At 45.2% G+C, this 130,551-nt stretch overlaps 1 protein-coding gene and 1 long non-coding RNA gene across 2 annotated transcripts; both read right to left on the reverse strand.

Moving 5' to 3' along the window:
- Positions 1-15,292: 15,292 nt before the first annotated feature.
- Positions 15,293-16,987, reverse strand: ZNF648 (zinc finger protein 648). The gene has a single exon (XM_019976316.2). The coding sequence runs from the start codon at positions 16,985-16,987 to the stop codon at positions 15,293-15,295; it is 1,695 nt and encodes a 564-aa protein (XP_019831875.2).
- A 52,272-nt stretch (positions 16,988-69,259) lies between these two features.
- Positions 69,260-119,354, reverse strand: LOC139176429 (uncharacterized). Its single transcript, XR_011560904.1, has 6 exons — positions 119,305-119,354; positions 118,975-119,059; positions 80,209-80,290; positions 79,365-79,567; positions 77,140-77,336; positions 69,260-76,459 (listed from the first exon to the last, which is right to left on the reverse strand). It is a non-coding gene; the product is annotated as an uncharacterized lncRNA (long non-coding RNA).
- Between the last annotated feature and the right edge of the window lie 11,197 nt (positions 119,355-130,551).

A 130,551-nucleotide genomic window follows, 5' to 3' on the forward strand; every position in this document is an offset into this window, starting at 1 on the left:
TTCTTGTTATAGCCCACCACACCTTTGCTGTCTAATGCTTTTGGAGGGTGGCGCTTGACTTATCACCTTTAGAGAAAAATAAGTTTTCTGAAAAAAGGGTCTTAAAATGTTAACAGGCCTCCGGGCCAGAAGATGATGCAAATCACCTAAGCTTTTGCATATGATAAGTTTGCAGGAAGAAAGCCTGGCTTGCTGCATGACTCTACCCCTTCCCCCATTATCCTCTATGCATAACTTAAGGTATAAAAACTACTTTGAAAAATAAAGTGCGGGCCTTGTTCACTGAAACTTGGTCTCCCCATGTCGTTCTTTCTCTCACCTTCTGGCTGAATTATTCAGCCTCTTTTCTCCACTGAATTTCCTCACTAAGCTATCCTTATTCTATTACTCTTTATATCCTTAATTAAAGTTTAATTAAGCAGTTGTTTCCTGATCCTTGCCTACGCCGTCCCCGCTTAGAATTCCCTGGATCCACCGGGGCTGGACCCCGGCAGTTAATGTTATACAGTTTTGTTACATTTTAAAAATTATTGCTGGTGTATGGAAATCTATTAATTTTTATAGGCTAATCTTGTACTGAGTTTCAATGACTTGTCTGTCCATTTTTCAGATTTTTTTGTAGACAGATTTATCACCTACAAATAAAGGTAGTTTTGTCTGTTTCTTTCAGATTTTTTACTTTTCTCTATTTATAGCATCACATCCTCAAATAGTGTTGAATAGTAACAATGAGAGGCATCTTGTTGCTGACTTTAAAGAGCTTCACCTCCACCATTATAATGTTGGCTGTATATTCTGTTTGGGTAACTATAGCAGACATTTTTGGTACCCAATAAAGCTCACTATAGTTCAGCCACATCTATAGTGAACATTGTTGACTCATGCTAACAGTATCTCACCTCAAGCATATGCCACATATCTCTGGATCTTTGTTTTTGTTTTCTTTAGTTTCCCTCAATGCCTTTTCTGAAATAGTAGGCCTTTTCAAAAACCAGAGGAGCCTATCAGGTCCTTGTGTGGGAATATTACAAAGTGCTGGGTTAGAGGTCACCCATGAATTGATGGTGAATGGGAGCTCACAGATGGATACCCTGGCCTCTAGTCTTTCTTTCCTCTGGTGGACAATTCCTCCTGTGCTCCTAGGGGTCTCAGTGGTACTGGTAACTTGTTGCCTAAAACAGCTATATTGATAACACACATTTATATTGATTTACCTTGCTTTCTGGTTTCATTCTCTCTGCGACCTCACTGCTATTGCCTGGAATCGCCTCCCAAATAAAGTACACAATACTTTAGTCCTTGTCTGAAGCTCTGTTTTCAAGGGAACCTAAAAGAGTATTTCTCTATTTTGTAGATTTTATCATGAATTTCTAGTGAATTTTATTGAATATACTTTCTATCACATCTGCTGAGATGATCCTATACATTTTTTGTTTAAGTAATGTGGTCAATTACTTCAATAAAATTTTTTATGTGGAAACACCATTTGGGGGAATAAAAACCTTCCCAGTCAAAATATGTTCATTTCATTGTTGGTTTCTTGCTGTTTGGATTTTCTGTTTTCATGCTGGATTTGATTTTCTGATATTTATTTAGAATTTTTGAATTTGTTTTTGTGAGATTTAGCCATACTTCCCTTTCTTTGTATTATCCTAATCCAGTCTTGGTATAAAAGTCACCTTCTTTCTTTTATTCTCTCGGATGACTTATATTAGAAAATAATTATATATTCTTTGAATATTTAGTCAATTTAATGTAAACCCACATAAGCCTAAGGCCTTTTCTTTAGTTTGAGGGAAAGAAAGACTTGAAATAATATATTAAATGTAACTGGTTATTATTTTAAGTTTTCATTTTCTTGAGGCCATTTTGATGACTTACATTCTTCTAGAAAATTTTCCATTTCACTTCAGTTTTTAAATATATGGGCATCAAGTAAATTTTTTTGAAATACTTATTCTAGTCTAGTTTTTTATGTTCATATATAACAGTTGGTTTTAATTTTGCTACACAGCTGAAAACCTAAGTCATAATGACAATAGGGCCAAATGGAAAAGAAAAAGCTACATCATTGGCAGAATTTTCAACATTATGAATTTTTAATCCCAACCACCAATTATGCACAGACTTTTGTTGAAATTAGGTTCATAATTCCTATGTTCTCTGATATCAAATGGCTCTTACAAAACTCATCAAACCCACTGACTTTCTCTTCTGGAATTTTTTCAGCTGCAGTATAGTTGGTTTATAATGTTATACTAGTTTCAGATCTGCAGCGTTATTCTAGTCTAGCTTTTACATTTCCTACCGAGACGTCATCTTGCCTTCTCTTTCGTTTCTAAAATCTGTCTGCTCTCCTTCCTTTCCCCTTTGTCTGTCTTGCTAGTGCTGTCTCTCTGCTTAGTGTTTTCAAAGAACCAATGCTTAGTGTTTCTCATCATGATTTTTCCTCTGTTCTCTAGATTTTAATTTTCCCCTATCTGGATCATATCCTGGCTTAGTGACTGTATCTGCTGCTACTATTCTAGGTATACAGTTTTACATGAGCCATCTCATAGGCTGTGATCTCATGTTCTCCCAACTCAACTCCATTTTTATTTCACTTACACTTTGAAAATCATACACCCGGCCACTTCTGCTGATTCTCTGACCCAGAACCCAACAAGGGTATACCTTTAGCCCCAACTGCTGCATTTGATTTTTATTCGGTTATGGTTCATGAGGATTTTTATCTTGCTTTTGAGTATATTTTGATTTTTTTTCTCTTGCGATATTAATAGTTCCTCTGTCTCTGTATTGCCGTGTATTTTGGAAGTGGTAGTTAAAGGAAACTCACAGTACCCTCTTGACTAAAATCAGGCAATTGTTGCACTAATCCTTTTCAGAATTAAAGACTATTTAACTGTTTAGAAAAACAAATATCTTTGTAATTCCTTGAGTAAATTTAACTAATTCTATGGATAAAACATCTCTTTTTTCCCCCTTAGAATGTTTAAAAACTAAAATGAAGCTATATCTGTTTAGAAAATCTGCTTAGGAAATATGTTAGATCAAAGGACCAGAACCTCAAGCTGGATTTAGAGGTAGCATGGCAGTCAGAAGATGTTCCCAGTGTCCACATGCCACAGAGCCTGTGCGCCACAACCGCTGAGCCTGCGTGCTCTATGGTCTGTGCTTTGCAGCAAGAGAAGCCACCACAGAGAGAAGCCTGAACACCGCAACTAGAGAAAGCCTGTGCACAGCAGCAAAGACCCAGAGCAGCTAAAAATAGAAAATAAACCATAATTTTTTAAAAAGAGCTAAAGTAGCAAGTTTTCTAATATAGTCATTAACTTAGTCCAGGCTTTTTTTCTCAGACCCTGCGTCCTCACGATGGCTTAAAATAAATCTAAGAATGTGGGTGTTTATTTTCCCCCACTTAGAAATCCTACAGCCATTTCTAGCCAGAATAAAGAAGTAGATATTTACAGGTGCAGATAACACTGCTCTTAATGACAGAAGTAAATGAAATTTTCGGTTGGCAGACTCCTTATCAAGAAGCCTTGGCTCTTTTCATAATGTGGTGCTCTGTGTGGTCCTTGTAGGACTAGTCCTTGGTGGGGTTTTCCATAGTCGTAAGCCCTGGACAGGTTTGCACGCAGTTTGGGATGCAAAGATACTCTCTCGCCTAGAGTACAATAATTTGGTTTAGCTTTGTCAATAATTGCATTTTTTTTTTTCAAAAAAAATTGTTTTTCTTAAAAGCTATGACAATACTTTAGCTAGGTGAACTAGTACCTTTTTCAAACTACATGTACCATTTTATACATTACAAGAATAATTGTTACCTTTATGAGAGAATATGACTAATTTATCATATTAGTAATAAATTCATTTCAGTATTTGAAGAAATCTGTTTATCCCTTTGGAGTATGACTTACCTCAGCCATCTTCTGTTTGATTCTCCTTTTTTAAAATCTGCTAAAAGGTTGTCTTTGATAAGGCTTACTTTGTAAGTCTTTTGTAGGCCTTTGCTATTATAACTGTCTCAAGGCCCTGGATTTTGGTGCTGGGCACACATTTGGAAGAGGAATTTAACAGAAATTCTTAATTCTGGGCAAACTGATGGGCTTTACAAAGTCTGTGACTCTCTGAACTCCTAACACAAAACATCAATAATGTGGGTTTTTTATTTAGATAGGATCCATAGCTTTCTTTGGATTCTCCAAGAGTCTGATTCAAGAAAAGGTTCAGAAGTGCTTTAAAAGATTGTGAAATAGATGACCAGTCCAACTTCGATACATGAAACAGGGCACTCAAAGCTGGTGCATTGGTACCACCCAGAGGGATGGGATGGGGAGGAAGGTGGGAAGTGGGGTTTAGGATGGGGGGAATACATGTACACCCATGGCTGATTCACGTCAATGTATGACAAAAACCACCACAATATTGTAAAGTAATTAACCTCCAATTAACAACAACAAAAAAACAAGATTTAGGGACTGACTTCCAGACTTATTACTCTGGTTTCCTCTTTAGTTCTTTCCCACTTTTCTTAAGGGCTGGTGTATCATTACAAAAGCATCATTCTTAATATGCCTCTAATAAATGCGTTCTTTTCTATGTGATTATATTGGCAGTAATCTCTTCATATGGTGTGTGTTTTAAGATATTTTAAGTTTTGATGGAAGGAAAATTCATACAATTTCATGCTAAAATTGAAAATATTTTTTGCCTAGATATTAAGTGATGATGGTAGAAAACATGTTAAAATAAGGAATAACAGTGATGGAATAACTTGAAAGCTTAGGTAGATCGTTTCATTGCAATGGAAATGGGAATTGTGAATGGCCCTTAGAAGGTAGAAAAAGGTATAGATTGAGAATTAGAAGCAATTCTAAAATTAAAACAATGTTAGTATAAAAAGAAAATGTTAAAATGTTCTGATATCTATTTCAAGTATTTTATTTAAATCTATCATAACTGCTGAAATTAATAGAGCTAAAGTTATGACTATTAATGAATTTAAAGATTAGAAATCAAACTTCACACAAAAACAAAAAAAAGAGGATCTGGTAAAATGAAAAGAGCTGTGGACTGCCAGTGAAAGCTGAGCAATTTGCAGCTTTTGAACTTGCAAAATAAGCGATCTCTAAACTTCTCTGTGGTGGTGGCTCAGGGAAAAGAATCTGCCTGCAAAGCAGGAGACCTGGGTTCCATCCCTGGGTGGGGAAGATCCCCTAGACGAGGGCATGGCAACCCACTCCAGTATTTTTGCCTGGAGAATCCCCAGGGACAGAGGAACCTGGCTGGCTATAGTCCATGGGGTCACAGAATCTGACATGACTGAGAAACCAAGCGCAGCCCAAGGCTCTCTGCAGTTCCAAAATTTCTTTGTTTAAGTGATAGGAAAAGTATACGTCTGCTGACCTTTTAGCTATCTTAAATGCAAAAGTGTTTATGACTTAATATTCATAGTTGTGGAAACTTCCCTGGTGGCAGAGTGGTTAAGAATCTGCCTTCCAATAGCAGGAGATGTAGGGTTGATTCCTGGTCAGGAAACTACGCCTGCACCCCACAACTAGTGAGTCCGTTCACTGCAACGAAGAGCCCATGTGCCGCAAAGAAAACCCAGCACGGCCAAAAGAAAAAACTATGTTAAGTTCATAGTTGTAAGACCTCTGACATCTGATACATTAGAGGTTTGTTGTGCATTAGTGTAGGAAGCTGAATAACGGCCATCTAAAGATATCACTGGGCTTCCCAGGTAGCTCAGTGGTAAAGAATCCACCTGATAATGCAGGAGATGTGGGTTCGATCCCTGGATCAGGAAGATACCCTGGAGAAGGAAATGGCAACCTGCTCCAGTATTCCTGCCTGGGAAATACCATGGACAGAGGAGCCTGGTGGGCTACAGTCTATGGGGGCGAAAAGAGTCAGACATGACTTAGCAACTAAACAACAAAAAATGGTATCACATGGAGCTCGTAGATGTTAGCGTCTGAGGGAAAAGGATCTTCGCATGTGTGATTAAGGATTTGGAGATGTGGAGATTTCCTGGATTATCCATGTGGGCCCTAAATGCCATCATAATGTCCTTATAAAGAGAGGAAGAACGAAAGTGTGCCCATATGTGCCCACATCATCATCTTATTAAACTCCCCTTCCTCGTTGACCTCTTATTCATTGGAGATAGGGGTTTGAAAGTGAGGAGTGAGAAAGAGAAATGGGAAAAGGCCCACTGCGGGACTTACAGAAAGCCTAGGGCAGGGAAGTGGGAGAATTTCCATTTAGGAAAGTGAAAAAATTGAGAGATGGATGATGGTGAGAGCTGTGCAAAATGTGAATGCACGCAGTGCCACTGAAATGGACACTTAAAACGGTTAAAATAGTATGTTTTATATTATGTGACTTTTACTGCAATAAAAAACATTTTAAAACTAAAGAAAGGAATAAAGAAATAAAGACAGTAGGAGTAAGATCCAGCGGTTATAGTGGAAGGAACACTGAGTATCCAGTAAGCCCAGGGAGAAACCTGGGGCTAAGCCTTGGTTCCCACACCCTCGCCCACTGAAAGGTGGAGGCAAGACAGCTCCACAGATCTGACTTGGTCTTCTGGTTCTGTGCTTACTACCTCTGTGACCTTGAATGTGTTGCTTAATCTTCCCACTCCTTTGTTTCCTTATTTGCAAAATGGAACTAATAATATTTCCTTTATAGAGTTGTGTTCTACACTCTAGAGAATTCAAGATTTTCCCCCCGTTCTGAGGAAGACCATGCGCTGATCCATTTATCTCCATGGATTAGGAATTGCAGGATTCCAGAAAGGAGGGCAAGCAAACGGGTATTATTCTCAGCGTTCTCCATCAGACGCAGTACTGGTGTACACATACCATGCACCATGCTCTGTCCCCTTCCCAGAGGGTCTCTCTTGCTCGGCCCTAGAATTAGGACAGCTCACTTGGCTGTGGAGTTTGTGACAGAGATGGACACCAGCTGAATTTCTGCCAACTTTAACGGTGACCACTGTGGGGAGGTATGACGGGAAATAGAGATGCTTTCCAACCCCTCTGTCCATTTTCTTAGGGCAGAAATCAGGGCTCATGGTGACATCTAGTGACAGCCCTCTTACTCACTAGGGGCAAGTTGTTTTCTATTGTTTGTGACTTATTGCTGTGATCTATTGTTTGTGACAAATTGCCCAAGAAAACTTAGCATCTTAAAACAGCACAAGCACTGATTATTTCACAAAGTTTCCAAGAGTCAGGAATTTGGGAGCTGCTTAGCTAGGTGGTTTTGACTTCAGATCTCTCATGAGGTTTCAGTCAAGCAGTAAAGAGGTCTGCAGTCATCTGAACTATCTCAACTGGGCTAGAGGATCCCCTACTAACTCATCGATGCAGCTATTAGCAGAAGAGTTCTGTCCCTGGACACATGGGCTCTTCTAGAGAGAGAGAGATGGAGAGACAGAGAGAGAAGAGAGAGGGCTATAGAAGCCAGAGTGCTTTTTGTGATGCAGCCTCAGAAACTGTGCACTAACATTTCGGCTTTATTCTATTCACTAGAACTGAGTCACTGAGTCTCCCCCACACAAAGGAGGAAATACTAGCCTCTGCTTTGAAGCTGAAGCTGAAACTCCAATACTTTGGCCACCTGATGCGAAGAGCTGACTCATTGGAAAAGACCTTGATGCTGGGAAAGATTGAGGGCAGGAAGAGAAGAAGATGACAGAGGATGAGATGGTTGGATGGCATCACCAACTCAATGGATATGAGTTTGGGTAAACTCCAGGAGTTGGTGATGGACAGGGAGGCCTGGCGTGCTGCAGTCCACGGGGTTGCAAAGAGTCAGACACGACTGAGCAACTGAACTGAACTGAACTTCTTGAAGGGAGGAATGGCCAAGACTTGGGGGCAAATTCTTTAGTAAAATATTCTACATTCATTTCTTAAACTTTAGCTTTATCAAGGTATAATTGACATATAAAATTATAAGATACTTACACTGTACATTGTGGTGATTTAATATATACATACATTGTAAAAGGATTCCCTTCATCCAATTAACATAGACATCACCTCACATGGGCTTCCCTGGTGGCTCAGATGGTAAAGAATCCGCCTGCAATGTGGGAGACCTGGGTTCAATCCCTGGGTTGTGAAGATCCCCTGGAGAAGGGAACGGCTATGTCACCCTGTTTATTTAACTTATATGCAGAGTACATCATGAGAAACGCTGGACTGGAAGAAACACAAGCTGGAATCAAGATTGTCGGGAGAAATATCAATAACCTCAGATATGCAGATGATACCACCCTTATGGCAGAAAGTGAAGAGGAACTCAAAAGCCTCTTGATGAAAGTGAAAGTGGAGAGTGAAAAAGGTGGCTTAAAGCTCAACATTCAGAAAATGAAGATCATGGCATCTGGTCCCATCACTTCATGGGAAATAGATGGGGAAACAGTGGAAACAGTGTCAGACTTTATTTTTCTGGGCTCCAAAATCACTGCAGATGGTGATTGCAGCCATGAAATTAAAAGACACTTACTCCTTGGAAGGAAAGTTATGACCAACCTAGAGAGCATATTCAAAAGCAGAGACATTACTTTGCCAACAAAGGTTTGTCTAGTCAAGGCTATGGTTTTTCCTGTGGTCATGTATGGATGTGAGAGTTGGACTGTGAAGAAGGCTGAGTGCTGAAGAATTGATGCTTTTGAACTGTGGTGTTGGAGAAGACTCTTGAGAGTCCCTTGGACTGCAAGGAGATCCAACCAGTCCATTCTGAAGGAGATCAGCCCTGGGATTTCTTTGGAAGGAATGATGCTAAAGCTGAAACTCCAGTACTTTGGCCACCTCATGCGAAAAGTTGACTCATTGGAAAAGACTCTGATGCTGGGAGGGATTGGGGGCAAGAGGAGAAGGGGACGACAGAGGATGAGATGGCTGGATGGCATCACTGACTCGATGGACGTGAGTCTGAGTGAACTCCGGGAGTTGGTGATGGACAGGGAGGCCTGGCGTGCTGTGATTCATGGGGTCGCAAAGAGTCAGACATGACTGAGTGACTGATCTGATCTGATCTGATCCACTCCAGTATTCTGACCTGGCAAATTCCACGTGTAGCCCATGGACTCGCAAAGAGTTGGACACGACTAAGTGACTTTCACTACACTTCACCTCACATATTTATTTTTCTTTTGGGTGAAAACATTCAATTTCTACTCTCAGCATATTCCAATTATACTACATAACATTATCAACTATAGTCATCATGTTTTACATTAGATTCTCAGACCTCATTCATTTTATAGCTGAAAGTCTGTACATTTGACCAACATCTCTCTAATTCTTCCTTCAGTTCAGTTCAGTTACTCAGTTGTGTCTGACTGGTTGGATTTCCTTGCAGTCCAAGGGACTCTCAAGAGTCTTCTCCAACACCACAGTTCAAAAGCATCAATTCTTCGGCACTCAGCCTTCTTCACAGTCCAACTCTCACATTCATACATGATCACTGGAAAAACCATAGCCTTGACTAGACAAACCTTTGTTGGCAAAGTAATGTCTCTGCTTTTGAACATGTTATCTAGGTTGGTCATAACTTTCCTTCCAAGGAGCAAGCGTCTTTTAATTTCATGGCTGTAATCACCATCTGCAGTGATTTTGGAGCCCCAAAAAATAAAGACACTGTTTCCACTGTTTCCCCAACTATTTCCCATGAAGTGATGGGACCAGATGCCATGATCTTCGTTTTCTGAATGTTGAGCTTTAAGCCAACTTTTTCACTCTCCTCTTTCACACTCATCAAGAGGCTTAATTCTCCCTTAGTCCCCTGCTCTACTCTCTGTTTCTTTGAGCTCAAGTTTTTTAGATTCCACATATAAGGATATCATACAGTGTTTATCTCTCTCTGTCTGACTTACCTCACTTAGCATAAGGTTCTCCACGTGTCCATCTATGCTGTTGAAAAAAGCAGGATTTCCTTCACTGTCGTAGCTGAAATAATATTCCATTGTATGGATAAACCACACGTTCTTTACCAATTCACCCGTTGAGGGACACTTATGTGAGTGTATTTCTTAAACCGCCACAGTTATGGAAAATAAAAATGAAGCAAGCATGATTTCTAAACTCAAAGGCACATATTCTGTACATTCTCCTTGTCATGAGTATATGACCTATTGGAAGGGGTAACACAGACACTAGTGATTTAGTGACTCTGCTTAACAGTAACAGACAATAACTAAGCTCTGTTAATCTCACCTGCTTTCCTGGGCAGGAAAACTGTTGCAGATCTCACATGGGGATATTTCTCCAGGGTCCCCCATAACAGATTGTGGTAAGGACTAATTGGGATAATGAATGTAGTGTCTGACCCCTAAAAACTGTGGTAGCTATTACTATCCTGTCAACAAGCCTAATTGACTCTGAAAGCTCAGGCATCTCCTCATTTAACCTATTATCCCCACTTGTCCTTGATATCATCTGAACTATCAGATAATATCCTTGCTTTCCTCCTGTTTCTCTTTAAATTCTAATCACAGCTTATGTTTTATAGATACTCCTTCATTCACTGAACCGATCTACCGAGTGCCTGACACTCCTGAGACAGTGAAACTCAGAGCCAATTTGACTGATAAGGAGAAAACAAGGGGGAGAAAGATTTAAAATTACTGTCCAGCCATACTGGAAAAATATTCATCGTACTGGCATGGTATATACAGAATGGAAAGAGGGCAATTCATATCAAAAATGAGCTTCCCTCTCAACTTTAAAAAGATGCTCTTTCCTGGTTTGATGAAACATTGAGTCATTCTCTCTTTGGCAATATTTTCATGGGTCATTGAGTTTGCAGTTCAGAGTCTAGTTTTGAGGCTAGTGATGACATCTGCTTGAGTATTCCAGCAATTAATTGATGCTTTACACAACACTTCCTTCCAAGTGAGATTTTTTAAGGCCTAGTTGGAAATCCTGGGTGGTCTATTGTGTTTGGATTAGGGGTAATATAGCTGTTCAATGTGCATGCATTTGGTTTATTAAATGTCGTGGAAATGTTGAGTGCCAAGATTCATTGCTGGTGTATTTTTCTGTGTCCAATAAGGGCACAGAATGTTTCTTTCCTCAGTGAGATGAAGTAATGGTAGGTCTTCAAGGAACCATCATTCCCTTAAACCCAATTCCTTCCCTCTGGCCAGCTTACTGACAGCTTTTCCAAGAACTTAATGATTAACAGCTGCCAATCCAGGCTCTCCCAGACCCATTCTTAAGTAATTCACAGGTCTTCCTCACTGAGTCACACCATGGTCTCTGCTATGCTGTGTTTGAACCTTTATCTTCTTTTGATTTTATAATCATCCATTTTGAAAATGCATGTCATCAAGAATTTCAGGACATTCCTCTATATGAAGCAAGCAGTTAGCTCTGTGGTTAAGAACACAGTCTCTGGAGCCAGGATGCCAAATCATTATTATACTACTTTCTAGCTATAATATCTTGGGCAATATAATTTTCTTGTCTCTTGATTTCTTCATCTTGAGAATAGAATGGGGAAATTGGTTTAGTTTAAAAATGAAATAGTTAACACATGAGAAACACTCAGAAGAGTTCTTGGCACACTAAGTAAAAAGTCAGCGCCAACTCTTATCATTATTATCCAAAGGAGGTGGATCACGTTGGCTGTAGACTCTGGTAAATACAGCAGAACTTCTTATTAATTGAAAACTTATAAATGAACATTTTTACCAGGCATATCCAAGCTAACTTTCCCAGACTAAATGGTGGCCACAGGGGCTATTCTAGGGAGAAGCTTTAAATTTCTTCCATCACAAAGAGGGCCCTGCTCCAACTTTAAATTAAATATTAGGGAAATAAGATATGAGGTGCAGGGGATATATAGAAAGCTAGAAAATAGCTCACATCACTTGAGGGCAGCCATCTGAGCAAGAATAACCAATATTTTAGCACTGATTCTTCTGCAAATAGAGGATTCAACTGCCTCTAATTTGGAAAGACAGGCTATTGGGCAGGATGTGTGCCAAGCCAACTTGCAGCTGGTTGATTTTTCTGTCATCCTCTCCACATATTGCTGCCTTCTACTGTGCACCATGGAATGGTCCTGTAACTATGGCCACAGGATTGCTTCTCCCTACAATACCTACTCAACGTGACCCCTGCAGCTGATGTGAGAAAAGACTGGGACAACTTTCCTTTAAAAAAAAAAAAGTGACTTCTTTGTTCCTCCTGACCCAGGGATTGAACCCGGATCTCCTGCATAGTAGGCAAATTCTTTACTGTCTGTCCCGCAAGGGTAGCCCAGGTAATAGGCACTGAAGATTAATGAAGTTCTCTTCAGTATATTACATAATATTCAGTACACTATATACTCCTATAGAAACTCAGTATAGAGCTCCAAAAGTACAAAGAACAAGCCTGTCTAGTTGGCCTGTTAACTCACTCTCTCCCCCAAAGTGTAACCATCTGGAAGCCATACCCAGCTGTTGCATCATCTCATCTCAGAAATGAAATTATGGAACACTTCGAAACCTGCTTGCTAGTTTGAGTCCACCATGGCCAAGTAAGGAGATGTTCTAGTAGTTCGTGCCTATGTTTAGTCTAGTTCTACTATGCTCTCATCCATATCACCCATTTCTTATTCCTCCATTATCTGTTTACTAAATAAAATTTGAGCATCACCAATGTATTAATTATGCCAGTAGTGGTCCCAACTGAGCTGTGCACCAGAACACCAGGGAAGCTTTATAAATTAGACTATAAGATGCATTACAGACCTGTGTCAATATTCAAGGCCAGGATTCAGCAAGTGTGTGCATTTAACAAACATCCCAGGTGATGTCTATACAGCCATTCTAAGAACTGGTTTGGGAAACAACCACCTTAAGAAATTATAGGCCAAAGCAAAATTTTTAATTAGGAGAAAATAACTCTACTACCAACCATCTTAAAAAGAATACAAAGAAAAGAAATAGTAACTTCAGTTTTCAAATATTTCACTGATTACCCAGGAAACAAACAAACAAACAAACAAACACTAGACTCTATTCTGTTCATAGTCACCAGGTTATGGCTGGTTTTTATGACTTCTCTACCAGTCTAACCCTTTTGCATCCTTCTCCTGGGAGTATGAAGTTCACTTTTGTTACCCCATTATTATCATTTCTATTTTGCCATTTCAGACACAGAGGCTGAATTCAAGATCATATCACTGGTAAATATGGAGACGGACTAGGAACCCAATCACCAGCTTTCGTCCAGACCCAGAACCAGCTAACTCTGTCGTTTGGACATGCAGATGTACCTAAGGGAATCCACGCACAAAACCTCCAGGCATACAGTCAGAGCTCTAAGATACCTTTTTCAAACAAGGTCTGACGACATATGTCACTTCTACTTGGCCCCCATCTGTCAAGCATGAGAAGACCATTTAGCAGTCACTCCTGGGTCCAAATCAAGTGAAGGACAAGAGAAATTCAGATTTGGCAGGCTTTGGGGGTGATTTTAGAAATATACTAAAAATGTCCTCAAAAGGAGAGTACACTACCTTTTCTGCGGAGTGTCTTTAACTTTGGCAAGATCAGAAGTGTTATCGGCCCCCATGCATCAACGAACTCTGTGACGTCATGGATTCCTCCCAGTTGAGGTCCAGAACTAACTACTATGCCAAAATCAATGGGTCAGTAATCTTCAAGATTGGCTGTTAGTCATGTAAATTTCAATTTACATGACTCTAACCTTGTTAGAGAACAGCTGTGAGTCAGGTAGGTTTTCAAACCTGGTTTTAATTATGGTGAAACACAAGCTGATTGGCATTTGGGCAAGGGGTGCTTTATTTTATTTACTTCAAATTGGAACTCATGACCCAATAAGTTTAAATGAACCTTAAAGTTTCCCTGAACCGTGGGCAGGCTCATATGGAGAAATTTTGTATATATCGCTATAAATGGGCAGATTCCTCTGTAAATGTAACTGAAGCTCCCAGGGTGGAAACAAGAAGAGAGGTGTCCAGAGAGGAGGCACGTGTGAATTTTGTGGGTGAGACTTGGGGGTTAGCTCCAGGTACTAAGCTCCACTGTGAGAGCATAGACTTCTTTTCCAGATGCTAAGGCTGTTGTGGATTTCTAGGATAACTGGTCCCTAAACATAGGACATTGAAGGCAAAAGGAGAAGAGGGCAGCAGAGGATAAGAAGATTGGAAAGCATCACCGATTCAATGGACATAAACTTGGGCAAACTCTGGGGAGATAGTGAGGGACGGGGAGGCCTTGCCTGCTGCAGTCCATGGGATGCAAAGAGCATGACACAACTTAGCCACTGAATAACAACAAAACAGAACATAAACACCCCTCTCTCTAAGATAAAGAGTATGTTTTAGTTGCTCAGTCATGTCCAACTGTTTGAGACCCCATGGATTGCAACCCGCCAGGCTCCTCTGTTCATGGGATTCTCCAGGCAAGAACACTGGAGTGGGTTGCCATTCCTTTCTCCAGGGGATCTTGGGGACCCCGGGATGGAACCAGGTCTCCTGCATTGTGGGCAGATTCTTTACAGTCTGAGCCACCAGGGAAGCCCCTCTAAGATAAAGGCCTTCTCTAATTCAAAGCCACAACTCATAAAGACATTGCCCAGGGTAAAGTCATCTGTCAGGAAACTGAAAGGCTGAGCCATCTGGTGGGGTTTTGAGAGAGTCATTTCCTAGGCAGGTTGATAAGAAGTCTAGGGGTCCCTAACAAGAGAGGGGTCTGGAATTCTCAAGGAGGAAGAAAGGACAAACTTTTTTTCCCTCTACATTCCTTAGGATTATATAACAATAATGTATCCTGACTGAGGACAGTCTCTGGATTAAACCTCCTGGCTAATCCTGTTACCTTAAAATGTAAATTATGGGAGTAGGTCTAGTGAGGTCTTTACAACCTCCAGACGTTCTTTTGATTCATTGGAGAGTGTATAACTCCACTGCTAACACTAGCAAGGGGGTACTCTTTCTGCCCCCCTTCTGATGCCTATGTCAGAAGCTTTCTCTGTCTCCTTTATACTTTAATAAAACTTTATTATACAAAGCTCTTCGATTAACTTCGATTAACTTTCGCTTTGGAGGATTCCCTCAAGGAGACCAAGCTTCTGGGGATTTCTTTATTCACGTTAAAACAGAAGAGGACCTTTCTCTAGAGAGGATCAGCCCTGATGCTTTCTCGGTATTTGCAGATGGTTTTGAGGGCAGGAGGCGGCTAATCTTTTTTGTCACCGCATCCGAGGTCGGCTGTGTCTTCTTCACCTTCCCTGAGGGCCAGCCGAGGGTGCCCTCACTCGTCGTCGGAGGACGGGGTGGTGGGCTCCTTCTTGCAGCTGTGGTGCTTGGCTTGGTGTCGTCGGAGGTGATTGGACCGGGTGAAGGCCTGGCCGCAGTCCGCGCACTGGTAGGGCCTCTCGCCGTTGTGCACCCGAATGTGCTGGGCCAGCTCCGAGGCCACGCGGAAGGCCCGGCCACACTCGGCGCAGAGGAAGCCCTTCTCCCCGGAGTGGATCTGTTGGTGCCGCTTCAGGGTGGAGGAGCGCGCGAAGGCCTGGCCGCACTGCGCGCAAGGAAAGGGCCGCTCGCCGGTGTGGATGCGCTGGTGGCGCGCCAGGCGCGAGGGCTGCGCGAAGGCCACGCCGCAGTCGGCGCACTTGAAGGGCCTCTGGCCGGTGTGCAGCGTCTGGTGCTCCAGCAGGTTGGAGGATTTGGTGAAGCACTTGCCGCAGGTTGGGCAGGGGAAGGGCCGCTCGCCCGAGTGCACGCGCTGGTGCTCCATCATCCGGCTGGCCACTGCGAACTCCCTGTCGCAGGTGGGGCAGCGGAAGGGCTTCTCGCCCAGGTGCGTGCGCTGGTGGCGCAGCAGCGACAGCGGCTTGTTGAAGGTCAGGCCGCACTCGGCGCACGGGAAGGGCTTGTCGTTGCTGTGCATGTTGCGCTGGTGTTTGCGCAGGTCCGAGGAGCGCACGAAGGCCTTCCCGCAGTCCGGGCACGGGTAGGGTTTCTCGCCCGTGTGCGTGCGGATGTGCTTGCGGTGATCGGAGGACCAGGTGTAGGTCTTGTCGCAGAAGGGGCACTGGTAGGGCCGCTCGCCTGTGTGCAGGCGCTGGTGCTGCTGGAGCGTGGCCCGGTGGGAGTACGCCTTCCCGCACAGCTCGCACGCGTAAGGCTTAGCGCCCAGCGACTTCTGGACGGCCCTCCCGCCCCGCAGGCACTTGTAGGGACGTGCCTCGCCCTGCCTGCCCTCCCCGGAGCCCGCCGGGTTCGGGTCCTTAGAGCCCTTCCGCGCTTTGGCCAGAGCCTCCTCCACTGCCAGGCAGGCCTGGGTAGCCGACTCCTGGGCTGGTGTGTGTGTCTCTTGCGTGGAGAGGTCCCAACTGCCCCCTGCTTTGGGGACACACGCCCCCGCAGAGGAGTTGTCTGGGGACTTGTCTCCATCCTTCTGTGCACGGAAGTACCTTGCAGAACCAAGGAAGTTGGATGGGACCCCGAGGGTGGCGTCCAGATTTGCCCTTGAGTCTGCCTCATCACCAGCAGGTAATGAGGCCCTAGGAGGTTGCGTCTCCCCGAACCACTTGCGCGCGAGGCCCCTGGGGAGGGCACTGGGAGTCACGCTTGCTCTGGGGGAGGCCTCGGTTGGGGTGATCTTTGACGCATCTCTTTCCCAACTGGCCTTCTTCCGCAGTGGTGCCATGGGTTTCTTCCCCACGCCTGCGGCACTAAAGGAGTCAGAGAATTTCTCTTCCTTCCTGCAGGCTGGATGCTTCCAGAGCAAGTCAGGATTGTCCTCGGTCACTTGGGAGCTGCCCCTTGGTCGGGCCTGCTGATCAGGGTCACCAGTGGCCCCTTGGTCTCCTGCCTTTCCAGGAGCCTCATCCTCACTCTCCAAGTTGACGCTCAGCATCCCGGGGTCATAAGCCTCCCCAGTCAAGCTGCAGAGGGGAGATGCATCTCCCCACCCATCCTGGGGGTCCCCCTGTGCCATTACGTGCAGGCCCTTCTACTCTTGCTTCTCCAAGACAGACCTTCACTTGGCTCAGGAAACCTGCAAAAAGGAAGATCCCAAAGAACAGACTTCGTCACCTTCACAGCCACAGGAACTGAGTTCTCACTACAGGTCTGTATGCAGCTGGCAGCCACACCAGCCACTGTTGGTCCCTCACAGGTGAAGGAGGACCTGGAACCTGTGAAAACTCCCCAGTCGCCCTTAGTCCTGTGGAGGTCCCCCTTGCTGGAAGCCCCAGGAGACAGTGCTGTCAGGATGGCCAGTGTGAGCATTTGCTGAGTAGCATCTGTGCTCTGTCCCACCCTGGGGCTCAAACACCAACTGCTAGCCGGGTGGGTTCTCTGTGAGCTGAGGAAGAATAGACGAAGGGCAGAAAGCAAGGTCTGGTTGTCCTTGGACCTCTTACACCTTCGGCGCAGCCGGGAAGCTGGAAACCAGGCTGGCTCTTGCTGTTCCTGCCAGGAGAGCAAGCCTGCCGTGTTTTGATGGTGGCAGCGAGGCTGCCTCCCACACACTGGGCTGTGTGGGCCACCTCTTCCAAGGACACGGACCAGCTCCTGGGAGCATGGGGGTGAGTCAGGAAGACACTACGGTGTTCCCAAGAAGAAACCCAGCTGCCCCTCCCTGCTTAAGTGGGGCTTCTCAGGCCTTTGTAGCAAAGCACCCCTTGCTGGTGGGCAGGGTAAAACACATCCAACCAGGGAGAAAGGGGTGCCCACTGAAAGCTTGAACTACCCCCGAAATACTGCTTCATCTTAAACATTCATGGGAATGTACATTCTATGTCCTGTTTATTTTAACTTGAAAAGAGTGTTTTAAGTTAGTTTTGGTTTAAATGTTTTAACTTTCCCCCAGTGTGTTATATTTAGCCTGTGGCCTCATGGATTCCTGGCATACCCCCATATATCCCAGGGGTGCCTATACCCCAACTTGAAAAGTGTAGACTTAGGGTTTTGACAGCAAGGCACGACAAGGGAGCCTTTGAGATGCATTTTCCGATTGATTTTATTTTAGCTTGAAGACACAGAGACCTGCTGAGGTTGGCTAATAAGGATTGTTTGTATGAGTTTTACAGGGGTTGCCTGAGTGAGAGGCAGGCTACTGAGGGTCTCTGTGGGGCTGGGGTAGGGAGTGAGGGGGAGGAGCAATTTCTAACCCAAGCAATTTCTAACTCTAACTGAGTTTGGTCTGGAGGGAAGCTTCTGAGAATCCCAGAGATCAGTAGTACTACCAGTTCCATTTTCTGGGCAAATGTTACGAGCCAGACAGTGTGCTGCATACTTCACAAGCCTGACTTTCTTTATTCCTCCCAGCAACCTTTAATATAGACACTGTTACTGTTAGAGTAACCTTTCCATTTCATAGACCAGAAAACTGAGGCTTCAAGAGATTACTCACCTGCCTAAGGTCACACAACTCATAGGCAGCAGCCCTGGGGTTTCTGCCTTCAAGGAGTTGTCCTGGCTCCCAGATGTGGCCTCCCCACGAAGGCCCTGCCTAGAGGCCGGGCCCTGCCCAAGAATGGCCACAGCATCCTAGGGGGAGAGCCACTGCTTTCTGAGGCATCAAAGCCCCTTGTGTTTACTGGGCCAAGGCACCTTGGCTATGGGGCCTCGTGGCTGGGCTCCTCCCTGCCCCTGTTGACCCAGATTGCCCTCGGCAGGAGAGAGAGGCCAGATTGCCCGCTACAGAGACTGTTGCCCGGGGCGGTCAGGAGTATGAGTCATTGAGTGTTTACTTTCCGAAAGCTGCTGCGCTTCTCCTCCGCCCACCTTCCACCACCTCTCAGAGGGATCGGCTCTGCACTCCTCTTCAGGGTGGAGGCGTTCCATCTTTGCTCAGCAACACAGATTCATTCGTTGGACAGATGTGGAGCAAATGGTTAAAATCATATGCCTGTATCAACAAACATCTCTGAGCCTGGTCCTCTTCATCTGCAGGATGGAGATACTGCCCCTACTGTATACTCCGTGGGATGCTCCTGCACACACGCGGCTGGCACTCAGTGACTGGGGCATTGTTACTCGAGCTGCTCACTCCTCTGGGAGGTGTCTAGGTGGACGATCCTCGCAGTTTGGTGCTCGAGGTTCACACAGTAAGGTCATGTCCTGATTTATTAGCCCCTGTGCCATCAAGCTGCCCTTCTCCCAGCTTTTGCCTGATCATAAGCCCAGGTACTGTGAAAATGTGTGGAGGTGCAGCAAAGAGGAGGAATCCTCACTCTCTCCTTGGACACAGAAGCCATAGATGAAGGGAGGACACAGGGCAGTGATGACTGGGGTCCAGCCTCTCCTGTCCCTTTGTGCCCGAAGCCCAGGGGCCACTGCCTCCCTCTGACCATCCTGCTCTGTCCCTGTAATGTGTTAGAGTTGAGCTGACATACCTCTTGGCAGGAAACCAGGTTGGATGTATTTTCAGTGGTTCTTAGAGAGTAGCTGTGCCTGTGTGTGTGTGTGTATGTAGAGGAACACAGCACTGGCCAGCATGCCTGATCCAGACTGTGGTCTACCAGTCAGACGGCAAGAAAGTGCTGGATTTGAGTGAAGCAGATTCTTTCTTTCTGTGGGACAACGTGCCATGCAGGTTCATGGGGAGTGTTTCACAGACCACATCCCACCTACTCCCCACCCTTCCTCTGGCACGTGTCCCCATTTCTACACAACACACGTCTCATCCCCGTCCTTCAGGCCAGAAGTGAGCCTCCTCAGGGTGGCACCCAGCCCTCTGCTAGCTCATCGCTGACAGGGGGCTGCCTTCCAAATGGGAAACTCCTCCCCTATCTGCAGCCACGTCCCCTGCTCACTTCTTCCTGAAGTGGCCAAAGGTGCTCTCTTGACCACCAAGAAGACCGAGAGGAAGGCAGGGGCTCAGGAGGGGGTTTTTTGGCCAAGTTGACACGAATATTCCCGGTCTGGAAGAGGAACCCTGATGCCACGGTGCGGCTAGCCCCTCTGCTTTCCAGATGCGCTGACCCCAGAGGCAGGCAGCATGCAGTCCTTTCCTGGACCTTCCTCCACACTTACTGTCCAGGTGCAGCTCCAGCACACCCAATTCACCCGTGGATGTGATGCATTGCAGAAACCTGGCCTCACGGCTTGCTCCAGCTCCTGGCCCCAGCCCCCTCTTTCCTTGCATAGATGGTACCCAGTGCACTCCAGGGCAACCACCTCCCTTCTTCTCCCCTTCCCACCACCTTCAGACCTGGCTCAATTCTGGCTCACACATGAATACTCACTTACCTGGGCAATGCAGACAGCCAAGGAGGCCCCCAGCCCAGCTTCTCTGCTCTGTGTGGCTTCTTGGCAACAGGGAGCAGAGCTGGGTACGAATCAGCGGAGACGGTGTCTCGGTCCCTCACACTTTTGTGTCCAGTCCAGCAGCTGCAGAGAGAGCTTCGGGAGGTGGGGCTGGTGTAAGACACTCAGCCTTCCTGCCTGCAGCCCAGAGGGCAGCCTGGGAAGTCCAGGGGGGCTGCCCTGTCTCACAGCCTGAACCAATTCCGGCTGCTTCCTCTGAGCCCGCCTCCCCTCCAGTCTTCCTCGCTCTCTCCTTTCCTCCCGCCCTCAGGAAGGTTACTCAGTCCTGCAGGTGGCCCTGTCCCTTCTGTGCACTCTCACCCCTTCTTCCACTACAGCAAGCACTCCATTTTTCCATCCTGCCCCGATATGTCCTTGAGCCTCTGGTCGCACTGTGAGCTTCATGAGGAAGCGTGTTTTTTCTTCCTGGGAGGCAGGACCGGGTATTTGGTCTGTACCCCTACCTCCCCCATTCTCGTACCCACCTTTTGCAGCACTATGGTTTGAACAGGGGTATTTCCGGAATGTTTTGTAGTTATCATTGGCTCAAAGATGCCCGTGACCATTTAGCTAGGGGTGAGGTACAGGAAGATAATTTTCTTTCCTAATTCATGCACAAACCAGGCCTGTCTCACCATCTTTCAGCATTGCTGTCCAGGCAGGTTCATTTTGCAGAGCAAATTGGCCCAGGGTTGAGACTCAGTATGTCTAGAATTGGTACCCACTCAAGTCTAGGGTGCCTTTATTAGGGTGAGTGCTCAGGACACTAAAATAGGGGATAGAATGTGATGTCCCCAGGTGGCCAAAAATACACTCAGGGTTCTGGTGCATTTGAACCTTAACTCACGCCCTGTGTGACCTTGGACAAGTTACTTGACCTCTCTGTGCCTTAGCTTCATATCTGTAAAATGGGGATCGTGGCAGCATCCTCATCACAGGGGTCTTGGGAAGGTTAAATGAGATCATGCACATAAAGAGCTTAGCACCGTGTCCGGAACATAGTTAAGTGCCCAGCGAAGTCAGCTGCCCTCCTTGTTATTATTGATATCCTTGTTTCTGGGGAACATGTGGCTCATGGGGTTCCTTTTGTATGTCCAGGGCCTTAAGAGGGATAGTGACACCTGACACATTTTTCTGAACAGTAAACTTCAGAATGGGATAGAGAGAAGCAGGTCCCTCTGCCCCTTGGAGTATTGTGGGTGTGGCCTCAGAGGGGGAAGCCAGGCAGCAGGGAAGCTTCTAAGTCTTTGAGCCTGCAAGTCCGGAACAAGGCTTCTAATCCACACATCCCTGAAGTAAAGTGCAGAATGCTACAGATATGTGGATGTACACTGTTTGGGCAAAAGGACCCATTTCCTGAAGGGGCTGTGGTCCAAAAAAAGGATAAGAATCATTGGTGTTGAGGGGCAAGGGGGCAGGATAGGAAGAGTTGATGCTTAAAATATCTCCCATGGCAACTTATCTGATGGCGTTGCCACCAATCCACACCCCAACACTGTTGTTCAAAATTTCCCAAGCGACCCTATCATACAGGTTGCCCTTCAGGTCCCTTTGGCAGAAAAGTGACTAGAGTCCTCAGAGGGGCCGGCGGAGGTCAGAGCCGGAGCTGGGGAGGGGGTGCGTGTGTCCCTCCCCACTCCCAGTGCCACAGCGCTGGTGCCCACGCACAGAGCTCTTCCTCAGGACCACGCTACGTGGCCACCGTGTGCAGTGCCTCCACCATCCTTGCCGCGTTCCAGGGAGTGCCTGCTATGGTCAGTGTTACTCTCTGGCCCACAGGCTGAGTGTGCAAGACACAGACAGCCTAGTGCCTTTTCCAGGTGCAGAGCCCCATGACCACTACTGAGTGCAGCTCCGGTTCCAAGGTCCCAGGGTCTCGGACTTTAACCACAGACTGCCCAGACACGGTCACCGCAGAGCCTGCATGTTTGGCCTTGGTCTAGCTCCACCCTCCCTTCCTCCTGGAAACCCTCAGTCCGTCCACCCAAGGCTGCATGACTCTGTGTGTGTGTGGTCCCTGCAGTGCACCCCCACCCCCAGAGGAAGAAGACCTTCTTTGCCCTCAGAACAGCTCCCCAAGGAGACAAGGGGTCCCCTAAAGGCCCAACTCATTATTGTCCAGCTGGCATAGCTTGTCTCTCATCATGCTTTATTTCTAGAAACCCAGCGACTGACTGTAGAACAAAAGCCCACAGGCCATGGGACTTTCATGTTAACTCGCCCACATTGCCTCCTCCTTGGTTTTCAAAACACCCTGATGTGGCCACCGCACTGTGGGCCAGGCCACTCCATGATTGAGAAATGGGATAAGCGGCCCGGATACTCACAACAGCAAGACGTAACAGGAGGCCCTTTTCCCAAGTCATCTCCCTGAGAGGTCCCCTGGGCCCCCTCTGACATCCCATTTTGCACCTTTACTGTGTGTGGAACTTCTCCATCCTCAGGAGCTGCAAGCAGGGAGCTGAGCCGGCCTCAGAACGGAATCCCAGGTCTCGCTCAGCCCTGGTCAGCCTGCTCGGACCCGAGGGCACAAGGACCTTTTCGACAGCACAAACACAGTCACTCCTATTGAATCTCCCCAACAGTCACTCTGAGTACCACTAGGCATGAGGGCTGACGGGAAGGCCCCATCTTTTTCCTTCTTTTTAGAGCTTTTGGAATCTCTATCATTCTGCCCAGTCCCTTAGGTATGGAGACAAGGGAGGTGTTGTTTTTGTTTGTTATTACTTGCAAGGCTGCCTTCAAAATCAGGCATTCCCTTTGAGATCTCCTGACTGGCAGTGGTGAAAACAGGGATCCCCTTGACTGTTTGGGAAGGGGAGAAAAGAGAGATTGAGAGAAGCCTGTATGGAAGGGCACTGGCTCCTGCCAGGCAAGATGCCGGAGCTCAGTGGTGCCTGTGAACCGCACAGACTGGACCGGCTGGGCTGAGTGACTTAAGTGGACAATGGAACAGACTGGCGTTCCATCCTGGAGAACACGTGGGCACCCCGCTGAGTTCATGAACCATGGCTGAGCCTGGACATTGGGTCTGACTGTGATTCTGAGAGACCCTGAGAAACTGCCCAGTTCCACTGAGGAGGCTCCGGGACCCCCACCCATGCAGCTCCCCCAATCCTGGCCCACCGACCCCGCCTTGCTCTGCTTTTAGCTGTCAGCATGGTGATCTAGCTGAGCTGCTCTCCAACAGTGGGAACTCTGGATGAGAAATCAACCATCCAGCCTGCTTTCTTGCCCGAGGCCTGTGTCATCCTTGAGGAAGATTAATGGAGCCACTTAAGTGGCCCTAGCATGGGAGAGACTTCAAATATTTGTTGTTTTCCTCGCAGGCATCAAACTTTACTAGGTAACAGAACACATGTGGCAAGCAGAATTGTGAGTGGAACAGGAACTTGGTACACAGCCTCGGGTTGGACAGACCTGGCTTTGAATCCCAGGTCTATTTGTTTGATGACCTTGACTTGTTTGATCCTTAACTTCCCTGAGCCTCAGGCCCTCTGTCTATAGAATGGGAATAAGAATTAATTACAACCTTTGTTATAAGGTTGTTATGAAAATTTCATGAAACAATATTTTTGAAGTATTTAGCCCAATGTAGTGGTTTTTAAATAAATTGTTATTTTTAGCCTAGAGCTGATGGGACCTTGCTGATGTCTTTCCCCCGTGCCCGTCCTTCCAGAATGCTTGTCCTTTGTTACTCTGGCACCAGAAGAGCACCGTCTTCTCTTTCCTACTCTGGTCTCCTTGCCCCAAAGCGTTCCCACTCAGAGGCCAGCCAAGGAGATCTTCTCAAGGCCAGTGATACTCCCAGAGCAGTGATATCAGGGCTTTTCATTGTGTATTACACTTCACACACGTGGCAATCGATGCCAGGACTGGGAGGTTTGTGTTCTAGACAGGATGTCAGAACGTGGTGATAACTCCAACCATCCTGTTTCCCCCACTTGCTGTGTGACTGTGGGCAAGTTACTTAACCTTTCTGGGCCTCAGTTTCTTTCTGTAAATTATGGTTAATGATAGTGTGTACCTTCCAGGGTTGTTACGGGGTTTAAGTGAGGTGATGTACTTTGCACAGTGCAAGCGATAGGCAAGCACTCAATCCATAATAGCCAATGTGTGTGTGTGTTAGTTGCTCAGTCATGTCGGAGTCTTTGCGATCCCATGGACTGCAGCTCACCAGGTTCCTCTGTCCATGGGATTTTCCAGGCAAGAATACTGGAGTGGGTAGCCTTTCCCTTCTCCAGGGGATCTTCCCAACCCAGGGATTGAACCCAGGACTCCCATATTGCAGGTAGATTCTTTACCGTCTGAGCCACCAGGGAAGCCCTAATGATCGATAGTAATATATGAATGATTTCAGGAGAGAGGTACTTGCAGTCCAAACAACAGAGAACTCCACCTCTAGTCTCCATCAGAACCCTCTCCTGAGCAGGCCCAAGGCCTCCCCTATGTATGAACTAGAGCTAGAGTGATCACCAGAGTCCCTTGGGTGAGCTTCAAGCAGACCACCCCCCTCTTAGCTCCTCGAGGCCCACATTGAGCTGTAGTTACCCTCCCAGATGACTACTGAAGCCCCTGGTCCCCACCTCCGGAGGATAAGCTACAGGCAACAGGATGGGAATCTCTGAAGTTCATGGTGAAGGTCAAACACTCACTCACTCACTCTACTGACACAACAGAAGATTTCCTTGGCCCTGAGAATGGCACCCCCTTCCAGGCTACAGATTCTTCCTCATTTACTCGGCCTTGGGACCTCGTAGAAGACAAAGAAAGAACACCACAAACACAATTCCTGGGAGTCTCCTGTTCTATACACTTACCTGCTGCCTCTGCTGGTCCTTCTGGCTGGTCTGGGGAGATTGGAAGACACTGCGTATCTGTAGTTAATGAAGAAACTGAAACAGAACCCTCTAAACTCTTCCATCATTGGAGATCCTTTTAACTAAAGATTACTAGAGCCCTAGGTGTGATGAAGCTGTTGAAAACTGGGTGGGGGGAGGCATCAGGACTCAGAATTTTAAATGAAGAGATGTTAGAAATGATCTCATGCAGCCTGCTGCTTTCCAGCTGTTGAGATACAAGGATGCATTTAAGTATTCCATCTTTCACTTATTCATTCATCAAACATGTGTTGGGCACAACTCTGGCTGGAGTTTTCAAACTGTAGGACTCAATTTGTGAATAGGACAAGAAATCACTTTCATGAACCATAACCGACACTTCTGTTTGAACAGAGTAGAATGGATCAGAGTGTCTTACACATAATAAAAGTTTAATTGCAAGTACTATTTTTTTTTACTTTTATATGCAGACATATGTGTGGAGTTGTAATGAAAACTGTATTTGTTAGTTGGGTTTGCTTTGATTCCTGGTCAGAACATTTGAAAAACATGCTTGGCATAAGTCTTGCTCTGCGTAAGATAAACAGGGATCTGGTTAAATATGGTGATTCGAGGGCCACACCCCAGAGGTTCTTCAGGTGTCGGAGGACCCTAGAATCAACATTTCAACAAGCCCCCACGTAACTCTGAGGCATGCTGTGGGTAGTCAGAAAAGGAGAAATTGGCCTTGCCCGGACTTCAGAGAGGTCTTTCCAAAAGAGATGCCTTTTTTTCAAGATGCCTTGAAAGATAAACTTGACTTTGCTAAGTAAAGAAGGGGAAGGACCCGGCTACAGGACCATCAAGCATTTCACGTCACGTTCCTTGGCTTTGCTCTGCCCTTTCTCTGCCTAAGGACCGGCTTCCCAGCTCTCTGGCTCCCCCTCTGGCTCACTTGAGCACTGCCACCAGGATTCTGACTTCTACCTGCAGCTGAGGAGCTCTTGCCTGGGCCCTTTGTGGGCCCCACCACCTACAGTGCTGGCCAGGGTGAAAGGGGCCTTTTCTTTCCAAAGCCCCCACCGATCACACACGCCTTTCCTCACAGCTGTCTAGCTCGGCTGCCTGAACACAGAGGTCATTCACAGGAGATGAAGAGAGGCGTCTGAGGTTTCCATAAAAACACACCTTCCCTTCCCATTTTCAGCGGCTGCCCTGAACATAACTAGAGAGGACCTGTCTTCAGAACGCTCTGGCCCAGAATGTGAAGCCGAGATTCTTGAAAGGAGTTCCCTTTAGGGCTCCTGGGATGTGAAACTACTCTGCGTGTGGATTCTCTGAGCCAGGGTGAGCTGAGGACTGGTCCTCCCTCCTAGCCCGGCAGTGTGCATGCCTGTTCTCTGCAAAGACTGTGAAAACCTGGGACAAATCTAGGTAGAGGATGTGGGCAGAGGATGGAGATCAAAACACAGCAAAATTGAAAGTGGTTATAAACATACACAGGCATACTTTGCAGTTTCATGTCATTGCATTTGAAAATAACAATGAGACAAGTTATATCCTTGCACAGATGAAAATAAAATTAAACTTGCATTCAGAATAGAAGGTCTTACCTGCTAAGTCTGACTAGAGGATTATCCGTTTTATTGAGCCTCTTGTAGAATCAGCTTTAGGTTTCATTGGATTTTTTTCCCTACTGTATTTCTTTCCTATTTTATTTATTTCTGCTCTGATCTTTATCATTTCCTGTATTCTACAAACATCAAGTTTACTTTGATCTTCTTTTTTTGGTTTCTGAGGGTGGAAACTGACATCATTACTTGAGATCTTTCATTTATAACAAAGACTTTCAGTGTTACAAGTTTGTTGTGGCTGGCATTTGTGTCTGTTCTGTTCACTGATAAAACCCTAAAGTCTAAAACAGTAATTGGCACATAGGGGGTACTAAATATTTGTCAAATTAATAAACTGATAACTCCTTATTTTCCCACAGCCCTCAGAGAGTTCCCATTTTATTCCAAATGAAGCCAGTTCCTCACATGATCTTTAAGGCCTGTACGCAGCTGGCCCCCAGCTACTTCTCTGGCCTCCTTTCCTTCTATCCTTCCCTTAGCTACTTTGGCTCCTTTTGCTGTTGCTGTTTAGTTGCTAGGTAGTGTCCAACTCTTTGAGACCCATAGACCGTAACCTTCCAGGCTTCTCTGTTATGTGGCTGTATAAAGGTCTAAGCTACCAGGTCTTTGTTATAAAAGAAGCCCAATGAAACCTAAAGCTGATTCTTTGAGAGGCTCAATAAAATGGATAATCCTCTAGTCAGACTTACCAGGCCAAAAAAAGAGAGAGAGAGAAAATACCAGTTGGTAATATCAAGAATGAAAGATATAACACATTTACAGATTCTACAGATATTAAAAGAATCAGAAGGGGATGTTATGGACAACATCATCCCAATAGATTTGACAACTTAGAACAGAAAAATTCCTTGAAAGAAACGTACTGCCAAAGCTTACCCAAGAATAAATAGGTAATGTCGATAGCGATGTACCTTTTAAAGAGACTGAACTTATAGTTAAAAATCAGCACACAAACAAAGCTCCAGGTCCAGAGGCTGAGTCTTTCCACCTTCTCCTCACTTGGTCTCCAGATGCAGGAAGCTGATGGGACCAATGGTAGACTTAGGAAGATAAGTTAAGAGGCTTGGCAGTCGTCTGGGTGGGACATGATGGTCATTTGGACTGGAATGGCCACAAATGGTGAGAAATGGTCAACTTTTTGGTGTATTTTGAAGCTTGAGCTAAAATGATTTGATTACAGACTGGATATGAAAGTGAAGGACAGACAAGAGTCAGGGGCAACTCTTAAGATTTTTGGTCCAAGCAACTGCAAGAATAGAGTTGCCCTTAACTGAGTTAAGAAAGAATGTGGGAAACAGGTTTTAGAGAAGATTGAGTTTCTGTTTGTTTCCAAGCGGAAACATTGAAGAGATAATTGAATATTGGCATTAGATTGGGTATAAGCTGCTGGATGTCAAGATGGAGGTCTTGGTAGAATGTACAGTTTAAGAGTTACCAATGTATGAACTGCATTTAAAGCCACATCATTTTCTGAATCACCAAGAGAGTGTACATAGTAAACAGAAGAGGAACCTTAAACAGATATAGTGTTAATCAGTGTGGGAGATGAGAGAGAAGAGAAGATACCTTCAGCCAAAGAGTTGAAAAGAAGAGAACAAAAATTTGAAAGGAAATCAGAAGGATGTGATATTCTGGAGATCAAGGGAAGAAATGACTCCAAGAGTAGGAAGTGATCTGTTATACCAAATGGTGCTGAGAGCTCAAGTTAAAATGATCACTAAGAAATGACTATTGGAAGGACCTATGCTGAAGCTCCAATACTTTGGTCACCTGATGTAAAAAGCCAACTCTTTGGAAAAGACCCTGATACTGGGAAAGATTGAGGGCAGGAGGAGAAGGATGCGACAGAGGATGAGATGGTTGGATGGCATTGCCGACTCAATGCACATGAATTTGAGCAAACTGAGGGAGATGGTAAAGGACAGGGAAGCCTGGCATGCTGCAGTCCGTGGGGTCGCAAAGACTTGGACATGACTAAGAGACTAAACAATGAGAAATGGCCATTGATTTAGCCACATGCACATTAGAAGCTGATTGGAGTAGATTTAAGAAAGGAAAGGAATTGTAGTCAGTGAGCATAGACAGCTCCTTCAAGGAATTTTCCTGTAAGAGGGAGCTGGAACATGGGAAGAGTATGTTTGCATGCTGAAGGAAGTGACCCATTAGAGAAGGAGAAATTGATGAGGTAGGAGTGGAGGAAATTCCTCGGGAGATGTCCTTGAGAAAGAAAGAGGGGACTGGATCCAGGACACTTGCAGATGTTGGCCTCTGCACAGTTCATCCCCAAGAACAGGAGAAAAGCTTAAGGACAGGGACTCAGATGCAGGGGTGTGGGGAGAGGCGGAGCTTGAGAAAGTGCTCTTTCTAAGGCTGTTTTTCTCACTGTAATAGGAAGCAGATCATTGACTGAGACGGAAGGTGGGGAAGGAGGTGTGGGAGGCCTGAAGAGAGAGAGGTCGGAAATGTCCAACTAGGAGAGTAGGTAAGTGAATGGGGCCATGATTGCCAGGCAGCATTTAAAGCCCACTTGAGGTTGGTGGTCAAGAACTAAAGTTACACTGGTTGGGAAGGTGGTGTGCTTTCTTCCAGCCATGGTCAGCTGTGTGGGCACAAGAATGGAGTAGGCTCAGAAGTGGAGTTTCCACCCTTGTGGAAGAAAGCAAAGAAGAACTAAAGAGGCTCCTGATGAAAGTGAAAGAGGAGAGTGAAAAAGTAGGCTTAAAACTCAACATTCAGAAAACTAAGATCATGGCACCCAGTCCCATCACTTCATGGCAAATAGATGGGGAAACAATGGAAACAGAGACTTTATTTTTTGGCAATCACTGCAGGTGGTAACTGCAGCCATGAAATTAAAAGACGCTTGCTCCTTGGAATAAAAGCTATGACCAACTTAGCATATTGAAAAGCAGAGATATTACATTGCTGACAGAGGTCCATCTCATCAAAGCTATGGTTTTTCCAGTAGTCATGTATGAATGTGAGGGTTGGACCATAAAGAAAGCTGAGCGCCAAAGAATTGACACTTTTGAACTATGGTGTTGGAGAAGACTCTTGAGAGTCCCTTGGACAGCAAAGAGATTCAACCCATCAATCCCAGAGGAAATCAGTCCTGAATATTCTTTGGAAGGACTGATGCTAAAGCTGAAGCTCCAATACTTTGGCCACCTGATGCAAAGAACTCATTCATTGGGAAAGACCCTGATGCTGAGAAAGATTGAAGGCAGAAGGACAAGGGGACGACAGAGGATGAGATGGTTGGATGGCATCACTGACTCGATGGACATGAGTCTGAGCAAGCTCTGGGAGTTGGTGATGGACAGGGAAGCCAGGCGTGCTGCAGTCCACAGGGTCACAAAGAGTCGGACACGACTGAGCAACTGAACTGAACTGAACTGAACTGAATAGGATGGAGGACTAGATGATTGGAGGAAAGGAGCTCAGGGAACCCAAAGGCCAGATAGGTGGAGCTGTAGTCCCAGGAATTAGGACATGATGGTGTTGGTAAGAGTGACAGTGAGCCAAGTGCTAAGATCTACACACAGAATGAAAGAGGAACTTCCCTGGTAGTCCAGTGGTTAGGAATCCAATCCAAGCCAAGCCAACGCAGGGGACGTGGATTTGATCCCTGGTTAGGTAACTAAGATCCCACATTTCACAAGGCAACTACACTTGCGTGCTGCAACTACTGAGCCCACGCTCTCTAGAGTCTATGCTCCACAGCAAGAGAAGCCCACACGCAGCAAGATCTAGTGCAGCCCCCTCCCACCCCCTGCCCAAAAAATGAGTGCAAGAAAGTGGCCTGGGTTTGTGGGAGACTATGCCAAGGAGGGGTGGTGGGTGCTGCAGCATGATGATTTGATCTTCAAAGCCAAGAAGTTCTTACAAGAATGGCCTGAAATGGCAGGAAGAGATGAAGAAGACACCTGCCCTACCCATTGGTAGGAGGGATGTAGAAAGAAAAATAACTCACCCCTTGAGTAGGCTGCATGGAACTGCTCCAGAAGAGAGCAAAGATGGAAAGAGAGGTGAAGATAGAAAATAATGTTTCTATCGGTGATGGTTAGACCACCTGCTCACTCCCTCTCTGCACTCCAGCCAGAGTCTTTGGAATGTTTCTCAAACATGCCAAGCTCTTTGCAACCTCAGGGCCTTGGCATATGCTTGAATCACACCTCTGCCCTTACCCCAATCCTTTAGATCTCATGTTGAGTATTATTTCCTCTAAGAAACCTTGCTGAACACCCTTCTTAAATCAGGGTGTGAGTGCTGGTGCCAGTATTCCACAAACACACTTTCTGTGGCCAAGGAGTCCAGCCTCCTGACACATATCAGGAAGTGAGCAGGTGGTGTGAGTTTGCTAAGAGCCACAATGGGGCAAATCCAAAGTACATGAGGGCATACAACTCAACCATGGTGGTGGTGGTGGTGGTTGGTGGCGGGGTGGTTCAGAAAATGACTAAACAAGTCTAAAGGCTGAGCGGGAGTCAGCTGAGAGAGGGTGGGAGGCTATTGAGAGAAAGTAGGGAGCTGGGAGCTCTTCCGATGGCTGAGTGAGAGAAGGTGAGAGGGGCTGATGCTGCAGAGACGAAGATGCAGGGCCTGTGGGACATGCTAAGGATGATTATTTTGCCTTTAGAAGGTATATGATTCTTTTGCTCAAGGATTATGAGCAGAAACAGAACATGATCAAATGTAGCCCACACTGTGTTTCACCCCAGGACAAGTTCAGAGCTGGCACGCAGGAGCCAGATGACCCCAACCTTCTGGGGCACAAAACAAGGCCAAGTGCTGTCCTGGGGAAAAACATTTGGCTGGGATCCTGCAACCACAGAGCCACAGAACGTCCTGGACAGCTGGCCTCCCACCCACCACCCAGATGGCTTTATTAACCAGCTCTTCAAAAGGTCCACCTTCTCCATTTGATTCTGGTGCCGTATCTTGACCTTCTTTGTACTATTATCAGTAGCATCTGCTACAGAGCCTGGTGTGCAGGAACACTGAGTTCCTTTGTTTTCTCACTGTGGTTTGAATGCATATCTCTCTATTTCTGATCTATGACAAGGTCCAAGAGTCCTTCATGGGACCAATGGATCTGGTCCTTGGACACTTGTCTCTACAGGTTACCATGGAGACAGCCGGGGCTGACAGGTCTGCAGGTTCAGGGATGCTTCACTGCCATTCTCGGGACCTGAAACTTCTTTGCAAGGCTGGGTGGGCAGCACATCCTAGAGCCTCCGCCGCTTCCCTCTGGGGCAAGTGAGTCCCTGGGGTGTTGCAGGGCCAGGTTAGGAGTGGGTGCTTGGAGCCCTTATCACATCGGACCAGGAGGACTCTGCAGAGAGGAGAGGCTTTCTCTGCTTGCTCTGGTTACACAGCTTCTTCCCTCAAACCCAGGCCTCTCTCTTGTCCTTTCACACCAAACCTAGAGGCCCCTAAAACTCCAAATCTAATCTTAGTAACTGAAAAACTTGTTTCCCTGTCTCATAATCTTTAAATTTGCCAAGAAATTGAGGAGAAATGCTAGCATTCCATCCTTTGGGGGGCAGCCAGGAAGTGGATTAAAAATAAGACAATTCAGTTTCTATGGAGAAGGCAATGGCACCCCACTCCAGTACTCTTGCCTGGAAAATCCCATGGATGGAGGAGCCTGGTGGGCTGCAGTCCATGGGGTCGCTAGGAGTCGGACACGACTGAGCGACTTCACTTTCACTTTTCACTTTCATGCTTTGGAGAAGGAAATGGCAACCCACTCCAGTGTTCTTGCCTGGAGAATCCCAGGGATGGGGTCGCACAGAGTCAGACACGACTGATGAGACTTAACAGAAGCAGCAGCAGCAGTTTCTATATTCAAATAGCCTAGCTTGCTAGTCCAGTTGCCTTGAATCTCCTCTCCTGTTTTCCACCTGCCTGTCTCCCACTTACTCTTAGCTCAGATGTCACCTCAGATAGAAATGGTGCATATTCATGAATCGTCCTTACTTCTCAAACCCTCTGCATTACTTGCCCCTGTCTGGCCAGCCCGCAACTGGCTCATATCAAGTAGGTACTAAACTGAACTGAATTCTGGGCAAAAAGGTGGGTCCGCAGGATCTGCCTGTTGACTGGTGGTTGCCCAGAGAAGATGGGCTTAGATGAGAGGCACCAGAAGAGGTGCAAGATTGAGGGACACTAGTTCTCAGAACAGGACATTCAAAGGCAGAACAGGAAACGGAGGGCATGCCCACGTCCCCTGGCCTCCCCACCTTTATTTACACCAGGCATCTGAGACTAGGAGACATTTCTAGAATGGATCAGCAGGTGGCAGCCTTGCCCCTCAGATGAGGGACTCCTTTCCCCAGATTAAGCTACAGAACATCTTGCTGTGGGAGGCAGCCTCCAGAGGGCCTTCTCTAGGCCAGTCTCAGGGTGATTTGAGGCACAGACAAGGCCAGGATGCCAGCAGCTTTACATGCAGTAGGATCTGTAACCATCTGTGGATCCAATCTTATTCCACACTTTCTTGGATCTACAGGTCTTGCATGCTTATTTAAAAAAAAAGACACACAGGTGTCACCCAAAACCACTAAATCAGAATACATGGATGTTCCCTGGGAAACCCCAGGTGATTTTGCTGTCAGCAGACCACATTCTCATTTGCCTGATTTGATTCCATAGGCCAGCCCTTCAGTCACAAAATTGACTATCGGTTAGGAAAACCCACCTCAGCTCACTGCCCACCTCTCTGCCCGAGGCACGAACTTCATCAGGGAAGACTGAGCAGATGTGTCCAGGAGCTGGCTGTTGGTGAAGGATGAGCAGCGCCTTCGGCACAGCCTTGCGCTCCCACTGTACCCCTCTCCCTGCCACCCACCTTCTTCTTCCACCCACCTTGGCTCAGGCTGCAGCCAGAACCCAGCCCTCTCACCACCAGCTAAACGTTACCCCCACTGCAGGGCTTGTTGACAAGTCTGCAGAAACAAACGGTTTAGCGGCCAGCTCCATCGCCTCTCAGGTAGGCGGTCATTTCCAGCACACTCCGGGAAGCTGAGGCCCATGGAGGGCGTCCTGGTATTGATCGGGGGCCCACGTTGCATGGAAATTCTGGGCTGTGGGGGCGGTGCTGACTTTGGGTGTTCACAGCAGGAGACCACACTGTTGCCCCCACTCCTTCCTGCAGCTGTTCCCAGCACCCCTCATCCCCTGCAAGTCACTGCTCCCAGATGGCCCTGGGCACAAAGCTGCTAGTGTGGGGAAACCCTCGAGGAGGGGAGCTCAGGTGTCAATCAGCCAACCTGAAAGAGCTGGCCTGGGGGAGACCCACCCTGATGGTGCCCCACATTGCCATCCAACACTTCTTGCCTCCATGCATTCCTGCCTCTCCCTCTGTCTCCCCCTAGACTGGCCCCTGCCACCCAAATCCAATGTGTTTCAAGGACGTCCCTGGTGGTCCAATGGTTAAGATTCCACACTATCAATTCAGGAGACCTGGGTTCGATCCCTGATTGGAAGCTAATATCTCACATGCCCTGTGGTATGTGCAAAAAATTAAAAAAGAAAACAAGTCACTCTCAGACGTCGCTTATGAGGTCCCCCGTCCAGCCTCCCTGTGGTCTGTCTTCCTCCTCCACCCCCTGGAGCACATTCTCTGACTCTCCCTTATGGCGCCGAGTGAAATGGCCATTTGTGTACATCTTCCTGATTGCGTTGGAAACCAGGAATAGGCATACAATGTGACATCGGCTCCCAACCCCTCGTGCAGGGTCTGAGAAGGATCTGACAAGAAGAGGAGCACAGGAAGTGATGAAGAAAGCCCGAGAAGAGATGTGGTGGCGAACTCTTGCAAACGCAGAAGGGGCAGGAGAAGATGGTGGCAAGTTGCCGTTGACAAGGAAGGCTTCACGATGGAGGTGGGAATGGATCTGAGCCCTGAGGAGGGATTAGGTAAAAAGTCACCAGCATGGTATCAGAACTTTCTTCAAGTCAATCCTGGGATATTCTGGGTGGGAGGAAAGGGTCCATGCTGGCCATGGGCCAATCAACAATCAACAGGAGGTCTTGTTGATGCTCCTGGTTCATCCCCAGGACAACTTGCTGGAGTGTATGGAACTGCCCAGGAGTGAGGATGCATGGAATTGGGGGCCCTGGCTTCCTCCCTGGACCCAATTCAGACCTAGAAAGGAACATCAAACCCCAGACCAGAGAGAGGGCTGGAGGCTGACCTGCTGTCAAGCAGGCACAGCACTCCCAAATCCGGTCCTTGGGCTTATGGTGTGGCCATGCTTGGCACCACCCTGGCAAAGCCACATCCTGAAATCAAAGGAGGACCAGCCTGAGAGGTGGAAGGCCCGTCTCTGGGGACTTCCGCACCCTCAAGGACCTCCTCACCTTCTCCTCTCCTGCCCCTAGGGTACATGCTGTGAGACTTCGAGGGCTTCTCCTCTTCAGTGACTAGCTTGTCTTTGCTTAGTGGGGGTCGGGTGTTTGGAGGGGACAGCAGGCAGGGTGGAGAAGGGGGGCCCATGGGATGGGTAAAACCTTGTACTCCACCTTTGTGGCCCCACCCTGAATGTATTACCCACGTTCACCATTCTTCCTTCCGAGTTTGCCTAAGACAAAGAAAGGGAGTCCAGCAGGGACTCGCCACCTTGGCCACCCCATGGGCCCCTGAGAGTGGGTGTGGGTGTCATGGACTGGGTGGGGCGCTGGAGGCCCGTGTCGCGACCAGCACCCCACCCTCCGTGGTTCAGTCAGGGACAGCATGTTGTTTGGGAAACAGCACCCAAGGACAGAGCATGCATGCCTTTCGTTCCCCTGGGAGAATGGGCTGTTTCTCTCCTATCTGATGGAGCTCTGGCCAAAAAATGTCTATCTCCCTGACTTCCTTTCTTCCTCCTTGCGGACCTCACTATATCCTTTATCAGGTCATGGCTGAGCTTAGAAAAACAGAAAAGTTATGTCCATGTGGGAGCAGGCTTCTCCCTTGTGACATCCTGTAGATCTGGGAGCACCCCACCTCTGAGCCCCAGGCTCGGCTGCCACCTCGATGATTCACCCAGGTAAGGAGGGGGGCAATGACAGAGGAAAACAATCACCTTCGTTGCCCTAGAGGACAGTCCCCACCCAGGGCAGAGTAAAGCTGGGACATTACTTGCAGTCCACAGGGGTCAGGCAGGTCCCTGGGGCAGCAGAAAGAGGCTGCACAGAGACACTGGGATGGGGAGAGGCAGGAAAAGCATCTTGGAACCCAGCCTGGGGTGTCCTGACTTGCCGCTTCTGACGTCAGCATCTTCCGATGCCCTTTCATGGGGTAGGAACCAGGAAGGGCAGAGGTAATGATCAGAATGGTGCTGGGTGAATCTGATAGAAGCTGAGTGCTCAGCCCATCACTCTGACCTATGCCTGTTGGTAAACAAGCTGCAGCTCTTCCCTCCTGGCTCCTCCCAAGCACATCTCCTTTCTCTGCATCCGTATCTCTGATTTGTTTCTTCATTTTAAGACATGGGATTTGTTTATGGGTCTGTCCTCCCCAGTGGGGAGCCCTGAGTTCCCTGACTCTGAACAGTGAGTGCAGTGCTCACCCCTGGTGACCACTCAGCGGACATCTCTCGAGGTAATGAATGAACGCTTCACTTCCATGGAGCCCCACCCCATTGTGCTGAAGTGTCTCTGATGACAGAGCTCCTGAACTGCTGAGATCGGGGTGCTGATTTGGGTGCTGCTCTGAAAGTAAGGGGAGGGATTCTATGGCTGGAGGTTGCATCCTCTGAGTCACTAACCTTGCAAGAGCAGGCCCACCCTCAGGTGGGTAAATCAGCCTGGTTCTGTCTGCGATCTTTGTGGTGCTACTCCCCCACCTTTGACTATGCCTCCTGGGCAGTGTATGGAAAAGGAAATGGCAACCCACTCCAGTACTCTTGCCTGGAAAATTCCATGAACTAAGGAGCCTGATAGGCTACAGTCCATGGGGTCGCAAAGAGTCGGACACGAATGAGAGACTTCACTTTCCTGGGCAGTGTATCCGGGTCTCACTTTGTTTTGAATTCTAACACAGAGCCTGCTCATGCCAAGAACCTAGCAAATGCCTGCTAAATGAAGTGTGTGCTTCCCCACACCTGCGCCTGGGGCTGTTGCTGCCCATCATGGCATAAGGCAGCTGTTTGTGTAGTGTATTGACCCACCCCTTCCCTGCACATCCTGGGACAGGAGCCCCAGTGATGGGTCCTCTTCTCACTCCCCCCTCCCCCAGTATCTACCCCAGAGGCTACCTGTGGCTCCCTGGGGCCCCTGCAGCCCCGGCAAGCCCCTCACACACAGAAACAATATTTCTAAGTTGCTCTGATGGGTGGAGGAGAAAGAACACATCCTGTGTGATAGAGGCTTGAGAAACTCTCAGGAAAAATGTCGAACTGGCTTCTCATGTTTGACCCAAACTGCCCAGCATACTGTATCCTCTCCAGTCACAGAGGATGGAGTGTCAAATCCATCATGCTAACCAAGGCCTCTTGGTCACTTAAGGACCTGGGACATGTACAAAAGAAATGTATCTCCCCGCTACTGCCAGGAGCCCAGATCCCCTCAGAGAAGCCCACTGACTCTGCAGATGCTGGATTCTGAATCTGCATCTTACACGTGGTATCTTGAGCCCCACTGAAGGCAAGGTCCACCTCTGACTCAGGAATGGACTTGTTCGTGTAAAGGAACAGGAAACCACCCAGGCCAGGCACGGCAGACACATACGGTTTCCTGCTCTATCTAGTTCCAAACATCTGCTTACATGAGCACTGGCTGACGTGTGAAACCTCCTACGTCTGTCACACACACACACCTCCTCTCTAAGCCCTGTGGTCCTGGCTGTACACACAGCACCTGTGGAGCAAATACACCTAATGATCGGGCCTTCTAGGCTCAGAAAGTAGAACATGGGTGTGTTTTGCATGAATCATATCAATAGAGTTGGGACTCTGAGAACTGTGACAGTCCATTAGACAGATGGTGGCCTGATTGGGGATAAAGTCACCCCTAGGATCAGAGCCCAACTGACATGGGAGCATGGATTCATGAAAATCCCATGAAGAGCCCCAGTGCCAACCTAGAGCTCCATCTTATCTGTCTAGCCTAGAAGCCCATTGTCTAATCCCTTATCCCAGCAGCAAGCAGCAAAAGTAACAATACCCAAACCCAAACCCAATCCAACCTTGTCGGTTTCCATGCTGGTTTGAATAGGGACTGCTCAGAGATGCAGGGGGATAGGGGATGAGAGCAGCTTTCTGGGGGGATCAGTCTTGCAGCCACAGTTACTCACTCACCCAGGACCATGCGTTTGCCACAGCCCAGCTTGCTCCAATTCACCTGCTGAGAGATGGGCTTCTAGGCTGGCTCGTACCTTTCAGTGCAAGTAGGCTCTACCCAGGAAGATGTATCTGCCTGGCCATCTGCTCTGTCCTCATGCTGCAGTCTGCTCAGGGATAATGAGATTTTTGTTCTTAGAGACTGAAGCAGTATCCCAAGTGTGATGACTTCTGTGGACACCTGCCCTTGAAGTAACATTAGTGCAGCAGGGCTTCTCCTGCTCACAGCCCCCTGCCTGCCCCATAGTGCCCATCTTCTTGGAACTGAATCCTGGATTCAATCTTAGCTAACTCATCCAGGTGCCACTAAATGCTGGGCATGGTAATAGGCCTTTTCATGTTAGAATTCATAACAGCCCTGCAAGGGGCACATTTTCCTTCTATAAATCAGAAACTGATGGTTTCAATGTCTTGCCTAAGATCACAGAGCTAAGTGGTCTTCTGATTCCTGTTTCAGTGTTTTGCCCCTACACAAAAACTGCCACCTTTGCCTTCTTCGTTTGTTTGTTTTGTTTTTAATACCAAATGTTTGTATTTTTGGATAGTTTAAAGGGATATAGAATTGTGGTTTGATATTTTCCCTCAGTGCTTAGAAAATATCTCCTTATTTTCTAGAGTCTCGTATTGCTGAGAAATCTGTCTGAAAGTCCAATTATCTTTCCTTTGCAGGTAATCTTTCCTTTCTCTCTGGTTGATTTCAATTTTTTCTCTATATTTGCTGTTAATCAGCTTCCCAAACATAGTGTCTATGTATAGATTTTTGAAGATTTGTCTTATTTAGGAGTTAGTGTGATTCTTTGATCTAAGGATTCATTTCTTTCATTAAGGCTGAAAATTTCTCTGTCTCTCCAATGTTGCCTCTCCTGTTTTCTCAGTCTGCTTCTTCTTGAACTTATTGGATGTGCATTGGATCTCATTTTTTTTCTTCCATCTTAATTTGTTTCGTTTGAACCTGGAATGGGGCCACTTATCCTCTCCCTTCAGCATGGACACAAGGCAGGAAGAGAGGGAGCAAGGTAAAACCAGCGCTTTGCCGTGGACCCTTTCCTCCACGTGCCCTCGGCCTCCCATGGACAGGGACCAGCAGTGTTCCCAGGAGGCCTGACCTGTTGGTCAAGAACACGGACTCACGAGCTGAACTGCCTGTGTTTAAATCCCATGCACGGCCACGACTACCCATGTGATGTCAGACTAGATGTGTCTCATCTCTAGACCTCAGTTCCCTCATCTACAAAACCAGGCTATAGTAGCACTGCCTCCTAGCGTTTGTTTTGGGGTGAACTGAATTACTTTGTGTAAAGTGCTTACAATAGTGGTTAATAGTAAATGTTCCCTAAGTATCTATTACTGTTGTTCACAAAGGTGATTTTCAATACTTCATATTTCTTCCAAATGGGGCAAATTAGTGGCCTTATTCCCATTTCACATAGAAAACAAAGCACAAACAATCAAGCCAAACAGCCAAGAGGTTCTGTGAACCTGGGGTCTCGGTTGGCACCTCTTGCTGAGTTGGGTGCTCTGAAGCTTCTCCCGGGGGGCCTCCTTATGCCCAGGAGGGACCAGAGCGCCTGGACCAGGCCTTCTTGGGAACTCGTTTCTCTGCCTAAGGAGTCCAGCCTGGTTGTGTGTTCTCCCTAAGGCCTGCTCCGTGCTCACCCACCCGTCTGTGCTGGGGACACTTGGTTGTCCCTGCAGCGGGAAGGCTCCATGAAGAACACATCAAGCCCCTTGGGGTCACAGCTGCCACACACGGAGGGTGGACAAGTGTCTGCTGTTGACCTTGGCTTGGCTCTGAGGGCTGAGGGTGAATTTTCTTACATGGCCTGAAGCTTATTCCAGGCTTCCTGATGGGAAGAACCAAATGCTGCCTTCCCCCTGAACCCTCAAAGACTTCTTATTCTCCTGCCTTTCTTAATAGGATCCAGGTGGCCCCTTACCCAAACCAACTGTTTAGAGAGCTGCCTCCAGTGTTTTCTCCCAGATGGTGGAAAACATGATGAGGAGAAAACAGGATGAAGTCCATGCGGCATGGACTTCTCCGTGATGGAGAAGAGTAGCTTGTGGAGTGGCAGCAATGGGATCGTGGGGGAGAATGCACCCATTTCCCTGTGAAGCTTGTGATGCCTGAAGAGAGAAACCCACGCTACAGGCTCAGCGCACTTTTCCAGATTGTATAGAGAGAAGACCTCAAAGGCTCATGGAGAAACACAGATACGGTTTTAGTTAAGATGATTCCAGCTATTGTACTGTACTAATACAAATTCTCAAATCTCAGTGGTTTAACACGATTAATTTGTACTCTCACAAAACCTGATGGGGAAAGGGATCCCTCAGCACCCTGGCTGGCAGAGGCACTACTCGTTTAACACGTGGCTTCCGAAGTCAGCTAGACTGGAGACATCCAGCTTCAGGTGGGGAAAAGGCCGTGAAGAGCCAGGGAGGAGCCTTTCTGGGTCAGCCCTGACAGTGGTGTTGATCATGTCTGCCTTCCTGCCACTGGCCAGAGCTCAATTACTGGGTCCCGTGTCCAAAGTGGGGCTGGGAAAGGTAGCCCCTGCTGGAGAGGCCCTCCCAGCACCAACTCCACACTGTGGATAGAGAACACGACTCCAGCGGAATCAGGATGGGAGTTCTGCCATGAGATGCTACCGATGAGATCTCAATTACTTCTGAAGTGGAAAGAGAGCAGGGAGGCTCTAAAAGGGTCATCTTAATAAACATGGGCCAGGAAATAGAAAGGCAGATGTGGCTACCCAGGAAACACCCAGATGAGCCTAGTCTTAAAAAAGAACATGAATTAAAGGTGGAAGGGTGGCTGTTGACCAAAAACAACATTAAGTATAAAAGACTGGTATGGAGCTGTGAGAGTCACGCCGGGAATGTGGGCTATCTGAAAAATGTTAGCAAAGCTTTTTAAGGCATTGTTTGAGCAGACAAACACAGGAGACTTAGGTCTCTCCTAGGGGACAGTGATGGGGTGTTACTGAATGACAGAAAAACACTCCTATCCATCTATTGTGCTTCCAACTTCTTTGTCAAAGTGAATGATTTCAAGATCAAAAAGAGCAGAAGACACTGACATCCTCAAAGAATGAAGCGTGTGCATCCTCAAGTTAATTGACATAACCTGGCCTGAGCCAATTACATCCCCAAATTCTGAGAACATTTCAAGAAGGGATTGCTGTAGCTCCAGAAGAATAATGAACAGCACAGACCTTGGAGCTAGACTGCCTGGGTTTGAATCTTGGCTCTGTCACTGCTAGCTGTATGACCCTGGAGAAATTACCTAATCAATCTCTGTCTTAGTTTTTCCACTTTTACATGAGGTAAACCAACAATATCTGCTTCATAGGGCTGCTGAAGGATTAAAGGATAAGATTCTGTTTATTCTCAGCACTCAGCCTGGCACCCATTCAGTGCTCAAAAACTTAGCTGCTGTTGCTGCTGCTCTATAGCTGATCTCCTGTGAAACATCTCCTAGGAAACAACCCACGGCAATCAGAGAAAAGTCTAGAAGACAGAGATGAGCAAATACGTTCCAGTTTTGAAAATGAAAGAAGTGAATTTTCTCAGTGCTGTCAGCGCCAGACAAAATTTCTGGCTGTATAGTTATTCAACAAATATTACATTCCCACTATGTGTTGGGCCTTGGGATTAGGGCAGCGAACAAAACAAATAGAAATCCATGACTTCTTTGGTGCGGTAAATCTAGCAGGAGAGACTTACAATTTTTAAAAATAAGTAAACAGGGCCTGCCCAGATAGGCCAGTGGGTAAGACTCCATGCTCCCAACACAGGGGGCCTGGGTTCAATCCCCGGTCAGGGGACTAAGATCCCACACACTGCAGCTAAAGGTCTCACATGCCACAACTTAGACCCAAATAAATAAACAGTAAAAAATAATCAAAGGACTTCCCTGGTAGCTCAGCTGGTAAAGAATCTGCCTGCAATGCAGGAGATCCCAGTTCGATTCCTGAGTCAGGAAGATCTGCTGGAGAAGGGATAGGCTACCCAGTCCAAACCTCTGGCCTGGAGAATTCCATAGACTGTACAGTCCATGGGGTCGCAAAGAGTCAGACAAGACTGAGTGCTTTTCACTTTACTTTCATAAAATAAAAATAAGTAAATATATAACATGTTGGTTGCTGATAGGTGGTGTGGAGAGAAAGTGATACAAGAAGATACAGGATGTTAGAGGGAGAAGGTTTCAATATTAAAAAGGAGAGTCAGGCAAGATCTTGGACACAGGAAGAACTTTTAGTAAAACCCAGAGGCGTGTCCCTCTCTAGAGATGGAACAGCAACTGCAAAGAGCCTGGTAGGGCATCCAGTGTGGCTGCAGTGAAGGGACTTTGGGGGAGAATGATAGAGGGTGGGGCTAGAGAAACAGCAGGAGGCCGGCTGGGGCAGGATTTTGCAGGTCCTCTAAGAACCAGGGATGGTAATTACACAGCCACTGACCTGGAGAGTGACATGCTCTGGTTTGCAAAGCTCCCTTTATGGAGTCATGGAACTGAAGGGAGCTTCATTGGAAACAAGGAGACAAGTTACCGGGTTCTTGTAATAAACTGTGCAGTCATGATGGCTGAATCAGGCTGGCAGCCGAAGGAGTTGCTGAGATGCTGTCTAAGAGGTAGTCAAATTCTAGACAGAAACAATTGAATTTTGTTAATACATTGAATGAGGATGAGAGGGAAAAGAGAGGTCAGTGTCAAGGCTTTGAGCCCAATCAGCCCAAAAGATGCTGTAAAGCTAGGCAAGATAAGAATACAGTGATAGAACACATAGGATCCCAAATAATTCTGTTGGGCTAGATGAATGGACAGAGTTTACAAAATAACATCTAACTAGGATGAATGGGAATTCCTGCATTTTGGTAGCAGGAGTTGAATATCTCAGTATCCATGAGGAACCAGTGTTGGGTCATAGTAAATTAGAAAGTGATCCAAAATTTAATGTTGGTAATAAGCTCCACATGCAAATTGCCAACATCTGCTGGATCATTGAAAAAGCAAGAGAGTTTCAGAAAAATGTCTATTTTTGCTTTATTGACTATGCCAAAGCCTTTGACTATGTGGATCACAATAAACTGTGGAAAATTCTTAAAGAGGTGGAAATACCAGACCACCTGACCTGCCTCTTGAGAAACCTGTATACAGGTCAAGAAGCAACAGTTAGAACTGGACATGGAACAACAGACTGGTTCCAAATAGGAAAAGGAGTATGTCAAGGCTATATATTGTCATCCTGCTTATTTAACTTATATGCAGAGTACATCATGAGAAACGCTGGGCTGGAAGAAGCACAAGCTGGAATCAAGATTGCTGGGAGAAATATCAATAACCTCCCTTATAGCAGAAAGTGAAGAAGAACTGAAGAACCTCTTGATGAAAGTGAAAGAAGAGAGTGAAAAAGTTGGCTTAAAGCTCAACATTCAGAAAACGAAGATCATGGCATCTGGTCCCATCACTTCAAGGCAAATAGATGGGGAAACAGTGGAAACAGTGGCTGACTTTATTTTTCTGGGCTCCAAAATCACTGCAGATGGTGATTGCAGCCATGAAATTAAAAGACGCTTACTCCTTGGAAGAAAAGCTATGACCAACCTAGACAGCATATTAAAAAGCAGAGACATTACTTTGTCAACAAAGGTCCATCTAGTCAAAGCTATGGTTTTTCTAGTGGTCATGAATGGATGTGAGACTTGGACTATAAAGAAAGCTGAGCACTGAAGAATTGATGCTTTTGAACTGTGGTGTTGGAGAAGACTCTTGAGAGTCCCTTGGACTGTAAGGAGATCCAACCAGTCCATCCTAAAGGAGATCAGTCATGGGTGTTCATTGGAAAGACTGATGTTGAAGCTGAAACGCCAATATTTTGGCCACCTGATGTAAAGAGCTGATTCATTTGAAAAGACCCTGATGCTGGGAAAGATTGAGGGCAGGAAGAGAAGGGGACGACAGAGGATGAGATGGTTGGATGGCATCACCTACTCAATGGACACGGGTTTGGGTGGACTCCGGGAGTTGGTGATGGACAGGGAGGCCTGGCGTGCTGCTGGTGTGCAACTCTTTGCTGGGGTCACAAAGAGTTGGACATGACTGAGCAACTGAACTGAACTGAAGCAGCAGAATAATGTTACCAAAACTTATTGTCATCCTAGGCAGCAATTAACAGAAGAGTAGTATTTACAATAATAACTTATCTCAAAATGTCTATGCTGGTCAGTCACCTACAAACACCTACAGTATTTTGTTCCATTCTGGCATCACACTTTGAGAGGGAAATTGACACAGTAGGCTGCATAGAGAGGAGAATAGCAGGACCCACGGAAACCTCTGCACCTTCCCTGCTGGCTCTCCACACCTCTCCCAGAGTGGCTTCCCTTGGATGTACCTAGGATCACATCACTCACTTGTTTAACATCCCCAGAGCTCTTCGTCCCATCGCCTATAGAGCAAAACCTAGGACCTTCTGCATTCTCACCCTATCTCCACAGCTACATTTTCCCTCTATTATTTCAGTGGGCTTGCCACTCTGGCCACCTGTTCCCTGAGCTTACCAAGCTGGTTCTCGCTTCCTGCTTTCTCTCATTTCGTGCCCTCCCATGGGCTCTTAAATCACCCCCCACCCCGTGTTCTTGCCTTAACTCACTATGTCATTGTTGTCTTTTTCTTACCTGTAGCCTAAACTAGGCTGTAAACTACCTGAGGGCAATGTTTCTTTTATCACTTGTCTTAGAGCTTACTTGCCACCAAGCAGGTATTCAGTAGATATGAGTTGAATGAATGAAAGGGGAAATAAATGAGTCAGTGCTGGTTTTTCTGCCTCAAATGCCCCCTCCCTTCCTATTTGTCCATCTGGTAAATCCCATTCATTCTCTGAAGCCGCCGGCTCAGGTGTCAGGCATCTCAAGAACCCTTCCTGCAGCACTTGGCACGTGCTGCCTTGTACTCGGGAGCTTGTACTTATGTGCCTACCTGGTTACTCTTTTGTTTTTCTTTTTTAATGGGTGGAAAATTGCTTTACAATGTTGTGTTGGTTTCTGCCACATAACAACATGAATCAGCCATAAGTATACATATCTCCCCTTCCTCTTGAGCCTCCCTCCCCTCCCCCCATCCTACCCCTCTAGGTCATCACAAAGCACCAGGCTGGGCTCCGTGTGTTGTATAGCTACTCTTTCTTAATCACCTTTGTATGCCCAGGACAGTGGTGGATCACATACCAGTATCTGATACCATATCTTATGAGGACTGACTATAGCAACTGAGATCATACAGCACTAGGAAAGGAGAAATAGGATTTTTTTAATTGAGAGATTAAAAAAAAAAAACAATAGATGGCTCTTGGGTCTTGGTGTTGCAGTGGTAACTCACCTCTGTGAGGGGTAAATGTGGATAGCTCTCCAGTCTCTTCCAACTCTGGGACTTTGTGACTCTGAACTCTGTGGCTCAGAGCTGCCGTGTCACTGAAGGGACATTCTTGCATCTGGCTAAGTGGTCCCAGGAAAGTGCTTGGAAGAAGTGTGGCTACCATTGTAGCAGGTAGATTGTGGATGAGAATAAGTGAGACAGTCACCCTCTGGGACTGCAGAGAGGTCAAGGGAGAAATTTCTAATCTACCCCCAGACCTTATGGGGAGAAAAGGGGAGTGGCTCCCTGCAGCCCAGCCCTGCAGGCTCTCTCCAAAGCCAGTCTGGTCCAGGGATCCCTGACCACTGCACAGCAGAGCTCTGTCTCCCTGTATTTGGGGTGAAGAGAATTGACCGTGTGCCAATGCCACGATCCATGCAGGCTTAGGGCAGGTCTGAATTCTCATGGGGTCTAGCAGGAGGTCATCAGTGTGGAGGAGAGAAGGGTCATGGCAAAGACCGGATGTCCCTGTGACTCTCAGCTGCAGGACCACTTTGGTCCTGGGACCTGGGTGGAGTGGGAGTTGGAATAGGTCCACAGACCCTCTCTGCTGGCCTTGTTCAGTCAGGAGATGAGGTTTCCAGGAAGTCTGTGGGTCAGCATAGCAAGAGCTTGGGGTAGCCTCAGCTTTCAGGACATTGATAAAGGTTCGGAGGACACAGTCCCTTGTCCCTGAAGGCCTGCCTTTTTCTCTCTGTATTGAGCCTGCTTGGTTCTGTCAGGGGTCTGCAGGTCTGGGTTCTGAGTGTGAGCTAAGCACACTCAGTGTCAGCTAAGGCTGGCTAACAGGGAACATTTCTAGGTTTGTTTCCTAAGAAGACATGATAAGATAACAGCGCTCAGGTTTTCTGTTCCATTCATCTTATCAAAGGGGAAAAGCTTGTAAGTGCCACTGTCCCCTTTACAACCAGCTAAGATGACATTTGCCGATTCTGGTGTCACTCTGAAATGTTCCCCAATTGCTTGACTCTCTCCGCCTGCTTTCCTAACACCCTGTCCCTCCCACCACACCACTGCCCTCCTCCATCCCATTCCAAGAATCTCAGAAAACAATTCGCCTCACAATAAACTAGTAAAACTCAGGCCGAGTCCCCTTGCTCATCTTTGGAGTGAATCTGGGAGCCTTAGCGACTACTAAAGCTTGCATCCTCGACTTGCCTGTCACTCTCAGGGGAGGTCTCGGCTCACTTGGATAAGGACTGGCCCCAGCCCACTGTGGACCCTGGGGTGGAACTGGCCCTCTCAAAACTGGGAGGCTGCTATTCTAGGGAGAAATGCAAATCTGATGGGTTATTTTTTTGAAAGCAATCTTGTAACTGTAAGCATCTACCCAGAGAGTGGCTTGGTCCTTGACAAAAACAACATCTCTTTGTTGTAGGTCAGTGCCTGTCATAGGATCCATTCAATAAACTTTGGTAGATGTCTGCTGAATTTGTTCTATCAACAAGAATTTAAAAAACACCGAGCATTAGTTCTGGATACTGAGGGAGAGAGAAAGAAAAGTGACGAGTCCCAGTCCTCCACGGTCCTCCAAATGTGGAGGAAAGACTTCCATATTTGAAGAGTAAAATCTCACCACATGGCAGTCTATGACTAGGGCACATCTGTGCATTACGGTCCTGCTGGCTCTGAAGGCTGAGGGATGCTCTGCTTTGCTCAGCTCTCCAAGTTGGTGGGGTCCATGGTGTCCCAGGGCCAACTGCAGTAACTACGCAGGGGCCATGACTTCATCCCGTAGAAGGATATGGCTACATCCCCCTCTCTCTGGATATTAAGGTCCAATCCTCCCTTCTCTAATTTGGCTGGAAACACTTTGTAAACATCAGAGATGGTGTCATAGGGAAGGATTACAGAGGATATGTTGGTATTACACTACTTAATTTTGGCAGTGAGCATGATGAAGGTAATGGATTGGAATGCTGTAATGAGTGTTTTTGATGCTTTGCAAACAAAGAAATTGTTAAGGAAGGAAGCTTGCCAAGGGTCATGTAGAGGAACCCAGAGCAAAATCAAGACTAGGAAGTTCTCCAAAAAAGAGATTATATACGTATACATGGGCTTTCCAGGTGGCTCAGTGGGTAAAGAATCCACCTGCCAATGCAGGAGACTCAAGATTGACTTGAGTGTGATCCCTGGGTCAGGACGATTTCGTGGAGAAGGAAATGGCAACCGACTCCAATATTCTTGCCTGGAGTATTCCATGGACAGAGGAGCTGGTGGGCTGCAGTCCATAGGGTCGCAAAGAGTCAGATAGACTGAAGCAACTGAGCATGCACGTATGTGTATGTATAGCTGATTCACTTTGCTGTACAGTAGAAACTAACACAATATTGTAAAGCAACTATACTCCAATAAAAATTAATTTAAAAAAAAGACTAGAAAGTTCTCCCCTGTCAGATCTTTCTGCTGCCTCCATACCATACATGCTCTGGAAATCAGAGCACGACCAAACCATCTCTGGGTGAATCTCATACTTTCCCCAGAAAGATGGGACATTGTACCTCCAGCTTCCCACCCATGAGCAGATGGGCAGTGTGTGTCCTTCTTAGCCGACCTCTGGGTAGTCAGTCTACCACCTGTCAATCCCATTTTCTCCTCCCTCGAGTTCTGGGCTCCCTGGAAGAAGATGCTCAGAGAAGTATCGGTGGTGTTCCTCTGACAGTTTTTGCTGTTTTGCAAGACAGCACTGTTCTGGCCTCCAGTTAATTTCTCTGGTTCTTGACACTATTTATGTAGATGATCAGTCTCCCCAACTACATCCCTGAGTTCCCCTTTCCCCAGGCCCATCTTGACCATCCATTTTCAGGTGGGGTCTTTGTGTTTGCAAGTCATCTATGACAGCCTCCTATGCCACCCTCATCCTCACACCTTGCCCTCCTGCCAGACTTCTACAGATGCGGAATGAAGGAGTTGGTGGTTATTCTGGCATGAAAATTCTCCAGCTGTTTTTCCTTTCTTTTTTAAGGCCGGTCAGCCTGCAAGGCCCATGTGTTACAGGTGTCTAACCCACTTGGAACCTGGTTTGGAACCACATTGCCCTTGCCTCCTTATACTCCATGGGGGGAGGGACACAGTCTCTCTGGTTGGCCAGAGTGACTCCTGAACCCAGCACAGCACAGGGACACTCTAGGTCCTCAATAAATATTTGCTGAGTTAATTGCTCACTAATCTAGTCTTCAGTGGTGCTCACTTCTGCCAGAAGAATGCCTCTTGCCGAATTCCGCAGAAATGAAGTCCAAATGTCCTCTCCTGACCCCTTTCCCCTGACCCCCACCACCTTCCTGGTCCGCAAAGAATTCCAAACTGATCCTCCTTGCAGAACAAATCTCTGCTAAAGGCAGAATTTTCTTTGAGGTCACTAGAAAGAATTTCACCATCAGCTAAAAATAAGCCTCCCTTTGTGATTTCAGTGTTTGGCCCTTTGAACTTGTTGCTCACCTCCAGGCCTAAAAATCTCTCTCTTTTTTTAAATCTCTTCCTAAGACTGGTACTTTTCAAGTGAATTATTGGGGGTAGGGGTTTGGATACGGGGGTGGGGGTGGTGGGATAAGGCTTGAAGGAAGGTAGGGTGTCATCTATAAGTGGTCCATGGCACCTCTTTGATTTTCAGATGTCTGATTTTTCATCTGATAGAGTTTCGTTGTTGTTCCCAAGTATCATTAGCCTTTTCTTGTGTTGTAAACATGTCAAATGGCTGTTCCTAACAAGCTGAGGCATGAAAGCGGGTGGATGCAAGCACCCGTCCAGCGGGTGCAGGCTGAGACGGGCTGGCCGAGTGGGAGCAGGTGAACAGACAAGCAGCTAGTTGTTCTCTGCTGCCCACGGCCAGCTGCGCCCGCCCCACAACCCCAGCCTCCCCAGGCATCGCAATCCCCCTGCAGAAATGCCTCCATTACAGGCCTCTTGCTTCTCTGGCACACAAAGAATGTCTGGCTTCATAGCTATTCATGCACTGATTATAGGATTAACTGCAACCTGCAGCAAAGGTAAGCCTTTAAACAAAGGTTTTGCTTTGGTGTTTTGCAAGGGAAAAGAAAATATAGAACAAACGACCATATTATCCGTTAATGGGCACTTTCAGCTTAGGACTCCAGCAATTTAGTCATTAGCAAGGATGTCCTCTCATGCGAGGAGGTAATCAAGTTCAGGCTGCCGTGCCCACATCCCTCCTTTTCTTCACAGGCCCAACCTCTGATTGCAGTTGCCATGGGGATGAAGTTGTAAGAGAATGAAAGAGAATGATGGTGCCTGTACTTGGGAAGAGAGATGTTTGGGAACATTCACATTTTCCTCTTTTTCTCTTTTCTCTGCTAGAAAGAAAAAAAGGAATGGGGGACAGGAAGCAATCTCATTTCTCTAGTATGTGCCAGGCATGAGGCTAGGTGCTTAGCATATATATCGTGTGAAATAAGTAGGAATGTGTATAAAGCCCTTTTATTGTGAACTACAACTCACTACCAAAGAGTATACAAAACAAAGATGTTCAGCTAATTGTGTGTACAAAACTGTTAGTAGACATGTGTTCTTTCTTGAAAGAGGATTTACATTTGCTTCTGCCAGGCAACTGGGATAATTCTAATGTGAAGCACTTGGGAGGGCTTGTCTACGAATTCTTCCTTACTTCTTCAGGATCTCAGCTGAAAGTAACAAGATCCGCCATGGAGACTTTTCACCCCTGGACAGCAATCTGTTCTGTTAATTCAGCCACTTAGCTTCTCTCCAACCCCTCAGGAACTACCAAATGCTCTTAAGCTAAAGCAGACCCGGGCCTACTCTGGGCCTCCGAACTGGCCCAGTAATTCTTCACCCTCTTGGTAGCTCTCAATTTTTTTTAGGCTTTTCTGGTTATCCTCAATAGGAAAATTGGTCCGAAATATCTAGTTTGCCATTTTCAGACTTGGACAGGCTAACATATTCACCAATTACATTAAACTATCCTTACCCTAACCGAAAAAGAAAAAAGGAAAACACCAGAGCATTTCAAATTGAACCAGAGTTTTACACGGTCAGCTACAGAAGTCATAATAATCTCTGAACACTTAATTGTGAGTCTCATATGTTCTCTAAATTTTGTTCATCTTTGTAGTCTCAGCCCCTAGCAGAGTAATTATTCGGACAATGTGCATTGAGTAAAAGAAAGAAGGAGTAACTTCCCTGGGGGTCTGGTGGTTAAGACTTCTCCTTTCAGTGTGGGGTGTGTGGGTTTGATCCCTGGTCAGGGAACCAAGATCCCACATGTCGTGTGGCCAAAACACCAAAATATAGAACAGAAGCAATATTGTAACAAATTCAGTAAAGACTTTAAAAATGGTCCACATTAAAAACAACAACAACAACATAAAAAAAAAAAAAAGAAGGAATAGGTAATGTGGTGAAATACACAATTGCTAATGAAGGTTCTCTCTATATGGACCAGTCAATTCAGTTCAGTCGCTCAGTCGTGTCCGACTCTTGGCGACCCCATGAATTGCAGCACACCAGGCCTCCCTGTCCATCACCAACTCCAGGAGTTCACTCAGACTCACGTCCATCGAGTCAGTGATGCCATCCAGCCATCTCATCCTCTGTCGTCCCCTTCTCCTCTTGCCCCCAATCCCTCCCAGCATCAGAGTCTTTTCCAATGAGTCAACTCTTCCCATGAGGTGGCCAAAGTACTGGAGTTTCAGCTTCAGCATCATTCCCTCCAAAGAAATCCCAGGGCTGATCTCCTTCAGAATGGACTGGTTGGATCTCCTTGCAGTCCAAGGGACTCTCAAGAGTCTTCTCCAACACCACAGTTCAAAAGCATCAATTCTTCGGTGCTCAGCCTTCTTCACAGTCCAACTCTCACATCCATACATGACCACAGGAAAAACCATAGCCTTGACTAGACTGACCTTTGTTGGCAAAGTAATGTCTCTGCTTTTGAATATGCTATCTAGGTTGGTCATAACTTTCCTTCCAAGGAGTAAGCGTCTTTTAATTTCATGGCTGCCATCACCATCTGCAGTGATTTTGAAGCCCAAAAACATAAAGTCTGACACTGTTTCCACTGTTTCCCCATCCATTTCCCATGAAGTGATGGGACCGGATGCCATGATCTTCGTTTTCTGAATGTTGAGCTTTAAGCCACCTTTTTGACTCTCCACTTTCACTTTCATCAAGAGGCTTTTGAGTTCCTCTTCACTTTCCGCCATAAGGGTGGTGTCATCTGCATATCTGAGGTTATTGATATTTCTCCCGGCAATCTTGATTCCAGCTTGTGTTTTTTCCAGTCCAGTGTTTCTCCCAGTCCAGTGTTTCTCATGATGTACTCTGCATATAAGTTAAATAAGCAGGGTGATAATATATAGCCTTGATGTACTCCTTTTCCTCTTTGGAACCAGTCTGTTGTTCCATGTCCAGTTCTAACTGTTGCTTCCTGACCTGCATACAGATTTCTCAAGAGGCAGGTCAGGTGGTCTGGTAGTCCCATCTCTTTCAGAATTTTCTACAGTTGATTGTGATCGACACAGTCAAAGGCTTTGGCATAGTCAATAAAGCAGAAATAGATGCTTTTCTGGAACTCTCTTGCTTTTTCCATGATTCAGCAGATGTTGGCAATTTGATCTCTGGTTCCTCTGCCTTTTCTAAAACCAGCTTGAACATCAGGAAGTTCACGGTTCACGTATTGCTGAAGCCTGGCTTGGAGAATTTTGAGCATTACTTTACTAGCGTGTGAGATGAGTGCAATTGTGTGGTAGTTTGAGCATTCTTTGGCATTGCCTTTCTTTGGAATTGGAATGAAAACTGACCTTTTCCAGTCCTGTGGCCACTGCTGAGTTTTCCAAATTTGCTGGCATATTGAGTGCAGCACTTTCACAGCATCACCTTTCAGGATTTGGAATAGCTCAACTGGAATTCCATCACCTCCACTAGCTTTGTTCGTAGTGATCCTTTCTAAGGCCCACTTGACTTCACATTCCACAATGTCTGGCTCTAGATGAGTGATCACACCATCATGATTATCTGGGTCATGAAGATCTTTTTTGTACAGTTCTTCTGTGTATTCTTGCCACCTCTTCTTAATATCTTCTGCTTCTGTTAGGTCCATACCATTTCTGTCCTTTATTGAGCCCATCTTTGCATGAAATGTCCCCTTGGTATCTCTAATTTTCTTGAAGAGATCTCTAGTCTTTCCCATTCTGTTGTTTTCCTCTATTTCTTTGCACTGATCGCTGAGGAAGGCTTTCTTATCTCTTCTTGCTATTCTTTGGAACTCTGCGTTCAGATGCTTGTATCTTTCCTTTTCTCCTTTGCTCTTCACTTCTCTTCTTTTCACAGCTATTTGTAAGGCCTGCCCAGACAGCCATTTTGCTTTTTTGCTTTTCTTTTCTATGGGGATGCTCTTGATCCCTGTCTCCTGTACAAGGTCACGAACCTCATTCCTTAGTTCATTAGGCACTCTATCTATCAGATCTAGGCCCTTAAATCTATTTCTCACTTCCACTGTATAATCATAAGGGATTTGATTTAGGTCATACCTGAATGGTCTAGTGGTTTTCCCTACTTTCTTCAATTTCAGTCTGAATTTGGCAATAAGAAGTTCATGATCTGAGCCACAGTCAGCTCCTGGTCTTGTTTTGGTTGACTGTATAGAGCTTCTCCATCTTTGGCTGCAAAGAATATAATCAATCTGATTTCAGTATTGACCATCTGGTGATGTCCATGTATAGAGTCTTCTCTTGTGTTGTTGGAAGAGGATGTTTGCTATGACCAGTGCATTTTCTTGGCAAAACTCTATTAGTCTTTGCCCTGCTTCATTGCGTATTCCAAGGCCAAATTTGCCTGTTACTCCAGGTGTTTCTTGACTTCCTACTTTTGCATTCCAGTCCCCTATAATGAAAAGGACATATTTTTTGGGAGTTAGTTCTGAAAGTTCTTGTAGGTCTTCATAGAACCATTCAGCTTCAGCTTCTTCAGCGTTACTGGTTGGGGCATAGACTTGGATTACTGTGATATTGAATGGTTTGCCTTGGAAACGAACAGAGATCATTCTGTCATTTTTGAGATTGCATCCAAGTACTGCATTTCGGGCTCTTTTGTTGAGCATGATGGCTACTCCATTTCTTCTGAGGGATTCCTGCCCACAGTAGTAGATATAATGGTCATCTGAGTAAAATCCAGTTCATTTTAGTTTGCTGATTCCTAGAATGTTGACATTCACTCTTGCCATCTCTCATTTGACCACTTCCAATTAGTCTTGATTCGTGGACCTGCCATTACAGGTTCCTATGCAATATTGCTCTTTATAGCATCAGACCTTGCTTCTATCACCAGTCACATCCACAACTGGGTATTGTTTTTGCTTTGGCTCCATCCCTTCATTCTTTCTGGAGTTATTTCTCCACTGATCTCCAGTAGCATATTGGGCACCTACTGACCTGGGGAGTTCCTCTTTCAGTATCCTATCATTTTGCCTTTTCATACTGTTCATGGGGTTCTCAAGGCAAGAATACTGAAGTGGTTTGCCATTCCCTTCTCCAGTGGACCACATTCTGTCAGATCTCTCCACCATGACCCGCCCGTCTTGGGTTGCCCCACAGGCATGGCTTAGTTTCATTGAGTTAGACAAGGCTGTGGTCCTAGTGTGATTAGATTGACTAGCTTTCTGTGAGTATGGTTTCAGTGTGTCTGCCCTCTGATGCTCTCTTGCAACACCTACCATCTTACTTGGGTTTCTCTTACCTTGGGCGTGGGGTATTTCTTCACAGCTGCTCTAGCAAAGCGCAGCCGCTGCTCCGTACCTTGGACGAGGGGTATCTCCTCACTGCCACCCTTCCTGACCTTCAGCGTGGGCTAGCTCCTCTAGGCCCTCCTGCCCCCACGGAGCCACTGCTCCTTGGACGTGGGGTTGGTCCTCCCGGCCGCCGACCCTGACCTCAGGCTTAAGGGCGTGGGGTAGCTCCTCCTGGCCACCGCCCCTGACCTCGTTTGCGGGGTATCTCCTCTCGGCCGCGCCCCTGACCTCGGACTTGGGTAGCTCTTCTCCGCCGTTCCTGCGCCGTCGCAGCCTGGCACTCTCGGCCACTGCCCCTGACCTCGGACGTGGGGTAACTCCCCTTGGCCACCGCCCTTCGGGCATGGGGTCCTCCAGGCTTCTGCCCCTGACCTTGGACATGGGGTAGCTTCTCTCTGCCACGCTTAGTGCACCGGTCACAGCCGCCACCGCGCTTAGTGCACCAGGCGCCCTATGGACCACTAGACTCCTCAATTTACAGAACTCCCATCCAGTGTATTACAGATTATCTTCTCTGTCCAAGTTTCCTTTTCAAGGTAAAGTTTTTAAATGGTATGAGGAGAAAAGGCCTATAAATTCAGGAACTCCAATTTCAGCTCCTTAACATCTCATGAGGGATCTTCAAATTCAAGACTGGTCTAGCTGCTTTCCAGGAGGCTCTAGGGCTGTAAAGAGCTATCAGGTGGGCTACCAGAAGGTGGGCTGCCAGATGGATCCCCCGTCAATCCAGCTTCTTGGTGCCCTAAAGAAAATTCAACGTCTCTTCTCCCCTTTATAATTGCTTCTCCTTCATTTTGTTTACCGCTGCAATTGGTGCCACTGCTTCTTCCAAGTTGCCTGTACTGGTATCCTAGTGGTCTTTCCTCATTTCATCCTACCCCAAATTACCAACCTTAATGAGTTTATAACTTAAATATTCCTCATATTTGTCCTTCTCCTGGACATTTCCACTCTGATTGCTTTAACATGGGCTCTCTTTGATGCCCACCTGGACCTTCTTCCACAGAGTGATCAGACACTGTACTGCATTCTTTTTTTAACTGTTAAACTGGAAATATATTAATTTTAAAACATTGAAATCCATTGTTGGTAAGACTGGTTGTGACTAAACATGTGCCATAGAATACTGATGTTCATAAATAATTTGGTAATACAAATCAAGCACCGTAACATATCCACACTACTATGCATAAGATAGATAGTCAACAAAGACCCACTGTAGGGCACAAGGAACTATACTCAGTATTATGTAGCACCTATAAGGGAAAAGAATTTTTCAGGTTGAAAAGGCATTACATTTATCACTTTCACTAATCTATAATAAACTAGAAGGGGCTCCAGCTTAGTAGTGGCACTTAATAAGCCATTAATAACCTCCAAGAAATTAAAAGACACTCCTTGGAAGGAAAGTTATGACCAACCTAGACCGCATATTTGGAGAAGGCAATGGCACCCCACTCTAGTACTCCTGCCTGGAAAATCCCATGGACGGAGGAGCCTGGTGGGCTGCAGTCCATGGGGTCGCTACGAGTCGGACACGACTGATCAACTTCACTTTCACTTTTCACTTTCATGCATTGGAGGAGGAAATGGCAATCCACTCCAGTGTTCTTGCCTGGAGAATCCCAGGGACAGGAGGGCCTGGTGGGCAGCCGTCTATGGGGTCCCACAGAGTCAGACACGACTGAAGCGACTTAGCAGCAGCAGCAGACCGCATATTAAAAGGCAGACATTACTTTGTCAACAAAGGTCCATCTAGTCAAGGCTATGGTTTTTCCAGTGGTCATGTATGGATGTGAGAGTTGGACCATAAAGAAAGCTGAGCACCAAAGAATTGATGCTTTTGAACTGTGGTGTTGGAGAAGACTCTTGAGAGTCCCTTGGACTGCAAGGAGATCCAACTCCTCCTTTAGGAGGAGTCCATCCTAAAGGAGATCAGTCCTGGGTGTTCATTGGAAGGACTGATGTTGAAGCTGAAACTCTAATACTTTGGCTACCTCATGTGACGAGCTGACTCATTGGAAAAGATCCTGATGCTGGGAAAGATTTCGGGCAGGAGGAGAAGGGGATGACAGAGGATGAGATGGTTGGATGGCATCACCGACTCAATGGACATGGGTTTGGGTGGACTCCGGCAGTTGGTGATGGACAGGGAGGCCTGGCATGCTACGGTTCATGGGGTCACAGAGAGTCGGACACAACTGAGCTACTGAACTGAACTGAACTGAACCTCCAAGTCCTCATTCTCCAGTTTGAAGAATTTAATGGAAAAACAATCTTTAAGATGAATTGAAATTAGAATGCATATCGTCCAAGTATCTGGTCATTTCAAGAGGTGATTTGTTATGTTTTTTTTTTTTCATTTTTTTCTCTTAATTTGTATTACTACTACTAAACATTAATATTATATTTGGTCTTCCCAGGTAGCTCAGCTGGTAAAGAATCCGCCTGCAATGCAGGAGATCCCGGTTTGATTCCTGGGTCAGGAAGCTCCCCTGGAGAAGGGATAGGCTACCCACTCCAGTATTCTTGGGCTGCCCTGGTGGCTCAGATAGTAAAGAATCTGCTGGCAATGCAGGAGACCTGGGTTCAATCCCTAGGTTGGGAAAATCCCTGGAGGAGGAAATGGCTACTCACTCCAGTGTTCTCGCCTGGAGGATTTCATCAGCAGAGGAGCCTGGTGGGCTACAGTCTATGGGGTCACAAAGAGTCAGACATGACTGAGCAACTAAGCATAGCACACAGCACAATATTATATTTGAAGGAGCCCCTTCTAGTTTATTATAGACTAGTGAAAGTGATAAATGTAATGTCTTTTCAATCTGAAAAATTCTTTTCCCTTATAGGTGCTACATAATACTGAGTATAGTTCCTTGTGCCATACAGTGGGTCTTTGTTGACTATCTACCTTATTAATCTTTATTTTATTATCTGAAAAGGTTTTATTTTTACATAGCTGGATGGGCATACTGAGAGAGAAATCTCATTTTCTCCTTTCAGAGCTTTTACATTTTTTTGGTTTTTTTTTTTCATCCTTCTTTGTCATGAAAAGAGACTCATTTTTTAAAATTTTTTATTGGAGTATAGTTGATTTACAATGTTGTGTTAGTTTCAGAGACTCATTTTTTTTTTTTTTTTTTACTCCACAGCATGGAGCTTTATATCATAATGCTGCTGTGGCTGCTGCTGTGCAGTGGCTTAGTCATGTCTGACTCTTTGTGACCCCGTGGACTGTAGCCCGCCAGGATCCCCTATCCATGGGATTTCCCAGGCAAGTTACTGGAGTGGTTGCCATTTCCTTCTCCAGGGGATCTTCCCAACCCAGGGATCAAACTGGAGTCTTTGGCTTGGCAGGCGGATTCTTTATACCACTGTGCCACCTAAGAAGCCCCTTATATCTTAATACATTACCTTTATTAATTTATTACCTTACTTCTAGTCGGATTGGGACTACTTTGTTTTATGTCTTCATTCATTCCACCTGCTAACCAATTCCTTCTATCTATGTCCTGGAAACCTCTGATTCCTCAGAGTAAAACTGTTCCTTCAACAAAAATGAAGAACTCGCTTTTGGTTATTCTAGTTACAGGAACAATATTTAATTTCATTCTCCTCATCCTGCCATCAAGCCTAGGCTCACTCTCAACCTTCTTGCCTGCGATGTAAAAAATCCTAGCTTTTTTTGATTTGCCGACTGACAGTGATGGTGGTGCCTGCTTCAATACCTACCACCAGTGGTTTGAAGAGGTAAAAAGGACATGAAGGGAATGGATGCTTTCTACAACAGACTTGGCCTGTATGACGCTTTATTGCTTTATTCTCTTACAGCTTCTTTGAAAGGCAGTAGAAAAGTATATTGTCACAGTGTCTGACAGTTCAGAAACTAGCAGCCCTTCAGACCAGTGTTCCCTTCATTGACTTACTCTGTGTGGTGGGTTAATCTTTCCAAAAATGGCTGCAGCTATATTTCTCAACTTACATGCTTTTCCAGGACCTTGTCATTCCGCCCCCCACCCCCACCCCCGCATCAGAAGTGAGGCTTATCTCCTCTGCTCCAAACCTGGATGGGTCCTGTGACACCCTAGATAAGTATAATGTAACAGAAGTAACAATGGGTAACTTCTGAGATTAGGTTATAGAAGGCAGTCTGCACTTTGGGAACATTGATTCAACCTGTGAATCCACTCGCCCTGAAACTGCATGCTGGAAAGGCCGTGTGGAGCTATCACACCGAGACAGAAAGAGATGCCCAAGGAACCCCAGCTCTTTCAGCCTCTAGTTTTGCAACTTCTCACCCAAGTAACAGAGATGTGAGTAAGCAAGCATTCCAAGGATTCCAGCTCCCATCATATGAGGGGGGACCAGAAGTTACCTTCATGTCTTTCCCAAATTGCAGATTTATGAGCAAAATAAATATTGTTGTTCTTAGTCGCTAGGTTTTAGAGTGGTTTGTCATGCAGAAATATAAGGGTGGAACATACCTCATCACCAAAGTTAAGAGACTCTGATTTGATGCCTTTTCTGTAAAGGTGGAAATTTGTGATTCTAGATGTGCCCTTAGATGGCAGACTGGAATGATAAGTTAGAGGGTTTTAAACTTTTTTGTGTTGAGACTTCTTTGTGAAAATAACACTGGAGATACTTTTTCAAGACCCTTTGGAGGCTGGAGGAAAGACAGAGGAATTAAAGTGGACCAGAAGGAAGAGAAACAGGTGATAGGCTATTCCTGGTACCTCCAGTCAGGGGCTGTGAGACCACCTTTTCTTTCTCCGTGTCATGTGTTACAATCCCAGTTCCCCAATAGTGTCTGCTGCCCTAGAGAAGAACACAGAGCCTTACTTTTCCTAATGCATGACTCTTCCTACAGAGAAAGCAGACCTGTCTCTTTTTTCTTAATTGCCACTTACGTTTTTAGGGCATTTGACCTCAGGGATCAGGAGAAAGGTGGGTGACTATCCATGGTGCTGGCAGAGGGTGCCCACGCCTTTTGAATGCCTCCTGTTCCTGACACGTTTTGATCCTTCACAGGAGCTTGACTTGCAGTGACAAAGGCATTCTAGATCCCAAGATGATCAAGGATTTGTCACTAGGTTTCAGATATTTAGTTTTAGGATGTGATATAAAGACCAACCTAAAAAGGAAGACCACCATTTGTTCATTTCTTTGCTTTAGCACCATGAAGATGCCTCTGTGTGTTGGGCTGGAGGGAGTGGGGTTGTAGTATACATACTCAACAAAACAAGGACTAAACAAGCTCTCTTAGAAGATGTGAAGCATTTTATTCATTGACAATGTAATAACATTACTCATACTGGAATCTCAAGTAGGTTAATCAGAATTTTCTTTTGCATCTTTCACCTAACATCTTTGTTTGCTTTTACTGGACGTGGACATAGGCATTCCGTGCACCACTGCCCTGGGAAGGGGTGGCTGAGAACTCTTGGGTCCCAGAATCTGGGACATGCAACTGGTGGATCCAAAACTGTTAATGATGAGTTCCTGTGGGGGCTGGGTGAATAGGCTTCTGCCCCCTACCCACATTGTGCTTCATAGTTACCCAGGTGGCAGCTGAGTGGGGTAGGGAGGGGGAGCTCTGCATCTGAAGGCAGACCAGTGTTCAGATCCAGCCTCCAACGTTCGGTTGCCGTGAAACCTCAAATCAGTCACTGAGTCACTTTTTTTTTCTCATCTGTAGAAAGATAACTCAGCCTGAAGAGTGGGGTCATTGAAGACTAAGTGAGATGATGTATTAGAATTTTGTGAACTATGAAACATTCTAATGAATGACTATGTCTGCTAGTGAAGACATGAGAAGTGATGAAGGGGTGAGTCTATGGGGCTGCTGAAGGCAGCAGCAATGAGGGGACAGAGGGGAAGAGAGGAGAGACATCCCCACAGACAGAGAATATCTGGGCCAGAGTTCCTGCCAGCTGGGTCTAAACCAGTAGAGGAAAAGTAGAGGCTCATCTGGAGTCATGAGTGTGCCCAAACTGAGGCAGCAGGTAAGAGGGGAGAGCAATTGAACAGTGGCAGCCATGTGCCTGGCACTGGCTAAATACCAGGACTGTGCTGAGGCCTTATATGTGCATTTACTTCTCAGGACAACTCTATACAATGAGGGCTATTATCCTCACTTATAGAGGAGAACAGGTTCTGATAGATACAAGAAATTTCTAAAAACCTCACATCCAGTAAATGGCAGAAGATGGATTCAAATCTAGATTTTTCAGACTTCAAAGTCCCAGACAGGAAGAGAGAGAAAAGGTTTTATTTTGTTTAATGAATTTTTATAACAAGAAGGAGAGTCAGAAAAACCTACCAAGAGGCAGTTACCAAAGCCAAAGGTTCACAGAACCAGGGTGAATGAAACAGGGTGGCAGGCCAAGTCAGAGTAGACCAGGTGATCTGCAAAGACGGGGGCATACAGCACCCTCCCTCTAGAATGGCTTGTGGGTGAGCCGGATGTATTGAAAGGGCTGTGGACCAAGCAGCCTCCTGCAGCCTCTTATTTGGTGAGGACCAGAAAGTCTTGATCTTGGGTCTACTTGTGCTCTTTTTCTCCTCTTTTCTTTGTAATTAATAGAATCAGTGAATGGCATAGACCAACATTCACCACAGCACATTCCAGGGCGTGTTGGAGTTCTGTAAGATATTCATGGATATGACTTAGAAAAAAGGGTCAGGTAATTTTCTACAACTTAAAAGACATTTATTGAAGACCCACAGAAGGGCTGTGAACTACAAATTCAACCATGAGAAATACAGGAAAGGTCCCTGTCCTCCTGAGCTTATAGACTAGCAGTCAAGTAAATTTGGGAGATGTTATACCAAACATTTCTATGTTTGTAGGTAGGTTTCTTTACTGCAAACATTTCAAGGTTTTATGATGCATGCACTTCATCTGTGCAAGAGGAGGACAGAGCATGCAGGGTAAACTCTATGCAAAAAAAGGGTACAGAGTCTATAAAATATCCTAGCCATGCAATCCTATTTTATTTGCCAGAAAGCCTCTCCCTGTGGCTCCAGGGCTGGTGTTCTGTAGAACAAGCTTGAGAGGAATGCTGGGGGAGGCAGAGAAAGAAGGACCCACCCCATTCCACCTTCCTTCATGTCAGCACCGTGTTGGTAATGTGACCCAAAGAGATGATGGGTAACATTTAGGCCCAGGACTTGGCATCCAGGTGATGGAAATGGGGGAATAGTGGAATAGGGGTCCCCGCTGTGACCATTAAATGATGGTACCTGTCCACACAGAACTCTGACAGAGAGTCAAGACCACCTGGGAGTTGTCAGAGGAAAGTCTGAAGGGGCGTATGATCCCCTAAGCAGGACTGAGAGACTCACTGGGCGATGATGTAGTAAGAGAAGGAGGTGTAGAAAGTGGTAAGAAGGGCGTAGGGCCTTTCCTTCCACCATGAGAGAGGGGGCAGGGTTTCATGTCACAGTCTTACAGGAGGACCTGGGTGGCAGCTGCCCTGGCATGGGTCTGAGGGTGCAGCACATTCCATCTTACATATAAGATAATCAGAAACGCTCACGTGAGTCAGCCACAGGGCTTTGTATGTCAGCAACCAAAGTTTATCACTCAGGCAGAGAAGCCTAGGAAAACAGCTGACAAATAGTTAGTCTTTTCTTCTTTTTTTTTTCCTTCTCAGGAAGACATTTTGGTCTTGGTTACCCTCGGGGTTTTTCCTCTCTCTGATCTTCTTGCTCTCACGCAATGTTCCCTGCACAGACGTTACATAACAGCCAGCCTGCAGGGAACACCTAGACAAGAGGGCATGACAGTCAGACAATGGGCGGGCAGAGCTGCCCTGAGAAAATGGAGTCATTCACGAGGCCTGTGAGAGGCGGCTCTGTTCCCAGCTTGGCTCGCTGGTAAATGAAGTGCGCTCAGGACAAAGAAGGAAACTTTACACTCTCGCAATTTTCCCACAGTGGCAGGCTCACAAAAAAACAAGGCGCTAGTTGGCTTCGCGGAGAAAAGGCAACCATATCCATAGTCTTTGCCTCTCTCCCAGGTCGTTGTCTTGTGCCAAAACCACAGAATAATCTCCCAGCAAGGAAATGGCAAAGCTGACTTGAAAGTGAAAAGTGAAAGTCACTCAGTTTTGTCTGACTCTTTGCGACCCCACGGACTGTATAAGTCCATGGAATTCTCCAGGCCAGAATACTGGAGTGGGTAACCTTTCCCTTCTCCAGGGGATCTTCCCAACCCACGGATCGAACCCAGGTCTCCCGCATTGCAGGCAGATTCTTTACCAGCTGAGCCACAAGGGAAGCCCAAGAATACTGGAGTGGGTAGCTTATCCCTTCTCCGGCAGATCTTCTCAACCCAGGAATCGAACCATGGTCTCCTACAGTGCAGGTGGATTCTTTACCAACTGAGCTATCAGGGAAGCCCCAAAAAGGTAGAAGGCAAAAACCAAAAAGGTGGGCCCAAAAGGCAGAAGCCAGCGGGTATGTATGGGTCGGCCTTCTGCTTCTGTCTGTTTCATCATTACTCTATGGGTTGTCATTTCCAAATCACTCATGTTTTACTTCTGCATCAGCTCCCTTTGCAGAGAAAGAATGTTGTAGGTGAAGATGATTACTCTGACACAGAAATAACAATATCTTCTTTGAGTACAAAATAGGCTGCATCTTCCTCCACACAGCCAGCCAGCTCACCTGTTCTCAGACACTCTAGCCTGAGGACACAGTGGCCATTGCTCCAGGCCTTTGTCTGGTGTCACATCCAGAAAATATTTAGCAGCTGGGCCCAAGGCCCCTTTGAATGAGAATCTGTACTGTAGGAATTTTGCTGCTTTGACTTATAAACCACAAAAATGCCAAAAATTTAACTTAAAAGTTATGTGTGTCCTCTAGTGTTTCATATAGGGCTAAACTTCACGCCAGGAAGGTGTCAAAATTATAACAAATAATCTTATATATTAAAGAAAAGTCCCAAACCCCACCAAAGACCTACTTATCTTGGTACAAAGCTCTTGTCGAAGTTAACTGTTTAAAGGGATTTTGGAAAAAATAAAAAAAATAATAAATAAAGGGATTTTGGAATCTATTGTAGAATGATTGGACCCGTGGCACTCTCCCTACAACTAGGAACTCCACTGTAATCCCATAGTAGAGTGGATCCTGCTATGGGGTAAGGAAATATAATAGTATGAGATGTGAAGGTCCTTTTTTATCTAGGTTGTCTTCCTACCCAGTTGTCTTCCTACCCAGTACCAGAGGACTCACAGGAGGAAGAGGAAAAGAGAGTCAGTAGGTGTACGATACTTCCAGAATGATTCAAGGGCACTAGTGCAGTCTGGTCTGGGATACAAGTATAGTGACATAGACTTGAGTTAGTCAGCTCAGCCCCATATGAGAAGGCTCTATTTTTCTGGGCACTAAGCCTATGACATGAGCAGGTACCAACTAAAGAAAATCACAGTTAAATGCTCTGGAATCAGACAGATGGACCTGGATCCTAATTTTATTTATTTATTTATTTTTTTTTTTTTTGGATCCTAATTTTAAAACTTGGTAACTATGAGACCTTTAAGAAATTACTTTGCTTTTGTTTCTTCAACTGTACAAATCAGAATGGTCACCATTTATAGGAAGGTGGGGAAGGGGTAGACCAGACATCCGTCCAGGGAGAACTGGAGGATATGGACTATAAGTCACCCCCCTTGTCTTAGGCCATACACAGGACTGGGCAGCCTCATGGTGGCAATTTTTTGAAAAGAATCCTCATTGACTTGGGAAAACTTCACAGAGACCAATATTGTGTCATGCACTTGGGCTTGGAAACCATTGCACAAATGATCTGCTATGATTTAATCCTACAGTGACTTTAATGATATTCTTTAAAGAGTAACCTTCCAAGTTTTCTCATTTATGCTTCAGATATGAAACTACAGCTTCCACCAAATCCATGGGCCTCCCCTAACTACTCCCACTATTCTTGAGAGAAGAGTCATAGCCCATAGACTACAGACATGCTACACTGGAGTTACTGATGGTACTTACAACAGAGTGGGAGACGAAGATGAGGAAGTGGGTTAAATGCTACACGACTGGAAGCCTCTGGTAACCACAATAGCAGTGATGGGGGAAGATTTTCCAGAGGAGGCAACACCTCAGCTGAGTTTTGGAGAATATGTCAGCCAGGTGAAGGGGTGGGGAGGTGTAGCAGGCAAAAGGAGCCAAGCATGCAAGAGCAGGGAAGGCAGGAGAGCATGCATGTGTGATACACTGCAGTAGTTTCCATGTGGCTGGAGTACTGGAATGTGGTGAGATGGGATGTGGCCAATAGGAGCCAGAGATGCATTATGGCCAGATCTCCATAATATTCCCAATTAGCCCTGAGACATCATTTCTCCCCAGGGAATACCTTCGATGGGGATGTTGGCTGCCCTAAGCATTTACTAGATAGTTTAATCCTTCAAGTGGAATGGTAAAGCAGAGGAAGACACTGGGTAATGTTTCACATGTTTTCACATCAGCAGTCCCTTTAATGACCTTTTTCTTTCCAATTTGAAAAGAATTCTTCAGGCCATTTAGTTTACGCTTCTATAACTATTTATTTTCTCTCTACTGATCTTTGAAATAGATCTTTGTTGAAAAGCTATTTTTGACCAAATTGATCTAGATTACTCATTGATTAGTCTATTGACCACAGTTGCCTTTCCAAAGGGCCTCACCTTTTAAGTTTAATGATAGCTACGATTACTGGGCTATTATCGTGTGCCTGGCACTGTACTAAGTGCTTTGAAATATTTTTATTCAATTCTCAGAGCAAATCAGTGTGGAAGACACTATTATTATTTCTTTTTTATGTCTCAGTTACACATATTATGGTTTTTCCACTGGTCATGTATGGATGTGAGAGTTGGACTATAAAGAAAGCTGAGCACTGAAGAATTGATGCTTTTGAACTGTGGTGTTGGAGAAGACTCTTGAGAGTCCCTCGGACTGCAAGGAGATCCAACCAGTCCATCCTAAAGGAGATCAGTCCTGGGTGTTCATTGGAAGGACTGATGTTGAAGCTGAAATGCCAATACTTTGGCCACCTGATATGAAGGGCTGACTCATTTGAAAAGACCCTGATGCTGGGAAAGATTGAAGGCAGGAGGAGAAGGGGACGACAGAGGATGAGATGGTTGGATGGCATCACTGACTCAGTGGACATGGGTTTGGGTGGACTCCAACTTTGGACAGTTGGTGATAGACAGGGAGGCCTGGCGTGTTGCAGTTCATGGGGTCCCAAAGAGTTGGACACAACTGAGTGACTGAACTGAAGTGAACATATATGATATATTTTTATTTATTTTATATCTCATTCATTTTTGAAATGTAGTTGATTTGTAAGATTATATAAGTTTCAGGAGTACAAAATAGTGACTCACAATTTTAAAGATTATATTCCACCTGTAGTTATAAAATATTGGCTGTGTTCCCTATGTGATACAGTATATCCTTTTAGCTTATTTACTTTATACATAGTAGTTTGTACCTCTTAATATCCTATCCCTAGCTTTCCCCCCCCACTCCCTTCTCCCCACTAGTAACAAACCACTATTGTATTCCTGTATTTGTGATACTGTTATTATTTCCATTTTTCAGGTGAAAAAAAAAATGAAGCTTGAAAAAGTAATAGCTTAAAACTGCAGAACTGGGATTCCATCTGTTTGATTCCAAAATCTCTACTCTTCACCAATTCACTCCACTGCTATTGTAAAACACTTTTGAGGAGAACAACTTAAAACAAGGTGTATGAGAGTTCCTTACTAGTGGATAGTCAAGTTCTTAAACCAGAAAACATTTTTTTTTTTCCTTTGCAGATAAAAGGTAGCTGTTGGGCTGCCTTCCGCATGCCTACAAACCCTGTGCTTGCCCAGCTTCAACACTGAAGAAAGAGCCCAGAGTCAGCAACAGAGACATCAGTGGTTTAATGGATGAGGGAACTTACACATCTGAAGCAAAGTCCTGGAGCAATGAAGGGCAGGACAAGATGATAGTCTTCGCTCCTGGAAAGGAGGGCAAGAAAGGGAGATTACCAGTTATAGATGAATTGACATCAGGCGTGCTTATTAGTTACCAGGGAAACCGGTAGAGGGGCATGCCCCTCACCACCCCTTAAATAAGAACAATCACTAGCTGGGGTTTGGGACAAGTACATAGGAAGGTCAGTCACATGCATAGGGTATAGTGAAGCAGGCACTGATCAGACAGGAAACACAGAGGACAAGAGAACAGCCATCTTGAGTGGCCGGACCATACATCAGCAAAGCAGCAAACAATCGGTGAATATTCTAAGAAGTGATGGGGGAGATTCTTTACCACTGGGTCACCAGGGAAGCCCACAATGGGGGGAGACAGGAGGTCAGAAAAGAACTCTCTGTGATGTGAAAACCCGAGTTAGGATACCTCTGAAGAATTTCAATGGCAATTTTCTGTAAAACTCTCATTCTTTAAAGTATGGACTTTAGTTAGTTAATAACAATGTATCTATCAACTCATTAGTTGTAATAAATGTACCACGCTCATGTAAGATGTTATTCATAGGGCAAACTAGGCAAGAAGTACATGAGAACACTGTACTATCTTTGCAATTTTTCTGCAAGTCTAAAACTATTATAAAAAATACAGTTTGTTTTTAAAAACCTCATTCTCCAAAGCCACATACATATTCCAGAAGACCTTCTATTCTTAGACACATCCAGAAACAATTGATTTGCTAAGATCTTCGCCCAGATTAGAATTGTGCTTAGTCGCTCAGTCGTGTCTGACTCTTCGTGACCCCACAGACTGTGGCCTGCCAGCTCTGCTGTTCATGGGATTCTCCAGACAAGAAAACTGAAGTGGGTTGCCATTTCCTTCCCCAGGGGAACTTCCCAACTCAGGGATAGAACCCAGTTCTTCTGCACTGCAGGCAGATTCTTTACCATCTGAGCCACCAGGAATGTGCAGTAATTATTAATGATTAAATCCTGAAGGATGATGCTGTGAAAGTGCTGCACTCAATATGCCAGCAAATTTGGAAAACTCAGCGGTGGCCACAGGACTGAAAAGGTCACTTTTCATTCCAATCCCAAAGAAAGGCAATGCCAAAAAATGCTCAAACTATCGCACAATTGCACTCATCTCACACACTAGTAATGCTCAAAATTCTCCAAGCCAGGCTTCAGCAATACGTGAACCGTGAACTTCTAGATGTTCAAGCTGGTTTTAGAAAAGGCAGAGAAACCAGAGATCAAATTGCCAACATCCGCTGGATCATGGAAAAAGCAAGAGAGTTCCAGAAAAAACATCGATTTCTGCTTTATTGACTATGCCAAAGCCTTTGACTGTGTGGATCACAATAAACTGTGGAAAATTCTGAAAGAGATGGGAATACCAGACCACCTGACCTGCCTCTTGAGAAACCTGTATACATGGAACAACAGACTGGTTCCAAATAGGAAAAGGAGTACGTCAAGGCTGTATATTGTCACCCTGCTTATTTAATGTATATGCAGAGTACATCATGAGAAACACTGGGCTGGAAGAAGCACAAGCTGGAATCAAGATTGCCGGGAGAAATATCAATAACCTTAGATATGCAGATGACACCACCCTTATGGCAGAAAGTGAAGAGGAACTAAAAAGCCTCTTGATGAAAGTGAAAGTGGAGAGTGAAAGAGTTGGCTTAAAGCTCAACATTCAGAAAACGAAGATCATGGCATCTGGTCCCATCACTTCATGGCAAATAGATGGGGAAACAGTGGAAATAGTGTCAGACTTTATTTTTTGGGGCTCCAAAATCACTGCAGATGGTGACTGCAGCCATGAAATTAAAAGATGCTTGCTCCTTGGAAGAAAAGTTACGACCAACCTAGACAGCATATTAAAAACCAGAAACATTCCTTTGCCAACAAAGGTCTGTCTAGTCAAGGTTATGGTTTTTCCTGTGGTCATGTATGAATGTGAGAGTTGGACTGCGAAGAAAGCTGAGCGCCGAAGAATTGATGCTTTTGAACTGTGGTGTTGGAGAAGACTCTTGAGAGTCCTTTGGACTGCAAGGAGATACAACCAGTCCATTCTAAAGGAGATCAGCCCTGGGTGTTCTTTGGAAGGAATGATGCTAAAGCTGAAACTCCAGTACTTTGGCCACCTCATGCGAAGAGTTGACTCATTGGAAAAGACTGATGCTGGGACAGATTGGGGACAGGAGGAAAAGGGGACGACAGAGGATGAGATGGCTGGATGGCATCACCGACTCAATGGACATGAGTTTGAGTGAACTCTGAGAGTTGGTGATGGACAGGGAGGCCTGGTGTGCTGCGATTCATGGGGTCACAAAGAGTCAGACGTGACTGAGCGACTGAACTGAACTGAAAGTTTATAGCAGAAGTCCCAAAATTGTACACTGGAGTGTTTATGTATCTCTAAATCTGTGTGTGTGTGTGTGTGTGTGTGTTTAGAGAGAGAGAGAGAGCTTCCCTGGTGGCTCAGATGGTAAAGAACCTGCTGGCAATGCAGGAGACCTGGGTGCAATCCCTGGGTTGCGAAAATCCCCGAGAAGGGAATGGAAACCCACTCCAGTGTTCTTGACTGGAGAATTCCATGGACAAAGGAGCCTGGGAGGCTGCAGTCCATGGACTCACAAAGAGCTGGACACGACTGAGAGACTAACATACATATATATATATATATATATATTTCAGTGATTCCCATTGCTCTTTATTTTGTAAACAAAGCATGATTGACAAAATAAAATATGTCACATGCTGTTTTACTTCATTATCTGTATCTTTGGGAATTGGGGTCATTGGAACTGAATGTTGCTACCCAGGCCTCTCTATCCATCCCTTAAGAGCTATTGCATTAGTCAAACTGCCTGGGGTTGAAGAGAAGTCTTTCAAAGAACTGATCTCGTGAATTCAAACTGGATCTCATGAATTCAAACTGGCAGGCACGTGAAGTGTTCCCTGGTGCTGCTGCTGCTGCTAAGTCACTTAAGTCGTGTCTGATTCTGGGTGACCCCATAGACAGCAGCCACCAGGCTCCCCCATCCCTGGGATTCTCCAGGCAAGAACTCTGGAGTGGGCTGCCATTTCCTTCTCCAATATATGAAAATGAAAAGTGAAAGTGAAGTCGCTCAGTCGTGTCTGACTTGTAGCTACCCCATGGACTGCAGCCTACCAGGCTCCTCTGTCCATAGGATTTTCCAGGCAAGAGTGCTGGAGTTGGGTGCCATTGCCTTCTCCGTCCCATTCTAGTTGTGCCCATCTTGGGGGCATGGTTGATGTGGGCTCAACACTTTCACTGGCTGCTCTTCCCTGTCATCTACCCTGCCCAGCCAGATTAAGGAGAGCATGTTTTATGAAGAAACCAACTCCCTCAATCAAGATTACTCAACTTCTTATAACCCTTACCCTCTTTCTCCAGGTGGAGATCTGACGGGTCTGAGGAGGGAGGCTTCCTAATGATGTTTATGCAGCCAAGCAGAAAGCCAGAGTCTGGACAGAGGGAGAAAGATACTCAAAAAGGTTTGCTTCCCACGGCCCCATCCAAACCACACCACTTCTCTCTTTTTTTAAGATAACAACGTAAGGAGGTTGGTCAACATGAGTTTAATTATTATCCAGAAAACCATCAAAGGCTGGATGAACTCAATTAAAGAGGCTACTGGATTCCGGAAATAAGGATTTTTATTTTCTCTGAACTGGAAGAGTTGAGTCAAACTCAAGCTTTACTAAATTCAGACCCACATTTTGTTTTCCAGCCAAAGGTCATCTTGAAGCAGAGTGGGAAGCAAAGCTTCCCTGTAAGAAGGTTAGGATCTGAATTTGGTTTCCCTATTTACATTCAGACAGTGGGAGGGCAGTTGATTGCTGTCACTCTGTGCAAAATAGTTTCACTTAATAAAATTAGTTCTCAGTACATTAAGTTGGCTCTCTCTCCCTGCCATAACATTTATGTGGTACCCAACCCCACCCCCTGCATAAATCCCTTCTATTATTAGGATTCGGGGGCTTACTGACTAGCCCTCCTATGAATTGAGATCTAGAAAGGGCAATTTCTTCTTTGGTGTGAGCTTTTTTTAAAATGCCTGTGCAAGGAATAAGAATTTGCTGGCCATCTTCCTGGGAAGAGGTATCTGTATCAGCTATAAGAGGTGGCACCTATGTCACCAAGACTTGGAGTTGACCAACCACCCCAGGCCCTTGGCTTGTGAGGCGCTCCCTCCAAGGTTACTAGGAAAAAAGATGAGGGCCAGGAGTGGGGACTGAGCCTGAGGTTTCAGTCCAGCTCCTCACTCCTAGGGCAGTCTCATCAGCTGATGAAGGGTTCACCGTGCTGACCTGCTCACCCGCCATGATGGGACAGGTGAGAGGTGGACATGGTTAGTCATTCTCCAAAGCCAGGAATGACCCTTGGAAGCCTGCATCTTTCTAAAGTGATGTAGGAAAATTAAAGGGAACCAGCAGATCCAGGGACTTAGCAAGGTTGAGGCTATAGCACAAGGTCACAGAGACTCTGAATGACCAAGTGGTGTCTCCAACACAGGTTTTATCTGACTCCAGCATTCAGGACCTTCTACTTGAGATGTAAACCTCTCATGTGGGGTAAGGTCAGTTAAGGCTGAAAAAGGGAGAGGAATGGAATCCCAGTGTTGCATAGATATGGGAAGGGGTATCTGTATCACCTATAAGATCTGGCCATATATATCCTGAATATATATTGTCAACTGTAAATAGATGGGAGCTCACTTCAGACATAATTATAACCTGGCCCGAAAGTTGTAATAAAACCCTTAGTGCACTTGCTGTAGGAGCCATTAAGTATTCCTAACCTTGTGATGCAGAAGAAAAAGAAAGAAAAGCCTGAGAATTTAGCTCATTTACTCAAATCATTGACACATCAAAGGAAAAGCTCTTCTAAGTCCATTTAGGTGGTTTAGGACTGGGAAACATGCCCAGAATCCCTAAATAGAAATAAGTATTGGTCATCAGAGCAGTGTGGTCTGGCCTAGAGGTCACCCCAGGCTCCAGGCTTGTTCAACTCTGCTCTCTAAACATCCAAAATGACTTATTCACTTCAGAGGGTGAAAAACACTCAACTCCCCCGGATTGTCAGATGGAGTTTGCCAGTATAAAATGTGTTAGTCACTGGGAAGCTAGCCAAAGTAAACTCCTAATCCTGACCCACCCATACCTCTGAACTGGCTGGGAAGGGAGAGAGGGAAATCCCAAAACAAATGTAAAAACAAGCAGCCTGTCCGTGTGTGCCCTGGCCCTCTCTTCCCCAGGGCAGGTTCCCACCAGGTGAGACGGGATCTGCGGAAAGCGGTAGGTGATGAGCAGGTCATGGACGGGCTGTCAATGGTAACTCCGCTTGGTTCCAGTCCTGATGGCTTACATAACAGCTTGGCAGGGGGATGTGGCCCGGCGGAAGCACGCGGGTTTCCAGCAGCGTATAATCATCTCTGATTTCTCTGTTTGTTCAGCAGTTTTTAATGTGGGGGAGGCAGCAGCGCAGAAGGAGGAGCAGAATTCTGACACACTGCAATCTTCTGTTTCCTTCTGCAAAACAAACAGCCCCAAACAGATCCCAGTGGCCAGCAAATTAGCAAGGGCTACACAGGTCCTCTCTGGGGGAGGAGCTGCACTGCAGCCCGTGGCTCCTGGGTGAGAAGCCGGAGATTGACCTGAAGTCAGGCGCTCACCACATGCATGTGAGCCTGGGGTCCCTGGGAGCGCCTGACTCTGTTCGCCCTCTTGGCTCCGAGGGCTGTGGTCTCCTACTCTGATCATGCAGGTGTCTGTCCTGTGCTATGTTCCTCCAGAAAGGCAGGTATCCAAGCCTCAGATCTTGGTAACCAGTGTCTGTTTCTCTATGCCATCACCTCCATGTAGGTACAAGGCTGATTATGCTGGAACCCTGAGCATGTGGGAGCAACCAGTTTGCAAGTAATGTTTCACTGGATAAAAAAACACAAATTTCCAGCTTCTTTTGATTCTAATTTACCTGGAGTTGAGTAGCAACTATCCCCTTGTGAATAAGCACACACTCTACTGGCCATCATCCCCATGAGGCCCTGTTGTCCTTCACCTGGAGGTCTCTTCACTTACGTATTTTACTTCTCTGGATTCATGCAGACATTTTCAGGATGAGTTTCCTGCTCTCTTAATTGTAACCCTTTGATATCATACTTGTCTGCTCACTTCTCTGATTCACCCAACAGGATTTATTGGACAACTATCTCGGGAATCCTCACCTGGGGCAGATTAGCAAGTGCTGGTCATTTTGTCAGGAATATACCACTCATCGTGGACTTCTAGTACCTGATACTTCGCACTTGCTCTCTACATGTGTCTCGATTAAATGGATAAATGACTACTTCTTCCCTGTGAGACCTGTTGATCTTGGCATTAGAGTTTTGTTACCAAATATTCCCAGGCTCTCAACCTTACAAGCAGGCTTCCTGATAGGGTGCACCTGGTTATGCAAGTCATTTGCATGAACTTGTGTAATGCTTTGCTCAGATATTTCTAGTTTCCAGGTTGCATCTCTAGCCTCATTTTATGCCACTCCCTACCCTATCCAAACAGGCAGTACTGTTTATATGATGTCCCTGAATCCACTTCACTCCTGGGACCTCCATGCCCTTGCTCACACTGTCCCCTCAATCCAGAAGGCCCTCAATGTTATCCTTTACTTTGCCTCCTTACCAAACCTCCTGGCCAGCTCCCAGGCAGCTCATAAGACTGAGTTCACATGTCACCTCCCCCGGGAACCTCTCCTGATCTCTCCAGCCTGGGGTAGAGGTTTCTACTTCTTGTTCTCAATTTCTGTGCACATCTTTCATCAGTCTGTTCTCTCCTCCATGCTGACAGCTCCTGTGATCAGAACTATGTCTTTTCACTGCTGGATTCTCAGCGCCAAGCACATAATAGGAACTTTATTTATATATCGAGAGAGCAGTTCAGCTGTGTTGGTAGGTGAGACCATAGCCTGGCCCAGAGCCGGTGTTAGCACCACATCAGTGTACTCACGCCCTCAGCCCTGACACTGCCCGCAGAGGCCATCTTACTGGCCAAGGAACCAACTGGATGCTTGCTTTGTGGAGTCTAGCTGTCTATTGACATATTATATTCTTTCCCCATTGTAATTACTACCCAGCCTCTGTGTATTTTTTCAAGCTCCCAGTGTTTGAGTACATGAGATTCTTTTGCTCTTTGTATGAAAACAATGCCATCTGTTCACTGGATGGAAATTCCAGAATGCTTCAGAAAAGCAACCAGGTTTTTGCCACAGAACAGCCCCAAAATACCTCAGTGGGATTCCGTGTGGGAGGCCGATAAGGTTATGACAGGAACACCTGAGGATTCTTAGTTTTTGTGTGATTTTCCTTCCCTTCCTTCCGTGTCAGAATTCAGAACTTTTCTCTCAGGTCCATTTCAATGGGATTTATACCCCAAGGAAAATGAACATCCTCCTTAAACCTCAGTCTAGCAGCCCCCAAGGGTATGGGTAGCCTCTAGGTATTCATGGCTCAAGCCCATTGATCAAACACCCACAAAGCACTTATGCCTACTGTATGTGCGTGCTGAGTTGCTCAGTCATGTCCATCTCTTTGCAACTCCATGGACCACAGGCCATCAGGCTCCTCTGTCCATGGGATTCTCCAGGCAAGAATACTGCAGTGGGTTGCCAATCCCTTCTCCAGGGATCAAACCCATGTATTCTGCATTGCAGGCAGATTCTTTACCATCTGAGCCACCAGGGATGTGCCAGCTGAGAAGTGCTTTGGAGTCATGGAGATCCCAAAGACATTCATAAGGATTACCTTGCAGGCCAGATGGAGAGGAGACACACGGACAAATCACAACAGCAAGAGACAAATCGAAACAAGTAGTGGAATAAAAGTTAAATCAGTTTCTGTGGAAAAGTAGGAGATGCTATGAATCCTATAATGTCATCCCTGCTTAAGACCATTCAGTGGTTCCCCAGAGTTGCAGGTAAAGTCTAGATGCCTTCACAGGGTGTCCAAGGTCTTCTGTGTCCAGGTCTTGGCTGTTCCCCAGCCCCCTTCGTCTCCTTGGTATCTCGCCAACCCACATTCAAGCCCAGTGCTCCAGCTATGGGGACCCATCTACCCCCAAATGAAGCATGCTCCCCTTCATCTCTCTTTATATCTTCAGTTTTCTTTGCTTAGAATGCTCTCTTCTTTTTAATACAAACATGTATGGATGTGAGAGTTGGACTGTGAAGAAGGCTGAGCACCGAAGAATTGATGCTTTTGAACTGTGGTGTTGGAGAAGACTCTTGAGAGTCCCTTGGACTGCAAGGAGATCCAACCAGTCCATTCTAAAGGAGATCAGCCCTGGGATTTCTTTGGAAGGAATGATGCTAAAGCTGAAACTCCAGTACTTTGGCCACCTCATGCGAAGAGTTGACTCATTGGAAAAGACTCTGATGCTGGGAGGGATTGGGGGCAAGAGGAGAAGGGGACGACAGAGGATGAGATGGCTGGATGGCGTCACTGACTCGATGGATGTGAGTCTGAGTGAACTCCGGGAGTTGGTGATGGACAGGGAGGCCTGGCATGCTGCGATTCATGAGGTCACAAAGAGTCGGACATGACTGAGCGACTGATCTGATCTGATTGGATTCAGTTGAGGCTTCCAGTCCCAGAAAGACCTCTCAGACTGAGTTATGTGTTTGGTCTTCTTAGCCCCTTACCACCGTGTGTATGCCTCACTGTCCCCATCACAGCTGTCTGTGTTCTTGACTAGACTGTGAGCTTCCTGGGGCCAAGGAGTGATTTCCATCTCTGCAGCCTCAGAAAACAATAAAATATAAGGAAACTAGTGTATATTATACAATAAATATCTATTAATTTTAATCTTGGGTTAACATTAAACTTGGACTTCCCTGGTGGCTCAGTGGTTAAGAATCCACCCACCAATGCAGGAGACACAGGAGACAAGGGTTCCCTGAATTGGGAAGATCCCCTGGAGTAGGAAATGGCAACCTGCTTTAGTATTCTTGCCTGGGAAATCCCATGGACAGAGGAGCTTGGCAGGCTACAGTCCATGGGGTTGCAGAGTCAGACATGACTTAGCGACTAAACGACAACAAAACATTCACCTTACTGAAGACATATTGCAATAATCAGAGAATAATCCTTATGCAGCAAAAACTTGAAAAAGGAATTTTTATGACAATTGATTGAGAAAGGGAAAGGATATTTCAAATTGGAAAGACAACTTAACTGGATATGTTTCAAAGGACTTAATAAATATTTACTACTATTTTGGCACAATCTTATTAAGTTACCCCTACCTTGTAATTCTGGATTTTCATCCCTGAATACTTACCCAAGAGAAATAACAATATACATCCACAAGAAGACATACAAGAATATTTATGGAAACTTTAGTCACAGCAGCCCCAAACTGAAAACAACCAAATATCCATCAACAAGAGAATGGATAAATACGTTGTGGAATATTTATGCATGGAATACTACACAGCCATAAAAAGAAACAAACTACTAATATATGCAAACATGGATAAATCTCTAAAGATGTTGAATTTAAAACTCTGACTCATGTAAAAGAGCTCATACTAAGTGATTGAATTCATATGAAGGTCAAGAACAGATTTTTCACTGTAAGGAAACTTTAACATAATTTTTAAAAAGTCATTTATTAAGCACCAACTATGTCCCGGGCACTATTTCAGGGAACTGTTCTGGTAGCATTCCAGGTGTATTAGGGGATATATTGGAGACAAAACAAACAGAAATTGCAGCCCTTGGCGTGCTTACATCCTTGTAGGTCAGCTTGACATATTAAATGTGAAAGGACAAGCTAATATTTATTCCCATTGACACTGTTGATCTCTTACAAGGACTTGTCAATGCCAGGACTAGTGAGTCCTCAAAACACTTAATCAAGTGATTGGGATTGCATTGGAATTTGGCTAATAGTGCACTGAAACATTCCAATGATATTTGCCTTGCCTAGTGATAAGCAGAAGCTTGGCAGAGGGGATGGAGCACAGGCTTACTTTATCTCAGAACAAAGGCATCAGGAACTATGGGAAACAGTGCTTTGCAAAGGGCTCCCGTCCTTGGAGCCAGCTCTGTGCTGGGAATGGAATGCAGGCGCCATATCCAAGAAGGTCACTGAGTGGAGGAGGGCCGCTGTCCAGACCTGCAGGTAGAAGATAGAGATGCTGAGTCCATCACTTGGTACTTCTCACCAGCAGCCAAAATCAGGCATCTAAAACAGGGTCATTTAGCAAGGCATCTTAAGAAGGAAAGAGGTTGTAGTAGAAAACCAAAATTGCTCCAAAGTAGCCCAAGCTAGCTAATGTGGAAGTAGCCATTTTTCATAAATGGCTACATTTAAATTGGGATGAGAAATTGATGAGCTAGGTTTGGGGGGGCGGGTGTTTGTTTTCTCAAAGTCAGATGCTTAGAATAAGAAATTTGAGGACATTTTTTATAAACCTTGTGACCATCCATGGTTTACATTACTAGTACTAAATTATCATTGCCTCACACGCTAAAGAAAGCTTTGTGGTACTTGGGCTATGATGTGTGTCACTTGAGGAAGTTATTATGCTCATGATTTTGAAACTGATGAATGGCACAGAAACCAACAGCGTTAATCTGGTCTCAGGTAACAAAGGGAATGTGTCTCTGCTGACGTATGTGCAGGACAGCCCACACCAGTCTTCCAGGGATTGTGCTGAAATCTTTTCTCTCATGTCTTCACCAGCCCTCCTCTCTCTATTTATTAACAATGCGCTGGGACCAGCCATGATGAATGAGGGCAGGATAGAAGATGTGGGTCATAGAACCCAGGACAAACCATGTGCAACTCCTCACCTCTCTCTCATTTTTATTCTCTACTGAAGGTCAATATAGAAGGTGAAAATAAATGCAAGAAGAGCCCCTTGGGGAGTTAAGGGGATATGATGGTGCTGATTGTGGGATTTCCCTGGTAGTCCAGTGGTTAAGACTTTGCCTTCCAATGCAGGTGGTGTAGGTTTGATCCGTGGTCAAAGAGCTAAGATTCCACAAGCCTTGAGAACAAAAAATACAATAAGCAATATTGTAACAAATTCAATAGAGACTTTTGGTCTACATGGAAGAATAAAATATTTAAAATAAAATAACAGTAAAAAATGTAACCAAATATATCTTAAAATGTTAATAAACTTAATATTTTTTTAAAACTCCCCATGAAAAACATTAATGGGAATAGTCTTGGTTTCAAGTATTTTTGTTCTTTTTCATATCTATGTTTAGCTAAGTACATTGATTAAATGCACTTTGGTTTTTACACCTTTATAATATTATCTGTATAAGATAACTCACAATATAAAGCAAGACTTTGCAAGACTTGGAATCTCAGGTTTGAAATCAGAAAATAAGGTCACTGTCAGGGAAAACAAAAGAAGGGAAGTCCTTTAAGCTACAGATGTGAACAAAGACACAAGGATTCACAGTAAGCTTTTCTTTATAGAGAAGTGCTTTATGGAAGCAGTTTATGAAGCCTGGTGTGTTGCAGTCCATGGGGTCGCAAAGAGTCAGACATGACTGAATGACTGAACAACATGTTTCGTAATCTAGGATTCAAATTTAAGATTGCAAAAAAGCTTCCACCTGAGGCATCTCACATGGAAAAACCCTGTTTTCAATTCTTCGCTCCAGGTGAGCTAGTGCCTACGCATTGAGGATAATATAATCACATTTCCAACTTCCTACTCATACCTTTAATGAATGGATGGAAAGTCCAAGAGTCTAAAAGAGGACAGGTTGATCTCTTTCTTTAAGATCCTTCCCTTAGGACCTCCCTAGTAGTCCAGTAGCTAAGACTTCAAGTTCCTAATGCAGGGGGCCTGGGTTCAATCCCTGGTCAGGGAACTAGTTCCCAAGTCCTATAACTAAGATCCATCACTGGCAAAAAATAAAAAATCGTTCCCTCAGTTCTTACCTCTTGGCAAGATCTTTTTATCCCACCCTTAGAACTTACAGAAGAACCATAAGAAAGCATTGTAGGCTCATATGAGTTATTTTCTCTTCTAAAAAGGTGATGGAGATTCCTTTCAATCCTTCAGTCCTACAAATTACGGGGCGGGGGCGGGGGGGAGGGCAGAGAGAATTACACAAGTACACATGAGCCTTTATTTGCCACTGACTAGTTGTGTCATTTGGGGGAAGTCATCTCTCACTTGTATAATGAGACAATCTCTTTCAAACCCATCTGTTCCCTAAGCAGAACTCTGGAAGGCTAACCTCACTCTACAGCATGTGATAGATATGTGCACTCCAGACACACAATCTGTGATGCCTGAGACGTCCTGATGCATGTCTGTAGCTTGTTGTCCTACATGTTTGCAGTTTCATTGAAGGGCTTTCTCTATTTTCTTTCCTCCAATGGACACGAATTTTCTAGTCTCTGACAACAGGCATCCTCAAATAGCACAGTGAAGAAGGCAGGAAACAGGGCAGTAAACCCAAGGCCAGAAAAGAAAAAGATCAGCAGTCATAGAAGGAAGAGCTAGTGCTTGACAAGAGGAATGTGAAACCAGAAGCCAGCCAGAAAGCAGAACGTGAAGTTAAGTACAGGAAGTCAACTTCGTAAACTGAAGGGCACAGTAGATCTTTCTTGATGATGTTAATGTTAGGCTGCTCCTTGAAACAAGAATCAGCTCAGGCCTCTTAAAGAGAGTCTGGCAATTGGTGGATCTTCAGGAAGTCCATGTCATGAGACTTGTCTTCAAACAGAGCGATTCACAGTCCCAAATCTGATGACTCTTCCCAATCCTCATTTCACAGGTTAGCTTGAGGTGATCTTTCTAGTAAGTAGATTCCTGGAAAAAGTACTGAAAATACTGAAGTTGCTGAGAAGGTCTGGGTTTGAGTCTTCATCCTGCAGATCACAAACAGATCATTCGCACACAGAGATTCAATTTCCTCACTGAGTTTGAGCAAGCTCCAGGAGATGGTGAAGGACAGGGAAGCCTGGCGTGCTGCAGTCCACGGGGTCACGAAGAGTCTGACAAGACTGAGTGACTGAACAACAAAAATGAGTAGATAAACACTACCTTGCATGCCTCCCTGAGTGGCTCTGAAGATGGGCTGAGAATCCAGTAACCAAAGTTCTGGGTTGGGCCACTGGAATCCAGACTGGCTTTTCTCCCATCCTCAGCGCTGTGCTCAAGGCAGCGTTCTTAGAGGTTAAGTAAGCAGCAGCTGTGATTACAGCAAAGGCGGTGCTACTCTCTACATCTGTCAGCAAGAGATCAGGCTGCAAAACGTAGATCTTATGTTAGTACCTGTTTCCTTAAGTTTCAAGGAACGGGATCCACTGTTTCCTTTCCCCACATGAACCCTGACCCCCACTAGGCCTGAGCCTCAGATCCAGAACACCCACCGCAGGCCTCAGAGGAACCTTAGACAGCCACTGCCAATGTCATGACCGCTGTCTTTCTGCTCCATATCGTCAGCACAGCAACCAAAGAGCCTTGTGCTTGACGAGGAGTTTTCCCAGCACCCAACGCTGGGGTGTACGTGCACCACGAAGGGCTGTTTGGGGTCTTGAGTGCTTATTAGTTTAATAATTGGAACATTCGTGGTGTTTCCTGCCAAGTGCCCAAAGATGTGACGTTAAAGTCTTTCCGTTTGGCACTGGTGGCTCAGGAGGGAAGTCCCGCTGGCGCACGCGGCGGCCGCGAAGGAGCTGGAGGGTCACGGAGACCCCTGCTCCTGCGCCATCACTGCCCTGTCCGCCATCAGCGGACTTGCATTTCCATGTGAATGAGCCCAGGGGAAAAGAGTGCTTCTGAGTTTTATGGGTCTCTCATTCTCTTCTTTTCTTTAAAAATTGGGCCAGAAATTCTAGTCCTTTCAGCCTTCTTCCTCTCCCTGGATCCCGCTGGTGCATATTACCGCTAATGGGGCTTCAGGCGTTGCCAACTCTGAAATGAAGAGCAGATCCCCCGCGCCGCGTCTGTGGCTTTAATGAGGAGCCCTGAATGCGGACGAGAATCAAACATGCATTGAACATTCCCCGTTCTCAGCCCGTGCTCCCTCCCCCAGCCTCAGCCCCTCCAGATCCCAGAGCCCAGTGCCAGCAGAAGGTGACCTGCCAAACTGATACCCGGGGTAACTTGGGGAAGGGCACGCCTAGGGGACCCAGAAGCACTCTCTGAACTTCTTTTCTCTCTGCTCAGCAGCAGCGAAAGCAGGGGCTGGAGCGTGGGAGCAAGTGGAAAGGGGAACAGGGCCCACGTGACTGGGCAGAAAGCAAAGTCTGGGGGACCGGGAGCAGGAAGTCAGACACCAGATGCAGAGTGGGGCCCTGAAAACCCATCGTTAGGAACTTCACTCTACCCACAAGGGCAGGGATTGGGAACGTTTATGAGGTTTTTTTAATAGAAAAAAGAGCAGAGGAGATGGTGAGCGCAGAAAAAACATGGGCCCCCCAAGTCAGCCACCCTGGTCCCCAACCTGGCGCTGGGGTGGGGGCCCTGCAGGAACTTGCTGGAGTTTTCTGTTAGCCTCCTCTCCCTTATGTGCAAACCCACGCTTTACCTTCTGCCCAAGAAGATAAGGACTCTGGGAGACACTGCCTGTGGAAGGGCTTTGTCAACTCGGGCTCATCAAATGTGAGGTGTTGCGGATAATGAAAGGTCTTTTAGGCAAAATAATTCGTTAGAAATCTGGAGAATAGCTACGGAATGGGCTAGTAGGTGATGAAAGTGAGGAACACCCCCTAAACTTAGAGGGGTCTGCTAACAAAATCAATCTTCTGTATTTAAAAGGCAGGTTGTCTGAGATGAACTGAATGGAGCAACTTAACATCAATATTGTTACAGAGCGTGTTAACAAAGGCTCAGCCACAGCATGAAGACCAGGAAAGAGTGGCACATGGCAGCACTTACCCACACTGTCCTGGAGAAATGGTAATGAGACATCCCTACGAGAGGTGGGCCGTTGTGGCTTCGTTCCTTTTAGACCCCACAGCTAGTGCCTGACCTTGCATTCATGTTCACCAAACCCCCTTCTGATCATGTCCTGACTTGCATGGAGATTTCTCACCAGGAACAAATGCACAGATCATAGAACTTTACAACTTTCTGTAAGGCCAATACATTTTTTCCCTATAATTGCTTATCTGTCAGTCTCCTATGACCGATTCATATAAACCATTTCCCTCTGGGTCCAATTTGGGGCCCTGACACAATTGAGTTTTTAGACCTAGGAGGCTAAGGGAAAACTAGATCTCAGATCCCCAAGGGTCTGTCAATGTGGACACTTTCTGGGCACCTACTGGTATTTCCAGAACTATATCACTCCTCTCTAAACGAAAACAGCTTTGAAAGCCTTCAAAGCCAACTGGACCAAGGTTATGTCTGGAGGAATGAAAAGGGAGAGAGAAATTTCAGGAAGGCCTTGTTGATAACAAACATTGGAGTGGAAGTGAAGAAGCAAAAAAAATCAGGTATCAGTGAAATCACCAAGTTTCAGGAGCAGCAAACTGGGATGTGGGTAAAGAACTGGCACATTATTGAGAATAATGTGATGGTGTGATGATGGTATAATGGTGCATATAATGCCTATGTTCCTTTTCCTTCCTCCTATACTCATTGTCACTAATCAGTGTTGGCTTTCTTTCCTTTCGAAAAAAGATCAAAACATAGAATCCTTTTCAACCCTGAACATTCCAGGAACCACTCCAATAGGGAGTATATGAGATGAAATCACGATATGTCATCTCAGAGCTAATGAATAAAGTAGGTACTCACCATATAGTCACTGGCTAATCACTGATAATAACCTGGGGCAAAATAGTTTAGACAAACTCTGGACTCCAGGGGAAAAACAGCAGCCAACCTTCTCTGATACCTCATTTCCAATAAAAGACACAATAAAATATGGAAAAGTCTCACATTCTCCAATGTGCTATGTCTGACTGTATTTCCTGTCTCATCAGTGAAAAAGAAGAGAAATTTTTGATGTAAACAGAAGTTAGTGATTATTTGAGATATATGCAAACCCTTTCCATTTGAAAGTTGTATTTCTAAGTTTAGAAATTCAGAAAGCTATATGACTCTCTGATAAAGAGAGAATTTCTCCTTTTGCCTCCAAACATACATCTGTATAATTGTCTTCCTCATCTAAACAGATGGGAAGCTTTGAGGCTCTGTTATGGACCCCTGCTGAGGAAAGTGACCCCAGGCTTTTCTTTCTGCCTGAATGGCTATGGTATGTCATTTGTGATAAGAGATAGCCACCCTATTCTATCTGATTACAGCAGGAATGGAGCCCCGGTCAAGGGCCATCCAGTGTGGGACGACTTGGATGCAAAACAGCTCCACATATGGATAATGATGATGGTTGACATGCTGCTCTTGGGGAGCATAAGAGATGCTCACAGAGAAGACAGGTCACAAGACCCACTACAAAATCCTGAATCATGCCAAACTGATTTATTGCTTCCCTAGATTCAATCTAGACCTACTGTGCATCCCACTGTGAAAGTCTTGGACCAGTATGTGGGAGCCACAATGATTATGGAACTACTGAGCACTCAGCCCACTTCCTTACTTCCCTGTAAATGCCAACCTCAAACCTTCATCATTTACAATTTAGGTATGACTCTTTCTTTTAATCTGAAAGAGACTGAATAACATACCATCTGTTGTGAAATTCAGAGCATTGAAAGATTTCAAAGGTTTTTTGACATGTTTTTTGAAAACCGTAAACTATTCTGAATAATTCCACCCTACAAAGTGCATCTAATGTTTTAACCCTTATCTGAAGCAATTAAATATTTGTAAAATTAAGTAAATAATGAGAAATTTATAAATATTGATATATAGACATTTACATGATACAATATTTCATCAGCAAAGCTATTTGATGTTTTAACACTTTGAGGCATGAACAAGGACTACTTAGGCCAATATGAGCAGATGGCATGTGGTCAATATTTTCCTTTCAAATGTCTATCACACTTGTAGCTTCCTTTCCATTTGAACTGGTACACCCTGGTTCTTGACATTTCTTACTCACATCTTACAATATAGTTGTAATGGCTAGTTTTTCTAATTCTAGTCTAAGTGTCCTCCAACTTGTCTTGCAATGCCAGACAAGCCAATCATCTCTTAGAACTTCATTCACGTCACTTCTTTGCTCAAACCCTCTATGGCTCCCCATTTCCCATGGTGGCACACTTACAATCCTCTTGTTGGGTTACTAGGAACTATATTATCCAGCCTCCTTTCCTGCCACCCTATATCCTCTTCCACCCCAGCCCAGTTGACTCTTCATGAAGATGTTCTGCTTCTTCCTTTGTCTCTGCACTGACTCTTGGCATTTCCTTCCCCTGGCATAGAGGCCCCCATTCATAAATCTGTCCCATTCCATCCCAAGACTAACACATGTCCCATCTTCCACACCAAGTCTTCCCTCACTGATTCCTCTTCCAGGGACTTCACAGAGTGTATACTTAAAAAAAAAAAAAAACATGTCATTAAGTTTTCGTTTATTTATGTATTACTTATTTGGCTGCACTGGGTCTCAGTTGCATCATGTGAAATCTCTCATTCCAGTGGACAGACTCTCTAGTTGTGGTACACGGCCTTAGTTGCTCCACGGCACGTGTGGGATCTTAGTTCCCTGTCCAGGGATCAAACCCGTGTCCCCTGCACTGCAAAGCATATTCTTAACCACTGGACCACCAGGGAAGTCCCCAGAGTGTACCCTTTTAGCTCACATATCTACTCTGTTTTACAGCATCACTGCTTCTCCATATGGGCCAGTTTCAGCTCCTGAGCTCTTCAGGAAACTTCTTGATTTTGAGTATGAGAAAACCATTTTCTTGTTGCCATTGTATAAATATCCTAAGTGCTGCCCACCACCCCCCAGTGGCAGCTTCAGGAAATAAGATTGCATTAGGAATCTCCTTTAATCAAAAGAGAAGATGGAAAACTCATTTTAATCTCCTATAGTCAGTGTTCAACCTGCAAAATAAAATCGAGTGAGGCAGTTCTTACCACCAGAAGAGTTTCTAATACTGCTGCTATTAGCTATAAATACAATTTATAACAAAAGCACACATAAAACATGCTGCTGTTGGAAAATAAGAAGTCCCAGAGGTCAGACATCAGGAATCAGACTGGGTACTAGTAAAAGCACTGAACCAGGCCTGGGGTTCAGGCCCGGTTGGCCTGGGCTCTTGTGAATCTGCTGCTCACAGATATATGGCCTTGGTTAACTCTCTCAGCTTCTCTAGCTTACGCTGTCCAAAAGTAGAGAAAGTCACAGCTAGGACCTCTGAGGTTTGCTCTAGTACTGCAATCCTGGTGTGTGTTGCCATACCTAGGTGTAATTTCACACGAAGTTGGAAGGAAACAGGGGGATACTTTAGAAAACAATTCGGATTGTGAAGCCAATTGCACAGTTGCCACCGCCCTTCAGCTCTTGGTCTCCCATCAGGCCAGAGAAGTGGCCTCCCCAGTAACCCACCAGGGTGCCTGACTTTAGCCCCACCCTTGGCCTTGGTATAATGTTTCCCAACCACTACCTAGTTCCTGTAAAACTTGCCAGTTGACTTAAAAGATTATCTTATGTATGTGCTTTCTTTTCACTTGGTTAACCTTGAAGTTTAACCCAATTTTGTTTTGCTGCTTTTGTTCTCAGCTGACCGTTGGACAGTTTAAGACTCTTGGAGACTTTTATTTAGCTGGACATGGATTGTTCTGTCCTAGGAGCTGTTCCCTGCCCCCACCCCACGTGCTCCTCCTCGTCTGGACCACAATCTCTCTCCCTTTCTCTGGTGACACTGCAGAACACCTCTGAGCTACAGTGCAATAGCACAGATCTTGTTCCATGGAGTTTAAACTCTACAAGGAGATCATCAGAGGACAGAGCAGCTGAATGACTAAAGTCTAACTCGGTGGAGATATGAAATTTGGCACTTTTCCCCTTCTGGTTAGCAGCCCCCAAAGCCATTCTAACTGCAGTAACATGAATGACACCCTACTTCTCAAGCTTACGAAGCCTTCCTCGAACGCCACCACCAGGCCAGCATTGTGTGCAGACCCGCAGGCTGCTGGGCAATCAACCTGATGATGCCTTAGAGAGCACCAGACATGAGAATGATCTTAATTTCAGGCATCCCAAGTTCCCTGCAAACATGGATTTGGTGACCCAAAGCCCAGCTGGCGTGAGAGGGGGTGCTCCTGAGAAGTGCTGCTCTGAGCCAGGCATTCCTGCAACAGTCAACCTGGCTTGGGGAAAAGGCTGGAAGGGCATTTAGGCCTCAAGAAGTCAGCATCAGGGACTTCCTTGGCGGTCCAGTGGTTAAGAATCTGCCTCCAGTGTAGGGAATGTGAATTCGATCCCTGGTCAGGGAATTAAAATCCCTCATGCAATGGGGCAACTAAGCCAGCGCACCACAACTACTGAGCATGTGCACTCTGGAGCCCGTGTGCCGCAATGAAGAGCCTTCATGCTGCACGGAAAAATCCCACATGCAGCAGGGAAGGGTCCGCATGCTGCCACTAAGACCCACACAGCCAAAAATAAATGAATTAAAAATTCAAGAAGTCACTGTCAATAAATAAATAACACTTGCTTGATTTCTGTGACATAATACATCTTCTTTGAATAAAGGATTCTCTTTACTAAAATAAAACTAGCCAAAAAAAATAAGTAAAGGGAGACTTTGACGGTCAGTATAAGTTGGCTGTCAGATAATGCTGATTAATAGTAAAACATTACAGCCTCCCTCTGAAGTTGGAGTAGGCGCTGCTGAAAATCACAGCTGTGATCATCTAATACAACAGATTTTGGAAACTAGTGGCTCAGTATAGCTGGAGCTCAGGAGATGTACCGGAGAGAAGCAGGGGCTGGAAAATCAGGCAGGTGTAAGTCTTTTTAAGCCATTCTGATATTTTGTTTTGTCCTACAAGCAATTAGAATCCAATTAGAAGGTCAGATCAGATTTGTATATGCCTACAATGAAGGTCTGTGCTACTAGGTGGTCCCAAAGTGTTAGTTGCTCAGTCGTGTCTGGTGCTTTGTGACCCCATGGACAGTAGCCTGACAGGCTCCTCTGTCCATGGGGTTTCCCAGGCAAGAATACTGGAGTTGGTAGGCATTCCTTTCTCCAGGGGATCTTCCTGACCCAGGGATCGAACCCAGGTCTCCTGCATTGCAGACAGATTCTTTACCATCTGAACCACCAGGGAAGCCCCCACTTAATACTTAGGGAGGAAAAAAATGTACCTATCATATCTATACCAACATCAACTGAAATCCTCTTGCTAGTATCCTAAGAACAAAGAAGTTCCAACAACTTCTGCAAATGCATTTAAAAGGTGTCTTTTTGCTGTTGCTGTGTCGCTTCAGTCGTGTCCGACTCTGTGCGACCCCATGGACTGCAGCCTACCAGGCTTCTCCGTCCCTGGGGATTCTCCAGGCAAGAATACTGGAGTGGGTTGCCATATCCTCCTCCAGGGAATCTTCCCAACCCAGGGACTGAACCCACGTCTCCTGCATCTCCTGCATTGCCAGGTGGATTCTTTACCATGAGCACCTCCTGGGAAGCCCTTAGAAATGTTCAATTCAGTTCAGTCGCTCAGTCATGTCAGATTCTTTGTGACCCTATGGACTGCAGCAACCTGGCTTCCCTGTCCATCACCAACTCCCAGAGTTTGCTCAAACTCATGTCTATTGAGTTGATGATGCCATCCAACCATCTCATCCTCTGTCGTCCCCTTCTTCTCCTGTCTTCAGTCATTCCCAGCATCAAGGTCTTTTCCAGTGAGTCAGTTCTTCACATCAGGTGGCCAAAGTATTGGAGCTTCAGCTTCAGGATCAGTCAGGACTGATTTCCTTTAGGATTGACTGTTTGATCTCCTTGCAGTCCAAGGGATTCTCAAGAGTCTTCTCCAACACCACAGTTCAAAGGCATCAATTCTTTGGTGCTCAGCTTTCATTATGGTCCAACTCTCACATTGATACATGACTACTGGAAAAACCATAGCTTTGACTAAATGCACCTTTGTCAGCAAATTAATGTCTCTGCCTTTTAATATGCTGTCTAGGTTGGTCGTAGCTCTTCTTCCAAGGACCAAGCATCTTTTAATTCATGGCTGCAGTTACCATCTGCAGTGATTTTGGAGCCAAAAAAAATAAAGTCTCTCACTGTTTCCATTGTTTCCCCATATATTTACCATGAAGTGATGGGACCAGATGCCATGATCTTCATTTTTTGACTGTTGAGTTTTAAGCCAGCTTTTTCACTCTCCTCTTTCACTTTCACCAAGAGGCTATTTAGTTCCTTTCTGCCATAAGGGTGGTGTCATCTGCGTATCTGAGGTTATTGATATTTCTCCCAGCAATCTTGATTCCAGCTTGTGCTTCATCCAGCCTGGCATTTGGCATGATGTACTCTGCATATAAGTTAAACAAGCAGGGTGACAATATATACCCTTGACATACTCCTTTCCCAATTTGGAACCAGTCCATTGTTCCATGTCCAGTTCTAACTGTTGCTTCTTGACAGGCATACAGATTTCTCAGAAGGCAGGTAAGGTGGTCTGGTATTCCCATCTCTTTAAGAATTTCCCACAGTTTGTTGTGATCCACAGAGTCAAAGGCTTTGGCATAGTCAATAAAGCAGAAGTAGATGTTTTTCTGGAATTCTCTTGCTTTTTCAATGATACAATGGATGTTAGCAATTTGATCTCTGGTTCCTCTGCCTCTAAACCAACTTTAGAAATGTTAAGACCTGCCAAAGATCACAACTAGTTGATGATCTGCACAAGATTTGAGTTCATGCATTTCTCAAAAGCCCTGGCTCTCTCTCTATCTCATCAAGCTGCTTCTGGGAGGACCTGCCCATGCACTTCTGGGAAAGACAGAGGAGAGAACACTGAAGACCAGGCAAATGGGATCTGAGTCTTTCATCATCTCAGGAATTTTTAACCCTGGCTACACATCAAACCCTTCTGGGAAGGTTTAAAGCACACACACACACACACGTGTGAGCACACACACACGTGTGAGCACACACACACGTGTGAGCACACACATGTCAGGACTATCCCCAGAGATTCTGTAATTGCTCTGTGATAGGATCTAGACATTGGTGTTTTTCTTTAGAAGCTCTCCGAGTGATTCTAAGGTGCAAGCAGGGCTGAGAACCATCAATTTTCCTTGTTCCTGGCCCTTTAAGTTAGTCTAAAGCACTCAGGCCTGCTGGCCCAGGGAGGCAATCTGGCTCAGTTCCTTCCTTGCCTGTTTCTCACTTTTTTGTTGTTGTTGTTCTTATTCCTCTTGGACCTCAGCGCCTGTGCTGCCTGGGACAGAAACACCCAGTTTCCCCTCAGGCTTTGAAACCCAATCCTTGTCCTCTGCTCCACGCAAGGAGGAACCACAGGAGCAGGACACAGGCAGGTGTCCAGCAGGACACCTGGAAGCCAGTGGTGCTGGGGCTCCGGGAATCTCACAGAGGGACACAGGATATGAGGAGAGGGGAGGGGCTCAAAGGGAAAGCAGAATTCAATCCAGGGAGAACCTTTCAGAGAGTCATCATCAAAACAGAGGATCAAGGCAAGGAGAATTCAGGAAGGAGATCCAGGGAAAACAGCACAGAGCGGGTAGGGTTTATAACTGAGTTCAGGAAGCAGAGCCTGGAGAATCCTCTGAGCCGGGGATACCACACTCAGCTGTTGCTTACTTATCAAGAGACTGTGACCCAGAGGGGGTGAGGTCATCTCAGGGCCTGGCCTGGGCCTACCTGTTGACCTGCCTAACTTCAGGGAATCCATGTGCTGTTATCCTTGCACTGCCTCACCGTGGGACAAAAGATCTGGCTGAAAGGACAAGGCAAGCGAATAAAGGGATCCTGAAGCAGAATGTCAGAAATGAGCCAATCTGGGGATGTCTGGGCTCTCGATGAGTCTGGTCATGGTTGATCTTGCTGACTTGCTATCGAGAGTTACCCACATCAGCTCCACCCAGACCTAGTGGAGAACTTAGAAGACAGATATAAACCTACTTTTTGGCTTATTTTATCATGAGAACTGGTCTTTTGCTGGCATTTGTGAGCAGGTCAAGGAGGGCTCCACCATCGGAGGGCTCAGATTGGCCATGCCCTTCCCAGGGCTAGAATTCAAGTCATTTCTCTGAGTTCATGGATTCCTGATGAATTTCATCCTCTGTGGTTCAGTTGCCTTTCATTCCTAGCCATGTTTTAAACTAATTAGACCCTTCCTCTCTGCGAGCAGCCAAGCCGGAGAACAACAGAGACCCCTGAGGAGTAGCTAGTCCAGTCCTTCCCAAGCCTGCTCATCATCAGAGTCTTAAAGACACAGATTTCTTGAAGGGGATTTACTGAATGAGAACCTCTGCGGGTGTGTGTCCCCACTCATCTGCCAAATTTCTCATCCAAACTGACACCCACCTCAGTTAGCCTGGACCAAGGAGAATCCTCCTTCTGTAGGCTGAATTCACAGCTACCTTTCATCCCTGGAAATGAATACTGCATGTGATCTTTGATTCAGGTGCAAGAGTACAGAGAGAGAGTCAAAGCTGTGACTAATACTCAGCCAACAGCCATTTGCCTCTCTTCCTCCTAAATCATAGTTTTTTGCTACCAACTCTACAGTAGAAAAGTGATTGAAAGCATTTAACTGCCCAGCTACTGCATCTATCTTGAAGATAGCATCTTACCAGGTAGTACAGAATAATGGAAGTACACTGAATTTTGAGCCAGAAGATCCAGGTGTTAAGTCTATACCTCCTCCATTATTAGTGGATCATCCTTCTGAACTCCAAATTTACCACAACCGTCACTAAGCTAACATTTATGAGGCAACTGGGGCTTCCCTGGTGGCTCATATAGTAAAGAATCTGCCTGCAATGCAGAAGACCCAAGTTTGAACCCTGGATCAGGAAGATACCCTGGAGAAAATACCCACTGCAGTATTCTTGCCTGGAGAATCCCATGGATAGAAGAGGCTGGTGGGCTACAGTCTATGGGGTCACAAAGAGTTAGACATGACTAAGCAACTAACACTTCCATTTTCATGAGGCAATTGGGCTTCCCAGGTGGTGCTAGTGCTAAAGAACCTCCCTGCCAATGCAGGAGACACAAGAAACATTACTATATGCCAGGTACGATGCTAAGGGCTTGACTGATGTCATTGGCTCTAAGGTTCCCAAAGTACCATTGCACAGAAAACTGAGTCTCCAAAGTCAGCCACTTCTGCTCAGTGATCATAGTGGTGATGCCAGCCCTGGGTACTTCACAGGGTTATTGTGAAACTATCAGGAGATACTGATGCCCTGATTACCCTAGGTATATGTTCCTCTCCTCAGTCTGTAAGTTACTACAGTCAAGACTGTACCAGATTTGTCTTCTGCCCCGTCACCCAGCACTGTACCTAGCACATCAGTAGACAGCTGAATGAAAATGAATAAATGATTCTTTAAAAAAAATTCAACATTTGAATGAAGCTCTATATAAATGAAGGCCCAGTTGATCAACCTACTACATCAGTGTGACATAGGCCCCAGAGATACCTGTGTTCTATATTCATGGTGGGCATTGTATCACCAGGGTGGCTAACAGGGGTTCCCTTTACAAAGGATCTCCTTGAAGGAATGGTAACCAGACATCTAGAGGGTGTGCTCAGCCCTGTGGATCTGGGCCAGTGCTGCAAACGTCCATTTTGCTCCCCTGAAACCCCTCCCCGCTGCCCCCCAGCCACCCCACGCAGCGAGCCTCTGATAAGAGCCTCTGCGGGACTCCTTGACAATCTCCTCCCACATCTCATCTGGCTTCCTCTCCCCTACATTCTTGGCCTGACCCTTCCTCTCTGGTTCCGACCTTGGCTGTCTTCCTGTTTTGCAATGGGCATTAACCCTGCAGACTGCACCTATGGTTGCCACTCTGGACAAACTCCCTTCTAACTCAAGCTCCGGAGAAGGCAATGGCACCCCACTCCAGTACTCTTGCCTGGAAAATCCTATGGACGGAGGAGCCTGGTAGGCTGCAGTCCATGGGGTCGCTAAGAGTCGGACACGACTGAGCAACTTCACTTTCACTTTTCATTTTCATGCATTGGAGAAGGAAATGGCAACCCACTCCAGTGTTCTTGCCTGGAGAATCCCAGGGATGGGGGAGCCTGGTGGACTGCCGTCTATGGGGTCACACAGAGTTAGACATGACTGAAGTGACTTAGCAGCAGCAGCAACTCAAGCTTAGCCTCCACATCAATTGCCCACAAGGCTGATTTTCCCACCGTGCTTGATCAGGCTTCATGGATCAGATTCAGACACCAGACTGAGCCTCCTGGTCAAAACCAGAGCAAAGTCTTTCACCTGCATCCTCAGAGAGGGCTTCCAGGTGGGCAGGGGGCCACCCTGGGACTGGACAGAGCTACTGTCCCCAGTCTCAGCTGATTGAGTATTGGTGGTAGGGACAATTCAGGTGGGATACAGCATTGTACCATCCACACAGAGTGAAACCAAACTCTCAGAGATATTGTCCATGTCCCAAACCCGTGGAAGGAGAGGGAGAGAAGGATTCCCTAGAAAACTGAAAATTATTCAAATGAAACTTTGGTCCATTATCAAAATCCTAAGAATAGAAGCAAGATATCCCTGATTTGGGGTCCCATGAAAATAACACTGGAGGTGCCTTAGTGAGATGAAGTGGCAGAGAACCTAAAGATTATGGAAACGAGGAAAGAGTGATAATAACGTTGATCTAAGTGGCAGAGCGAAAGGACAGGTGGGCCTCAAAGCTGAGCCAGGTGACATTCATTTGTTGTTCAGTCGCTAAGTCGTGTCCCTCTCTTTGCGACCCCAGGGACTGCAGCAGGACATTCATTTAGTTGCTGTAAACCAGGAATTCCAGCCAAGTACGCGGAGGATTGGCCGCCAGGGCCACCAGGTGGCGATAGAGTAGCGAACTTTGGCGAGGGCTCAGCTGTGAGCAAAGGAAGACTTGGGGACTTGAGAGGCTGAGGGTCCCGCAGTCCCGGGGTGGCGCCCCCGGGGGACGATGTGAAACACACCTTGGTCTTCTCACTCTTGACTGCCCTTGCCTAAGCTGGAAGCTAAAAGGGGGGCCATGCTCTACTGATTTCCTAGTGACAAAATCCCCAGCATGGCCTCTAGGTACTATTTCAAATAACTGCACTGGTGTGATTCTGGACAACTCTAGGGTGCTGGTCACCTGGGGGGAAAAAATGCCATTTCCCTCCCATTTTCCAGTTCAGTGAGAATTCCATACTGTGATCCCAAACTTCACAAAATATGTAAAAAGAGCGTAGCCCAGTGCCCCGTTAATATATTCCCTGTTGGCTCAGGTGGCTCTGACCTGAGACCCAGGTTCAGTTCCTGGTAAGTGCCCAAGAAACACTCGCTCTCCTCCTAAGTAAGCCCTGTCCATCTGGCAATCTGCCTCCAGCGTCACGCCCAGGTTGCTCAGTGCCCCCTCAGAACTGAAAAAGGTCTCATAAAGCCTGTGGCCCCTCTGGCCAGAGACCCTTTTGGTCCCAGCGTCTTCCTTGTTCCAGATTTCTCACTGTGAGGCCAGCCTGGGCAGCTGCCAGGAGCCACCCCGGGAGCTGAAATCTCAGCTCACAGAGAGCTCCACACAGGCCTTCTGCCCCTTCCACACCCACCTTGCTGGCCCTGGCCCCACACCCAGCTTCCAGACCCCCTGCCCTGCACACTCCGGGTCGCCTGGCCCCGCTTCTCCAACAATGTGTTTCTAATCTGCCCAGGAACAGTCCACCACGCTCGGTTTTCCTGCCCGGTGTAATCAGCTTCGCCTCTGGGCCTCAGTGTCCCAGGGTGTGTAACCCGGAGGCTCACACGGAGGTGATCAGATTGCAGGGAACAGTATGTTTTCCTCCCTGCCTCCGCTTGTTTCCTTCAGGCGCCAGGGCCAGCCAGCTGAGCGGTCTTTTTCTTACTCCATTCTCCAGCCCCGCCTCACACGTGGTCTGCTTTCTGCTGCGGGTTGGGGGAGAGGTCCGCGGTGAAATGCACGCGCGTGCAGGGGACTCCAGGAGTGCGTGTGAGCAGTCCGCAGGTTTTCTAGGGGAGACAGGATTGCTATGGCTGCGGGGAGAGTGGAAGAGGAGGGAGGGAAAGGAATTTGCGCTGGCCAGATCTCTTAACATGTTTTGTTTTTGCTTTGCTGCTGCTGTCGGGTTTTCTTTTCTTTTCTTTTTTTTTCCTTCCCTATGCTGAGCTGTCATTTCTTAGTCCAGTCAGGCCCCTGTGAACTTCTGGTTCCTCTAGGCAGTAAACACCCTAGTTTCTCAGGCCACGCTATTGCTCCCTTCTCTTGTTTTCTTCCAACATGCAGTTTCTCGAAAAATGAGAGAAGTGGCAACCTCAATGATAAGGGCAAGGTTCAAATCAAAGAACGATTGAATACAATGTTTATTGACTCTGATACCTTCTTCAATTGTATTCTCTCCTTTCTTGTTCTTGGCAGCATTCAGATCAGAAATCAGCAGTGGGGCAATACCTTTAAAAATATTCACCCTTTTAGATCAGTATTAAAATAAATATTTTCAACAAAAATATTAAACAGTTAATAACTAAAGCATGAGCATGCTTATCCCTAGAAGGGGTCAGAGTTCCTTCTGGCCGCATTAAATTTTCCGAGGTGATTAGGAATGTGAGATGTGAGGCTGGCCTCTCAGAGGATCATGAGGTCACCGGAGGGTGAGTTTGCCTCTGGTACTTCAGCCTCTGTCCCGTGTCATTTGCTGTTTGGACTTGTCCAGGCAAACGCTGGCTTGCTGACCAGAGATGGCTGTGGCTTGCGGGGTGCCCAGCAAGCCCCAAGTCCACCAGCCCATTGAGACCATGCCATGCACACGGGTGACACAGAATGCTTCATCACTTTGCTGAAAGAGGATTTTTTCTTTTTACTGAAAACAGTTTGCTTAAGGAAAAAATTTCATAGTTTCACTATACATGCAAAGTCAAGATCACTTCTGTAAATAAAAAGGAAGCATAAAAATAGAGAAATGACAGCATGAAGTCATGGAGACAGAACAGTGATATTTCAGATACCTTGCAAGTAGCAATAAATCTAGTCAGTGTATACAAATAAGTTCCTCTGCAAGAAAAAAAAACCACTTTCTAATCTTCCTGTAAAAAAAAAAAAAAAAAAGGGAATATTTGATTCCATGTGTTACGTTTTCGAGGATGATGAAACGTGCCATCTGTTAAGCACAGTTACGCAGGCACAGCAACCAGACCTCCTGGATCTGAGTTCCGGCTCACCACTTAGGAGAGGAGCTGGACGGCCGCTGAGGGCCAGTTTCTCCACACCCCTGGGCCTTAGTTCCTTGTTTGTCAGGGAGGACTAATAATAGCACTGATCTCAGAGCTGTTTCTGATGACTGCATGAGTTAATGTTATACATGCAAAACAATTATGACACGGCCTGGCCTGGCACTTAGTAAGCTCTCAATGAATGCTAGCTATCATAATAATTAGTAGTCCCAGTATTAGCATTAGCAAGATTCATGGATTTAAAATTCCTGCTTACTGAAGTATTTAGTTTGAAAGATGGAAAAAAATTCTTTTAACTATCTTCCTCAGTGAGACTGGTTACTAAAAGTCAGTTTCTAACCAAAATGATGAAAGTGACTGTGGCCACCCAAATTTCTCCTTTTTATAAAGATTCCAAAGCAATCTCTACAATCTTAGTCTTAGAATGTGTTGAGTCACCTTGTAATGTTTAGAAAATGAAGGAAAATGGGTTCCTCATCTACTACCTACTGCATCCCCCTCTATATTTTATTTCCTTTTCTAAAGATCCCTATATAATATTCAAAACAATTTTCAGCTAGTTATTCTGATAAGTTCATAACTATATGGTTCAGATAATAAAAATATTTTCTGATATTTAAAACGAATCGAATGCTTGAATCAGCTTAGCAGACACATCCCTGAGTCCTTGGTTTACTATCTGATGTCAGCTACCATTTACTGAGGATTAACAGTGTGCTACGCAAGATTAAATTATTTAATTCTCATAATACCCGCAATGACATACATATTGTCTCCATTTTACAGCTGAGAGAACCGAGGCTCAGAGAAGTCAAGTGACTTAGGAGCAAATGACTAACCGTGGTTTCAGGACTGGGATTCAGGTCTGTTCCAGGGCTTGCATCCCATGCTTTCCTGCTTCAGTGGGAGCTATAATGTCATTCGAGGTTACAGCTCTGCCTTAGCCTTACCCATGAACCTGGGTCTCAGAACAGGGCACCAAGGTGGGATGGTCTGCCCCCTGTAGATTCCTGCTGGCCCAGTCCTACCTGGAAACCAAAGAAGCCTTGGGCACTTGGGCATGAGTGTGCATAACAGTGTGAGCAGGGCTAACCAGTGGCCCCAGAGCCCACAGAGAAACCACAGTGCCTTTTCCTTTGCCTGCAGCTGCTCCCTACCCCTGGAGAAGGCAATGGCACCCCACTCCAGTATTTTGCCTGGAAAATCCCATGGATGGAGGAGCCTGGTAGGGTGCAGTCCATGGGGTCACTAAGAGTCAGACACGACTGAGCGACTTCACTTTCACTTTTCACTTTAATGCACTGGAGAAGGAAATGGCAACCCACTGCAGTGTTCTTGCCTGGAGATCCCAGGGACGGTGGGGCCTGGTGGGCTGCCGTCTATGGGGTCGCACAGAGTCAGACACGACTGAAGCGACTTAGCAGCAGCAGGTCTCTAAGACATGCATGTATAAATGATGAATATAATTGGAAATTTCTTTTATTGTCAGTCCCTCTAGGGTAAGAACTTTAATTTATCTTACTAGAACCTGGAATAGTGCCTAGCCCAGAGCAGGTCTCAAAGAGTCTCAGTTATCGAATGTTTGGCACAAAGGAGCAGTCTTTTACATCTTGACTATTCCTGAGGGCTGGTGTTCCTTATTAAAACAACTGAGATATGGAAAGTCAAGGGAAACTTGGAGGAAGCTTCTGAGGGGGACTGGATTCAGTGTGAGAGGAATGTAGGAGGGGAAGGGAGCTGTCTTTGCTGGGAGCACGTGGGGAGGGAAGGAGGTGTTTATGGAGGTGCTCCCCAAGTGACAGAGGTCCTTATGGGGCAACACATCCAGGGAGGGTGGATACTCATCTAAGAAATGAGTTCCCGATGGCCCCCAGAGAGCCCTGAGGGGCTTCAACTTCACATTGCCATGGAGAGTCTCATTGCTACAAGACAACAGATTTCCTCAGATGTCATCTAACTTATGACAACAGAGCTCTGAGAAGGGGAAGGAAGAGTTGGCTCCAGCCCTACTTAGTCACTGCAGTTCACTTTTTTGCTGTTTGTCCGTTACATTTCTTTAGAGAGTCTCAGGACTGTTCCTCACAGTCCCTCTCTGAGAATGTTTTAAGTTATAGAATTCAACATTGAATACAGTGTCTCCTGATAGGATCATGTGGCCTCCAGTTTTGACCATCTCTCCTACTGACTCACTACTCTGTTTTTCTTGACTCCTGAGAGATGTGTACTTTGATGCTATTCCACGCAAGCAATTTCAACACTGTCTTTCTGTCCTGGCCAGCCGTGGCTCCTTGTTATGTCCATCTCAGCTCAATCACACTCACTCAAGCTGTGTTTTTGTAACCTGGCCCTGACACTCTCATAACTAATTTATTCATCTCTCACCTCGAACTCTCAGCCCAGCCCTGGGCACAAGACAGGATGGGTCTTGTATGGATTTTTGAGTTTGACAGTTGAAGACTTGAGATATCTAAAACCAAATTCACATGTGATCCAGGGCTCTCAACACTACAAGGACATGTAGTGACAGCCCCTGGGTGTGTTGCTGAACATGTTACATGCAAAACACACACCTGTTAGGTGCCCTTTGAAGGCGAGCTCTGACACATTTACTTACTCCTTTGAATCCTTAAATTCAGACCATAGGAAAGGTCACCCCTAATTGGACCCATGGTGCATTCAAGTCAGGTCGTAACTATAACAGCCAGTATCTACTCTAAAGTACCGGCATTCTGTTAAGCACTTCTCAAGTGTTTTCTTATTTAGTATGATTGTTCTTGTAACAATCAACTATTATCATTTTATAGGTAAATCTAGAACTTGGGAAGACAAACTTAGTTTGCCCAAAGTCATGTACCTTGCATGCTACAGGAAAGGACTTGAACCCAGGGAAGCCCAGACCCAAGCTTTTAACCAACTGCACTCTGGAACTGAGGCTTTTTAAGGGATAATTATATTCTATGAAAGGAACTAACCACATAAGATTGGGATTGGACTCCCTAAAACACTGTTTAGTTCTCAGAACAACCATGACAATGTTATTTTTCTAAGTTAATTAAGTTCCCCTTGAACTTTAACCTTCTGCTTGCAGTGTCTTGAATAAACTGGTTTTAATCATATTGGTATCCAAGTTCTTCCTCTTACTTGAACTATCACCAGTCTTTAAAGAACAGTGCTTAATTCTGATCTCCAAGATTTGTAAATTCTAATTTCCCCTCACAGAAACTTCTGCTTTTCTTTAGATTTATTATATCATGCTCTAAGGCCTCATGCCTTCCAGGCCAAAAGTCATGTTTTCAGTGTTTTTGTAAGGCAACTCTTATGTGTCCCTTCCTGACCCCTTGCTCCAGGCAAATCAACAGTTCTAGACTGTTCCTTGTCTATGCCTTCAGTTTCCCATGACCTTTCAAACTGAAACAGCCTTCCCCTTTTCCCACCTATTCCTTATTTCCTCAAAGCCAAAATCTACACTTGAGTACTGGCTCAAGGATGACCCCCTCCTTGAAGCCTTTTTTAAGCTCCCAGATGGAAGTGATTTCACTCTCGTGTGAAATAACCACAGGACTCTATACCCTTCAATCCTTTGTAGGGTATAGAGTTTCACTATTGAATTTTAGTTACGCAAAATCTTTCATATTTCTCCTTTTAGATTATTGCTTGAGGGCAGAGTCTGTATCTCCTTTCTAGGGACTTGTATTAAATTAGATACTCATGTATCGGTTCAATGCATGAATGAATATATACATTAACAGTTTTGCTTGATTTTTTTCTGGAACATTTCTCTTTCTTTATCAGAATTAGATGGTTCTAGCTGCTGGGCAGGGCTTCCCAGGTGGTGCAATGGTATAGAATCCGCCTGCCAGTGCAGAAGGTGTGGGTTCAATCCCTGGGTCAAGAAGATCTCTTGGACAAGGAAATGGCAACCCACTCCAATATTCTTGCCTGGGAAATCCCATGAAGAGAGGAGTTTGGCAGCCTACAGTCCATGGGGTCGCAAGGAATTGGACATAACTGAGCGATTAAGCATACATGTACTACTGCTGGGAGCATTCCCTGTGATATATTAGTGAAGATTTACATTAGGCTAAGATAACAGGGACGGGGGAGCCTGGTGGGCTGCTGTCTATGGGGTCGCACAGAGTCGGACATGACTGAAGCGACTTAGCAGCAGCAGCAAGATAACATTCTATAGTTTGTATCTGACAATTTCAAACATTTTATTAGTCATTTAAAACTGCAGGAGCATATTGATGGGCAAAGTAAGTGAAAGACAAATATTGTATGATATCACATATATATATAGAATTGTAAGAAATACAATAAACTGGTGAATATAACAAAAAAACAAGACTCACAGATACAGAGAACAAACTAGTGGTTATTAGCATGGGGGTTGGAGGAGCCATATAGACATGAGGCCAGGGGTGTATGAACTGTTGAGTGTAAGACAGGCTCAAGGATATACTGTATACACAGGGGAATATAACCAATATTTTCTAGTAACTAAATGAAGTGTAACCTTTAAAACTGTATAAAGTTTTTTAAATTAAATAACTAAAAATTCAGGAGTACCTTGAATTGAAGTGTTCTTGAAAAGACTGAGACCTTTCCTGGATTAGAACAAGGAGCTCTGTACTTGTCTTTGCAGAATGGAGTGTGGCTATTTCCCGCATAAATACATTACTTTGCTTAACTTTAATCTGAAAATATCTTACATGCAAGTTGAATATTGCACTGGGCACTCTTTCAAATTCTATGTCTTATGCAGATATCATCATTTGCTCCTTGTGCCTTTACCACCTGTAAAATCTCAAAATGATAGACACTTTTGTGGCCAAAGGAAATGAGCATCTTAATTCATTTCTCCTAAAATGTAAAGTCTGCAGTGAGTTGGCCTGAATTTCTGGCCGACACTGAAAGGCAGAACTCTGCTGAGTAACTGGCTATACTCTCATTCCCTGCACACATACCATGAGTATTTTGACAAACAGCATTCAAAATGTATTGTTTACCCTTGTGCAACTGATGTACAGAAAATTGAAAGGCACAGTTTGCAAGAGTTTTAGAGCCGTAGAGCTGCCTCTGAGATCAAAAGTTGTTCCTTTAGCGAGATCTGAGGGTATGCCAAGAATAAAAAGAAATCATGATTATCTAATAGTAATTGCTGCAACCATATTATGTGAACCTATGTGAATACCTTCTTCTGAGGCGATCATGCATGCTAAGTCACTTCAGTCATCATAGCACTTGCAAAATGAAGGCTTTCAACCCATTTTAATTTCTAATATATTTTGCCACCATATAAACAGTTTTCCCTGTGTCATGTAGATCGGGATTCCAAAGCCACTCCAGGAGCAGCAGAATTTAAAGGTTAATGTGCCTTGGTAACTGCCTAGGGGGCTCCTTGGCCTATTACAGACGTGCAAGCCCCACCTCAGACCCACTAATTCAGCATCCCTGGGGGTGTGGACTATAATGTATTTTTTAAATGCCCTTTTGTGATTCCCATTAACTCTCCTGGGTCCACAGACTTTGAGAAAAAGTCGGAAATGGTAAAGGGAGAAAAATTGTGGGGGAGTTGTCCCAATATCCAGGGCCAACAGAATAGAAAGGCACTTACTTCCTGTGAGTTGTGGGGTCATCTGCACCCCTGCTCAGCATCTGATCTCCTTGCCTGGGTCAAAATGTGTAATGGAAATGCCACAGGCACAAAAAGACCAGGGTCCCTGTCCAGCCAGCTGTGAGATTTTAGGGAAGTTCTTTACCTTACAGATCATCATTCATGAACTGAGAGGTGGGCCTGATTATCTCCATGGCTCTGGACAACTCACCCACAGTCTTTCTCCCTTTACCATTTCCGAATTCATTCCTTTCATATGCACCTCAGCTATCTGGGGCCAAATTCTGTTTCCTGGTTCACTTAAGGAGTGGCAGGTGGCTACTTCTTGCCTTCCCCTAGCTCCTCAGCAAACACCGTGGTGGGGTGGCAGCCTCTCTCGGATCGCAGTTTTGGGAGCCCACATTCACATTTGGAGGCCAGAAATCACCGATGGCTATGACATTTCTTGTTTATTGATATGACAGGAGATATTTCATTTCCCACCAGCCACATCCTGATTACTCAGTAGCCAACCATTGAACATGGAGCTATAAAGCAGGGGCTTACAAGCTATGTCCCTAGACCAAATCTGGTCTTCTGCCTGTTTTTTTTTTAATTTATTAATATTTAATTGAAGTACAGTTGATTCACAATGTTGTGTTAATTTCTACTGTACAGCAAAGTGATTATATATACACACATCCATTTTCATATTCTTTTCCATGATGGTTTATCACAGGATAGTGAATATAGTTCTGTCACTCAAGTGTATGTTCCTCGGTTCTTTGTCTTGTCACAACAAAGATTTGGAGCGAGGGACATTAAAGCCCTCGGCGCATCACAGCTCTCAGGTCTTGGACAAACCGTGCTACAGCTCTTAGGCAAATCAGTGTTACAGCTCCATTTTATTTAGAAGATAGCAGGAGAATCCAAGACTCAAAGAGAAGAGAGTGGAGGAGTGCGTGGGGAGGGAGAGAGAAAGAGAGAGAGAGAGCAAGCGAGAGAGTGTGTGTGTGCACGTCCGTGAGAAAGCGCTTTGGCTCCTCCTTTTATATGTTTTTTCCTCCACCTGGGCCTGCCCTATGCAAATTGGGCTTAGCCAGGAGTGCTGTTTGTTCTGTTTGTTCTGCCTGAAGTCTTCACTCTGGTCCTCGGACCTTCCTTTGACCTTCCTTGTCTTTTAGCCACCGCCATTTTGGACTCCTTTTCCCTGTTCTACCTACCTAACGGTTCCCTGTGCTATACAGTAGGTTCTTGTTGTTTATCCATTCTCTACATAATAGTTTGCATCTGCTAACCCTAAACTCCAATTCCACTCCTCTCTCACGCCCCCTCCCACTTAGCAATCACAGATCTGGTCTCAATGTCTGTGAGTCTGTTTCTGTTTCACAGATAAGATCCTTTGTGTCATATTTTAGAATCCACATATAAGTGATATCATGTGGTGTTTATCTTTTCCTTCTGACTTAATTCTATGTATGATGATCTCTAGGTCCATCTGTGTTGCTGCCAATCTGTGTTTTGTATGGCTCATTAACTAAGAATGATTTTTATATGTTTAATTACTGAAAAAAAATTTTTATGACACATGAAAACTATATGAAATTTAAGTTTCAGATCCACAAATAAAGGTTTATTGGAACATAGTCCTGCCCATTCGTTTACATGTTGCCTAAGGCTATTTTTGAACAACAGCAGAGTTGAGTGGTTGTGACAGAGACCATTTGGCCTGCAAAGCTTGAATATTTACTCTCTGGTTCATTATAGGAAAAGTTTACAGGCCCCAAAGAGGAAGCGTGAGAGCTGGCCCTGGAGGACTGGCTGCCTCTGGCTCTGTGCCATTTGCATATCAGCAGGGCTTAGCTGAAGTTTGGCTGAGTTGATTTAGCAAGCTTCAATCCAAAGTGATTTGGGCAGGGGACCTCCCTGGTGGTCCAGTGGCTAAGACTCTGAGCTAAACTCCCAAAGCAGGGGGCCTGGGTTTGATCCCTGGTCAGGGAACTAGATTACATGCCATAACTAAAAGAACCTGCGTGCCACAATGAAGACAAAGATCCCACAAGCCTCAACTAAGACCTGGTGCAGCCAAATGAATAAATGACAAAACAAAGAGAAGGGCTGGACAGTAGAGGCACAGGGAGGTGGCCAACAGAGCAGAGTATGGATGGAGATGCTGGAACAGAAAGGAAAGTCAGGCAGGCCTAGAACAAGGGCTTGGAACAAAGTGAGACCTTCTAGAGGCAGGATACTAGACAGGACCAGGATTGGAAGGGGTACCCCATGCAAGAAAGGGTTCTCAAATGGGCTTGGCCAACTTCAGACGACTGATCCATTTTCCTATGGAAGAGATGGCTTTCTTCTAGTTTTTGGCTGTGTTGCATGGCATACAGTATCTTAGTTCCCTGACCAAGGATCAAACTCCTGCTCCTTGGAGCAAACTCCTGCTCCTTGGAGCAAACTCCTCCACAATGGAGGCATGGTGTCTTAAACAATGGACCACCAGGGAAGTCCCTACTGTGGAAAGAATTGGATTTGGGCCGTAAGTGAAATAAGGACATAAAACAGTGACTATTTGCTCCTATTTGCTGCTTTCTCACCCTTAAAGGTCTGCTATTACCTGGAGGTGAGCTTATTTAACCTCTAAGTCCATTACTTAACCTGCATCCTCCCTTGCCTGTCATCTCAGGCTCTGGATTTGGATTTTGTTGGTTGGTTAGTTGTTTTTCCTCTTGCCCTGGCTGGGTATGTGGATGATTGAGGGGCAGTCTAGCCCAGGGCCTTGAGTTTAGGGGACCTTTCCATGACTGTAATTACCTGGGATGTAGCTCCATCAAAGGCCTGTTTTGATCCATCAACCCCTCATCCTGGCCCAACCCTTTCAGTTCCTGTAAGTCACCTTTGGGTAAAATAAAGATAACATTTATTAATTTTTTTCTTTTAAACAATTGGAAAAATATGACCAAGCCTTTGAGGGGGGGAAAACCTTTCCCTGACCTCTTTGATCCATTTCCTTGTGAGTTACAAATTCCTGGTAGTATTTCTTTAATGTGGTAGCATTTTTTGCTGTATTATTCCATAATTACTCTCTTAACCCTTTTGATCCAATCATTTCTGCTTTCATTCATTTTTTAAAACATTCTTTTAAGTGCTTTCTTTTCCATCAGCTTATTTTAGTCCAAGAAATAGTACTGTGTTGTAGGGAGGGTGCTATTGTATTTGTTCCATTTTTGCAGATGCAGAAACTGAAGCCCAGAGATGTCAAGCAAATCTTGTTACACAGCTAGTTAGTGTCCAACTTGAGCTAAATATAAAGTCTTTTGACTGGATTCATGGTCTTTCTGCACCATTTTACTGGCTGCCTGTTATTCTTACACTCTTCTTTCCTTGTCTTAATAATCCTTCCTCTCAACTCATTCTGACTTCAGTCTATACCTTCTCCACCTCCAGCCTCTTCCTCCCTCGCAGGCACATTTACAACACATGTTCACTGAAGCAGCCACACTCATCTCTGGCCCCCTCAGCATCACTCTTTGCTGTGTCAATGGGACCACATTATTGAGAGTTCCTCTCTGCCCTTCATGTCCTTGGTCTTACTTTATGTTCTTATCCCACAATCTTTTGAGCCACAACACACTAGATGATATGGGAAAGAAGATAACTCTTGTCTGCCCTGAGAGAGAAGATCAAACCCGAGATGCCCAGAGGTGAGGTTTCTAGCCAGGGTTCTCTTCAGCTCTAAAGCACCCCCAAAATGCTGGAAATTTTTCAACACGTTCAAAGGTCAATGTTAGTTACCTTGATTTTTTAAAATCATAAATTATAGAGTTGGAAGATACTTCAGACATTCTGTCATCCACCCTTTTCTTTATAGGTGAGAAAACTGAGGCCCAAAGAGGTGTGAAATCCACCCCTCAACTCTGTGTTTTAAGATTCAGAAATGAGCATCATAAAATCTTGTAATGATAGGGACATTTCAGTGGTAAGAATTTGGACTCCCATGTTTAAGACCTCACCAGATTGTTGCTTGCCTAGATTCCTGGAATATTATCAGACCAGGAAGGACAAGGAAACATGAGAACCAAACTATACAAAATTTTTCTTCTGCAATTTATCTCTGTATCTTGTTGAAGTAGATAGTAGCTTCACTCTTTAAGTTTTCTGTACATTTCTGAAATGTTACCTAATCATTTGTTCATTGATTTACTCATTTAACTAACATTGGTTAGGCCATCTCTATGTGTCAGATATTTTTCTAGAAATGAAAGTTGTAATGCTCCCCATAAATCCTCCCCTTACAAAGCTTACCATCTGCTTGAAGGAAAGGATACACCAGCAGGCACTGTTATATAGCCTGAGAGGTAAGCCCGGGGTGTGGGGGAACACTCAGAGCAGACACCCCAAGACCTGGGAGGTAAGCCCATGGCGGGGTAGTCAGGAATGATTTACACAAGGAGGCGACTGACTTCTAGGTGGAAGGACAGTTAGAAATGAGCTACTCTTTCATTTATTCAATAAATATTGCACCAGGCAGTGCGATAAGGCAATAAGAAATACACAAATATTACAAACAGAGGAAATAAGAAGAGTGTTAATATAGAGGACAAGGAGGGGGCACATTAGAATGATCGGCCTCTGAGAAGCCTATGTTAGGTAAGACCGGAAAGATAAGAAGGAATTAACCGTGGGAAGACAGGTAAGAGCATGGAAAGTGAGGGGTGGGGTGGGCATGGAGGGCACAAAACTGGGGCAGAAAACTGCCAAGACTGTATGCTGCTGCTGCTGCTAAGTCGCTTCAGTCGTGGCCGACTCTATGCGACCCCATAGATGGCAGCCCACCAGGCTCCTCTGTCCGTGGGATTCTCCAGGCAAGAACACTGGAGTGGGTTGCCATTTCCTTCTCCAATGCATGAAAGTGAAAAGTGAAAGTGAAGTCACTCAGTCATGGCCGACTCTTAGCGACCCCATGGACTGCAGCCTTCCAGGCTCCTCTGTCCGTGGGATTCTCCAGGCAAGAGTACTGGAGTGGGGTGCCACTGCCTTCTCTGGCCAAGACTGTATAGTAACTGCAAAAAGGCCTTTGTGTCTGATGCAAGGTACTATGAAAAGCAAAGATGCATGATACACTCTGGGGAGAAAAGCGGGGGCTAGTACATTCAGGGCTTGGTAGGCCAAAGTAAAAATGGGCAGCAGGGACTCTCCAAGCAGGAGTAGCCCATGTAAAAGCCTACAAATGTAAAAACAGTTGACAGTTGGAGGAACTGGTATGTGAGCATGGTAGCCTAGAGCATAGAGGCATACAATCCATGCACAGCATGAGCTGGGTACCTAGAAGCCTTGGTCATTCCTAATCTGGGTCTTATAAACCTTTTGAACAGACTAAAGCCATTGATCATCTCCCTGGATCATTTGAATGGCTTCGGTCCAGCCTTTCTCATCAGCTGCTGGAGGCACAATTTCAGAGAGCAAACTAGAGACAGCAGCTCACCCAGTGTACCAAGGGGGATGAAAACAAACTCTGCAGTCCCTGGGAGATAAATAGAAATTCAGAAACGGAGAATGGCAAGGACAGCTGGCCAGCAGGGAGACAGGCAAATGGCCAACGGTTCGTGTTTGGATGACGAGGAAAGGAAGAATAAAATGCAAGAGAAAACAAGGACCCTCTCTTCAAAGAGCTGGGAAACACCCTCTGCTTCCCTTCACTTCCCAGCTGGGGAGGGTAGCAGCAGCAGGACAAGAGGTCAGGAGGAAGCTTTCAGTCCCGGACACCCTGCCTGCTCCCGGGAGACCTGTTGGGGTGGATGTCACTGGGCCGGATGCCGGAAACGGGACACACAGGATGCAGTGCCCAGGCCCCTCCTGATGCCAGGGCCTGCCCCCTAAAGAAATGGACGTCAGCAAACAGAAAACCATTCAGACCTTGCAGCAGGCGGGGTTTCCATGGCAACCAACTGGTTTCCCCCAGCAGCTACCCATTCCTTCCCTTCCTGGATTAAACTTTGCATTGGATCACTTTGAGTAAAGTACAGGTTGGATAAGAGGTGCAGTGGGTACGGAAGGTGGTGTTGAGTATGGGAAGAAGAAATCAGGTTTTCCTATTAAGTCTGAGAATTAAAAGCCAGTGGAAGTCTAGGCAGAGATGTAATCAGGCTGTGTTTGGGGGGTTTTTTGAGCCTGACTTTGCTTCCAGCTCTGGCACTTGCCTGAGGCTTTTTTATAGCCAAAGGCCACTGGTCACTGCTTCCTCTTGGCCCTTCCCTAGCCATCACTCTTGCCTGCTGGAAGGGCCACTCTGAAGCCAATATTGTTCCCAAGCCCAAGCTGGCTAAAGTCCCTCTGCCTCTTTTCAGTGGCTGACAGATTAAGGGAAAGGGACCCTGAGAATGTTAAAGAAAGTTGACTCCTGGGCTCCACCTCCAAGTTTAGGAGTCATTACGCCTTGGGTGGAATTTTAGAATCTGCTCTTTTCACAAGAACCCTAATCTATGCAGATTTTGATGTGTGCTGAACATACAGCAAAAAAAAACAAAAACAAAAAAACACTGCTCTCAGGGATCACCTAGATTGGAATATAGCCCAAGCCATGGGATAAACAGACTTCCAAGCGTATAGTTGGATTTAGGCTATAGGGTGTAATCTCCCCAGGCCATTCGGAGCTGCTCAGTATCCTTCAGCATCTTTAAGCTGACACTATACAACTTTTCAAAAGAAGGAGGTTCTAGGTCATCACGTGGTGAAATGTGTGTTCCATTCCCTCTTTCAAAATGATTCCAGAGTCTCTAAGAATAGCCTAGTTCATGCCATGCTTGACTTAGATTTAAGTGGGTTCACTGGCTGTCATTTCTGATTCAAATGACCCAAATAAGACCCAGGGGAAGTCACATGAAGTGAACCAGAAAATGAACAGAAATGAGCATGACCAAAACCCTGGGAGGAATTCCTCTCATGTTGGAAATGGAGGAAATGTTTGTGTTGACCTTGCTTTCCTCTCCAGTGCTGATTAGTTTTAAGTGGGGTTGTTTTTATTTTTGTGAATATATTTTGCTTTGAACCTCTCCTAGCCCTTGGTTTCTCTGCCATTTAAGGCAAAGAAATTAAGGAAATTCTTAAAGAAACTGACAGACAAGAAATACAGAGTAAGGAAGAAGTGGGAGGTGATTGAATCTCTGCTCTAGAGACAAAGATGAGTGGTGACTTGTGGAGGAAATGTGCCAGCTTCATATAGTAAAAGTTAGCATATAAAGATTTCCCACAATGGACCATCCACTGCTCAATGTTCATGTGTCAGAGAACTAAAATTACCCTGGATGTGTTTTTTAAAAGCGTAATATCATGCCACATTTTTTTGTATCCATTATAGTATTCAGCATGATGTTGGCTAACTAGTAGGTATTCAAAAAGTCAATGTTAATTTGTGGACTTTACGAGGTAATTTTGATGGAGCAATATGCATTCCGCAATGCATATAGTGAAGTGTTTAACAAGACTCATAAGTAAATGTTTTTTGGAAGCTAATTTCTAGCTGCATTCTCTACAGTGTTCTTGCTGTGAATGCAGGAGATACTTATGTTGTGATATGTCTATACATTGTTAGTAGGACATGTGATGAAATGTTTCTTTCCATCTTAAAAAAAAAAAGAAGTAATTTTGATGGTTCTAACGCCTGATCAGGTTATCTTCAGGCTACGTCTGCTGGATAATGCCCTGGGGTTGAGTTAACAAAGGAAGAGAACCGCAGTGCTTCTTCTGAGTGTTTCTGTGACCTTGCAGTATTGGTAACTCTCCAGAGAGACTGGCCCACTATGAGCCTTCAGAGGCATCTGTAAGACTGTGTTTGATCACAAGTTAGGCTTCTGAGTTGAATAATTAAATAAGAGAGGTACAGAAGAGTGCTAAAGACCGAAGAAGGTTCTGGACCCCCACTCCCTCAGCTGGAATCCCAGCACTACCATTTATTAACTGCATGACATCATACAAACTACTCAACCAGTCCTCATCTGTAAAATGGGAATTGTAATAGAATATCATAGGGTTACTGTTGAGGATTAAATGAGAGAACACACTTAAAAAGCGTTTAGAAAATAGCTTGATGCATAGTAAGAATTCAATAACATTAGCTATTATTAGTATTATCGAGCAATGATCAGAACTGGATCGGCTCAAAACAAAGGCTCAGGACTAGAGCCACAGCTCAGACCCCTCAGAGACAGGCGAGATTCTGCCTTATCTGTGTCTCCTACCCGGGCTACTTTATACACCTGAATTTGTCACTGAATCATGGAATATAATGATATCAGATGCCCAAATATGAGGATTCTTTGCCCTTGTTTCTGTTTCAGTCTCAGTTTCTAACAATTCCATTCTGTTCAAATGTCCTGTCCACATTCTTACTGAGCCTCTAGATCTTCTAGAACCTGAATAAGGAAGGAAAAGAGGGGAGTGGCACATAGCAAAATGTCTGCTCTGGAAATCACAGTTAAGTAACGTGAATGCAAATGAGGGCTTTTGAATGAGGGAAACAAAGAAATCAGAACAAATCTCTTCTGTTTTCCACTAACAGATGCTAAAATGTAGCCCTCAGAGAGAGGAGTCAGCTAGTTTCTAAGGGAAGCTGAGTCCTGTTCCTAGGAGTAAGGATCGAAGGGAACATCTCAACAGGTTTTGAAGTCTAGCACTCTTAGAACGTTGTTCTAAACTTTGAAAACTTTCAGAGCCAGCAAAAGAGAGCCAGAGAAGTCAGCCACCACACAGTTTTAGCCATAGGATTTTTGAACCGTTGTCTCCAGGTCTTTTACAGTAGCCTCATAGCTTTCTTCCCTCTGCTGCTGGTCCAAAGTGAATGTTACACAGTAAATGCCAGGGGAGAAGCATAAGTGTTTATATACATTTAAAATAACATCAAGACTTCCCTGGGGTCTGGTGGTTAAGCCTTTTCAATGTAGGGGATGCTGGTTCAATTCCTGGTCAAGGAACTAAGATCCCACATGTCTCTCAGCCAAAAAACCAAAACATAAAACAGGAGCAACGTTGTAATAAACTCAATAAAGACTTTAGATATTGTCCATATAAAAATCTCAAAATAAAATAAAATAGCATCTGAATATATGCTCTGTTGCTTCAGTCGTATCCGACTCTCTGCAACCCCAGGGACTATAGCCCACCAGGATCCTCTGCCCATGGAATTCTCCAGGCAAGAATACTGGAGTAGGTTGTCATTTCCTTCTCCAGGGGATCTTCCCCACATGCATTGCAGGCAGATTCTTTATCATCTGAGCCACGAGGAAAGCCCCATCTGAATATATACATACAATGAAATATCATGAAGCCTTAAAAAGGAAGGTAATTCTGACATAGGCTACAAGATGGATGAACCTTGAAAACATGCTAAGTGGAATAAGCCAGTCTCAAAAGAACAAAAGTACACTTGCATGAAATAGTTAAACTCACAGACAAAAAAGTAGAATGGTGGTTGCCAGGAACTGGAGGGAGGGATGAATGAGAAGCTGTTGTTTGAGTACAGAGTTTCTGTTTGAGATGATGAAAAGATTCTGGAGATGGATGGTGGTGATGGTTGCCCAACAATGCAAATCTGCTTAATGCCACTGAACTGTGCAATTCAAAATGGTTAAAATGGTAAATTTGATGTTAAGAAACCACACGAAGCAGGAAGAGAAATGAGGTCCAAGTTGTGGCTGAAGTTTCTGCTCCAACCCTGTTATGTGAAGGTTTCCAGTTTCCAGTCTTGCAGGCAGATGTCACAGCAGATGTTTTTCAGTGGATGTCATCATCGGAGGGATGCAGAATCTGCTCTCACCTTCTGGTTTGCCTCACTAGTTCTGATACCTGCTCCTCTTGAGGGTTCTATTAAGATGGTGGAGGGAACAGAAGGAAGAAAACATGACTGATGCTCAGGCGTTTTCTTGCATAGCATAGTGGACTTCCTAAGAGAAATGTAGGTTCTTAGAGTCATGGGATTTATGCAGTGGGTAACAAGAAGTATTTCTCTTCAGTTCCTTAAATAAACAATACACTTGTCACTGCCCAACAGCAAGTTTTGAACACAGTAAAACCAAACTTCAATTTTACATTTCAGTAGCTTTCAAATTATTTTGATTGCCACCCCACAGTAAGAAATGCATTTTACATCAAGACACAATGTGTGCTTTCAAACTGTAGAATTTATATAACTGAAACAACAGTTTTGCCAAATAATTCTTGCCCTCGTTACATGTGGGAGACTGGAATGTTGAGCCTTCTCTCCTCAGTTCTTTTCTATTGTGTTGCATTTTTTGATGTTGTTGTTGTGACATTGTTAACTATTTATTGAATGATGCAGTAATAAATGGAGAAGGCAATGGCAACCCACTCCAGTACTCTTGCCTGGAAAATCCCATGGACAGAGGAGCCTGGTAGGCTGCAGTCCATGGGGTCGCTAAGAGTCAGATACGACTGAGCAACTTCACTTTCACTTTTCCCTTTCATGCATTGGAGAAGGAAATGGCAACCCACTCCAGTGTTCTTGCCTGGAGAATCCCAGGGACGGGGAAGCCTGGTGGGCTGCCATCTCTGGGGTCGCACAGAGTCGGAAACGACTGACGCGACTTAGCAGCAGCAGCAGCAGTAATAACAATGGAAAACGACACAGAATCCATGCTCTGCTACTGGGGGTTTGCTTTTGGCTTCTTCTTGGCAATTTCTCAAACTATCAGGAGGCTATTTCACCACAAAGGAACACGGTCTTTAAAGCCCCTGGGCAGTTTCACAATGATGATAAAAAATCATAATTAAAAAAAAATAAATTGTAGAACTAGGACGGTTTTATGTAAATTTCCCTTTAAAGTGCTAGTTGTACTGCATTAAATTTGTTCGGAACCCTCTAACGCATCTTGATCTACATCTTGATCTCTAATGCATCTTTATCTACAGCTCAGAAAATACTGTATTATATCTGCCTCTTTGGGCTTCCCAGGGTGGGCAGGAGACAACAATGGGTTCAGTCCCTGGGTCTGGAAGATCCCCTGGAGGAGGGCATGGCAATCCACTCCAGTATTCTTGCCTGGAGAATCCCATGGGCATAGGAGCCTGGTGGGTTAGTCTGTGGGGTCGCAAAGAGTCAGACACAAATGAAACAACTCAGCAGGCATGCACACGTATCTGCCTCTCTAGCCATTGGGTTAATATGAAATGGCTTCTTCCAGGGAGCTGACTATAGGCAAGACTCTCAGCTAGCAAGAGGAGTCTTCAGGTCAGTTTCTTTTCAGTTTCAGAGGGAAAAAGCCTGATGTGACGCAGGAACTGATTGCAAAATAAGTGTGTAGGAGCCACAGGCAAGGCTCAGCAGGAGAGGTTTGGATCATGAGTCTGCCCTTGAGCAGAAACAGTGAATATGGGTGTCAGCAAAGTCTCCCCTTCTCTGACACCACCGAAAACAATTATCAAATCAAATCTAATTCGGGTGATTAGGGAAAAGGCAAGAACAGGAAACCCTGGAGTCTTGCTGAGCCTTGCAGTAAGGAGTCCACAGACTACATGCCATTTTTTCAGAGGGAAATTAAAAGTCAGGTAAAGTTTGAGGGCACATGTGGTGTCACTTGGATTTTTAAAAGCCTCCAAGACTCAATTACTATCTCATTTCTGGGCCCATCTTTCTTGCCATGTTGTATAGGGACCTGGGAAAGAGAATCTTGAAAACTTGTGCCTGTTTTCTGTTTTGGTGGATTTTTCTGTGCATGTGAGAGAGTTCTGAAGGAAGGTAGCCCCACTATGGGAGTGTGTGCTTACTGGCTTACCGGCCACTCACAGCCCAATCTGAGATGAGCGGAATTAACATCCATTGAGATCATATGGGAAAGCACATGTTGTGATAATAAAGTACTGCATGCACCATAAAAACACCTATTATTTTTGCCAGATATGTTGAGATGATTCATTTTCCAGGGCTCAGAAACTAAACTAAGAATTTGTTTCCCCCTCAAAAAAAACGAAACCAAAACAGAGCAAAGCCTATCTAAACAGACCCCAGAATACTCTCTAATGTGATATAGATTATAGATGTTTAAGAAAGTCATTCAGAGCAGAAACCAACACAACATTGTAATATAATTATCCTCCAATTGAAAAAAAAAAAGTCATCCAGCATCTGACACACTTTGTTTAGGGCATTCTCAGGCTTCTAAAGTCAGCTTCTATATCCTTTCCTACTAGGGGCTTCCCTAGTAACTCAGCTGGTAAAGAATCTACCTGCAATGCAGAAGATCCCAGTTCAATTCCTGGGTTGGGAAGATCTGCTGGAGAAGAGATAGGCTACCCACTCCAGTATTCCTGTGCTTCCCTTGTGGTTCGGCTGCTAAAGAATTCACCTGCAACGCAGGAGACCTGGTTTGATACCCGGGTTGGGAAGATTCCCCTGGAGAAAGGAACAGCTACCCACTCCAGTATTCCGCCCTGAAGTCCATGGACTGTATAGTCCGTGGAATCACAAACAGTCAGACATGCCTGAACGACTTTCACTTCACTCACTTCTCAAAGATGTGCCTAATATGAAGGGACGTGGGCCCCTCTCTGCTACCTCATGCATTGCCTCTCTTGGGTAATAACAAGACTGTGGCTTCCGTAGTGTAAAGAAAACTGCCACGATCAGAGTCTGTAGGATACATTATGGATACCAAACAATTCAGGTTATCATCTCCTTTAGTTTCAGTGATGGAATGTCCCACTGGAACAATGTTTAAAGATCATCTTTTTCCAATTCCCTCAATACATCATCCCAAGTCACTTGGAATACATGGGAATGGACTTGACTTCCAAGCTTACCTCCTCCAAATCAATTCAACTCATCCTTTCCATTTTCTAAATCCCAATAAACAGGTGGTCCTCACCACAGAGTTCCACTCATCATTTCTCTCTGTTTTCTCCATGTGGACAGCATGCCATGTTTCCACTTACATTACATCTCTGGCCTTCCCCCTCTTTCTCCCCAGCACACAGCATTGGACTCTGTTTGTCGACTGACCCCACAAAATCTCTACTTAGTACATGTTCATTCAGACAGGAGAATACGCTGTGGAAGGTGTGGCTGAATCTTCTCCTAAGACAAAGTTCAGCCAAAAGTGTGAATTTCAGATTCCTATCTGACTATGTGAAGGAGACTTTGCTGAATATTCCAAGATATTGCCTGTAATTAGCAAAGTGTGTGGATTATGGCACCTTGAGCTGCCTGAAACAGAAACTGCGCACTCAAGAAGGCTTAATGAATGTATTCCTTCACATAACTTAAAATCCAGAGATGGCTTGGTTTCCAGGAGAGAAACGGTTCAGTGCTGCTCAGTAATGTCATTAAGGACAAGGGTTACTCCAGCCCTTCCATTCTGCTGTCTTTAGCATCGGCTTCACTGCAAGATTGGTTATTCTCAATACAACAATATGGCTGCCCCTAGATATCAGGCCCCAGAGAAGGCGACGGCACCCCACTCCAGTACTCTTGGCTGGAAAATTCCACGGATGGAGGAGCCTGGTAGGCTGCAGTCCATGGGGTCGCTAAGAGTCGGACACGACTGAGCAACTTCACTTTCACTTTTCCCTTTCATGCATTGGAGAAGGAAATGGCAACCCACTCCAGTGTTCTTGCCTGGAGAATCCCAGGGATGGGGGAGCCTGGTGGGCTGCCATCTATGGGGTCGCACAGAGTTAGACATGACTGAAGCGACTTAGCAGCAGCAGCAGCAGCAGATATCAGGCCCAGCAGGAGAGAAAGGAATGAAAGTAGCTTCTCCCCAAAGCCCATTCCTTTAGTCTTATTGGGCCAGAGTAAGTCATGTGTCCATCACTGGCTCAATGACAGTTGTCAGAGGAATGCTATATGCTAGTTGGTGTAAATCGAGGCTTCTATGTAGCAGGATTATTGATATTTTGGATGGGTTGTTCTTTGCTGTCAAGCCATTCTATACATTATAGGATATTTAGCATCACTCTTGGGCTTTATAATTCCCTATCACTACAAGTCATGAGCGGAGAAGGCAATGGCACCCCACTCCAGTACTCTTGCCTGGAAAATCCCATGGATGGAGAAGTCTGGTGGGCTGCAGTCCATGGGGTCGCTGAGAGTTGGACACGACTGAGCGACTTCACTTTCACTTTTCACTTTTATGCATTGTAGAAGGAAAAGGCAACCCACTCCAGTGTTCTTGCCTGGAGAATCCCAGGGATGGCAGAGCCTGGTGGGCTGCCATCTCTGGAGTCGCACAGAGTTGGACATGACTGAAGCAACTTAGCAGCAGCAGCACAAGTCATGAGAATTAAAAATATCTCCAGACATTGCCAAAGGGTGGGGGTGATGGGGTAATCACTCCTGGGTAAGAATCACTGATATAGACCAATCAAGCCACTTATTGGCTCTGTGCCTCAGTTTCTCATCTGTAAAATATGAATTATAACAGTAGCTCTCTCATATGGGCTTCCCTCATAGCTCAGTCAGTAAAGAATTTGCCTGCAATGCAGGATACCTGGGTTCGATTCCTGGGTTTGGAAGATCCCTTGGAGAAGGAAATGGCAATCCACTCCAGTATTCTTGCCTGGAAAAGCCCATGGACAGAGAGCCTGGCAGGCTATAGTCCAAGGGATCGCAAGAGTCAGACACAACTTAGCGACTAAACCACTACCACCATGATCATTATGAGAATTAAATTAGTTAATTTATTGATTAATTTATTAAATTAGTTAATTTATTAAGCCTGGTGGTTCAGTGGTAAAGAATCTGCTGGCCAAAGCAGGAGACACAGGTTCAATTTCCTGGTCTGGGAAGATCCCACATGTCTTGGAGCAACTAAGCCTGGGCTCCACAACTATTGAGCCTGTGCAACAGAGCCCATGCTCTGCAACAAGAGAACCTACCACGGTGAGAAGCCCACACACTGTAACGAAGAGCAGCCCCCTCTCACTGCAACTACAGAAAAGTCTGTGCAGCAGCGAAGACCCAGCGCAGCCAAAAATAAATAAGTAAAATTACTTTTAAAAATATCAGTTTATTTAACGATATAGAGTAGAGTCAGCACTATTTAAATGTTTGCTATTACCTTTATCCATTACTTCTAGTGACTGGAAGGCAGGACGTACTCAATAAATATTTTCTGAATGAAATAATAAATGCAGTTAAAGAGTCATTTCAATCTGTGAAACACTGATGTAGTTCAGCGAAATAGTATTCTGTAATGCCATTCCTCCTAAAAATTTCTGAAGTTGGGATTGCACTCTGAGTTTGTGGGGCATTTAATTTCTTCACTTGAGAAGAAACCTTGTGTTCCCAACAGAAGGTAATGTTATTCCTTGTTATATGCATAAAGGTAAAACCTGGTGCCGAGCAGAATTAGCATGGTCATTACAGAATGAGAAGAGTGAGCTAGGAGGAATCAGCGGCCTTAGATGGACCTGATGATTCAGTCATTTAACACACGGAGTGGGTCTTCTCTGCACTGTGTCCTGGAAACCAATGTTGAGAATATTTCCTTAGCTGAATGCTGTGGAGGGAAAGCAGTCTGAAGGCCAATGATTAAAAATGCTGAGGGTTGGGAGTTCCCTGTTGGTCCAGTGGCTAAGACTCCGTGCTCCCCATGCAGGGAGCCCAGGTTTGATCCCTGGTCAGGGAATTAGATCGCACATGCCATAGAGTTCAGAGCTAAGACCCGGTGCAACCAAATAAGTAAGTAAATATTTTATTTAAGTGCTAAGGGTAGTATCTTGGTGGAATAATTTAAAAGTTTATGCATTTTTCACCTTGTTAATGTTAATAATAATAATCCTTATATTTGAACAGTGCCCCCATACAGTTTTAAAAAGCACTTTCACATGCCTCTCTGAAATGATACCTGGGAGTGAACCCATATCATAAAGATATTTTATCTACAGAAGCTGAGCTTAAGGAGTCCTGAAGGAGAACTTAGGCCACACAGATTGGCCAGAGTTCAAGGGCTGGAAATCACCAAGGTTGAGGAAGCCAGCTTATGGTCATAAGGGCTTGCGTGCCAGGACAGTGGTGACACAAGTGTTCCTTCAGGAACATTTCTTGGCAAATCAGCAGAGGCGATGAGCGGAGAGTGGATTAGGGGCACATGTGGTGGTAAAGATAAGTGACTTCAGCTTCTGGTTAAGCATGGTGGGTTGAAGACATGATCACCATCCTGAAATGCCACTAATACGTCAGGGAAAAGATTTAAGAAGCACGTTACACATAAACTCTCGAGGACAAAGAGAATGGGACAGAGGCCAACACTACATAAGAAACAGGAGCTGGGAAGGAGACGAGGGTATGTGTGAACGTGAGAACATGCGCTGGGTGAGGGGTGTGTGTGCATGAGATGCATGTGTGCGTATGTGAGGTATATACGTGATGTGTGTGAAAAGTGAGTGTGCATGAGTGTGAAGCATGTCTGAATGTATGCGTATATAAGGGCTGTGTGTGTGGGGGGGTGTTTGTGAGGTGTGAGTGAATGTGTACAAGTGTGTGCATTATTCATATATATGGGGGGGTGTGTTTGTGCATGAGATGTTTTGTGTATGTATGATGGGTGTGTGTGTGTGTGTGTGTGGAGGGAAATTGTAGGAAGAAGCTAAGGTCTCTTCACAGTAGGAGGTTCTTAGTCTGCTCAGGCAGCCATAACAAAACCCCACAGACTGGCTGGCTTAAATGGCAGACATTTATTTCTGACAGTTCTGGAGACCGAGAAGTCCCAGATCAAGGTGTGGGCCGGTTCGGTTCCTGGTTGGCTTGAGGACAGCCACCTTGTCACTGTGATCTCCTGTGGCATTTCCTCTGTGAATACTCTTAGAAAGCACTCTCGTGTCTCTTCCTCATCTTACACAAGCACTAATCCTATCAGATCAGGCTCCACCCATATGACCTTATTTAACCTTAATTACTGTATAAAGATTCTATTTCCAAACATAGTCACATTAGGAGTTGGTACTTCAACACATACATTTTAGAGGGAAACAAATCATTCTGCAGCAGAAGTCAACAGGAGATATGAAACGGTAAAATTAAGTAGCCTATTATTTAGAGAAATGGTGGTAAACATAAGAAATAGCTAAGAGTTAGAAGAGATTGACCCTGGGGCAAAAAGACAGGGTACAGAGGAATGAGGCATGGGATATATGAAGCTGCTGATAATTATTATTATCTGCTTTTAAAATTCAGTTCTTTCATAAAGTTTCCTTTGACTGAACTTTGATTGATTAAGGCTGGGAGGAAGAGGAATAGATGGGGTGCCTTGTCATTTATCAACCAAGCTGGGACATGTCTGAGAATGCAAAGGAATGCTATTACATAGGGACAATAGGTGTAAATGGAACAACCCTGGATAAACTGGGATTTAGGGTCAGCCTACTTAGGCGGTAACTAAGGCTTGGCTTTATTAAAAAATGGGGAAGGATTATTTCAGTGCTTTAGGGGCAGAAGGATGGCTACCATTTGCGGAGTGGTAGATAAACAGGTCAGGTCAAGGGAAATCCCCTCAACTGAGCGGCATCGTTTTGGGAACTTGTCCCTGAGCCTTCTGCCAGGCATCCCAGGGCAGAGTTCAGTGTTCCTCTATGCTTCCTAGTGGAGAAGGAAATGGCAACCCACTCCAGTGTTCTTGCCTGGAAAATCCCACGGACAGAGGAGCCTGGCCGGCTACAGTCCATGGGGTTGCAGAGGCAGACACGACTAAGCGACTGAGGATGAGCATGCTTCCTAAATATCTTCTTCATATTTTCATTGAATAATTTACCACACACTCCCATTGAGACCATGATTTTCTTATTTGTGTCCTGAGTTCCCCTTGTAGGACTCCCACCCCCAATATTGGACTGACAATTAAACCATGGTCCATCCAAAGTTGAGGAGACCATGCAGTATTACATATGACATTACTGAAGAGTATTTAATTACATGGAAAAAGGTTTTTCAGGTATTACTTGAAAAGTTTCTAAGATGTGTATATACTACAACCCCATTTTAATAAACACGCATATTTAGAGAGCTTTCCATATCAGTATATAAAGAGAGATCCACTCAACTTTTAGCAACTATAAAGTGTTTCATCTCATAGAAGCACCATGAATATTTAACTAGTTCCTATTGACAATTAGCTTGAATATAGCCATCTGTTACTATAAACAACAGTGCACACACATATATATCCACATACATATATATACACACATAATATTTTTCTATACTATGCAAAATCTCAGGTGAAATGACTGGTTAAGGGGTACTTGTGTTTTTAAGGCTTTGTACCAGCTGTTCCTTTTGCTTAAAGTGTTTTTTCCTTAGGTCTTCACAAGTCTTCTTATTATGAATTCTATCATATCATTCTGTCTTATCTTTATAATAGAATTCATCACTACCTGAGACTTTATTTTTTGTCTAGTTTCCCACTAGAAGGTAAGTTCCTTGAGAGAGGTCAATAAATAATTGTTGGAAATATGAGCGAATGGTGAATGCGTTATATGTATGGACCAAAAACAAGGCAGGCAAATGTTTATGTTCACCACGGTTATTTCCGTTTATAAGTGAGTTTATCTTTATGCTTATTTGAATTTTTCAAATTTCTTACCATAGAAATGTATGCTTGTGTAATCATATGGCTATTTATGATAGCCATATGATTTATTGTTTTCAATAAATTTTACAAAAAATGACAGGAGGACTAAATCTTAGAATTCATTATGGGTCAAGTGTACTTCATAATTCATAGCCAGTGTTTGCTATTGAAATTGCAGAGATTAGGACTTACCTGATGGTCCAGTGGTTAAGACTCTGTGCTTCCACTGCAGGGGTCCTGGGTTCAAGCCCTGGTCTGGGAACTAAGATCCCACATGCTGTGTGGTGTGGCCAAAAAATAAGAAAATTTAAAAAAAAAATTGCAGAGATTGCAACTTATTTTTAAAGTCCACCAAAACTATTTTTTTTAAAGAAAAAAAGAGAGAAGAAAGAAAGGAAGGAAGGAAGAGAAAGAGAGGGAATGAATGAAGAAGGTGGGAATAAGAAAGAAAAAAGCCAACAGGATATACTAACATAACTGAAATGAAAATATTTATAAAATATTTATTTCACCCTTGCTTACTTAACTTTCACATGTATCCACTTCATAATGACATTCTGTTGGAAATGCTGGTTGGCTATTTTTACTTTGACACAGACTCAATTTTCTTGAGTCCTATAGGGTAGCTCCTCCTCTGAGGTGGCATATGCCAACCAGGGAACAGAGACTCATGAGTAATTGTTTCCCATCAGAACAGGACAGCCAACTTTCTCACAGATTTCATGTCCATAGACCAGGCACAGGGTCATCTGATGCAATTTGGGATGCTCCAGGAGCAGGGATGGAAAGGACACAGGACTCATAGGGATCACTTGCAAAGTCAGAATTTGAACTCTGGGCCTGATAAGCTCCCAGAGTCAGATCAGATCAGATCAGATCAGTTGCTCAGTCATGTCCGACTCTTTGTGACCCCATGAATCACAGCATGCCAGGCCTCCCTGTCCATCACCATCTCCCAGAGTTCACTCAAACTCATGTCCATCGAGTCAGTGATGCCATCCAGCCACCTCATCCTCTGTCGTCCCCTTTTCCTCCTGTCCCCAATCCCTCCCAGCATCAGAGTCTTTTCCAGTGAGTCAACTCTTCGCATGAGGTGGCCAAAGTACTGGAGTTTCAGCTTTAGCATCATTCCTTCCAAAAAACACCCAGGGCTGCTCTCCTTTAGAATGGACTGGTTGGATCTCCTTGTCGTCCAAGGGACTCTCAAGAGTCTTCTCCAACACCACAGTTCAAAAGCATCAATTCTTTGGTGTTCAGCTTTCTTCACAGTCCAACTCTCACATCCATACATGACCACTGGAAAAACCTTAAGCTCCCAGAGTCAGATGGAGGGGAGTAAATAGGAATTTCTGGGGAAATTCAAGTAGCACAGATTTAACTGGGATAAACTGATAGTCAAGACAGGTTAAAGGAGAAAATCAAAGTTGGTCAACAGCTGGACTAAAAGAGATCTTGCGTTTATCTGCTGATTAATTATTGCACCTTGACTGATGTCATGGGGCTGCACTGCATTTAAGCCCCTGGAACATTTTAAAAGCTGGATATTCCCAATTATTTTAAAAAATCTATTGGGTATTGTGATGGACTGATTGTTTCTCCTCCAAATTTCATTTGTTGAAGCCCTACCCCCCACCAACAGTATAACTGTATTTGGAGAAAGGGCCTTGACAGAAGTAATTAAGGTTAAATAAGGGCACAAAAGTAGTGGTATAATTAGTGTCCTTAAAAGAAGAGGATGCGAGACCAGAGCACGCGCTCTCTCTCTGCGTGCACGCAGCGAACAAAGGTTACATGAGGACACGGTGAGAAAGTAACTTGTCTACAAACCAGAAAAAGAGCCCTCACCATGAACCAACCATACTGGCACCCTGATCTTGAACTTCCAGTCTCCAAAACTATGAGAAGATAAGTTTCTGTTTTTAAGTCACTCAGTCTGTGGAACTTTGTTATGCAAACTAAGACATGTCGGGGACAGAAAAAATGTCCGCTGGGATTGTTGCAGTCCCCACAAGCAAATGTTAAAAACAAAAGTGCCCAGGCTTAATAAAGCAAAGGTAAAGCCATCACAGCCAGGACCATCCTTCTTACACACAGGTCAGATTATAATGCTCCTCTGCTTAAAAACCTCCCCAGAGTCCCTGAGTCCTACAGGACAAAATTGGAGTCCTTTGCATGGCTCACCTAGCCCCTGCCCAGCCTGACACAGCCCACAGTGGAGCTTCTTCTCCAGCAACTGTCACCACACCCTGGCTGGAGCATGTCGCCTTGGAGGAGGAGCAAGCCTCAGAGGATCCAAGAAATGAGTCTGTGTCAGAGTTAAAAGCCACCAAGCAGTATTTCAACAAAAGGTTCACTCTAAGATGGCTTCTCCTCTGCCCTAGATTTCGGTCACAGTCAATTCTAGACATCTACTCAGGTGCTCTGGATTTTCAGCGTCTACTTTGCTCATGTTATTCCCTCTGAATTTCAGGAGATATGATCTGGTTACAGGTAGATAAGATAAAGGCGAGATGTGGTTGCAAGAGAATGTTAAAGGGGACTACCATTTTCCACCATGGTGCACTAAATACCTATACTGGATGTATGAAGGAGGTGTCCGGATATTTTTTTAGACCATTAGCTGATCACTTTATACAAGATGTTTAAAGAGGCTAAGAGAGGGGATAGTTTTTTGAAGAGTCATCTGTGTCCTGCCAGTCACAGGGAGGTAGAGAGATAAAAGGAAGTCCTTTCCCCTTGTTTTATTTAAATCAAGCGAGAGGAACTTGCATGGAACCACCTGGAAAGCTCATTATGTGTTTTCTGCAGTTTGTAGGGCACAGAGGACTCTGTCACATGCCTGAGGCAGAGAAGCTGTGGTTGTGAGCATCCTGGTCTGTGGGAAGGGCCAGGAGAAGCAGCTGCGTTTGACTCTTTGCACTCCAAGGATTTGTGACAGCCAAGGCTTGATCAGGGCTTCCCTGAACCAAATGTGGGCCATCAGAGAGAGCCTGCTGGGTTTCTTAAACTCCACCTGGGACAGCCTGTTGGAGGGGAGAGGAGCTGGGGATACTAAGTGACCAGCCAAAGGATGTACCTGTCCATTCAAGGGAATAGCAGGAGAAAGAGTCCTGCAATGAAGACTTCAAAGAATCCACCAAGTGCCCTGACACAGAGTCGGATTGAAATACATACATGCTGCGTGCAAAGGAAACCAAGTGCGATCCATCATCGTCAGCCAATTGAGACCTTTCCTGAGCCTGACCTCTTCCCTCCTTCCCCACTCCAATCTTCCAGAGATTAGGGCCTGTAGCTTTCAAGTCTGGGAGTAAGGGATGGAGAGGAAGAGAAGGACAGCCAAACATGGTCCCCTTGCTCAAAGTGGCTTCTCACCTGGAGCTGCCCTGAACTCAGGGAGGGAACAAGATGTAACCTTAAATAAAAGTTGGGCCCGGCATTTAAATATTGGAAATGGAGTTGTTTGTGAAACTCAGCGTGACAAGAGGGTTTCTTATTACTTAAGAGCGGTCAGAAAAGCCAGGGACCTATTCTAGATTCATCCAAAAGGTATTTTTTAAAAAAACACAAAACCAAAACCTAGCCCCAGAGAGCAGGATTGAAGGGCAGCCAGGTGTCAGAGGAAGAAGAGATTAGTTGCATCCTTGTATGATTAACACCTAAAACAGTTTCAGTGGAATAATGGAGACAGAAGTCAAACTGCAATAGGCTGCCAGCAGTCCCCAACCTTTTTGGCACCAGGGAGCAGTTTTGTGGAAGGCAATTTTTCCATGGATAGGGTGAGGAGGTGGAGGGGTTGGGGAGGGGTTGGTTCAGGCAATAATGTGAGCGAGCCATGGAGAGAAGCACCTCCACTCATCTGCTGTGCTGGCCCAGGAAGTGAGTAGGGTGGTGGTGGGGTTCCTAAGAGGCCACAGGCTTAGGGGTTGGGGACCCATGGCTGAGCTAGAAGGAGCTGAGAATGTAAATGCATGAATAGGAGGAGAGAGAAAAGGCAGCAGCTGGAGGATTATGTGGGGTAGACAGAGATTTTTTTTTTTTTTTTTAATGGGAGAAATATATAGAGTATGTGTAAAAACCAGTGGAAAGAAGCCAGCAGAGAGGAGGCTGATCAGTGCAAGGTCCCTGAGCATACCAGAGGGGGTGGGACCCAGGCACAGCTTCTCTCAGACTGAGCGGGTACCTCTTCCATCAGAATAGGAAGGAAAGGGAAAGGGAAGGCATAAGGCAGGCAGGAAGCTGAAGGCATTTTCACCTGACTACTTCAGTGCGCCTTCTGGCAACCCACCCCAGTATTCTTGCCTGGGAAATCCCATGGACAGAGGGCCCCAGTGGGCTACAGTCCACAGGGTCACAAAGAGTCGAACATGACTGAGTGACTAACACTACCACTACTTCAGCGCACCTTCTGTTATGTGGGAGTGAAGGGGAAACTGAGGGTTCAACCCCATGAGGAGCATGGAGAAGGTGTGAAAGCATTATCTTGAGAGAAAAGGAGAGACACTTAGCTTGTGGAACAAGGTTGGATGCACTTAGGGTCTGGCTGAGGCTGGAAGACATATTTAATTGAATATTCATCTGGACTCTGCTAGAACCTCAGGAAAAGACCCAACTGTTGGCACCAAGTCCATGGAGTTAGGGAACATCTGAGTGAAAATGGAATAACATGGGGATCGCTCGGATTCAGGGAAACCACTGGTCTGAGATGCTTTGAGAGCTTCTGTCCTACATGAATCCACATCACTCTCTCTATTATTTGGAGATTTTTTTTTTCAAGTTTTTAAAATAAATAGATGGCATTGTCTAAGAAAATTTACAACCTGAGCCTATTGAAAAAGACATGAGAGATGATACAGGCCATAAGATATTATGACTGATGTTTCTGCAGTTTCTGCCACTGGGGACATGGCTGCCCTCAGTCTTGTCTCTGCAAAAGTCAATGACAAAAAATTTTAAGGAAATAGAAAATGATGCACAGGTCCCTGCTCTCTAATCTACTGACAGACTGATCTACCAAAGTCAGATAAGGACTGCAATAGGGTGGAGATGAGGGCGTGTGAAACGTGAAAAATAGGAATAAATATGTCACACCATTTTCCAAACACACGATTTCAGATCAAGCTCTCATAGACACAAATTAACTTTTTAACTTTCACAAAAAATGTTTTTAAATGGTATTGTCCAGAAAAAAGATGACTCATCTATTTTATTCTCCACGGTTTCCATATCACCTAGCATAGTGCCTGGTACAGAGGTAAATGCTTGATAAATAATTACATAATAAATATAATGAGCTCCTGGGTGGTGGCTCATCTGCCCATCTCAGTGCACCTGCCTGTCTTCTGCCCTGTGTACACACACACACACACACACACATATACTCTCATGGAAAGCTGCTTTTCTCCTCCAAATACCTGTGGGAATTTGCATGTTGGAGAAAAATTAGCATTGTCTCTGGAAAGGATTTCTGATAATGATAAAACCAGTAAGAGATGGGAGAAGGCAATGGCACCCTACTCCAGTACTCTTGCCTGGAAAATCCCATGGACAGAGGAGCCTGGTAGGCTGCAGTCCATGGGGTTGCTAAGAGTCGGACACGACTGAGCAACTTCACTTTCACTTTTCACTTTCATGCATTGGGGAAGGAAATGGCAACCCACTCCAGTGTTCTTGCCTGGAGAATCCTAGGGACGGGGGAGCCTGGTGGGCTGCCGTCTGTGGGGTTGCACAGAGTCGGACACTACCGAAGCGACTTAGCAGCAGCAGCAGCAGCAGTGAGATGGATGTTGAGCTGAGGCAGGAGAGAATGGATTTTTGGTGCAAGGACCATGGACGTAGTGAGGCAGGCAGAAGAGCCGTGAACTTTGGGGTTCCAGGTCCTTCTGGATGTCTGTAAATCAGCTAAAAATAATTTTGCCCCATGGTTATTCTCATTTGTCCATAGTGCTTTCGATGGTGAGCAGCTAATACAAAACTACTGGTGTGGTGACTGCTACTAGCAAGCTGCAAACAGAAATTCTCCCTGCACAAAAGTACAGCCCTTACTATCTGGAAAAGCCTTGACAAACACATTTGATGACTCATCCTGTGCTTTCAGGCTGTTTTGTCTTTGCTGAAATCCTTGGCATACAACTACTGAAGGATTTTTTTTTTTCAACTTTATTCCTTTTCATTTAAATGGAATCCAGACCCAGCACTAACTGTCATCTATGTTCCAATGCTTGAAAAATTCATCACCTTGCATTTCTGTTCAGAGTTTTTTTTTTTTAATTAACTTGTTTACCCCTTTTTACTCATTAAACCATTGGTCAAAACTGAAATGATAAGCACTCCTCTAATCTTCTGAAAGAAGGAAAAGAAAGTAAATGAACATTGAAGTAAAGTGAAAGCATTAGTCGCTCAGTCACATCCGACTCTTTGCAACCTCATGGACTGTAGCCCACCAGTCTCCTCTGCCCACAGAATTCTCCAGGCAAGAATACTGGCCATTCCCTTCTCCAGGGGATCTTTCTGACCCAGGGATCAGACAAAGGTTCTCCTGCAGGCAGATTCTTTACTGTCTGAGCCATCAGGGAAGCCATATACTAAGTCTCTGAATTACAACTGAAAGTAATGCAAAATTGAGTTGCACAAGCAATTTTAGTGCCGGAAGACTCCTGAGTAATGTTTGAGCTGTCCCGTGGATGGTACACCCTGCTGCTTTTGAGAATAATACATGGAAAGAGGTTTCCAGGGTTTGCTACATGGGATGGTTTGCATGACTCAACTTGGTTATCCCGGAAGTTCCCCAGAATTCCTTTCTCAGCTCCCTCTGTCACCCTCTCCCCAGTTTCCCAAGGTCATCCAGCAAACCCCACAATCATCTCTCTGCTGAAACGGGTCCTGAGAGTGTCTTGCTTTGAGAAGATTGAGCGGCAGAGTGAATGTACATATAAATTAGGCAAACCTGGCTTAAAGGCTCAGCTCAACCACCAATGAGTGGGATAAACCACGTGTTTAAGACAAAGCAACGGAAGATATTAGCTCTCCCTCTGTATCTGCCAGTTCATGCTTCTACCTGTCTTCCATCTTTAAATGATTCTTATGATTACACTGGCCTTCTTATCTCAAGATCCTTAACTTAGTCATCTTAGCTACAAAGTCCCTTTTACCATGGAAGGTGTCATATTCACAGGTTTGGGGGATTAGGACATGGACACCTTTGGGAGGCCATTATTTTGTCTTCCACAAATTCCAATCACTGGTGAGGATGTGGAGAAACTGAAACTCTCATACTCTGTTGGTGGGAATATAAATTTATAAATTGGCACAGCCGTTTTGGAAAACACACACAAAGACTTGTACACAAGTGCAACTTTATCATGATCACAACCTGGAAACAATGCAAATGTTCACCTGCATGTGAATAGATAGATGAAGGAAGCTATCCATACAATAGAATATTTCTGAGTAACAAAAATGAATAAGTGGCAGGTATTACAAACACATGGATGAACAAAAGACACCAAACACAGAAGAGTACATACTGTGTGACTCCTTCCATGTGAAATCCCAAAACAGGCAAAATAGTGAAAGAAAATGGACCAGTGATTGCCTGAGACTCAAAATGCAGGAAAGCTGGCCCTAAAAAAGAAATGAGGGAACTTTTTGGAGCAATGGAAATGTGTTATATTTGGATTGTGGCTAGTTATATGAATGCATTCATCTGTTAAAACTCATTGAGCTCCACTCAATAGATGAATGCATTTTATTGTATATAAAATACACCTCAATAAAGTTCATTAATTTTTTTTCATAGAAGGGTATCACTTGCCCTCCTTAGGAAACTAAATTGCTTCCAGGAATTTCTTCCTGTCTAGCAGGGGTGTGTCAGCTGCCATTTAGTCTCATCTCCTCTTACCTGGGCCTCAATGAAGAGGAATAATAGCTCATAGACACTCTTCAAATTCTTTAAGGCATTTAGCCAAAAATGAGCCAAACCCTGAAAACTATCCCTTTACAGAGCTTCCCTAAATTATAACTTATTCCTGCAAACAGACCCATTTTCCTCGTTGCAGAGTCCTGAATTGCTCATATTTGGAGAAATAACCAAGGCAAGAGAAAAGCTTGAACTACAGATTTAGAAGGAATCCTGATGAGCTGTCTGATACTAATTTGTTCCACTTTCTCCAAGCTAGAGCCCATTTCAGTCAGGCAATCAAAAAATGTCTGTTATGTTCTCATCCCTTATATATGAAATCTAAAAAGAAATGATACAAATGAACTTACAAAACAGAAAGAGACTCACAGACTTAGAGAATGAACTTACGGTTGCCACGGGGTAGGGACAGTTAGGGAGTTTGGGATGGACATGTACACACCGCTGCATTTAAAATGGATAACCAACAAGGACCTACTGTATAGCACACGGAACTCTGCTCAGTGTTATGTGGCAGCCTAGATGGGAAGGGACTTTGGGGGAGAATGGATACATATGTGTTTGGCTGAGTGCCTTTGCTGTTCACCTGAGACTATCACAACATTATTATTCTGCTATACCCCAATATTAAGTTTTTTAAAAATGTCTGTGATGTTCTGTGTGCTGTGTGTTAAGCTAATTACAGTTCAGACCTTACTCTGTCCCTGGGCTGGGCTGAGTATTTCATGTGAATAATACACAAACTGATCTTCATAGTAATCTCATGAGATAGGTACTATTATCACCCCCACATTACAGATGAGAAATTGAAGGCAGGGTGCTTAAATGACTAGACCCCAGAGTTGTAGACTGCAGAGCATTTAGCTACTGTCATATACTGCTGATCCTGGTCCTCATAAGACCTTTCAACATGTTGGAAGGGTGGCTTAGAAGAGTGAAACTAACCATACAGGGAAGTGGGGCTCTAGACTATTTGAAAAGTCTCTAGAAAGATCCTATCCTATTCTCTTTCCCTTGTGCTAAGTCACTTCAGTTGTGTCTGACTCTGTGCGACTCCATGGTCTGCAGTCCGCCAGGCTTCTCTGTCTGTGGGATTCTCCAGGCAAGGATACTGAAGTGAGTTTCTCTGGCTTCCTCCAGGGGATCTTCCCAACCCAGGGATTGAACCCATGTATCTTATATTTAACCTGCATTACCGGTGCTTTTTTTCTTACCCAAGACCCTGAGGTCTTTGTAATTAAGCAAAATGATTCCAAAAGAATAAACTGCATACCCGATCAAGTTTCTGATTTATAGAGAAGACATGAATGAGATGCATTTTTATAGAGTGTTTGGAGAATAAAGCAAGAATATGGCATTCATTCATTCAATCATTCACTGAACATCATTTAAATATTATGCGGCAGTTACTAAGCCAAGGCATTGTGTTGGCACACAGAATACACACGACAGACATGGATCCTATTCTCTGTGTCTAAATGTTCTAACAATCATCGTCTCCTATTAGGCTTTTCCTGTTGTTGGACAAATTCCACCTCCCAGTGTGCACCATTCATCACAACCGGACACAGCCAGCCCTGCCCCTGGGGGGACCCTCTGAATGCTACTTCCCCAATGGTGTAGCTTGGCCAAACAATTACTCATGAAAGAATAGTCTCCCCTTTCCTATTCTCCTCCACCCTTCTCAGTGAGCTGTAAAGAAATGGAGAAATAATAGACCGGGATTAGTTCCAGGGCCTAAATAGCTCCTACATATCCCTCTTGCATTTTAAATAATAAGATATTAGGAAGAATAGATCTCTTGTACAATTTCAAAATGGAAATTGAGTTTAATTCTATACAATAGATTCTTAGTTACATCATAAATAATGGTATGGGAACACAGAGATCTGAGCCAGAGAGACAAACTGTTCCTAAAATTAAAAATTCCTGATGTGCAAACAAACATGAGCAAAAGAACAGTTTGATCCCCAGATGCTGGGAGGCTAGACTTCCCTGAAAAGGAAGAAGTCCTGGAAAGAGAAGGATTGGCTGGAGGCTCAGGCTGATGTAGGTCAGCTGTACAAAGTCTGGCATGTAGTAGGTACCACTCTGTATGTGGTTTGCAGCTGTCCTAGCTGATGACATATGATAGTGACACAGAGTACATGGTGCCCAGCCTGCACACACAGTGCCTGGTTTAGAGTAAGCATTCAGATTATTTTTTGGTGGATGAACAAGGTACACCATGGAGACTTTGCCTCATATAAATGGAGCAATCCTACAGGATAATTTAAAACACACTACATGATCTAGTCTGGTAAACAAACAAACAAAACAAATCTGTCCCACCGGCCACAGATGGTTTTGCTAAAATTTATAAATGCACTGAACATTTACTGCACTGTGCACTAACATTTAGAGCACTGTTATGGTGACAACAGGAAGTATGGGATACTACCTGCCTTCTAGAAGCTACATTGTTGTAGCCACATGTTCTGGGAAACAAACTCACTCAGAAGGACAATGAAAATAGTGGAGTGCAGTTTATTACATGGGCAGGCCCAAGGCAGAGTCTCCTCTTAGCCAAGGACCCCGACCAGTTTTGTGAAAACCTTATATACCCTAAGCGAACGTGCCCAAACCCCCCTCCCCCAAATTCCCTGAAACTAGTCTGAACAAAGGAAAAAGAAAGATACAATCAAAGTTAACCCATGACTCATAAGCCTTAAGCCTAGGTAGTTAACAGTGGACAATTGTCAATAGACTTGTGGCCATACCCCAATAAGCATATGATTCTATTCGGTTACACAGATAATTAGGGTATTCTTTTAGGGATGGAGAGCCCTGGGGCTCTCCCTTCTGGGGGCCTGGTTTTCCAGTTGGTATGTTGTTTCCATAGATACTGGGCATATAGCTCAAAGTCCCAGAGAAGGTAATGGCACCTCACTCCAGTATTCTTGTCTGGAAAATCCCATGGATGGAGGAGCCTGGTAGGCTGCAGTCCATGGGGTCGCTGAGGGTCGGACATGACTGAGCAACTTCACTTTCACTTTTCACTTTCACGCATTGGAGAAGGAAATGGCAACCCACTCCAGTGTTCTTGCCTGGAAAATCCCAGGGATGGGGGAGCCCGGTGGGCTGCCATCTATGGGGTCGCACAGAGTCAGACTGAAGTCACTAACACTGAAGTGACTTAGCAGCTCAAAGTCCAGTCATCCCCAAGATGGAGTCCTGCTTTCAAGATAGAGCTTGTTCTGTTTCCTCCTTCAACATTTTATTATGTGCTAGTGTGTGTACGGAGGGAGAGAGGACAGGTACAAATGTAATAAGTTTGATGAAAGAATACAGGGAATCGTAGAAGAAGAAAATTCATATTCCTTGGAGAATCTAGAAAGCCTTCTTGCAACAAAAAGGATTGAGCTGAGCTTGAAGGAGGGGGTGAGGTACATATTCTAAGAAATAAAAAAATCTCTGAACAAAAGTAGAAATTCATAGGAATAGAGAGCATATTTTGGAAAGGGCAAGAAGAACCTGTAAGAGACCAGTGATCTGTCTGTCCATACTGTGAGGCTGTGGGTGCCTCCATGGCCTAGAAAGCAGAACAGGTTTAAGACCTTCACAAGCCCTAGGTGTGGAAATTTTATTATAAGGCTCTCCAGGTACTATGTGACGGAGAAGGCAATGGCACCCCACTCCCGTACTCTTGCCTGGAAAATCCCATGGATGGAGGAGCCTGGTAGGCTGCAGTCCATGGGGTTGCTAAGAGTCAGATACAACTGAGTGACTTCACTTTCACTTTTCACTTTCATGCATTGGAGAAGGAAATGGCAACCCACTCCAATTTTCTTGCCTGGAGAATCCCAGGGACGGGG

This window comes from Bos indicus, chromosome 16 (assembly GCF_029378745.1).
Source record: "Bos indicus isolate NIAB-ARS_2022 breed Sahiwal x Tharparkar chromosome 16, NIAB-ARS_B.indTharparkar_mat_pri_1.0, whole genome shotgun sequence".
NCBI classification, from domain to species: domain Eukaryota; kingdom Metazoa; phylum Chordata; class Mammalia; order Artiodactyla; family Bovidae; genus Bos; species Bos indicus.

Excerpts from the sequence above, each read along its gene's own strand:
- ZNF648 (XM_019976316.2), bottom strand. The coding sequence starts at position 16,987 with ATGGCACAGGGGGACCCCCAGGATGGGTGGGGAGATGCATCTCCCCTC.